Source organism: Epinephelus lanceolatus, chromosome 12 (genome assembly GCF_041903045.1).
Source record: "Epinephelus lanceolatus isolate andai-2023 chromosome 12, ASM4190304v1, whole genome shotgun sequence".
Classification (NCBI taxonomy): domain Eukaryota; kingdom Metazoa; phylum Chordata; class Actinopteri; order Perciformes; family Serranidae; genus Epinephelus; species Epinephelus lanceolatus.
In genome coordinates, this window is record NC_135745.1 from 37,684,791 (window position 1) to 37,827,508 (window position 142,718).

Genomic DNA, 142,718 nt, shown 5'->3' on the forward strand with positions numbered 1-142,718 from the left:
TATTTTCTACAAGAAGGCTGCCATTGTAGAATGATGAGGGAGTAAAGGGGATATTGGTTTCTGTTTTGGAAGCGATGCATATGAGGTGCTCGATGGCTACTTTTTGGGGGCAGACATCCAGACGGGATTAGGAGAGACTGCTGGAGAAAGAGGGGATACAGGTGTTTGTGTGTTAGCCTCAACATGGAGCCACTCTGCACTAATTTTCTGCTGAGTTTTTGGAAAGTGGGTTCCCGCTTCGAGGCAATCAGCAGTGTTTTCTCCATGCTGATGTGAGCTTTGCAGGCCTGCAGGTTGTGATGGCCTCTCCCTCTCAGACAGGAGGGAGGGAGGCTGCTGAGACAGCACGTAAAGGGAAGGGGTGAGGCTCGGAAAGGTCCAAGATCAGGCAAATAATGTGTTTGTGTACTTTTAATAAGGAAGCGGTACCCAACTTGGAGCTTTCTAAAGGGGGCTGCATTAAAATTTATCGCTGGACTATATTCTGCTGAGATTCCTCTATTCCCCGATGAGCGATCGTCACTTGTGTCCAAGAATAGAAAGTTCCCGACTGTTTTAGTTCAGATGTCTAAACCAAGACAGGGAAAAAAACAACAAAAAGCAAGTTTCTAAAAAAAAATCCATGCACCTTTCAGCAGAAAAACAAAAGAAAATGAAAGACAGCTTTCAAGTCAAACTGAAACAAAACCTGGAACACTGAGGGAAAGGGGGAACTTTGGGCTCTGACTCCAAAGTGTTTGTGTAGGGTCTTCAAGATTTTGACAGCCACAGGATATGTGTGGGCCATTGTTAGTCACTCCGAGTGCTACCTCAGTGGTACAACTTCCTCCTCTTCCACAAACCTTCATGCCCACACATACACACAACTACATGCATCAATCACGACTATGCATATTTTTCTTATACGTCTGTGATTTATTTTGAAAGAACTGAATCCTGACATTTTTATTTTACTGTCATACGCAAATGTTATTTAAGTGAAGATAAGATAACAAAAGATACTTTATTGTCCCCTGAGGGACAATAGTGCTTCACTGGGCTGCCAACAACGTGAAGCAATGCAACGTCAAATATGATGGTACAGTGGTACACCACAGACATAGAAAATATATACAACAAAAAATAAAAACAGAGGATACATGAAGTATTGCACATGCCTTGAGAAAAGGTATAAATACATAGGCACTGTAGAAATGAGAAGTCCAAAACCATAAAACCATAATACATAATCCATTAAACAAAGTGCAATAGTGCTTAATCCTTACCAAATGCTACTCTTTTTGAGTAGTGTTGTAAATGTTTATTTTATTTATTTTTTTATTTGGTCACTTCAAAAACATGTTAACAAACAATACAAAGATCTGCAGTAGATCATATCAAGTAAGGACCGAAAGGTATAGACTGAAGCCGAGGCTTATTACTGTATGTCTACACTTTTAATGGGGTATCATTATGCCTCTAGCAAAGTGCAAGAACTAAAGAAAAAATAAAATAAAATAAAAATAAAAATAAGATGTATTGGTAAGAAGGAAAGCTTGAAGTGATATTTATAACTTTTACTTGTGACTTTTTTGCTTTAAATTTAAGATTGAATTCGCTTTTTTTTATACTGTACAGTATTTGCTGCATTTACATATATTTATTGCATGAATCCAAGGTTACTTAACTGAAACTAAATTGGAGAAAAAAAGTGAAAAGAATCCAGACATTTTATAATGATTCAAATAAAAAAAAATGCCTAAAAGTCAGTTGCTTACTTTTTGATATATATTAATATATAAATCTAACATTTAAAAATGAAAGATAAAAGATAAAGATTTAAAGTTTTTAAAGTTTTCAAAAATGTAAGAGCAATATTATATCAATTTAATCAACAGACTGACTGTATGAAATATTACCTTTTTATGATGACTGTTCTAAACATGTTTTATAATTACATGTAACATACAGTAACTGGGTGTTTTTGTTTGTTTGTTTGTTTGTTTGCTTCACTTAATACTTTTACCAAACACGTGACCAATGACTAACGTAAAGCAGGGGTCTTTTTAGGCCAAGGACCCTTTGTCTTAACACTAACATATAATACAACTAATTGGCCAGTATGTTATAATATTACATAAAGTTTCCCGCTCTATTATAGATATGTGCTGCACTGTGATTTAGCATTAACTAGCTCACATGATTACACAGGGGTTCATTGGTGACAGTTAGTCTATCATCCATGCTGTGAACTGTAAGTTGTTGTTTTTTGTTTTCATGAATAGGCTAATTTATCTTTGCTAATAATATGAATAGCTTGGATTCCTGTGATGTGTACGTACATTTTTTTTATTTTATAAAGAAAAAAAAAAACATAAATTAAAATGATCAAACAATAACTTTGCGACCCCCCAAGGGGTTGTGGACCCCCTGTTTAAGATCCAGGATGTAGAGTATTAAAATCGTGAGCAAGCAAAATCTTCATGTCAAACATATTTCCTGCTGTCATGTTGCATTTAAAGCACAGTTGCTATCACCAGATCTGTGCCTCAACTGTGCAAACTCAGTCATTTGATAGAATATCAAGGCACTGGATGGCTCTAAAGTTGTAGAGATAATTGTGTATTAAAAACTGTTTTGTGGGTTTAACTGTTAAAATACAACAGTGTTTCTACCTGATAGTATTTCCCAACTGCAATAAGTCCGCGGCCTCTGCCAGTAAGAGCATGAACATCATCCAAAACGCCCCTGAATAGACACAGACACAGTAAATCTTTTTCTCCTGTACTGCCCGCCGCACAACACATAAAATGTCTCCCTCAAAATGGGCTCTTTGTGTGGTCAAGTGAATATGGCCTGAAGAATGAACCGCAGCACTGTGACTCTTTTCCTGTTTCCCCTGTCTAAAAGCAGACTGGCCTGAAATGAAGGCAAAAAAAAATGCCAACCAAGAACAAACCAGGGATGCATTTTTAGCTTAAATATGGTCAGATATCAGTAATTCCCCCTAAGGTTTACCAGCCCCCCCATGATCAAAACCCAAATGGATGTTAATGTTGCTGGACAATAACACAAATGAGGTTATTTGGCTGCCGCGGTTGTATCATGTTTCTCGAAATATGCGGTGTTGCAAAAGTACTCATTTTTCTCACCAAGCTGCACTTTAACAAGATGCGAACTGTCTTGACAGAAATCATTACATCTTCTGCATCACCTCAGCCTGACCCTTGTCTCTCAGTTTCAGGGTTGTGTCATCCATCGAATCCTCCTCTCCCGTCTCGGGCTCCATCGTGGGAAACATTTCACACTACAATAGCAGCAGCCGTACGGGTTGCCATTTGAATGCCTTGTGCTGTGTTTTTGTTGGCCATGGGAGCTGTTTTTGGGAGTCAGGCAGAGAACGGGCTAAGGGGTCTTTTCCCCTCAGTGCAGTCCCTGCTGCAGAGAGACTGGAGCTCAGCTCATCGATCACCGTGCACTGGGAGGGAGGACAGACGCTGTGGGTGGGATGGGAGAACATAACAGAGAGATGTACAGTATGGATACGTATGAAGCTTATATATGCCCTCGTACTTGCAATGCTGTAACATATGTGTGGGCGGGTGTGAGTAGATAAAGGGGGATCCAATAAAACATGACAGGGGTATGTTGTGGGCAGGATAAGTAGATGTTTGCATGGGTAAGGGGTCAGCGAAGAGTTCATTCGTCTGGCTGGAAAGGTCTGAAGTGATAAAACATGCACACAAGCAGCATGTTATACGCCCACGCCTGCACACAAGCTTGTATTAACACACTAACCTCAGACAGAGAACATGCCCCTTCAGTCTGTTTGAACAAGACGCTTGGCTCCATTTAGTTCCTTCAGCAAAGACTCCTCAGCAAGAGCTAAAGCATAAAAGAGCGAAGCACGTACACACACAGAGGCCTGATGGATTATAGCTCTCTCGGCCCACAGAGCCCTCTCAGCAGGGCTGGCAGACTGAACAGAGACCCCGTGCAGGCAGAGGGGTGAGCCAGAGGGACGAGTAAATACAAAGCTGATGGAAAGGGCCCCATTGTGGGACCGCCTGACCAGCAGTAGGGCCCAACGTGGAGGTGATATGGAGCCAAGCAGATGACCTAACAGCAGGGAACCTCCAAGATCATTAAAGGCTTCAGCGTGGCCATTTGATCAGTGTTGAAACCACCGACTGAAAACACCTGACACAGCAAGCTGCTGTGTTTCCCCCTCGTCTGGAAATCAATCTGCGTGTGGGTGGGAGATGGCTGTTTTCATTTCAAAAGTCATGTTGTACTGTTACTGAAAAAAATGGATCGCAGGATCAAAAGTGTGAAGCACATCTCTCTTTTAAGCTCCTACGACTAATTAGACATCTTGCACATCATAGAAGATCATCAAAAACACTGAGAATCCCTAATAAAAAAAGATTTTTTATCCCTTGGGCGCAGTGGAAACAAGTTGTAAACACAGCTTGACATATTATCATCTTTTAAGTTCTTATATGAGAATGAGCTACTTAGCATCCTCCATACAGAGCGACATTAGCGTTCATTGGAGTCTGTTTTTGGTCTCTACCTACTTCTGAGGAAAATATCTATCTCTTAAATTGCTAAATGCTCCACTATTGGTGTGTTTCATTTGCAAGTCCAGAGTCAGGATTTCCGAGTCAGAGATTTCAATTGGAACACCCCCTGAAGTCAGATCTCCAAAGCGCAAAGTCAGAGGAGCCTCACCGACCTGACCTCAAAATCCAAGATGGCTGCTCCAGGCATCAACATTAGTGAAAGTTGTAGTAATATACTGTTTATTAGCACTTCTGTCTTCTTACTGTCTCATTAAAACAGTTGTACACAGAGTCCTGTCCAACTTCTATCTGTGGGTATGTTGCTAGAGTGTTTGTATGGGCCATATACAGCCTAATGCTATTGCTAACAATAGCCCCTTTTTACACTGCCAGATTTTCCCTGAATGTTGGGCAGTTTTGCCGGCAAGCTGCGAGCGTTTAGACACACAGAGCTGGATTGCCGAGTTGATCCAAGGTGCCCAATTTTCCACCTCGTAGGGTAGACATATTGGCCAACAGCCCATCCTGTGCTGTTGAAGACTTGTGGGAGGAGCTGTTGATGACGCCGCACGTGCGACCCACTGGCGCTGGATAAACAGGAAACAGCTGATAGCAGGAATTAGCAAGCAGCTAGTAGCAAGAGGGAAACGCAAACCTGACAGACACTGTAAAGATGAGCAACTGGGGAGACAAGAAATTGCGCGCCCTCCTTGTCCTCGCAAACGAAGAGGCCATTAACCGTCAGATGACGGTGAAGGACAGGCCGACTTACGAGAGAATCGCCGCCTGACCAGCCGCGGCTTCCCTCCCACGTCACTGTTTACGTCACATGCTGAGCTACACGTTTTGTTACTTGCTCACGCCCCCCATTGCCCTGAAAAAGGCACATTCTGTATAAACAAAAGTAGGTAGGCGGCATTTTGCTGCACTTCCCGATTTTGTTTTTATACTGCCAATGCTGAAAAAAGACTGATTGGGCTTTCCTGCAAATTTGCACAATTCCTATCTAAAAAGGGCTAGTGTCTAACCTGATATTGCTAACATCTTGGTTTCCGATATCATTCCCTGCTCCAACCTGTGGCTTATGAGATAAATGGAACACAGCATATGGTCAGTAGTTGGCTGCTAACTGTATCAGCAAGTGGTGTGCAGTGGGTTATTGTGGCTTTTTCACCAAAAACAGATGTCTGTGTGGCTGAAAACAACTATGAGCGGTGACAGTGAACCAAAATAGTAAACTTGCATGTTTGACAGCTAAGCAATGCACTGAAACTTGCGATAAAGCTCCATAGAGCAAAGGGGGGCAGCAGGTTCGGGCAGTAACTCTGTTGGTTTATCACTATGAGCAACCCCTTTCACACTGACACATTGTTATTGTAGGTAAGTTAACTTCTGCCTAACTGTGCCACAATCGAAGGATAATGGTAAATGCTAAAACATTAGCTAACATTAGCACCAAGAAGCTACTGATTACCAGACACTGTGGCGGGAAAAACACTGAGGAGCAAATTCACAAAGAATAGGTTGCAACCACAGATAGCAACCGCAATTTTACTCCATCTTATGGTCCAGTTTATAAAAGATATAGTGCTAATGTATTATATTAGAGTGAAAACATGTCCATAAATTTGCCCTTTTTTGCACTGATTACAAGTATCCATGTGTCAAAGTATACATAATATATAATATAATTTCAATGCATTAGTGTCAACTCTTGTGAACTGTCTTTGCAATGAGGCTTGCATACAAAGGGGCCAATCTTGCACCATGCATGTATGCATATGACCATTTTTTGATGTGTACAAGTGGCACAGGAGCACCAATACCCTATTTACTTGGCAACACAGTTAAGGGTGCATTTCACCCTTTGCGGGTGCTTTGAGAATTGCACGGTTTATTTTTGCTGCAAAGCTGTGCAGTGCTTTGGTGAATTTGCCCGTCAGTGTATTGAATTAAGCGCGAGTGTGAATGAATTCAACTTTTCATTCCTAGGATGAGAAGCTTTTTCCACAGTCTTGCTTTAATTTAACATCATAAGGAAGAAAAAAGATCCTTTCATAAACACTGGACGTTATCGGTGATATCCAGGTTTATGATGACTACTTACTACTACTTATCCCATCAAGGGATAATTGGACATTGTGTTCTCATTGGTGGCAAACCTCAGCGGTGTTAAAAACAGATCACTCACCCAGCATGTTCCCACCGCTGGACGTGACGACACGTGTACTGCCATTAACTGAACATAAACGTGGTCTGTTTGCTCCCCACTCGAAAATCAGAACCACCTGCCCCCAGGCCCTGAGAACTGGCTGGTCCTCTCTCCGGACCTCCTTGGAGTGAGAGAGAGAGAGAGCGCCTCTTGTTTGGACAAACGTCAGGGCCAGCTCCAGGGCTCTTACATGAAACGAAGAGTGGAGCAGGGAATCTTACCCTTCACATAGCCTCCTACAACCCCGACCCCGTCTCCTCCCTTCTGAGCAGGGCCCAATATTTTTTAATTACGTACAGGAAACTCCTGTTACAAAGGACACTTTCTTAGTCAATCTGCAGGGAGGCTGTGAGGAGTTCTGGGGTCACCCCGCTCTTTTTTCTCTCTCTGTCCTTTCTTACTTAATGTGTGTGGGCGGTAGGTGTATCGACTAACAAACTGGAGAGCATGCCACCCAGAGATTCGGGTCACTGCTGACAGCCTACCTTCCCAAAGCCAAGATGGCACCTGGTCTGTGAATGCAACCCCCTCTTTACACACACACCCAAACTATACAGCCACCATCCCCAGCCCAGCCCAGAACAAACAAACCGACTGTAGCGGCACATTTTCTTTTACATTCTGATACACTGTATTACAATACATGTCGATATTGATAATATTTTATACAGCAGGACAAAGAAGTAGACATGTCAGTAGGCTTTTTTTCCCCGCTCAGCTTCTTAGCTCTGGTGGTCTCTAACTGACAGGAACTCAGGCACTATTTGTTATCTTTAGGCCCAATAAGTCCATCTGGTTTTGGTTTGGCTCCTCGAGATCGCCCCTGGAGATGTGGATGGAGGGGACTTACGGGTGAGGCGGGGTGGTGGAGGGGCAGTTCTTGGAGGGCTTTTTTCTCCTCTTAAATTGAATTTCTCACCATTCCAACCTGGGCCTCGGACCAGGGATAGAGTGAGAGCTTGCGTTCGGCTTCCAACCCTCGGGCTTCTGAAAAGCTAAGCAAAAAAAAGTAAGAAAGAGGAGGGGAAATACTTGGAAGAAATCAGTATCACCTGTTTTGCCAAACGACCTGCATGTTCGGAATAATGGCTATTAACTGCCTCCGACTCTCTCCGCCTGTGTTTTAATGGAGGAATGTATGAACTCTCTCTGAACTGTTTCTGACCTTAAACATTTTGTGTCTGATGAAATGACGTGTGAAAATAAACAAATAGCAGACTAAACAGAGCCGTCAGTCCTTGATAGGAAATCAGGATGGAAAGTACTTGAAATTCAAATGCCAACCTCTGTGTCAAAGGTCTTGATAGTGTTGATGGTCATAAATGTACAGTAGCCAACATCACAATAAGATACATCCAGCTAGCTGGACCCGGGAACTGCCCATTGGTCTGACAGCCCATTGTTCCGACCATATCAAACCCATTGTTCCGAAGTTCGTTCCTAAATCATCATGATGCCCTGTGGTTAAGGTCTGGTTAGGTTTAGGCAGAAAAACCACTTGGTTAGGGTTAGGAAAAGATCATGGTGTGGGTTAAAATGAAAAAGAAAGTGACAAACACATAAGCCGTGAGCCTGCTCCACCTCAAGCCTTTCCCAGCTGACCCAGAGCCGGTTGCGGCGCACCATCAAGGTAGAAATACACCCGCTGGGAGCCGTTCAGCACCGCGGACCGTCGGACTAATGGGCTGTCGGACCAATGGGCTGTCAGACCAATGACATGGACCCTCCAGACCCATCTGTGAATGTTTGGCCCTTTATACACAGAGACCACACTATAGGGCCACTATGAAGTCCCTTCTTTATCATTATGCTGCTCCAGTGTGTGATTTAAGACACCATGTTGGCATCCCAGAAGCAAAAGATGGGCGTGACATGTAACACAACAGCATCGGCCTCTTGTGTGACATATGATAAACAATAATAATGGCATAAGATGTCAATAGCAATCATTTACCATTCCTGTTATATGGTGGTTGACATTGTCCTCTGCTCGGAGGGTAAGGAGCTCCCGGACCTCACTGTTTTCCCGTCTGACAGACATTTTTGGCCAGTTAGCTGTTAACTGCTGCTAGCTGATTTTAAAATCTCCTGGCAGAGGGTAGCATGCGTCATCAAAACATCACACCCATGCTGCCCATGACCCTGCCCTGCCGATGGTCCCTTTTATACAGACATTGTTGCGGCGCTGGGATATTTGCTTAAAGGCGAGACAACTCTGTCCACCATCCCATGATTGTACCTTTGATACAGGCCAATGAGGTGGAATAGCGGCATGAAATTCTCACCTTAAAGAGGCAGTGTAAAAGCAGCTCATGTTTATGTGTCCTTAACACTTTATTTTTGTTGGATATTTTTTGTAATATCTCAGGACACTGTTTTTTTTTCTTCAGTTTTCACATTCAAGTCTTTGGGGTTTTTCCTGTTTTAAGTGACTGAAATGCAAGGGTGTAACTTTGGTTTGAGAGGCACAATGAAACAGGGGATCATGGGGGTCCACCCCAGGTACTTACAATTGAAATCCCATTTTCTGCATTTCTACTTACATGTGGGGATCACGGTAACCAAAACAAGATCTGGGAAATAATAAAGCTGTCATCATGCTACATTCTGGCATAATAATACTAAATATGCTGAATGTGTTACACATCTGGGGCATTTTTTGGAGTATATCAGAACAAAATCAGTCGCTATCAGCCAGGATCTGACAGCAAGCCAAACTGTAGTGTAACACGTACGTTTTTTGTGGTTACAAAAATAACATTTTGAAAGTGAGAGGACACAAATGTGATTTTGAAAAGATGTGGGACATGTCCCTTCTATCCCCAGTGGAAATTACGCCCCAGATTAAACACAGTTTCATGCAAAATAATAAAGGAAATTCCACACTTTGTTTTGGTTACCTATGCCTCTGTGTTGTATTTTCTTTCTCAGTTGGCTCTGATAGCCGATGTTCTGTAAATATTCCTACAGTGGTTTCCCATATTTAGCTGCACATCTCTCGTCTCGTCCACTTTCTAGGAAAGAAATTCCACAAACGAAGTTCAAGCTCATGGCGATTTCAGGTTTCCATACAGTTGGAAGACAGTTTGTCGCTCTCATCCATCTGTCTTGTCACTGTCCAGTGCACGCTATATAAATCAAAACTGAATAAAAATGAAAATAACCCCAAAACTGTGAATTATTTTGTCAGCCCTTACAATTTTATGGCCGTGACAGTCTCAAACTACTGGATGTAAAAGTGGTCAACTACTGGGTTTCTATGCTTTTTGGTGGTACAGTTTGCTTTTCTGGTATTTCTGTACAATTAAATACATGTTTCCCATGGTACTCCCCCATAAAGTCTGCACTTATCCTTGACTAACCCTGTGGGTTCTGTAAAATAAGACCTTACTGTCTTTTAAAGGATAGTGCAGGCTGAAAATGAAGGTATACTTTGTGGAAACGTAGCTTGAAATGAACACAATTGCTCCTCACATTTCCTCACTGTCATTCTTCTTCATTTTCTGTGTCTCAGCCCTTCCTGTGACCTCTGTAAAAAACTGTTGATACCCACTTTTTTTCCTCCAATATATCTGAGTCAAATCCCCATTCCCCCGACATCATCATCATCCCACACACTCAGTTTATTTTCTCAGGTGTACAAACTGTATCGCGCACACTGGCTCCCTCAGATGCTCTTTATTAGGCTCCTGGAATCAGCTGTACTTTCATCTTGAGTAGGAGTGTGTTTGTGTGTCTAAGGTTTAAATAGACCTGAGCTGAGATTGTAAAAATTCCCACCAAAAATAGCAAACTATAGATAGAAAAAAGACTTCTGTGATAGAGAGTGTTGTCCTCTCAGTCAGAGTTTAAAGATGATAAAAACTAAATATACCCCAGAGAGAACAAGAAATCCACCTCAGCTGTGTATTTATGGATGTATGTGACAGATTAAAGTGCTACCTATTCACAAGCCATTCACTGTTGCTGAACAACAAAGTTTCGTTGTATTTTTTACAATGACAATAAAGTCTCTTATGTCTTATGTCTTATTTTATTTTAAAAAATCCCTTTTTTTTTACTTCACCTCTTGCTAACCAAAAAAGGTCAGAATCACTACTACAATATCAGATTTTAGCTTCAACCATGATACTGTAATTACCCTGCATTCATGTGGTGTCAGAAGAATTGGAAAAATTAGATCCCAACTGGGAAAGTTGAACGCCCCTTCAAGTTGGAACAACAGCTCAAATTTTGGTACAAATTTTGGTACAGGAGTAGCTGAGTTGACGTCATATATGCAGAAACATGGTGGACGAAAGTACATTTTTACGTTTCATATCTTGTGTGTCAATTTTCTGCATGCATGTAATTCGTAATGTGGTATTAGCTGTTGCTGTCCTCGTACAGTGACTTAGATTATTTCAAAAAGTTATTTTTTTAAGTAATATGATAGCAGATTTAGGGATGTACTGGTGCAGCAACAAATCTGGGACAAAAATCACTTTTTATTGTAAAGCTTCAAACTGTTAACACAAATGCTCTGAGCAATAAAATACAACACATCTTCACAGTGTCCGTGTTGTTTCCAAATTACAACTTGAAGCTCATGAACATGACAAAGACGAAAAAATGAATTTCCAACACAGGAAATGGGACCATTTGAGGAGCATGTGAATGCATCATTAAACCTTAATTGCAAGCTATTTATACATGTTTTTTACCTCTTTATTTGCAAGCCACTTGTATTTACTGAGCCTCCTCCGTAAATTCATGAATATATACACTCAGCACTAACATAAATGTTGTGGACAAACAACAGTAATAAAAGGAAACATACTCCCGTTTAAGACACAATTTCAGTTTAATGGATGTGTACTCACTTCACAAATACATGCTGAATGTGAAATCATTAACACACGGTGAGGATAACGTCTTTTACTAGCACTCTGTGTTCAACAAGAAAAATGAAACATTCATAACGAAGTTCAATTAAAACCACATAAATGTAGTTCTAACCCTTGATCAACTTATAGGCAGCATTAGGTAGGTAATGTTTTACTTTCAGTTAGTGTTCCTTCACAGAAGGCATTTCTATCATAATTTTGTTTTGTGGAAAAAGCATCTACAGTAACACAAATATGCAGCTAGAGTGAAAAAAAAAAACAGTTTAAAAAAAGTGATTTTTATGTGTGGCTACTTAAACTGGCTGACAAAACACATACACACACAAAGACATGCAACGAAGGATTAAAACAGCTGATAAGACATAAACGGTGTTGGTTTGTTATACAGTAAAAATGTGCTTTCTATCTAAACACACAGAGAAAGCAGGATGAAACACAAGTAGGAAGGGAATATGGGTAGATCTGACCACACAGGCCTTTTCACTGGAACTATGGTAGCTTCATGTGTAATCTATGTTTAAATAAATAACATTATAAAGTGCACATACTACGGCTCATGACACCGACCACACAAATTCCATTCTGTCCATATGTACAACACACATCCAACATTGTAATGAAGTCTATCCCCTAAGATATATATAAGAATCTGAATGTTAAATCTACAGTTCAGCATTTATTTACAACCCGGAAAAAAAATATTGGGTAACATTTGTAACTGAGACGGGAAGAAACGCACCAATCACATAATACGAATCATGCTGTAGCCTTCACACAAAAGCAGTGGACAATAACAGCACAGTGTATTTGGTTAGAGATACATGACAGTGGCTCAAGGAGTGGGTATTTTTCGAAGTGAAGAAAGAAAGGAAAATGTGCGCATTTCAAGGCAAAGGTGCCACACATAAACAAGTTCTATAATAATACATGTGTCATGAGGGTAAGTCCGATTATGACATTAGCACCGTTTTGAAAAGCCATATATGAGGGGATGAAAAATAACTAACACCCTGCACAAATAACCAAAACGATATTCCTGGTATTGCTTTTTTACCCTGTGTTGTCTTGCATTACAATTTTTAAGGAAAATACATTCTCATGAATAATTCCAATTAAACAAAAGTGTGTTTGCCTGCATATTGTCAGTGGATCACATGTCAGGAAAAGGTTTGCCAGAATTTCAGCTCATGCGGCACCGTGCATGGACTGAAAATTGGTCCGAGTGGCCACAGCTGAAGCCGTCACATCATTGTAGCCCTAAAAAAAGATATATATAGTGTATTGTAAATGGGATGATTCACGCTTAAAAGGCCACAGCTACTGTGTGTATACTGTAACAGGCAGGCACTGAGTCTGCTGTGCTGCCCTGCACAAAATTTGAGGCATGCTTCCCCCTTGTGGACGTATTGACAACATGACTGTGACAGTTCAGTGTTTCAGTGTTTCCTTAGCCAAATATAAAACATGTAAAGAAAAATAAAGTATTTTTTTAGTGAAAAGACGAGAAAAAGAACAGACCAACCTCAACTGTCAGTCGTGGGCACACATGATGATCGCCGGGATCTGCACATAGTTTTCTGTGACATAAAAACATGATGATCATAAATTTTTTTAGTACAAATTTAAAGCACACGGACAAATAAGATAGGTTTCCTTGTTCTGCAAACATGATTTTATATCTGCAATGTTGTTTAAAAAAAAGCTTTTTTTAAAGCATTAAAAGAAACATCAAAATATTAGGAATTTTAACGTATAAGCTTCTAAAAGTGTGCAACAAACTGTCTTATCTTTCCGTAAAGAACAATGAAAGTTACATTTTAGTGCGGTCCCAGATTTTTGTTTATTGATTCAATATGTTTCTGGAGAATTAAGTTATTTTTAAGATCAGCAACACTGCACAGTTTATCAGTTTGTTTACGATAAAGCCAGGCAAGGACTGTGTATTCTACCTTTGTATATAGGCGATGATGAAGGGTCGGGTCAGACAGCCAAGGATGTCTCAAGGCCTCAGCCGCCCCCATCCTCCAACTGATGACAAACACAATGACACGTAAATGCTGAGTTAAAAATCACTACACATACACACACACACACACACACACACATAGAAGGATAGTGACACAGAATGTGAAGATGGATACCTTTTATTCATGACGAGGAGTCTGGTGATGAAGTCTTTGGCTTCTTCAGACGTATCTATGAACTCTTGCTCCTCAAAGCTCCACTTACAGGACAAGATGTTGTTCAGAGTCTCATTGTCATCGTCCCCGAGGAAGGGACAGAGACTGCTCAGACTGTCAGGAAGACGCAGACAGTCATTATTTATTAGCCGCCTGTGCATGTGTGTGAGACGTGTTTGTGCATTTACTTACAGCATGTAGGTGATGACGCCAAGGCTCCACATGTCTGTGTTGAAAGACACAAATTCGTAGTTGACAATTTCAGGTGCGAGGAACTCCGGAGTGCCGAAATTCACTCGCAGTTTCTCACGTGGTTTATATCTATGTGAGGAACAGAACAAATATGTGTTGTATTATTTCAGTTAAACTGTCAATAAAAATAGAAATGCTGACACTGTACTTACACCCTGGCGAGACCGAAGTCGATGATTTTGATCTTATTTGTGGCTCTGTTCACACACAGGATGTTTTCAGGCTGAAATATGAAGTAATTGATTGATTAAACTTTGAGTATGGGTTAAAGCTGGTCACTTTTATAAAAAACAACTTTCTGACATTGCTGAAAGTGTCACTAAATCCTGACAGCAGTACATGAGACAAATAATCTGTGAAAGAAATCATGTCCCTCTGCCTCCTTGTAGTACTTTTAAGGGTATGATCACACAAGAGCAAATGCAGGAGAGGGGCCATCACATGCTGAGGCAATAATGTGAGCAGTGCCAGTTGTGACGCACACAGAAAGCTAGTGTAACATGAGGGTTCCATGTGTGGTGGTTGGGTCACTCTTGTTGACAGTACACAGTAAGAAGGAAACGGATATTCTATTAAGCAGCACTTCACTACTCTCCACACTTCAGCAGCTTCACAACAACCACATTTCCTGGTTAAGCTTCCTTGTTATAGGTCACATGTCTCTTAACTAACCAATGAAGAGCTAGAAGGACTTAGCCTGACGTAAGTGAGCGTGAAAATTACTGAGGCAGATCCAGCAAATTATTTAACTGTTTTTATCAATGCTGCTGCGAGTGTTTTAACATGTAAATAAGTGAATAATAATTGTGAACATAAATGTGTAAATAGTTAACTGTACAAAGCAAATTGCTAAAACACATGAGTGAAGGTAATTTTTAAACCTTAGCTTGCTAAAATAAAAAAATAAAAAATGCTGCAAAATATGACGTTATTGGTACATTGTCTATTTTCTTTATTTTTCATAGCCAGTACCACACAATATGGGCTGGTTAGACATGGCAACAGTTAATTTCTTCATTGCACATACTTTTGATATTAGTTGAGGCTGCGATTTTGCAAGTCAAAGTTCACCAAAGTTGAACTCCATGTAATGCAAATTTGTGATTTGGCTTTGCCACTGGAGGCAAATGTTTCATTCGCCCCTTTACTTGCACTGCATGGAGGTAAAAAAGTGGTGAATATTTGCCAATGTTAATTTTGCTAGTGTGTGACCGTTCCTTCACGGCATTTGCATGAATCCACTGTGGCTCGTGTAAAGCAACCAACCAGAGCAGAGGGGGCTCAAACACAGCTGTCAGTTATGTCAGTCACTGCTCGTGAACTGCGGTCGGTTAGCATTAACTAAACGTTTCCTCTTTCTCCTTTCAGACGTTTTCAGAAACATATTTTAGTTTAAATGAAAAGGTTTGTTCCGGACAGTGGGCGGTGCTTGGTTTTAGCTTGACTGTTTCAACGCAGCACCCAGGTCACAAACTTTTTTAATAAGTAGTGACTGACATGATTGACAGCTGCATTAGAGACTCCTCGGCTCTGATTGGCTGTCCTCAAACAGCTTCATTGGCTCCCTGTCCAATACTGCATCCAGTACAAACTCCTCCTCATCACCTACAAAGCCCTCAATAACCTTGCCCCCTCTTATCTCACTGACCTCCTCCACCGCCATTCCCCCACCCACAACTTCGCTCTACTGACTTCAACCTCCTGACCCCCATCACTAGAACCAAGCACCGAACTTTGGGGGACCAAGCCTTTCGCTGCCGCTGCCCCAGAAATGCAGACTCCCTACAGACTTTCAAATCACCCATCTGTTCAAACTGGCTTCCTTAGGTTCCAACAGTCATTTTTCATTTTTATTTTATTATCATTGACATTTTTCAGCACTGTAAGGCGTCTTTGAGTGTCCTGAAAAGCACTATATAAATCTGATGCTTTATGATTATTATTATTATTATTTTCCTTCAGCCATGGTGATTATTGCAAATGCTATGAGAAGCACTATGAGGAGGCAGAAATTTTTACCGCCAGGATATAGCGACAGTTTCATTAAATGTGACAAAATCTTATTTTTATAAAAGCTTCCAACTACAGCTTTAAGTCTGTTTTAAAGTAATATCACCATAAGTGACTTTGTTACCTTTAAATCCAAGTGCAGGATGTACATTTTGTGCATGTGCTGCAGCCCCTCACAGATCTGCCTGATGAAGACAACAGCGTCCAGCTCCATTAACTTGTAGTTTTCATCAATGATTCTGTCAAAAAGCTCCCCTCCGCCAACACTAAGGATAGAGACGAATGCATTAAAAACACCACTCAAACATCCCAAACTTAAAGCATTTTAAAATCTAAATTATTGTTTTCTTTTAGCATAATTACCCACATTACCAAGAAGTAATTTATCAAACTAATTTAACCAAATTCCAACTGGACATTACTGAAGTAACTTGTTAAAGTTTAAAAGTCTACTTGCTGTTTTAAGAGAAAATAAACGTGCTGAAAGTATAAAAGAAGGAGCATACTATTCGAGTACAAGGATGATGTCATTCCTTGACTCATAAGCTGCATAGAGTTGGATCAGGCTGGCATGGTCCAGATTATTCATGACCTGGATCTCATTCTTCACCACCTCCTACCAAAAACACAGGCGCAGACAGACAGATGCAGGAGGAGACAAACGGACGCAGATGCATACAAATACACAGACAAGCGAGCACACACACGGACACGATGAAAGGTGTCAGCTGCTCTCTGCTATGAGACAATGCATCTTCCCTTCTAGGTCAAATATTTCTCGCCTAGGTGAGAAGTATTCCCTTTGCTTCTGTTCCAAGTGGCCTTGTAAGTGTACTAGTGTTGAAAATTGTGTCTGGGCCCCTTTGCTTTTTATATCATGTGGCGTGGCTCTCACTGTAGTATCAATAGAACTGTTTCATCGTGATGTACATCAGGTGCTGTACCTTTTCTTTCTGAGACCGGGCTTTGATGACCTTCGCTGCTAAAGTGAGACCAGAGGAGTTCTCAACACATTTGTGCACCTGGCCAAAACGACCCCTTGATGAGAGGGAAAGAAAAAAATTATAGCTGCAGACACGTCAAATCAAACATCCTGGCAGCCTCGACACAGTTGTGAAACAGGAGACAGACAACGTTTAATGTTTCCATGACGAATCAAAAACTGATCTTCCGTCAAACGGGAAGGTTTTAGGACAGTGTTGAGTTTAATCTGTTATTTCATTAAATCTGAGCTGGGCTGTGTCTCCTCTTTGAAGACTCGGATTAACACTTAGTGATTAGCTACCAGCTGGCACCAGGGATACAGTTTCACATACCACTCAGTCTCAAAGTAAAAATAACTGCTGTGACTCTGGAGTCATGAACCAGTGGAGAGAAGGGGACCGGGGGGAGGGTTGTGCTATTAGGGCTTTATGGGAACCTCTTTCGCACTGCCTTTGATCTGTCATAGATCAACTGGTCATCAATAGCTTTCATTTCTGACATGACACAGAGATTTGAAAAGTGCTCACCCGCCCAGGACCTCCTGCCAGTTGATGGTGTAGAAGTTGATGATCTGGTTGGGCTTGGCAGAAACAATGCGGTGATTAAAGGGAGCCACCGGAGGAAGACTGGTATCTAAAGTAGGATGGGGCACCCGAGAAAAGATATAATCTGTTTTAATAAGTTATGAGGAATGTGAGAACAGAGGAGCTTCATTGTTAATTAACCACAGTGAGGCTTTTGGAAGGGTGCATGGCTGACATAATCAAGTTAGCACAGTGTGCATTAGCGTGCTATGATAAACATCAACTCCAGGCACAGTTGTTGTTGTCTAAATATACAGAGGACACAACACATCCTCTAGTCATACTGCCAGGGCTTTATTTTACTTCATACTGCTGCACTGTATCAGATACTTCATGAAAACTGTAAGAAAGCATTTGATGTTTAAAATATAGCCTGACCAATACTGGATTTTTGAGGATCTTAATGATAATATATTGGTATTAGTATATATTTTTATACATAACCACATAAAATAAACATATTTGATTTGAATCCCTTAGATTATTTTTGAAAGACTTGACAAAAATATCTAGGAAGCCAGACATTTTACAGTAGCAACTTGTCAGTACTTTCTGTTTCTGACGAACTATGAAACTGAAAACTGCAACTAAATTGCCTTAGGACCTACTTTTGCATTTGTGTACTGTAGGTGCAGCTGACATATTCAGTAATACTGATATATCTATAACAACTGTCTGATTTATCCATAGATTGTATATAAAGATCGATGACATAACAGCTTCACTTTGGGAAGCATCTTAATAGCCCCCTGGTGGCTGGCTGCAGTATAGGTCATAAACCCTGCAACTGTCATGTTAGCTGATAGGACATGAGCTAAAACTAAAATATCAAATTACACATCAAATAAACTTTTCCCAAAGATGGTTGCTGTCATTTCAGGTAGTTCAAATGTTCATTTTTCTGATAAGTTTGGTTTTAATTAGTTGTTTGCTATTCAAAGGGGGTGGACGCCACGACTGAAAACTGTTGCTGTGTCTCAAATCGCGTACTTCTGTACTTACACTTAATATTGTGAGTGCATAAGTGGGTTCACACTGAGAAGTATGGAAAAATGCAGTGCACTATGAGTACCCGGATAGTGCACTCAAAACAGTCAAGAAGTTGAGTGTGGAACTATGGACACTTCTCGTCCTCAATGGTCGCCATCTTGGCTACGTAGCGGAAGAGGAGGGACCACTTTTCAAACTGGAAATAGCGGCCAAGGACTGTACAACTGTGAACGTCGCTGCATTGTACAAATACATGTGTTTTTTGCACTAAGCACCACTATACTGTTGTCGGGTATAAGCCAGCAGTATGTTTATTGGGTTAATTTAGCAGTCTGTAATGATTTGGTACCGCAAACGATAACGCGACTGCTAATGCTAGTTTGCTAACTAGCTAATTTGCGGTCGTCATTTCCGGTGAGTGCACAATGGCCGTGCACACTACCCTGTCGAAATTCATGCACTACGCCAATGAGTACATAGTGCACATAGTATACTACATAGAAGTGTACCAACGGAAGTATGTCATTTGAGACACACCATGTGTGTTAATCAATGTGCTCGCAATTGAGCTGGGCCAATGGCACTAATGACATCACCAGTGCAAGATGGCAGCGGACGTTCCCAGGATATTTTAGCTTTATTTTTGTACAATGGGAGTACGTGGAGATGCATGGTCAGTCTTTATACACAGACTTTATTCGTCTAGATTACAAAATAGCTATAGCAGGGATGGCCACCAGAGGGGCATAGGTGACATTTGACCAACTTGAAGGACAGCCAAAACAAAGATAAAAAAAAACTTTGTGCTGACTTTATTTTATTGATTTTAGTCTTTAATATTAAAACTTCATAAACATGGAGATGACAATAAATTTAATAAACAATATTTGACATTTATTGAAAAAAATGTTTTGATTCAATTAGTGCATTTTGCCCTTTTTGACCTTCTGACCATCTTTTGGTTTTGATAAATAACTCTGGATTGGTTTAGAATTCACACATACTATTTTAGCAGTAAGAAAGAGCCCATCAAGAGCTTTCATTTGATACATATATAACTCATTTTCACCCAATATTACTTATGCACCTCTTGTTCTCACCTATCAATAGATTCCTATATTTGAGCATTTTAATTTTTTCAAGCCAAGCACACAGGGTCTTTAACAGTCTCCAACATGTAGATTTTTAAATAATTAAGTTATTGTAGCAATGCCTTAAAACAGGGTACATAAAGCTCAATTATCTCAACTTTAAACACCCTACCATGATTAGCATTAAGGAGTCCTGACTCACCAATAAAGTACTGCTCTGCATCTTCATCCTCCTCCTCTTCTGCATCCTTTTCGGCAGCATTTTCCTTCAGCACTCTCTCCAACCTTTCTTTGAGGTCTATCTGGAATTCAACTCCATCTGCCTTGAAGACGGCCCACCCGTCAGACTCAAGCTTCTGTTCGTCCCCCTCGTTTTCTTCCTTCTTCCCCTCCTCCACCTCCTCCACCACCACCTGGCTCTTAGTGTGGTCCTCCACCACAAAATGTTCCTCGGTCAAACCGTTCTTGGTGCTCATGCTGGTGACCTTTAATATCTGGTCCTGCTCAGGCTCTGGGGTGGCATCTTTGTGGTCATCACTGCTGGAGGAAAGTTGTGGTGTTGTTTTATTGGCTTATGTATTACCTGGTACACACTGTAGATGTGGTTAAAGACACAATTTATTTTCGTTTTTTTTTAAGAAAGGCATTTTATCAATAAAATGACTGGGTAATTGAAATACACACATACCTATATAATAGACTGTAGCGAGTCACAAAACAAAACCTTGCATATGTTAGCTATAGCCCAAATTATCCTGCCAAGGTTTATCTGTAGGATCTCTAAAATATAACTGGATTCATAACAGATTAATGAACTGCTGAATTAAAAAGATTAAGACAGAGAATCAGTGATGGAATAATCTTAATCCACATGACAACATCAGTGGGCATGTCATACTGGGACAGGTTGGGAAGAGAGGATGGAGTCTTGCACGTCATAGTCTTTTACTTTATTTCAGTCATTTTTGCTCCAATTTTTGCTTTTGGATTAAAAACATATTTTGATAAGGTAATCAATGTGATCAGCTGTCTTGCTACTACTATTTGCTTCTGTTGTGCACTGTGCAATGCTCTCTGCTGATTTCCACTCTCCGCTCACCACTTTTTGATCACAGTGGTTCAAAACTGGGTGAAATGGGCAATTTCTCTAGATATCACCAAAGTTTCAACAATCTTGAATGGAACCAGTTTAAAACCAGAGCTAAAACTTGGTGAAAAAGGGATACCGGGCCGTTCTTTTCAAGAACCCTTTCTACAAATAAGGGTTCTTCAGAAGCAAATGGTTGTAGGAAGAAACTCAACCCCTCAGGAGGAACCTGAACCTTTATTTCTGAGAGTGTATAAAACTGTAAAAATGGCCGTCACAGTTTCACAACGTGACATCATCAAATGTTTCTCGTGTTCGAACAACGGCCCAAATCCCCAAATATTCAGTTGACTATAAGGTAAGACAAAGAAAGGCAGCTAATTCTCACATCCGTTTTTTTTGCTGACAAATCACTTCAGTTCTTTTTTGGGGTTAAATATAAATTACCTGGTCGCAGTCTTCTCTTCTTTCTCCTTAGGGGCAGCAGGCAGCTCTGGGGCTTTGGCTACTTCCTCATCAGGAGCAGCCACCTCTTCCTTCTTTTCCTCTGGAAGCTTTTCTTCCTCTTTCTTCTTCTCTACATCAGGCTTGGGTTTCTTCTCTGTGACTGCTGCCTCCTGCACCTTCTCCTTTCCCTCCTCCTCCTCACTAATGGCCACAACACCCTCCTGTTTCTCATCCGCAGCCGCTTCGGTATCTTCACGCAGGTAGTTCACCAAGTTGCAAGCAGAGGTATCCGGTTGTTGACCCTTAGGGGCCACTCCAGCCTCCAGATCCAGACATCCAGGGGCGAGCTGGTGACCCGACTTCTCAGCATTCTCCCTGTTGAGCTTCTGCACCTCATTGAGAAGCAACGCCTGCTTCTTCAAGGAAATATTTTCTATAAAAAGTCAAAACATGTTTTGGATTTAGCCTTGCACAACCTGTTAAATACCGTGAGAGGTTATAAGGTGCGTCATGAGGTTTCAGTCTGACCCTCTGAGCTTGGTTTCTGTGTCACAGTGTAAATGCTTGTCGGCCACAGCTGTATATGTAATAGAATATCACTCTAACACAGTAACACGTTTTCACATAAAAGGTCTGGGGGCAAAGTCATGTTTTTACATCTCACTTAGTATTTTAACTAGACACCAGAGTTCAAGCTTTGCCGTTTTTCTGTAGAATTTAGGGTCCAATGTGAATGATTGAAGGGGATTTATTGGCAGAGATGGAATATAATATAATAACTATGTTTTTATCCAGTGCATAGTCACCTAAAAATATGAATCATTGTGTTTTTGTTACCTTAGAATGAGCTATTTCTATGTACATAGAGAGCCAGTTCTCGTTGAAGGAGATTGCCATGTTGCACTACCATATTTCTTCAAAAACCAAGAATGGAAAAACCAAACACTGGCTCCAGACAGGGCCATTTGCGTTTTATGTTGGCTACCGTAGTTAGCAACCCTTCCATGACGAGCCAACCAATGTCGGAAAAACGCTGTTTTTTAAATGTGAAACTGCTTTATTCAGTGTCTTTCCCAGTTTAAATCACTCAGTCCATTTGTTTTGGAGAGGAAGAGACCTCTGTTGATAATTTGGCCCCTGATAAAAACCTACTAAAGGTCTGGCTCTTAAGTTATCAGAAAAAAAGGTGAGCACACATTAGCAGGTGCTGGGCAAGCAGCCAAATGGCATTGGAGAAACACTGATTTGTAACATGAAACTGCTTTATTCAGTGTTTTTACTGGTTTCAATCTCCTGATCTGTTTGTTTTGGTGAAGAGGAGACCTCTGTGGTTAATTCGGCTCCTAGTATAAACCTCCTGAAGAATTAACACTGAATAAAAACCGGGTGAAGTTTCAGCTAGTTGTAATCTGCAATTCTCACCACCACTAAATCCCCCCAATGTTACACTCTATTTCTTTAACAGTTTGTTGATTTCAGCACCTGCTGTGTCTGGAGGCTTCATCTTCTTTTGAGCTTTCAAACCCTTAGGGCTCAAAGAGGGCTTATCCGTCCCATCCCCTTTGTGGTCTTTCAGCTGCGAAATACAAATGACAATCAGTCAAATGAGAGATCTAGACAGGTGTGTTAGCATTTTTTTTTTACAATCTCAAAGAAATGATCTCAGTTAAAAATGTTACATTACAGGAAGATTTTGACTTTTGGAATTTTTAGGTTTTTCTTCATCATAATTTTGCTTTATGTCTAAAATAAAAAAAAAAAAGGAATCAATCAGGTCGGTCACACTGGCACCTTTTACTGCTCCAAACCTAAATTTAAAGAGATCATTGTTTTTTTTCTGTGCCAAATGAAGAGTATAGCTCTCCTCTTGTCAAGAAAATCAGCACAATATTATTTACAGTATAAAGCCAGCCCTTTGAGTTAAAACATGAGAGCCAGCCTGAAGCCAGAAATGCACAAGCACATATTTACATAATAAAAACAAAGACAAAAGTTCCTACATACATTCAGGCTTTAAGCACAATAAATGTACAAATTTTCCACATTTGGGACAGGCGAGGAAATGCTTTGGTCCATGGAGCTTTATCCTGTGAGAAGGCTTTGGAGAACTGGGCTCACATGCAGGAGTTATCTCTTGGTTCCCTTTAATGGCTTTATTAGAGGTAGATTTCTATTAAAAAGACAAGATGGCAGCGCTTAGTAGGGTTATATGAATAAATGCACATGGAATGGAAGAAATATCATGTTGAGAATGAATGTAAATGAGAGAGACAGGAGGTTGAGATGATGAAGTTAGGGTCACATGTAACATGAATCACAAATCTAATAAATAATTTGATGAAATGACAGCGACAGGTTGATTTGATGAAGTTAGACTCACATGTAAAACACACCACAACAAATAAATCAAACATTAAATAATATTAGTGATGTGATGTGTGAAATAATGACAAAATATAAGCAACACTACCTCTGTTTTCGCCTCACAGATTAGCACATTTATTGCATGTCTCCATGCGCAGACTGACTTGTATAATGGCATGCCTTTGATTATTCATAGCAGATGGATGGCCAGTGGAGGGGCGGTGAATTTATAGCTTATCACTTGTCGCACTCAGCGATGGAATGCAATGCTGACCCTGAGTGGAAAATATTACATGCAACCGTAGGCTGTTGTTCAAATTTCTCAGCTGAGCAAACTCACTAAACACTCTCAGATCAGGTTAGCATGGAAAAAACTGTTTGAACCCGCGGTGTCGTGCATTTGTTCTCTGAATGGTGTCGTAAGGGAAACAGCGGAGGGGATATTTTCAGTGCAGTGTTTCCCCAGTGACAGCAGTGTTTTCCGGAGGATCAAAACTCTGATTGGGAGACTGGGGAAAGCGTGAGGGGGCCATAGAAGTAGTAGTTACTTGCAAAACATCTCACACCTCTGGAGATGGAGGAAGATGGAGCAACCACCTGACAAGTGCCCTGACTGCCTCGGAAATTCCCTGAAATGTGAGTCACACGGGAGCCATCAGGTTGGTATGTGGCCATTAATCATCAGGATGCAAAGTAGCCATAAAACCATGACCCAAATATTAAGTTGGCTTAAATACAATAAGTTATATCTCAATTTAACACAAGTATGAACACAAAAACTTGACTGCACTGTTGTACACTGTGCACTTTGACATAAATACTCCCTCAAGTATGTGATAGCGTAACATCGCAACCACTAAGTTGAGTTTACTCTTTGCTTGTAGGTCATAGATGTAAAGAGATATGACTAAAGTTCTGGAGCTACGCAAGTGATAGGAGCGTGGTGATAACGTGCTCCAGGGCGTCTGTGAGTGCAGCTCATGCTCCTGATGCCAAGCAACACTTAGTGACCTTTATATAAGGTCACATAATTGGGGGCGCCTGTGGCTCAGGAGGTACATCAGGTCGTCTACTAATTAGAGGATCATTGGTTCAATCCCCGGCTCCTCTAGAATACTAAACCCCAAATTGGATGGGAAATGTCTAAAAGCTGAGTACTGTAGCCTCGGCAACCAGTGTGTGAATGTGTATTGCAATGTAAAAGCACTTTGAGTAGACTAGAAAGACACTGTCCAAGTCTATGATTCTATAATAAAGACAAAAACCTCAGGTTTGATTTTGAGGTGATGTCATTCTCCCACTTAAATGTATTTAAGTCACCCAAGCCAAAGTTGAAACTTAAAGAAGTATTTCACTGCTGGAAAGATTGCCTTTTCATAAAACTAGGGTGTCTAGAAAAACACTTTTGAAATTAGCACTAGATCCCCAGAGAAAACAGAGAAAAAAGGCAGTGTCATTCACTTCAATTGCAAGAATGCACTGCGCCACACCGGACCAAAAAAAAAAACAATCCCACTGGTGGGTGACTGTTTTTTCGCACAATAAGGCGACCGGCTACTAACAAACAATCTTGGATTACAGTTAAACTCTAAGCTAAAATATGTTTTTGAAAACATTTTAGAATAGACATAGACAACACAGTAATAGAATCTTGCACTACTTAGTTTTTTTTTTATATATATATATATCAGGATTTTCAGACTCCAATTTTACAAAAGTAAACAGTATGGCAACCACCTCTTGTTCACAGATTCTCATATTACAGCCAAACAGTGCACTAAAACGTGTTTCAGAAGAAATTTTAGGTGAGAAATACGCAATACAGTGACAGAATCATGATTTAAATCTGATCAGCACTGCTTAGTTTCACCATTTGATCTGAGTTTCTCAAGCTGCAGAGGTATCTTTAGTTCAAGCAAAAGCCCAAGAGCCAGCAAAAAACCACTGGATGCATGTTTGAGCTGAAAGATGAGCAGGGAGATCTGGGCGCTGGTAAGATGGAGGGAAGTTTACCACAGTTAATATACACATTCTACCCACATTATTATGACACAAAGCTGCTTAAGATGTTAAGTATAAAGTCCTCACCCTGACAAGTGCAAAGTATATTTACATGAGTAAATATTTACTTGTTTTTACTTTTCTGAACCTGTACCAGAATTCCTGAAACAGTTTAATGACAGACGTTTCCTGGAACCTGTAAATCAATGGTGCTGTGTTGCACTATCAGCAGGACTCCCAGTAAAATTTTATGAAGAGCTATTTTGCGCTGCAGGAAATAATTTGCAAAGAATCACATGGCACAGACTTAATTCATTACTGTCTGTTACCCACTGTACAAAAGGAGTGAGTCAGTGAGAAAGAGAAAGACAGGGCGAAAGACTGACTCATCACAATGTGTTGACACCTGACTTGTGGTGAGCTGAAGGGATTATAGCCCTCTACACCACAAACACAGCAGCTCCGATCCAAAAACAGCATTTCTAAACTGGGCTGCTCACATTTCGCCCCTGGCCTCACCTCTCTTGCCCTGCAGGGGGGTCCAAGACTGAGCCTCGTGCCAAGAAGGCCACTGCACTCAGCATGGGTAGGGATGCAATAAGTGAGTTTAAACGGGGTTTCATTAAAGCTATAAGTGAAATATATTTATTGTGATGCTGCTTACACAACGCTATAAAATTAGCATTCTTAATTACTTTATCTACAGTCAGCTAAGTGTAAACATGCTGAATCCCAGATTCTACCTTTCACCCCGGCCCCATTATATGGGGTGTCTCACACTCAGGCCAAGTCACATTCATGGGCAGGAGAACTGTTTGAGTGGTCAGCTTTGCTGCCCTGATCGTTTTCACATGCACTGCCAAGAACAAGATCTTTGTGAGCTCTGAGAAGTTATATAATAGCATCTTTTGCACCACTAGAATGAGATTAGATGCCCTGTGATACCTGATGATACAAAGTTCAAAACACAAGATGTGCACAGTGTCAAATCAAAACTTGGATTATCTTTCTCCAAACCCTACTTTATGCAAAAAGCAACATAATGCAGCCTTTGCACATTTTCTATACAGTAGGTTCACACTTGAAGATAAGATATGTTTTTGAGTTTCAGCATATTTCAGGCTCCTAGTCTCACCTTGTCAAGCTTCTTGTTTTCCGTGTCTGTAGAGGATTTCCTCTTAATGGCTTGCTTGCCTTTATTGTCTTTTTGTTTGAGGCCCTTCCGAGCCGCAGGGCCTTTGAGGATCAGCTCCATAACCTTGGAACTCTTCACCGTCTCCCCAATGAAGCTGATCACCTGCTGCATGCCGAGGACCAGTTTTTCCATCCCATCGAGCTTCTCAGCCTGCTGCTCGGACCGCTGGTTCACCGCCGACATTATGGTGCTCATCTCCTTGCATATCGCCCTCACCTCTCGCCCCATGACCTGGGTCTGGTTCATCATCTTGGGTGGAAAATGGATCTCCTCCTTGTCCACCTTCAGATTCTCCATATCGTGTTCAATGTCGTCAATGTCCTGAGACATTCCATCCAGTCGGCTGAGAACCTTTTCTTGAATGTTGATGAGCCTGTCCATCTTGCTGCTGAGTGACTCAATCCGATTGTGGATGAAGTCCATGCTCGCGCCATTGCCATCTCCTGTTGTGTTCATTACCAAGGTACTCATGATTTCCGATGATATAAAAATCACGTTAAGACTCCAACTTGAGATAAAAATAGGACCAATAGCGCCCGTGAAACAGACGAAAAGACTTTTTCAAAAACCGTAGCCAGCTCTAGCCTTTGGTGTTTCCCACTGGTGTGTGCAAACTATTAGAGATACAGAAAAGTGGAACGGTGGAAGAGGAGTGTTTCAGGATCCAAAAAATCACCAGCACAGCAGATGAAAATCTTACACCTCAGGTACAGTGAGTTCTGACTAGTGTTAAGTCCAAAAAACCCTCTGTGTTTCTCTCACACTTTTTTCTCTCCCTGGCGCCTGCTTCTCTCCACACTACAAATGGTATTAAGAATGGAGTGAGCCGGTGTCCCTAAATGTAAACGGACAGCCTACGTCAGAAGGGGTCAAGTGTTTGGGGTGGGAGCTTGGCACTGCTTTGGCTATGAGACATTTGAGAGCCTTTAAGTGTAAAGCCCACCACTATCACTCCCCCATAGGTGTCAAAGTGGTCACTGTACGCAGGACTTCTTCAGTGTGTAACCTAAGTGTGACAACGCTCATTCATTTCTCCTCTTCAAATTACAATGACATTAACTCCTTTCAACAGGTGGAAACATCTGGTCCCAAAGTCTTGAGTGGACCACACACGTGTCCAAAAGGACAAAGTAAAAATTTTATTGTTATTTCTAAATACAAGACGTGTTGACAATGACAAAGTAATAATCAAATAATATTTATGGCACGGAAAAGTCTGAATGCCTCTGGTTATTCGGCACAGTTGTACGTAAGTGTGTACGTTTACGACTGTGAATGAGAAACATGTTGCAATGCAAATTCCTTCCTTATCTCTTGGATGCCAGTAACTAGCACCCAGTGCTGACGGGATAAGGGAGCCTACAGTAAGATGTTTAGCTCGTCTGTTGAAAGAGGAGATGGGTGACCCGGATGAATTATGTGATGCCTACTCACTGATAAAAACATCCACTGACTGAGAGTATGAGAGTAAGGGATCCATTTTAACTTAGCTCTTGTAATATGACCATTATCCATGTTTACTAATAACCAAAATATGGATGATTTATTCGAACAACATGTGTTCATGTCAGCAGCTTAAATTCCTACACAGACACTGAACTAAATGCTATAGTCAAAATTATCTAACAAACTAGATGCTGCGGTGCACTTGCAGTCGATTAATCAAACTATTCCCTGACAATTTTGCCAAACTTGACAAACTCATTTTGTCCCTATAAGTTCACGGATGATAGAGCTGATCCAGCTTTGCTCATGCCACCGTGAAATACTTTTGACAACAGGGGCACAGACGGCAAACTGAGCCAGGATGACCCCAGCCAAACTCCCTCTCACGAGGGCGGGTGTGTGGACTTGGCAGATAAAGTCGAGTCAGCTGGGGTAAGGTGAGGGGAAGGAAATGAGAAGGAGTTTACCTGTCAGCTCGTGTTTGATAACCAGTCACCGCACCAGCTCACATATTATTCTCTTTCACTCGAGACTGCCGCGGCGGAAAGAACAAGTGACTATGACGGGGCAGAAACAGATGGGAGTGAAACCTGCCATCAATCACACGGAGCGAGACAGGGACGCTCACACCTGTCCCTGGATGCCAACAGATGACTGACAACGTAGGTCATTTACAGCATGTTGTGTCAATTTGAGGGGCGTTCAGTCATATGCAGTTGTGTGCATGCCACAAACAGACGCAAGCAGGAAGAACAATGTAAAAGATAAAAAGAAATGCTTCCACACAGCATTGTTAATACTTCTATTTTGCTGCACATTAAAGGTTAGCACGCATGACTATAATGTCTTTCATTGCTCAGGGGCAGGGGGCACTTTAAGGTTATTAAACCCTGCAGGGGATATAAACAGACCCCTTGGCCTATGAGGCGTATTACATAAAGCAAGTATCGTGTTTATATCACTTACACTTTACAGTGAAACTCACGCCAAAAAAAGTAACAGCATCATGACTCGTGCTCAGAGTACTCTCTCACCCTCATTGCCAAGCACAAGTATGAGTACACACAGAATGGGCACACAAGGTGGCAGCAGAGAAATCGCTGCTCTGCTTACTGGTGCGTGATTAACATGTTGTTTGATTAATGTGACAGCAGAATTATTAAGATGTTTGGAGACGCTGCCGACCGCGTGAATGCTCAGAAAGCCTATGTAATATGTAACAAACAAATTTCATGTTTGTGTGTCCTGGTTGACCTTGCAGTTTGACTTACAGACGTCAACAGTGGAAAAAATTTATAGGTAAAATGATATAGCACGGGGCTTAGCTCCTTAAAATAGTTAAACTGCAAACTGTTAAAGTCATCAGGTCATCATGCATCCTTTGTAGTCCCAATAATTATGACACCACTATCCATCTATCTATCTATCTATCTATCTATCTATCTATCTATCTATCTGTTTCTTCTTTTATATGTCAAAAAAAGAGAGGAAAAAATTCTCATCACTGTCTCCCAGAGGCCAAGCTGTTTTCAAATGTTTCACTTTTGTCTGACCAATCCCAAAATCCAAAAACAAATTTGATCTACAATGATACAGGACGGAGAAAAGCAGCATATTTTAACATATGAGAAGGTGGGACCAGAGAATATTTGGTATTTTTGCCTAATAAAATACCTCAAAACAATTATGCATTCCTAAAAAATCGATAGACTTTTTTTTGCAGCTAATAAATCAGCTGCAAAAAAGACCAAATAAAGTAGTTGAGCCATTATACCTCTATAGAACCTCCTGTGAGGCATGAAAACATGCACCTAAATGCATGTTCTTACATCATCTTCTTTTCCTTAGCCAGTACTTGTGAGAGGTCATACTGTCCAGTTGTATGAAGTGACCTGCACAACCCGCTGTATTAGGCTATTTGTTTGGCACAGTGACAAGGTGAACTGATAAAAATGGAGCACCACCCCACGAACAGAGAACACAATGTCCTGGGAAGCATCGTGGCTGTGTGCTGTGGCTACTGTCCAGTCACCTCTCCAGTCTCCACTCACACATTGCGCAGCCTGCCAGCTCTGGCTACACTCTCTCTCGGAAACTTGTGGGCTTAAATGTGTGTGGCAGCCATGAAACTCAACCCCTCGTGCTAATGTCTGAGACGTCTCTTCTGTTCTTTCCCTCGCGTGTTTTCTTTCTTGGCATGTAAACACGCTCTGCTGCTGCACTTGAATTTTTAGATTTGTTTATATGAGGTTATTAAAACCACATTAGGTTATATTATGCTGATTCAATACGTTGACTCACCACATAAATGCATAAATGTATGTGTGGCTTGTGATAAATGTACGTGTTATCGCATCCAAGTTAAAGTAGCCAAATGTTGAGAGATTTCATAGGATATGCACTGATGCCTTTTGGAATTGGACACATTCAGAAGAAGCTTTTATTTTGAACAGCAGGTGGCATTGTTCAACTGTGTAAAGGATGGTCAGAGACACCACCTAAAATCTTTGGATTTTAAAACACCAAATCTCTTGACTTGCAAGGTAACTATGAAAATAAAGACAAGTTCTCTTTATTTTCCTTATTGATTCAATTGTTTGGTTTACAAAATGTTCAAAAACAGTTAAAAAAAATGAGTAAGGAAACTTCTTCTATTAAGTTTAAATGCCCGTTTTGTCCGAACAAAAGATGAAAACAGAAAGGTACTCAGTTTCTTACTCAATAGGACTAAGGAAACCAGCAAATATTCACATAATGTTTGTTTTATCAAATAAATAGAAGTTACCTGGACGTAACTCCAGTTCTATGAGTATGTGTGCAGCCGTCTAACAGGCTTCGCTATTGGTTTACCAAACCAATAGTGAAGCCCATAAGAAGGCGGAGCACATATGAAATATAGAACTAATTATATGAGCTCTATGGTGCATCACAGAGTTTCACGAAAAAGTACGTATTCATAAAGAGTGCCCCAGGAATGAGTTAGCATTTTTGCACTCCTGGTTCCCTCGTCTCAAAGTCAATGGGTTTTTTGAACAGGCTCTTGGTTAGATGCTTGAAACGAAGTCTGGGGTTAACACAATCTTAGAAATTTTCATGTTTTGTTCTACAACATAAATGCATTAATAAATACACCCTCGAGTCACTAAATGCAACTACAGAATGCTATCACGCCGAACACAGCTTTGCAGTCTCGTTGTGGTGGTGAGGTTAAAGTCCCACGACTGTGGTGTAGATCATTTATTGCTTACACGTAGCTTTTTACTTCTAGCGATTACATTTAGGCTTCAAATATCAAGTCATATCAAAATCAGTCATTTGTGACGATTATCCTAAGAACAAAACGTGTCAATAACGCAATAATCCAATGGAAAAATCCTATTGGCATTTTGACAAGGGAACCAAGGCGATGCTAACTTCTGCGTCGGCCTACAGAAAAATGTCATCCCTGGAGCACTCTATTAGAATTTTTTAAAGGAGCTGCAAGGAGATTTTAACTGGTCATGAAACAGTCTCCGTTTAATACTGATGCCTCTCTAAGACCTACATACGCAAACAACAACGAAGGGACAGGCTATTTCTACAAAGAAAATCCTTAATGCTTGTCTTTGCGTCTATTTCCCTGCAGAATCAGACGAAACAATTTATGGCACCGCAACGTTTCTGTGATTATGAGCCTGATGTCCAGCATGCATCAGGCTATCAATAGCAGTTTGTGCTTACAAAGTTAAATATAAAGTTAAATAAATGCACGCACTAGCCAGAGAAAGATCTTTACAACATGTGGCGGTGGTGCTCATGGGACATGCAGTCTTCATTAGTGGAATCACCACCACTTTTGTCCACAGGGGCTGCCAAAATCAACACAAAAATCAAAGGTCCTTGTCGTTGTTTTAGGTAAGGAAGGCACATTGACTCTTATGTAACTGAGTGCTGCTCAGAATACTAAAAAAGAAAAAAAATACTGTGGTACTTTTATGTTCAGCACAGGTAATCCTACATGTACTTGACAAATACCTCCCTCAAGTACAGGCACTGCACTGTAGGAAGATATTCCCAGATGCACTATTATTATCAGTGAGGAAATATAAGAAGCGCTTTACATTGAGGATGTTATAAAAGGTGTTAAAGGTTAGTGACAGAGTGCAAAGAAAGCTTAGTCACATACTTGTGGATCTACAACAGTAAATGTCAGTGTGGATCACCTAAATGCCGCAAGAGGAATGGAAACAGGAGAGGGCGTTCAGCTTGTCTTTCAGGTGTACTATCACGGCATTATGTGTGTATGTAGATGTGTAATGTATATTTATACTGAGGCAGAATTCTCTTTCAGTGTGAATAAGCATCCTACAGTGTAAAACAGGTGGAGTGAGATTGAGCTATAGCTAATGGTTTTGAGACAAGAAGGAAACTGGAACAGATGTGATCAAGCAAATATCAGACAAACTGAAATAGAATAGTGAGCACCAGATTTTAAAGAGTAATGACATGCTAAATATTACTCGGCAGAAAAGCTCTCTTGTACTGATCTTTAAAGGTTTCAGGCCTGTTGCTTTTTCCACTATATGCAATGTCACCGTTGTACTGCCAATAAAACAATGTTGCATCACAAAAGCAGTGTGAAAATCACTAGATGGCAGCAAAAGCAGGATTTTCAGCCTGAGTTTCATCACTGTGATGACTGCATTGTGCCTGACAGGCTCTACCGCTAGAGCTCACTGTACCTTCACAGCAGATTCTCAGAATCAGAATCAGAATCAGAAATACTTTATTGATCCCCGAGGGGAAATTATTTATGTTACCGGTGCTCCTTGCAAGAGAGGAAAGATACGTGAAAATATAAGAAATTTAAACAATAGTATTAACAAATATATAGTTAAATAAACAGGAATTATTAACAAACATAAACGTAAATATATATATATATATATATATATATATATATATACATATATATATTGTAAATTGAACAAGATTATTTACACAAACAGAATATATACAGTCAGGGTGAATGGGGTTATTGCACAAGTTAAATTAAATTATTGCAGTGTGTGAAAAAGTCTCAGGGCCACTCAGAATGTCGGCGCCCATAAACACCACCAACTCCTTATCTTTTATCCCACCTGCTGCTATCCATAACACAGCAAAACACACATGCATCATAATTACAGTCACTTTTCACTCTGATACTGCTGGAAATATTACCCGATTGAGCAAACTAATTCAGTTAGATGGGACTTTTAGCTGGAGGAAAAGTGAGCGCAAAATTTAATAGATAATGCGCAAATAAAATGAACTTTAAAGACAAAACAAAAATGGCTTAATGCAGCTAACAAATGTGAATAAATATACATATGAATTACATTTTTTAAATCTAACCATAATATGTTAAAGCATTGTGCACTGTGCAAAATTCAGCTCCTGTGGTTTGGATATTTGCACTTGGCCATATTGTGATTATGACAATATTTCGATAAGTTGTGCAGCCTCACTTTAAAATACATATTTCTCTGTTATTTAACATGTAAGCTGCTTTTTACCAACTGTAACTAACTGATTTTTCATTTTTACTTGAGCGTAAACTGGCAGAGCAAAAAATGATATCCAGCACAATAGAAAAACAATGTGCCAGTAAATACTTTTTGAAATAACTATTGCTCCAGCCCAATAGGACACTCCTACGAGAACAGCAAGATTAACAAGTCGGGGGGTTATTGAATATTGGTGTTCCACCAGCTGCTGCCGTCCCCTCTGAAGACAGTCCAAAGATTGTTAACAGGGTCTATAGTATTAGTCAAGGCATTCTGTTTTATGGCCATCAAGAAGCAATCACATTGTTGTTTCAGGGAAAAAGCAAACTAAGCTCTGGAAAAAGTTTCCAGTATACACTATATTCCCATTTGTTTGATGCTTACTATATGAAACAATCCTATTCATCATCTTGACATGACCCAAAGATGTTTATCTCCTGTGCAGGTGTTCGTTAGTAACAGGAAAGGTCCTGACACGACTGAGTTTTCATTCTGTATTCTCTCAGTAGGACTCAAAAAAATAAGTGGAGGTTCAGCGGAATGAATAAAGAGCAACTTAACTGTCCTCAAAGGCAGAAAATTGTCCTTGACCCATCATACACACACAGTAATTTTGAAATTCTTGATCCATGAACCGTCCGATATGAAAGTGAAAATGTAAAATATTGATAGCCCTATTAAATCCACTACGATTGCTACAAGGTTAATATCTTAGTGATGTTCCTTTTAGAAAACAAAAAACGCGTTAGTGTTCCTCAGCTAATTTTTGAGTGTTATTCAACAAGTCAGTCAACCTTGTATGTACCTGAATGGCAGGTGGAGTGGATGCTCTGTGCCTCCTCCTGTAGCAGAGTAAATCGCACAGCCTGCTCCAGAGGTAGGAGGCGACCAGGCACATGCTGTTGACTAGCCAAATGTCCCAGACTGTGACAAAGTTCTCCATGGCTTTAACTTTACTCTTCATCCTTCTTCTATAGCCTCGCTTCTCCTATCTTTAACCGCAAAGGGCCTCTTGGAGCTTACGCACACAAGAGTCTCAAGTGGAGCGTAAGAAGAGATGACAGCTCCTTCTCAGGGAACGGACTGCCCAAACATTAATGCTACTCTATCCTACACAGCCTCTGTTAATTCAGTCGACACCCCACTCCCATCAGCACTTAGAGCCAGAGGACAGGCAGTTTGTCCTCATGACAAAAGAGTGACAGGTGCCAGCAAAGGGTGTCTGAGAGACGAGCTCTCTTTGACACCCTCTCGCTCTCATTTCCTCTAATTCCTCTATCTGCACAGCAAAGCAGGACTTTTATCTGAAAAACACAGTTCGCTGAAAACAAAATTATGCTTCAGCACAGTACTGACATTGATAAGTGAGAGAATTGTGATAGGGGGCTGAGCTTCCCTGTCAACACAGACACTTGGATATGGTGTAAATAAATAGCCTGTGCTATTGGATTACACTTCTAAATGTCACACAGATGATCACACAGGGACTCACTCTCAACAGTCTCAACTGAGGCAGCCTTGAATTAAGTTTTACTACAATACAAATATGTCTCAATTATCTAATGGCATTTCAAATTAACAATTAAGGCATAGAGTGTTTAATAAACGAGAGGTCTCCGGGGACTTTTAAAGTCAAACACATAATCTGTACTGTGTAAACCCAGCACTTTGGCTGTGAAAACCGGGGCCACATGTCCAAGAATGCATCATCTGGCTGACAGCGGCCAATCACAGCTATGTACGGCATGTCTGGAAATCTCCCCGGCCTCCTCTGGCTTCACCACCTCCTCTGCCAAATAAAATAATGAGCTCACTTCTGGACGGGAGCTGCTCAAATTAATCTCTTGGCTGCCACGAGGAGGAAAAAAAGTAAAACTGGTCTTTGATTACTCACAGTGTCTCAGTTTGCTTTATAGTAGACGACTTAGGTTACAACTGCAGCATGTGGTTGATTGAATCCTAGACTATATGTTTTACATTATATGTGGCAGTATACCATTGATAAAATAAAGATATTTAAAGCTATTAATTGACCTTATGTTTTCTGAGGAGGTGTTCTACATCATGGTGTCATATTTATGCTCTGGTAAATATTTAGTTGGTTGTTTCCAACTCCTGGGTGTCTCAAAGCTGTCTCAAATTATTATATTTACTGCAACCAGAGCTGCAGCAGTGTAGATTTTGCTGAAAATTAATTAGATTAGAAAACGCACCAGTACATTGTTACACCATTCCTGTAAAAATGTGACTTTTACACCCTCTGCTGGTGCTCCTGCAGACTTAAAAGCCTGTTTCAGAAACCCACATATATCAACTCTCCTTGTCATAGCTTGAGTATCTTTTACATGGAATTTATGAGGTGGATGGATACCTCTGGTTCTAACTTCATCTCCCAGAAGCAGCGCATGGTTTTCACCTTCTCTAAGTAGGGGAAGAAGGCCAGCTTGGTCATGTTTCGGCTGTTGGCACCCTGGTGAACTGACTTCAGCTTGGCCATTCTCCCTGAGGGGGACACTTGGCTGCCAGCCCTTTCCTTCTGAGCACTCTCTCCGTCTTCCCGGACTGCTTGACCTCGCTGGAGTATTTCTGTTGGCCGGGTCTTTTATCTGAGCAGAAGGAGGAGGCAAAAGGCTGCAGTTAAGTACCACACAAGTTTGTAAGGAAAGAGCAGCATACAATCAGTTTTCAGTTTATGTTTTTTTTCTTACCTACAAATGCCAAATCACTTAAAGTACCACAATATTGTGTGCTTGTAGCCATTGTAGTATGAAAGGTTAAGGGTCTTGCATGGTTATAAAGTAGTTTATTAATTGAAGCCAACAGATATTTAGCCAAAAACCATGTTAAATAGAGGGTTCATGCTGATGATAACAGTGTTTGTAAATAACAAAGTTGATAGAAAATCTAATAAAAATGTAAATGAAACTTCCTACTTGTTAATGTCACTTAATACTCTTATAAGACTGTGTTGTCATTTCATAATGTGTATGTGTAATAATCTATCTGTGGATTGTTTAATATTATTTATACACCCTTTGTAATGCAACCTATCTTTCAAGTAAATCAAATTGTAAATTTGTAAAGTCTTATCATCACGTTTTACTGTTCAATTACCAAGAATAAATGTAACCTTACACACACAGAGACACCATTATAATGAGGCAGGGTTTTATAGAACCTATTTAAACTTTACAGTCTGTTACCTTTCCTCACACTCTGAGTGCAATGTGTAGACCTACATTGTGTTCTATGATGTAACCTTATCCCAGATATGCTGTGAAGTAATCTGATTACACATTAATATAGTAATATGCAACATATAAGCACAAAACGGACACAATTAATGTCTTGAAACTACATTTTTGACACTGGACCTTCTTCAGAACAGGGCCTGGAGTTAGGTAATAAAGGAGCATCCATAATAAGGACCTCATTTTTTCAATAGTTATTACAAAATACATTTACAAATAAATTAAAGTTGACAAAAACCACGCAGTAAGCACTTTGTAGTCCTAGGGATAGATGTCCACATTGCCTTGTCAATCACGTATCAATTACTAAATTGCTTTAAAATTTGATATAGTATTTGGTTAAATTGCTTATTTGGAAAGTGTCTCATTAATTTCTGTTTTTATTTTTCACTAAATATCAACTTTGACATACTCCGTAGCTAAATAGACTTGCTGCGTTCACGCACTATGTACCCTTTAGGAAATAAGCAACTTTCCCTTGATTGGTTTTACGAAAAACTGTCACAACAAAGAGCATGGATACCAAGAGCCGAAGCTCCGTTGAATTTCTGCCAACAGCCATTAGGGGCGCTAACGCCATTTTGGACTGTTGAGCTTGGACTGTTGCGCCCATACAACATAACATAACATGCAAGATGTCAAGAACAGAGGAGAAAAAAAGTAAAAGAAAACAGTGTAGTGCAATTAACTGCAACAACTATCAGTGGAACACTCCGCACCTGGCCTTCCACCGTTTCCCGAAGGATCCCGACAGAGGTGTAGGTTTTAAAGTGTTTTAATATCAATTTAACATGCCAGTTTTCGTGGGAAGATATATGTATATATGTATATATAGGCCTATATATGGCCTCTTGGACCATTTATATCAGAACTGATTACTGCTTTAGCATTAAAATATATCATATTAAAATAGCTTATATATTATTATTATTATTACTGTCCCCTTACTATACAAACTGTAAATAAATCTTTATTCCTGACTATGTGACGTCGCCATTAATGTGTTTCTAGTTAAAATATTGATTTTTTTTATTATTATTATTTTATTTTTTTTGGTAGATTGGCTTATGGGGTGATTTTGAAGGAGTAATTAAGTTAATCTTCTCATAAGTGGATGTAATATGTAGAGATGCCATCTCGGCCGTTTTTCCTCGTTTTGTTTTTTTTAAAGTCTATATTTTGCTTTACACAAACGTGAAAAAGCAGCTGTGACCAAGCTATCACGAGGTGAGTAGCATTGTAAGCATAATTAATAGCGAGCTTCGCCTCTTGGTATCCATGCTCTTTGGTCACAGTCACGTTTGATTTGCAATGTTAGCCAGTCTTACCACCCTTACCGTTACACAAAGTCAATACAACTCTAATTTCACAATGTCCGTCTTCATGTAGCCTGGCGTCGTACTAGAAAACATCAGTTAGAGAAGAAATATCCAGATGTCGGACTGTCCCATGCGTACTTGAACGCACACAGGCAGAACTGACAGGAAGTCGACTAAAAAGTTTAATTAAATAAATAAATATCTGAATAAACGTCATATTCAGCTATTGAAGGTATTAAGTCACATCTGGGAATAATAATTATGCAAAAATAAAACAAAAAAATAAAATAAAATTAACGGTTAAAATAAAAACAGTGTTTGGTCACGTGATTAAGGGTCAAAAGTTTAGCGGGAATCAACATGGCGACCGACATGACAGCTACAGCACCGGAGGCGGTACAATGTCCCGTTTGTTTTAAAGACTTCAAGCCTGCCACGATTAACGGACACCTCGACGTGTGCCTGCTGAAAAGCGTCACCGACAGCAGCCCGTCGACGACACACGAGAGCGAACCTCCTCCGAAGAAGTCTCGCATTAGTGCGGAGGCTGAACCACCGAGCCCCGGTGTCAGCTCCTCCTCTGTGGCTGCTTCACCGTCATCCTCGATGTTTTCTCTGTTTCAGACCAACAAGAGTAAGGCTGCAGTTCAAACTGAGCGGAATGGGTCATTATTTAGTAAAAGCTCTGCTGTCAACAAGGGAGTTAAACGTAATTTGCTGCGCGAGGCAGAACCAGGACCAGCTGGTGCAGAGCATCTGAGGAGCCAACCCTCTGAGTTCAAAGGTCAGGGTTTGAAGACAACAAATGATTCATCACCACGTACATTGCTAACGACTAACAAGCCTCTGGCGGAGGCACTGAGACCAAACACACTGGAGGAATACTTTGGTCAGAATAAAGTTGTGGGCCAGCAAACACTCCTCCGGTCTCTTCTGGACTCCCAGGAAGTACCATCTCTGATCCTGTGGGGACCGCCGGGATGCGGAAAGGTGGGGCGGTGACGTCAAGCAGCCATGATCCATCATCACCTAACCCTCAGTCACTTCCCTTAATTCCCTTCTTGTCTGATTTACACGCACTGCATCATTTTAGCTTTCTCTCAAGCTTTGAAAAAGTTACCTTGTCAAAATTACATCTACTCATTCTCCTATATTTAAAAAAGAAAAACAAAAACAAAAATATGAATGCAAACCACATGACACCACTAGAAAGTAAATTCTCAGTGCACTGTATGCTTGAATTGTCCAATGTCACACTTGTGTAAGCTCAGCTGTATGCTAGACAATGACTGATCTCCAAAATTTGATTTCACAAATCATGCTTATCTGTACAGGTCTTGGGCACAGAAAAATTACTTTAAATATCACAAATGCATCATTCTGCAAAGTGAAGTTCAAACATCCAGTTAGAGTAACAATAAGCCAAACACATTTTAAGCAAAAGGACACTTTAAAGGAATACTTCACCCTCAAAATGACCATTTGTATATCAGTTAGTAATGCCATGTTGCCTTGAATTTGTGAAGAACACTTTGATTTTCTTGCATGCCTCCACGGAAAACAGCGAGCGTATTTATTTATGGATTGGGGACCAATAACTATATCAATCAGCTGTTTTACAAACTGGCACATACTCGTTATTCAACTGTCATTCATCCAGCCAAATGCTCAGTGCTTCCCAAACACATGCATATTTGCTAAAAAAAAATACAACTTTGCAAACAACTGGATAAATTAGACTTGGGGTGCGTTCCAAATTGCATACTTTTTTTACTTTTAGTATGCACTGCAGCTGATCTTATAAAGTACGTACTGTTGCATGCAGTATGCACACAATCAGCACACACAACTTCATCATATGGTTATGCCCTGAACTTCGACCTTCTTACTTGTATATCTGTTACCATGGAGATGAAACAAAATGCCGTTCACAGCTCTGATGTTATTTTGTAATTGGTATAACGGCATACATTGCAGATTCTAACGTATTATAGTCACAATAGTAAAATTACATAAACTTTAAATTTCTCTGTCATTGTTATTTAATACTTATGCCATTTTGTTGTTGGTTATATTTATGATTATTTTATTAAATTAAACAATTTAATATTCCTATTATTACTAATCGATTGGTCATCAGTCACCTGAATGCACTGTCATCTGTCAGTGTGACGTATCGCCCACTGTGCAGAGGATTGTGGGTCAGAAGAGCCAGAGAAGCATGCTGGCTTGCGTACTGCAAAATCAGACCAGATGTAGAAGAACATCCTGGTATTTTTGGCATACTGCATTTGACATACTATGTATTGGAACATGGCACATACATGGTATGGTAGTATGGATATTGGAGCACACAGTTTGATTATGCCGCACGCGTTGTGTGATGGTTTATAAACTAATGTTTTGATATAGTTTTGCTGTGAAATGTTTTTTACAATCAATCAAATAATCAATATGTTTGTTGTTTTCCTTGGATGCATGCAAGAAAACAAAATCCTCACGAATTTAAGGTAAAATAAGGCATGACTAACTGATATACAAATGGTCATTTTGTTGGTGATGTATTCCATTAAGATATTCAACACCACTGCCAACAGGGCAGCAACAAAGATTATTTTTACAATCAATTAATCTGAATTATAAACTGACTACTTGGCCTGTAACTACAGATTATTTTGATCACTGGCTAATAGGCTGATTATTTTATCAGTTAATCACTAGGTGAAAATGTCAATCAGTTGCAACATAGATTGTTTTCAGTTTATTAATAGATTCATTGGTGAAAAAAGATTTCTGCACACTTGCATCTGTGCAGTGTCTCACTTTATTTGTTAAGCTTCCATCAAACAGGTCAGAAGCAAAAGATATTTTATATTATTTAAACTGAGAAAAAGGAGGTGGGAACCAATGAGTTATTGGCTTTTTTTTTTTTTTTTTTTTTTGATAAATGAAACTACAATAAGCAGTTCCTATAAGCAGTAGTACCCACGCTACAGTTTGTGCCAGTGGTAGTCGTGTATATTTGTGTTGCTCTTCCCTCTTTTGCACTTAATAAAGAGAGTTTATCCTCTGGCTACCAGGGTGGTACTTGGAACTGTTCTTTGTCAGATCTAAATACAGCATGTTAATGACTTCTTAGGTATGCCAAGCTACCGGGGCGGATTGTCATACAGCAGCTCACCATACTTCGTCAACATGCTTTAGTAACACTTTAACTCCCACTGTCAGGTGTCTTACAGCTCTCAGGTTTCACAATTGAAAGGTTATTTTTGGAGCTTGTTATAAGAATTTACAGTGAAGACAGGAAGACAGGTGTATTATACGACTTGATAAACTAAACGAGTGACTCAAAAACTGGAGATTAAAGATACTAAATGGGTGCTAATGATTTCTCCCATTTAGATTCCAAAAGGCATTGCAGTTGTTTTGATCCATTTAATTTGTACGTGTCTTTTTGTCTTTCAGACCACTCTGGCTCACATAATTGCCAGCGCCTGTAAAAAGAAGGGAACGGCTCGTTTTGTGACACTTTCTGCCACCAGCGCACAAATCGCTGACGTCCGAGAGGTCATCAAGCAGGCACAGAATGAGCTGCGACTGTGCAAGAGGAAGACCATCTTGTTCATCGATGAAATTCACCGCTTCAACAAATCCCAGCAGGTGGAGTATTGAGCCAGAAACGTGTCCTCTGATCTGTGTTTATATCAGCAGCTGCTGCTCTTAAATCCAGCCAGTATTTTTATTTTTCCCAAATGCCTGTGTCAAATAGGTCAAAGTAGAGTTATCAACTTAGCTTTTCTTGGTTTATAGCAGAGAACAGCAGAATGACTCGTAAATATTAACAATAAGAGAGAAAGAAAGAAAGCTCAGCTGGTACTGGTGTATTGATACTGAGAAAAATGGGTATATTCAGAATCAATATGTATAGATAAATTGATATTTCTGACACCACAGGGTCCAAGGAATAGTATGGCATTTTGGGAAATAAGCCTATTTGCTTTCCTGCTCAGCGCCAGATAAGAAATTGATAACACTCTCCTATCTGTCAGTCACCTATGAAGCTACAACCAAGAGACGGTCACCTTATCTTAGCATGTAGACTGAAAGCAAAGGGAAACTGCTAGCCTGGTTTTGTCCAGGTATATAAATACTTTTTACAGCCTGTCTTAACTGTTCCATTATGAGAATGTGCTCACTCGAAATAAACACTCGGTCATCCTCTCTGAAACAATACCCATCAAATCCTTTGTTTGATCCTTGGAAAACACGTGTTACTGTTAGTGAGTCAATAGAAGAAGAAATAGAATCTGTCTTGCTTGATTAAGAGTTTTTAAGAAAATGGATAAGTAGCACAGGTAGCAGTTGTTTTTAAGTTGTATCATTGTAACTTATTTGCAAAATTTAAATAGGCTAGGTTTGATGTTGAGCCCCTTTGTTCACTTAATTTGGCAACATACAGTAGCTCGTTCAGGGCTCTGCTTGCTTCCTTTTCTTTAACCTTGGAAACTGCTGAGTGTAGAAAACAATCTTTAGACTTTGTGTAGTCTTGTGCTACATGACAGTAATCCCTGTGTTACCCAGCTCAGTCATTAGTAGTCAAATAAATACTTACTCTTAATGTCTCGTCATTTCAGACAGTCACTTTTTTCCTCCCATGTTTCCTCTCCTTTGCCCTCTCTCAATACATGTGCGCATCTGCAGGACACATTCCTTCCTCACGTGGAGTGCGGGACGGTGACTCTGATCGGGGCGACCACAGAGAATCCGTCCTTCCAGGTGAATGCTGCCCTGCTGAGCAGATGCAGGGTGCTGGTTCTGGAGAAGCTCTCTGTGGAGGCGATGGGCTCGATCCTGGACAGGGCCTTGGCCACACTTCAGATCAGAGTCCTGGGACAAGATCTGGCAAATTTTACAGATGGAGACCAGTCAAATGGACATGAGTAAGCGTGCCTCTGCTGACTGATCTCTCAGTGTCACACAACATCGCCAAGTATCACCAGACCACTCAAAATCCTTTGGTTGAGTGGGATGCCTGTTGTCTTCTTCTGTTTTTGGCTTAGTGGGTCCAGTTAGATAATAAATGGGAGGGGTGTACAAGTAGCTGCTGGAGCCACAGCAATCCACTCAGCTCTGATCTTGTCTGATATGTTGACAGAAAAGAATCTGCATATGAGTTGTAGACAATAAGACAGCTGTTAACTGCTGGCTGCGGACGGTATGTGATGATGATGGACTCCAGACTGGTCAGAGTTTTGTTTGTTTTGGATACACTGAAACGTGGGCCTGTAAGATGCTGCGAGATTAAAGAGTTAACCAGCTAACTTGGGCTTTAAACCAGAATATCCGGGATAAATCTCCATGGTAACCTATGTTACACAGCTCAGAATACAATTACACTCAGTTACCAGTTTATTAGATACAGCTAGCTTGAACTAATGCTAATACAAGAGTCCTGCAATAAATCCTACCTTCATGAAGGTTATAATGTTTCTGTTGAAGCTGTTATCAAGAGGTGGCTACTAAACTCATCTCATCATTGTGAAGGCTGTAGTTTGTGTTGGTGCTGAAGTGTATTACTGTACACTAGCAGCTGTTGTCCGCATGATTTATCAGTTAGGAGTGTAACAAAACATTGATCTCAATCGATATATTGATTCAGTTATCACTGATTCAAAGCAACATCAACACATTTTGTCATCTTTAAGATATGCCTTTATTTTGAAATGCCCATGGCCCATCTGTGTCACCATTAGCACACTTCTTTCTTAACATTTAAAGAGTGCTGATGGCCTTGTACCAGATAGACAACGGCAAGCAACCAAGAAAATGACAACAAGAATATCAACTGACATCATTTCATATCAGTTTCATGCCCCTGAATTGAATTTAATCAAATAGAAAACATATTGTGGCAGACTTTGTGATATCAGCAAATATCATATTGTTGTCCAAAAATCAATATAGGAATATCGCATCAAGCCGAAACATGTGATTCACACCCCTATTATTAGTGAGAGCAGATAACAGAAAGACCTCTGTATAACCCAACAGAAATACTGGCAACTGAATGTATATTATTCCAACATATTTTTAGATTTGATAGCTCTGCTGTACTCAGGATTTCTGGTCACGTTTCTGGGTATGTTGATTATTTTTCTCAGTTGATTACGCACGTGTTTGGTCTATAAAATGTCAGAAAATGATGTTTAAAAAAAAATGTCAATCATTGTTTCCCAAAGCCCAAGATGACGACTTCAAATGTCTTTTTTTGTCCACAACCCAAGAATATTCAGTTTACTGTCATAGAGGAGCAAAGAAACCAGAAAATATTCAGACTCAGGAAGCTGTAATCAGAGAATTTTCCCTTTTTCTTTTTTTCCTAAAAAATGATTCAAAACAATTAATTCATTATTAAGTTGGTTGGTGAAATAATAAATAAGAAAAATAATTGACAGTTAATTGATTAATTTTTGCAGCTCCACCTTTTGCCTAAATACTAATAGTGTTTTTTATGCCTCAGCACCATCAGAAGCATACAAACACAAGCCGGTAATTCTAGTTTGTTGTTTTTTGTGTGTGTTTTGTTATTGTTTCTCCTTCAGTTTTTGCTGTACGTGGAAAAAAGGTTATCGCTGGGCAGTTATCATAGCAGTCTGAAGGTTGTTGAAGTGCTAGCATTAAGGAAGACACCGGGGTTATTAATGATGCTTTGCTTCCTGTGAATACTTGAGGAGAGCTGCCTATGGCTCAAATGTTGTCGCCATTTGAGGCGCTCGGGGTTCTAAGGAGGTAAAAACAGTGGCGCCCTCGAGAGCTTGTCGACAAGGACGGTTTGAGATGACAGTGACGAGGTCTTGGGCAAGGACATCTGATGTAATTATCTGATATGGAATATATTTATGTCTTACTTCCTTACAAAAAAAGGACTATGTTTTAAAGTAATGTCACTGATACCGTATATCTGTTGTTTTCTCAGGCCAAAGATTTTCATTGAACAAAAAGCTCTGGACACCATCGCATACCTTTGTGATGGTGACGCGAGAGTGGGACTCAACAGTCTGCAGCTGGCTGTTCAGGCCCAGCTGAGCTCGGCGCAGCCATCAGGACAAGATGGTTCTCAGGAAATACTGGTGAAGGAGGAGCACATCAAGGAAGGTCTTCAGAGGTCCCATATTCTCTATGATAAAGCTGGTAAGCCCAGATAGTTTTTTAGTAACCGAAGGTTGCCTGTGTGAACCACTATGATCTGAGAGCTGTGGTGGGCCACTTCAGTGCACTTTAGATTTACCAAAGTAACTTAGAATTGTTGGTTCCTGATTACCAGCTTATTCTGTAATACACAGGTTATAAATATTCATTTTGTTCCAACTTGATGGTGAAATTTTGGCTACGGCAGTAGTTTAAAAACAGTTTTTTGTTTGTTTTTTTTGTTGTTGTTGTTGTTTTGTTAATTTGGGTAATTAATGTTCATCTCCATTTCACTATGACTTTCACAAGGTTTTCATTTTAAAATGTGCAAATTTTATGGCCGACTGGAGCATAGGCTTGTTCAGACAACACCTGAATTTATGAAGTGAAACTGTAACGCAGTTCACAAAGGTATTTCTGCACATTAACATAGTGCTACATCTTTGAATCCTCTCAACATTTTCAGTAAAACACCTGCCGCCAATATCTTTACTTTAAATAACATCTTAGTATCTCAAGGTTTTAGGCTTAATAGCCCTGTTATATTATTTTCCAGAAGCTGTGATCACTGTCCGGTCATGGGGCTTTCATTTGAAATGTACTGAATAATAAGAGATAAAAGAGAAACCTCAACAATGTGTGTAACCTGGGGGTGTTTATAGCCGTGCTTATGGTTGCTTAGGAGTTCCACATGTTACTCAGTACACACATTTAAGCAGAGCCCCAATGTGCTTACAAAGTTGTATATAAAATTATGACTCTGCTTGAACTGGTATGCTGTAAATCCATAAAACTAAAAGGTAATTGTATTAGCTACGTAATGTATTAAATCAATGTTTATTTATTGTTTCTCCTGGTTACAATATCTACATACTGTAGTCTCAGTCACTCCAAACATTCACCCACCCTGCCCCTCTCCCACTCACTCTTTCATCCTCGGCCCATCCACGGTGTCCTGTTACATAACACATCAGCTGTCCCAAAAGATTGAGATTTACTGTTCCTCTTCTTCACAGGGTGATGAAACTGTGTCTCAGCTTGACTAATCATCTTAATTACCCTTCAGTGCCCTTGGTTATGGCTTTATACCGTCTGATCAGTCTTCATTTTTCTGTTCCTTTGTGTTTGTTTCTTCCGACCTTCATGAAAGTTACAGAAAGATGCTTCTTTTTTTTCTTGCCACATGTTTAAATGTGTTTGTGTGTGTGTCACTAAAAGGTGAAGAGCATTTCAACTGTATCTCAGCGCTCCATAAGTCTATGAGAGGCTCCGATGAGAATGCGTCTCTCTACTGGCTGGGCCGCATGCTGGAGGGCGGTGAGGATCCTCTCTATGTGGCTCGCAGAATGGTTCGCTTTGCCAGCGAGGACGTTGGTGAGTGAAATGATCCATTATGTCATCTCGACTTATATTTAGCTACAAGCTTTAGATGATGTTGTACTGATTGTGTGTGTAGCTCTGCAGGGTTGTGCCCTTGCTAACATTATTCAGAGGGTAGCTTCAATTAAGCCAGAATGAAGACTGTCTTCTTCAAACAGGGGCCTCATAACTGTTCCTAAACCCCAGCTCATAACTAAAGGTTGCATAACTTATTTTTAAGTCAAAGTCTTTTGTGACTGATTTATTAACTCTTTTAAATTCAGTTTAGTAAATTCACTGTTTCAGAGTTAATCTTCTATTACTTTTATTAGTTGTTTATCATGCTTATTAAGCTTTTATTGTACTCAGTACAACTTATTGCAACAGTTTATAAAGGGGACCTATTATGCTCATTTTCACATTCATACTTGTATTTTGGGTTTCTACTAGAACATGTTTACATGCTTTAATGTTCAAAAAACACTTTTCGTTTTTCTCACACTGTCTGTGCTGGAACATCTGATTCACCCTTTGCCTGACACACTACATTTTAGCACCTGTCTCTCAAAAAGTGCTCTAATTGGTCAGCATTTCCAGGTCTTTTGTATCTCAGCATCTCTGTCTTTGTAGCCAGGGGAATGACCGTGACGGAGAATAGTGGCACAAAAATCAACAATAAAAGCTTTTAAATACAACCTGAAATGTTCCAGGAGGAATATGATCTGAAATGGGGGCAAAAATAACAACATTGGCATCCCTGACATCAGCATATAGCTTCATGTAGCAGTGCTGGCTATGTAATGTTAATACTTGTAGTGGTGTGTCTGGAGCAAAGAAATCCATCACCCAGTGAAATCATACTGTAGCCAAGGAAACAGTTGGAAACACAGTATAGGTTTTTGCTCACAGAGATTACTTCTAAACTGCTTTTACCTCATTATTTGAAACTTTGGCCACATTTAATTTGAGCATCCAACATATAAGACACAAAATTCAGAAAAGCATAATAGGTCCCATTTAACATTGTTTTGAAAAGTAAAAATAAAGTAGCTAGTATGGGGGTATTTTTGTGTCTTTTTGTTGCAATCATATAAAACTGTTTTGAGAGCATATTTCTTGAACTGCAATCAATAAAAACATGTTATCATTTTGCTTATAAATCAGTCTTCTTTGCTTGCAAGTTAAAAAGTTTTGCTTGCAAATCAGTCCTCTTTGCTTGTGAGTTAAAGTTTTGCTTGCAAGTGCAACTGCACTTAATGGGCGGGGCCTACACTGATGGATGAGAGAAGAGTTTCTGTTGGTGGGTTTGACGTGGCTCCAGAGCGGGCTACACCCACGATTCCCTCTTTCCCACTGGAAACGTTCGACAGTCAGCATTACTGCTACACCCCAGGGCATCGACGGTATTGACCGTTACGCCGTCGAATAGTTCTGCCCTGGCTAAACAAAAGCAATCTACATGCAGCAGTTCAAATAAAACATTCTTGCTATTATTAGTTATGTTTAAACGTACCTGCTCATTGATTTTCGCCACAGCTCCTGCACTGAATTCCCCGTGAGCTACAGAACTCCCATGTTGCTTTGCAAGCTGTCATTCTGATCGAGACTGGCCAATAGAGATCTGTCTTACAGCTTTCAGTTTAGGCCCCGCCCACCAGGTTCAACTTTTTACTTGCAAATGAAAAAAATGACTCGCAAAGAAATCTTTTGGATTTGCATTTTTTTAATCAATCATTTTTTACTTGCAATATTGATACTTTTGCTCTCAAATCTTTTTTTTTTTTTGATTGCACAACTGAACCGTACTGTTTCACTTTCTTTACATAGCTTGGTGAACCTGTACACTTTAAATATTTTCTGACTGGCCAATTGCTTATTGGAATGTCCCCAACCATTATATGGGAACACTGCATGGAAATAGGTTGTACTATTTTATTACAGGAAAGAAAATTTGGACTCAACTGAAATGTTTACAGAGAAGTATTGAGAAAGAAAATGTGTCTTTTAATGCAGTCTGACTGGACAGCCTCCGTCTCTTGTCCCATGTCTCTCAGGAATGGCAGACCCGTCCGCTCTTCCTCAGGCTGTGTCAGCCTTCCAAGCCTGTCACTTCATCGGGATGCCTGAATGTGAGGTAGGCTCGTCTGACCAGTCAGTGATAGTTTTGAGTCATGTCCACTTGATTTTCAGTCAGTCTTACAATAGTCTATCCCGGTGTCAACAGGTGATCTTGGCTCAGTGTGCAATCTATCTGGCACGAGCACCCAAATCTGTGGATGTCTACAAAGCCTATGCTAATGTCAAAGTCTGTTTGAGGAGTCACAAAGGCCCTCTGCCTCCCGTCCCCCTGCACCTCCGCAACGCCCCCACCAGGCTGATGAAACAACTGGGCTACGCTAAGGGCTACAAATATAACCCAGCTTTCAGCGGCACTGTAGAGCAGGAGTACTTACCTGATGAGCTGCAGGGGATCAACTTCTTCACCTGGACGCCCTCTGACCCGTGAGGATCTGATGCAATGACTGACACAGCCTGCGGTAACAGGTTAAAAGCCAAAGCTGCTGAATGGAAACAATCTTGTTAAATGATCAGCTGGTGGGATATAATCTAAGTTTTATATGGCTGCTGATGTTAACTCAAAGTGACAGCTAGTACGTTTACATGTCTTTTCATTAACTAATGATTGGTAATGGTCAAAGAAGAATTAAGCCCTTAATTTGTTCAAATAAATAACAGTTACATACAGTAAATATACACAACCTTAATCAGATGTTCACGACATTAAATACGTATATGTTGGTGTGTTTAAACTGATTAAAATGTTTGTTTCTTTATGTCATGAATGCTATATATATATTTTTTTATAATCTGTATATATTTTGATAAAATACAACACAAATATAATGTCATTATACAGTTTATTGTCCAGTCACTTCTTTGGTCGTGGGGACTTTTTCAGTTTTTGGCCATGGTCTGAAAGGAAATAACACAAGATTAAGGTTGTAAATAGCCTGTATATATTATATGGTTGCTTAATGCCATTTGTGTCTTCCCTCACCTCACTGATCCAGGGTATGAAAGTGGCCACACGGGTGAACATAGTGGGTTTCTTTGGAGTATTGCAGCCCTTTCCGTGCACAAAACTGGTCACTCCTTGCACATACCACTTACCATCTCTGCCCTCACAGTTCAGTGGGCCTCCAGAGTCGCCCTGGAAGGTAATGACAGATATTAGAGCAACAGACAATGGTGGTGTTGTTTAACACAAAGCATGGAGTTGTGTGCTTGTTTCTCACGTGGCAGGCTGACTTGCTTTCTCCTCCTGCACAGACCATAGTTGTCTTTGCTGAGCTGCCCCACCAGTCACTTTGACTGCAGACAGTGTGATCCACCACAGGGAGTAGGGCCTGCTGGAGTGTAGTCGCCCGAGGACCACCGGCTACAGAGAAAATTATAGCACGTGGGCATTTTAGTAATATCTGAAATATATTTGATTTTTAAATATTGAGCTGGGGGTTAGCAGATTTGGCAGCAGGCCTTACAGGAGAGACGACCCCAGCCTGTGACATAGCAGGGCTGGTTGTGGGCGAGAGTGGCACCATGCTGTGGCAGGCAAGCCGGCTGGACCTTGTCATTGATAACAGCACTTTTCTCCAGCTTTAGCAGGGCAATGTCATTCCTACATAACAGGAGGAAACACAAAGCATTGAACATATCAATAGCTATATTTTTAAATTGCCCAGAGTTTGCTTAATGACGTTGAGTGCCTGTTTTTTCAACAGCAATCATTTAGAAACTCTCAGGGCTTTTTCCAAGGACATATTTACTGATGTAAATGATAACGTACCCACAAGACACACAGTTGTCGTTCCATTTGGGGTGGATGAACATTTTCGCCACCATAATGGACTGTTCAGGTCCCTCCTCCTTGTTCATGTCATGCTCAGCAAGAACCACCCTGTATGTGTGGAATCTGGATAGGAAGTTTTTAAAGTAAATATCTGAAAACAATTGTTAATCTGATATAAATGCCACAAATAAATTTCTCCTCACGTGATGCAGTGTGCAGCAGTCAAGACCCAGTCAGGAGCAATTAGAGTTCCACCACAAGTGGGGAAGAATGACTCCAGAGAAACCTGCCATGGCCAGCTGTATGGACGGGCTTCTTCCCCATTCACCACGCGGCCGGTGTTGGGCTTGTAGCTGGGTACACCACACCCAGACACTTAAACACAGGGAGAGACAGAAACAGTGAGATTGCTTTACTCACCTCATGTATTAACTTTATCTCCAACTCTAACAGTAAATGAATGTGTTTTATTAACTCACCCGTTGTAACAAGCAGGAGGAGCACAAGTACCAGTTCCATCTCTTATTTGTCCAAAAGAGCCGGTTTATCATGCAGAGCTATTTATGGGCAGCAGTCCAGACGACACCAGACACAGCCTGGGAGTTTTTCTCATGTTTTCCAGGTGTGAGCCAACATATAAGTCAGATAACTGCTGAAAATCAGACTGTATACAGTATGTACACAACTGAGACATCCAAATAACGCACACACTGAAAGTTGGCAACAATCCTAGGGTCCCACAGCTGTTGAGGCCACATCAAATGTAAGATTATTTTACGCAACAAGAGGAAGTGTTTAATTCTTACACAGAGCCTAGAAAGTATAACTATATGCTTCTACTTCTACATTTTACCAGATTTTTAGGATGGAGGGACTACATAATCTGTTAAGAGAGAATTTGTCAAATAAATGAGCAATTTAAGGGGCTTAGTAAATGATGGTTTAGCCAATTTGGTTTCACTGATGGACCATTCACAGGATCTCTGGATCTCAGGGGTAAAATTTAAGACCTTGATAAATGTATGTATGCAGCGTAAAACAAAATAATAATGATAATGATAATAATAACTCAAAGACTGACAAATATTCCAAATGACCATGTAAATAAAAGGAAATGTTCTATACCCTCTGAAACCCACTTAACTTTTAAGTTAAAGGCTTTTGAAATGTACATGTTTTTAAGGGATTTGAATTTTGCCCTTGAATAGTTGATAAATGTATTAATAAAGATTAGAAATTATATAAATATCCAAAATGCACATGTAAATTAAGGGAAGTATTGTACCCCTTAAACCCCCTACTTAACTTGCTCAGTAACTTTCAAAGTGAAGCTGTTTTTAAGGGGTTTTGATTTTGACATTTTTGAGCCTCTTTAATTATGAATAAATCCTTGAACTGATCATTAAGGGATTTGTCAGGTATTTCAAAGTATTGTGTTAATTAAGGAAAGTCATGCACGCCGTTAAATCTATTACACTTAAATTAAGGGCTTCGGTTTTTAAGGCTGTTTGAGAACTTAATGGATATATAACGTCTTTTAAAAAGCATTTATTGATGATTAAGGAACTGGATAAATGTTCAATATGATTGTGTAAATTAAGGGGAAAGTTATGTACCCCTCGAAAAATACTTGGCATTTCGAAATCCTTATTTATTTCTTTATTTATTTAAAATTTTATTTTCTTTTATTTGTAATATTTATATATTTATTTTTCAATGACTGGACATATTTTGAATGTTATTTTAAGGGATTAGTTTCAATAGTGCCTATTACACCCAAAGGAAGATAGGTCTATGAATAAAAGTAATTTACACTCCTCGCCAAAGGTTGTCGCTGTGAGCACTGGTGCCGCAGAAGAAGAATTTGTAGTTTTAAAGATGGCGCTGCCTGGCGGTTTACTCGTGCGGCTCAGAGCGCTGTGTAATGTTTCCAAATGTGTTCATACAGGAGGCAAAACAACGTCGAACTGGGGCAGAGGCATGCGGTGGTACAGAACAAACCCTCGGAGCTTTGACGAAGACGGGACATCACATTTACAGACCAAAGGAGGTGAGTGACGAGTTAGCTGTTAGCCACATTGGCTAACCGGTGACAGCTTACATCACGGCTGAGCTTCAAGGACATTCAACGTGTTTTAAACACAACATTCATGCTTGTATTTCGGGGTCTTTCCCTCCCAGTTTACTTGAGTTTAAAGTGGAAACTAAAGGTCGATGCTCTTGTTATGTGTGTGTAACGTCTGGTTTTACTGTTTAGGTAACGTGAGCCAAAACCTCTTGAAGGAGTTTCCAGAACCTAAAATGCTCTTGAATAACACCATTTCCCGTTCACTGGGAGTCAGCGACCTATCCCAGTTCATCCAGTACAGCTGCACGGAAAATGAGGGCGTCAAGGTCAGAGCTAAAGTCACAATGAGATGAGGGTTTCTGGACATTGACATTCCTATTGACAGCTAAAGTTTAAAGACATAACTGAGTTTTGTGTTGTATCTTTGTGTCTGTAGAAAGCCACTGTCACACTACAGTGGCCCTGCAAGATTGAAGAAGAGGGTTTTGCCTCCAAGAGGGTGGATGCAGAACGATTTGCTGCAGCTGCTGCTTGTTTCAAGCTCAGAGTAAGCTGCAGTGACCTCAGACTTTTGAGAGTAGACACACACATTCATTTTCTGTTCGATATGTAGTGATACTTGCTCCTAATCTCTTCCCTTTCTCTCTGGCTTTCCGTACAGGAAATGGGTTTCATTGGTCCAGATAATCAGCTACCCAGGAAGGGAGCTGGCAGGCAAAGCGGCGGGCTACAGTCACTACTTTATGATAGCTTGGAGGATTTTCAGACAGTAAATGCACCCATGTCTACAATCAAGGCAGATGAACAGAAACAATGTCTGCCTCCCAATGAAGACTTCTCCACTATCTCTGAAGCTTGTTCCCTGTTTCCACAACCTAAATCTCTCCTCACCAGGGTCCTTCAGGTGGCCACGTCATCCAACAGAATCAGGGTTGGTAGCTCATCATCCTTTGCACAATGAAAGCTAAGCTCCTTACTCATCCTGTATTCTAAACTGTCTGTCGTTCCCTATCTTTACAGGAGCAAATGCAAGTCAAAACAACAGGAGGGAAGCTGAAGAAGTGTTTTGTAACACTGCACTGGCCAGAGAAGATGATGTTCTGCGCCACAGCGGGGAACCGAGTGACAGCAGAGAAGAGAGCTTTAGCTCTCGCCTGCATGAAACTGAAGGTGAGATAACGTTGTATATAAAAAAAAACAACAACTAGTAAACCTTTTACATACAATTTAGAGATAGGTTTTAGAACATGCATTTTATCACCTGGTCCAGGAGCTGGAGCTGCTGGATAAGAACAACAACCCACTGACTCACGCCAGCTACCATCGAGAGAAGGTGAAGGAGGCAGGAGAGCGAGAGAGACGCCCCCTCTCCCTGGAAGTCCCAGAGTACCTGGAGGAACACATGAGAGACTACCTCGCACAGGTCAGTCTTCACCTCATGTGAGAAAAATGGAAGAGGTTTTCCTATTTTGTGGTTATGTGCACTACATAAACATTACTGTTGGTCTTGACTGAAACATTCATTCATTTTCTGTAGCCGCTTAGGGTAAGAGGCAGGGTACACCCTGGACAGGTTTCGAGACTATCACAGGGATGACACATAGAGACAGAAAACCATTCACACTCACATTCACACCTATGACAATTTAGAGTCACCAGTTAACCGCATGTCTTTGGACTGTGGGAGGAAGCCAAAATACCCAGAGAAAACCAGGGAGCCATGGGGAGAATATGCAAACTCCACACCCTGGGTTCAACCAGTGCCAGGAACCCTCTAGTGGGGGGGGGGTGTTGATTTAGGTGTCAGATGAGGCATGAAATACAATCCAGGAAGTCCAGTTTGAGTAACAGATCCATTAGTTTGAAGGCATATCAGATGCTGAAACACTGCAAAACAGTTTAGAACACATCTATGGAAATTTAATTCAGCAGCAGTTATTTGAAGATGTCCAGCGCTGATTCATACTGTTTTTTAGTTGTACGTTCAGTCTGATGCCAATCCAAGCTGTCACATTTAATTCATTACAAATCAATCAATCATTTTTTATTTATAAAGCCCAATATCACAAATCACAATTTGCCTCAGAGGCAGGGCTTTAAGTTCTCCGGCACGGTGCTGGATTTCCGGCGCAGGAATATTCGAAGTGCAGCGCCCAGCAGCGGAGGCAGTTTTCAATCGCCGCCCATGTTAACCTATCTGACTGACTGTCCACACAGCGCCCACGGAGGCTCGCGCACTGCAGTGCTTCAGTTCGGCGTCTGGTCTATTTTTCACGCGAGCTGCGAGCGCTTCTGTTAAGCTGGATAGAGCGGATCGTACCAAACAGGAAGTCAGACACAGAAAAGACGAGAGAATCCGGCCAATTTTCAAAATAAAATAAATTTTAAAAATAAAAGCCTGTTTAATTATGATGTTGTTAGTCCGTCTATAAATATTTGTTCAGTTTGGTCTAGACACGAGAGAGATGAAAACACACACACACACACACAGACAGAAAGAGAGAGAGAGAAATGGCTACAGGTTGGCGGCTGCAATTCAGAGAGATAGAAGATGCTCCTTGATGTCAAAGGTCGTGAGTTCAAGCCTCAACTGATGTAAAATGTACATTTTAATGCAAACGTTTTTGTTGTCTTCCTATTCTGCCTCTTGTTGCTCAGAATTGCCTAAAATTGCTTAAATTTTAAATGTACTACCCCCACCAGTCAGCACCAAAAATACTAGTCAGTTGAACTTGGTATTAAAATATTATTACTTATGCCATAGCGTTCATGCAATGGCAATGCTGTTGTAATAATCAGGCATGTTTCCTAAAGAATATTGCTTTTAATAATTAATTGTTAACTTTAATTTAGTGAGTTGACATGTTTTGTAAGATACAATGTTCACAATGCATAGTGTGAAGTGCTACACATTTCATCAGCATTTACAATATTATTTAGGTACTCAAAAATGTGATTGATGATTTCACATGGCTCCTATAATATGCACAGTATATTTTCTTTTGAAATTTTTAACCTAAATTGTGCTCAGTGTTTATTGTGTAAGTGTTTTCCTACTTTGAGACTCAAACTCAAGTTAAAATTTCCTTTTAATTGTCAGGTAAATTAGTCATTAGGAGCATCCCTAACATCAATTGAATGGTTTTTTTGGCTGAATGGGGGCAAATCCCTGCAGCCAGGTTCCAAAATCTTTCAGCAAGCCTTTTCCAGAAGTGTGGAGGCTGTTTTAGCGGCATATGAATCCCAATGATTTTGTCCTGAAATGTTAAGTATGCATATATGGTTGTAATATTTGAGGGTCCACATACTTTTAGCCATGTAGTCTTGTATGATGTTAGTCTAATGCCTCATCTTTTTAACAGTACCCAGTTGCAACAGAAGTACAGAAGGTTTGGGAAGAGGAAGAGGCGAGAGGAGAGCAGACAGTAAATGAGGAGAATGAGGAGGAGTTGACAGACGCCATCACAGGCAGGCCGTTCAAACCTCTGTCTAAACACGAGGCGCGGCAGCTCAGCACCCGTCTGCAGGAGCAATGGGAGAGCGCCAACCCTGGGCTGAGCGTGGAGCTCCCAGTCGATGCCCACCGTCAGCGCGTGATCTCGGCAGTGCAGTCGTCCAGGGTGGTTGTGATCGATGGCGAAACGGGATGTGGGAAAACAACGCGGATCCCCCGCTTCCTGCTGGAGGAGGGTGTGGCAGATGGCAATGGGGCCGAGTGCAACATCCTGGTGACCCAGCCTCGCCGGATCAGCGCCGTGTCCGTGGCACATCGCGTTGCTCATGAGATGGGTCCAGTTCTGAGAAAATCTGTGGGATATCAGGTAGACATGTTTTAAATCTACACATGCAGAGTTTTTTCAGTTGTGTCTGTATTATGATGATGAGGCAAGCACTCACAGATTTTCTTTGATATTTTTCTTTTTATTAAATCCAATTAATTGATTACAAAAAGAGAGAGAAAATTTATAAGACAGACTGGATATAAGTTATTGTTTCCTGTGCGTAGGTGAGACTTGAGAGCCGACCACCAGAGCAGAGCGGAGGAGCCTTGCTCTTCCTCACAGTGGGCGTCCTGCTGAGGAAGCTGCAGTCGAACCCGTCCCTGAAGGGAATCAGCCACGTGGTGGTGGATGAGGTCCACGAGAGGGACATTAACACAGACCTGCTGCTGGCTCTGCTGCGCACCAGCTTAAAGGAGAACCCTGATCTACGAGTGGTGCTTATGAGCGCCACTGGGGACAAGAAGAGGCTGTCTGACTACTTTGGGGGCTGCCCGATTGTTAAGGTGCCTGGATTCATGCACCCAGTGAAGGACAGATACCTGGACGACGTGCTGAGAGAGATGGGACGCACACTGCCAGTCAGGAATGGAGTGGAGACAGACAAGCAGGTGAGAATTGAGTCTGTTATGTGTTTCCACTTTAGTATGTTCCATTTCTTTTGTCCTGTCTCATGCATTTGTTTTCTCTTGTTTAAGGGGGAAAGAGACGATGTGGCTCCAGATGTAGATTTAGTAGCCGATGTAATCGAACACATTGACAAACATGGAGAGCCAGGTAACTAACGGACAAACTCTCACCATTTGCTGCTCTAAATTATGCTTTTGTAGCAGTGTTTGATGATGGCTCTGAATCAAAATATTTCCTGTCATGCTTCAGGTGCAGTGTTGTGTTTCCTCCCTGGATGGCAGGACATCAAGGCTGTCCAAGAGATACTGGAGGGGAGGCCCCACTTTTCCTCTGGCTCACAGATGATTTTGCCGTGTAAGAGCGCACAGATGGATAAGCAAAGACATTTTTTTTTGTCCTCTTGAGTTTTGAGATTCATTAATTATTGTGTACCCTTTTTCTTACAGTGCATTCTAGTTTGTCAGTAGCAGACCAGCAGGCAGTGTTCCAGCACCCCCCAGTGGGCCAGAGGAAGATTGTCCTCGCCACTAACATCGCTGAGACCTCAATCACCATAGACGACATCGTCCATGTTGTGGATACGGGAACTCACAAAGAACAGAATTATGACCCACGCACTAAGGTCAGTATCAAAGTATCTGTTTTATTATAAACCAAAAACTAAGCCTGTTGTATTCTCTAAGAATAATCACTTTGATTTTATTTTTTTCAGGTCTCCTGTCTGGACACAGTTTGGATATCTCGTTCTAATGTCACTCAAAGAAAAGGGAGAGCAGGGCGATGTCAGCCAGGACAGTCCTACCACCTGTTCCCACGAAAGCAGCTGGAATCCATGACTCCCTTCCCGATCCCTGAGATCCTGCGCACACCACTGCAGAGTTTAGTCATGCAGGCCAAAATCCACACCCCTGACAGCAAGGTATTGAAAGAGCATAGCATGGAAATCCATTTCCACAAGTGTGATGAGAAAACAAAGATCTGTGAAATCATTTTAATTAGAAACTTTCTGTCTTTGGTGTATTAATTTTTTTACCTGATTTTTTTGTGTGTTTTTGACTTATTGAATGACGTCATTTTTGTGTATGTGGAGGCTGTAGATTTCTTGTCCCTAGTGTTGGACAGTCCAGAGCAAGCAGCTGTGAGAGATGCTGTTCAAAATCTTCAAGACATTGGTGAGTGATGTTTTGGATTTTATGGTGAGATTTTTGCCATCTTGTTTGTCTAACTTAACATGTTCAAATGTGCGATTTAATGAATGTCTGAACTGTCAACTGCCTTTTGTAGGAGTTCTGGACAAGACCGAAGCCCTGACGCCTTTAGGAGAGCGTGTCGCCTGCATGTCATGTGACCCTCGTCTGGGCAAAGTGCTGGTCCTGAGCGCCATGTTCAGATGTGTTCTGCCCATGCTGTCTGTAGCTGCCTGTCTGACCAGAGACCCTTTTCACAACAGCCTGCAGAACAGAGCAGCTGTTGTCAAGGTGAGATGTTTTAACACACTCCTGTTGATTCATGTGTTAAGTGTACATCATGTAGTAATTATTAACCATTCGATTATCTGTGTCCTGTTTGTGCAGGCAAAAGAGGCTCTGAGCGACTCCAGCTACAGTGACTATTTGGTGTTCATAAGAGCCGTGCTGGGCTGGAGGAAAGCTCAGTTTGAGGGGGACAGAGAGGACAAGGTCGATTATCTGAGCAAATACATGCTGTCCAAGTTCAGCCTTCGATTTATCAACGGTTAGTTTGAAGTGCACACACTCATCTAGACACTGTCTCAGTGGATTGTTGGGGTTTTAAAGAGTAGCGCCAGCAAACATGAAAGTGAACACCAACCCCAGACATACTCAGTTTGACATTTTGTCTCACTATGTCCGCTTTTTTTTCTACGCCTTGTCCACAATTTTACCAGCTACTTCTTAGATGCGTGCTGCAAACAGTCCGGCACCTGGTCACTACCTTATTATAAAGTCCCGACCTCACCTTCACACTGTGCTCAGGAACGTCCCAACAGCAAAATAAGAACATACAGGCAGAGGGCAGAGTCTTAGCAGAAAAGAACACTGCCACACACTGCTAGTGGGTCATAAGTGATGATTTAGAGGGATTACTTTTGTACTTTTCACAAAACAATTTGTGTCCTTGTGCCGTCTCGCTGCAGGTCTCATCTCTCAGTTCAGCGAGAACCTGTATGACGCCGAGCTGGTGCCTCGTGTAAATGAATGCCAGCGTCAGACTTCTCTCTACAACGAGCACAGCAACCAGGACGAGCTGCTTAAAGCTGTACTGCTGGCTGGACTCTATCCCAACCTCATTCAGGTACATGGCAGCAAAGAAGTCTACTCTTTAAGTCTACCTAATAAAGTCTATTTCCCACTGTTGTCTATCAAAGGTTAAAGCCAGAACTGTGAGATGTATATATGAGTTCTTACAATAATATTGGAGGTATGTTGTTGATTGCCACTTAGAAACAACATCACCATAAAAATAGGCAAACATATTTTTAATTTAATAAAGTCAAATTTACTTTTTGTTAGGGTTGTCCTGCTTAAACTGACTCGCACCTCCCAGGGTCAAAGCCAACATTAATCGTTCCAGCATCACGTTAATAAAAACAATTACTTTTTTTTTCTTAGGCAAAGAAAGGTGTTGTGACCAAAGGAGGGCGCTTTCGCCCCAACCATATGGTTTTCCGCGCAGTCAGTGGGCCAGTACTGCTTCACCGGTCGTCAGTGAACAGGTGTGAACACGACTTGAAATCAACTAGAGCATGTTTTTACTGTCATGGTGCATATGTAAACTCATTGTCTTCCTTTGTGTTTTAGAGGAAAAGAACCCCCGAGTCGCTGGTTGACCTTCTTCAGCGCTGTGCAGTCCAACGGGAACGTTTTCGTCAGAGACTCTTCTACAGTCCATCCTCTCGCCCTGCTGCTGCTGACAGACTGTGACATCACAGAGACAGGTAGGACATGTACTGCTCTCCATTAAAAGTAGTTCATTGACAAAGGCACTGGTGTTTGAATGTGCTGGGAACCCTCATCATGTTAGCTGTTTGCTGTTTGGTAAGCATTGTTCTACAATCAAAATGTATCTAACAAAATATCAAATGACCATGTGACAGTATGAAAGGTGTTGCACTTAGTGATGAAGCTACACCCAAATCTGCAGTTAGCCACTAGCTGGTGAACATAGTGGAGCATTTAGCAGCCAAAGAGCCAGATATTTCTCTTAGACATCAGTTGAGGCTAAAAACAGTTTAAGGGAGTAAATATTTCTCAGTTTGCCAGAACAACAATCCAACTGAATGCTAACGTTGCTCTGTAACTGTACAAATAAACAAGTGTTCGCCAAATCAGCTTTTAAAGGCGATGATATGTTGATGTTTCCGATGCCCCCAAGACGTGGGGTAAAAAGCTGTTACTGACGTATCCATCCTGTCAGGATCATTTTCAGCCGACAAAAAGATGTGGTTTTATGAGCCCTTAATGTCCCTGTGAAATGGAAGTACAAGCGTCTTTAGCTTCTGTACTTAGACATATTTCCCAGTGAAACAGAATATATGAGCTGTGGACAGTTATCTTGATCAGGAGGAGGTAGACATGAATGGATGAGACAACAGTCACATTGTTTTGGAAATGAAAAAAGGTTTTGTCCTCTGATGTCCAGTCATCTCTTCCTATCTTTCTCCATATTTCTCTGTAAGCTACTACATCCCCAACATGGTGAAGTGCAGTTGTATGGCCAGTGTGGATAGCTGGTTGCCCAAAGTCTCATTTGATTGGATAAACTTTTGCATTTTTTCAGAACTTTTTTCAGAATGAGTGATATCAAACATTTAAAACCATTTTACCCGGTTTAAAAAGTGAAAAGACAGTTCTTCATGTACTAATACTCTGGCATATAACAAGAGATACATGATGAATTAACACAGGGACACAGGATTGAAACTGGGAAAATCCATTTTTTATTTCAATGTTTTTATATCCACTAAAGAAATATTAAGAGTTGTACAGTAAAGCTGCATCAGTCATCAACACTTTTTCCCCTTCTTTATCTTTCACATTTTTGTGGCTCACATGAAGATGACATCTCCATTTTTACTCCTGTATTAAAGATATGGGAAATGATTTTAGGCTACTCAGCTCTCTATGCTGATATTAAAACTTGTTTGATGCAGTTCTGCGTTAGTGTAAATGCCAGCTAATGCTCTTGTAGTTCCTTTATGGGGTGCTTATAAACATATTTCCCACCTTTTTAATAGCACATAATGTAAAGTGGAAATAGGCAAGTTCATCATTATGAAGAAAATGTTTATTGCACAATGTAATTGCTGTCAAATGATGACATTATCAGTGTTAAGATTGGTTCCCTGTAAGCCCTGCTTGTTACTATGCAATTCTGTCTGCTACCAGGTGCAACCAAACCAGGAAGAGGACAGTGCCTTGTTTTTCGCTGTTAGCTGTCTCCAGTTACCAAAGAATATCAGATTAAGTTTTTTACTGTTACTATCCCTAGTAGCAGAAATGACAGGTGGTGACACAACTTGATAACCTTTGAAACTCTACCTGGTAGAAGAAAAAAGAGCCCTGTTGCTAGGCTCCAAGGAAAACAATCTAGTTGTCTGTGTGACAGCTGTGCCAACAATAATATTACATGGAAACACTACAGGGAGGGGGAGGTGAAAAGTTTCTGTTAGCACTTTAATTTATTTCAGGACTGTGCATTAAAACATTTTTGCTCAAAACAGTAACTACAATCCTCAGAAGCACTTAAATATTACCTCCCTCTTAGATTTTTGCAGTGAACTCTCTTCTCTTCATAAATAACGCTCTGTCCTTTCTCCTACGTCCCAGTGAAAGGCGACAGAGTGGAAGTATCATTTCCTGGAGGCTCTCTGGTACGCTGTGAGTTGCCACTTGAGACCTGGGAGCTGCTGTGGGAGCTACGCACTTCCATTCAGACCATGCTGTACCGCAACCTCAGCAATCCCAGCAACGCGGTGGCCAACTCTGCTCAAGACGGAGAGCTCATCTCTTTACTCGTGGAGCTGCTCAACAATACAAACTCAAACCCTTTTGCTCAGAGCAACAACAGTGACAGCGAGGTGGATTAAAGACACAGAGCACTCTCAGCATGTGTGTGTGTGTTGGATCTGCTGGCTGGTACAGAGGAACCGAAGAAGATGATGGTATCTCATTTGTATATCTTTTAGTACTTAATGTGCTGAACTAATCAGGGCTCTTAAAGAGCAGAAATCCACAGTGGACTGATCTGCCATTGTTATTGTTGTGGTGAATGATGAACCGCCATGTGGCTCAAGGAAATCCATTGGTTTGGATTTTGGACTGTGGCTTATTATTTATGGTTACTTGCTTTCTCAAAAGCAGAAGTTGAATTTTATCCAGAAGAGAATCATTTGCCAGTTGTCATTAAAACAGACTGCATGCAGTAAATGTCACGCTTATTGCAATAAATATTCACAAGGAAATGATCGGATCCTTTTTATTGTTTGACTGAATTATTGATGTGCAGATGGATGAAAGTGATTGCCTTCTGTTTAAGAGAAATGCTTCATAAATTGTGGGTGAAAGCTGGTCAGGCGTCTTAGTAATTCTTCCATAGTGTCCTCAGCAGCCAAAATGCAAATTCTGCAAAAAGAAATTAGAGTTAAAGGTAAAACTTTCAACTTATCCTTATTAAACTAAACTGTGCTTATTTTAACTATAGAGCATGCTTTTTGTGTAGTAAAGGCTGTAGTCAGAGTATTGACATCTGGTTTATAAGATGTATCATACCTGATGTGATGGGTGCCCTCCTTTTGTGAGTACTCACAACCAGGTCCGACAACCACCCCAGCCCCCTCCAGTAGTCTGCAACTGTAGAACAGATCAGGTGGCATTCCCATTTCCTGAAAAAGACCAAAAACATAATCAGGTTCAAATTATTTTCTGACGGATACATCAGCTATGTTACGATTTAAAACAACGATATTGCTCAGTGGTAACCTTGGCTTTCTGAATGGCTTTAGGTGGAAGATGCACTCTGGGGAATGCAAATGCTCCTCCTTCCACGGGCTGGCAGCAGAAACCCGGCAGACTGTTCAGCACCTCAAAGACTCTCTTCACATTATGAGCTATCATCCTCCTGATGTTCTGAGTCTCCTGTAGAAGTTAAAGGCAAGATTAAAAGCATGTATATCAAACTGGAGGCTAGAGTAATGCCACTTTTTACTAGCTTAAGCAAAGCAATGTCAGCTTTGTCAATGTCAGCTTTATTTATATAGCACCTTTAAAACAGCCAAAGGCCAATCAAAGTGCTTTACAGTTAAATAAGCAAAAACAACAACACACAGAAAACATTTATACAGTGAAATATAACAAAGGTAAAAGACCAAATAGAAGTGACTGTACTCAACCAAAGGCCAAGGTGAACAAGTGAGTCTTGAGCAGTGATTTAAAAGTGGAGAGGCTATTCGCAGTCCGCACAGTCAACGGTAATGCGTTCCACAAAGTGGGAGCCGCAACTGCAAAGGATCAATTTCCTCTAGTTTTTAATAGTGATCGAGGAACATCCAAGACCATCTGATTCACTGATCTGAGGGCTCTGGAGTGCCGATGCAACACAACAAGGTCAGAAATAGTGATGGGATTCCTCGTTCACTTGTGAGAGCCGGTTTTTGGCTCTCGTTCACTCTAAAGAGCCGACGTACAGGGAGTTGCAGTAATCTAAACGAGAGGTAATAAAAGCATGGATAACTTTTTCGAGGTCTTTCTGGCTTAGATAGGGTTTAACTTTGGCTAAAAGCCTCAGCTGAAAAAAGCTAGACTTGACCACTGAGCTGACCTGTTTGTCTAGCTTAAAAACACCATCAACAATCACACCAAGATTCCTAGCGTGGGATCTCATGTAAGGTGCTAGTGGGCCCAAGGAGGTGGCAAGGACCTGAACCAAATCAGGGTGACCGAACAGGACAACCTGTTTTGTTTTCATTTAATTGTAAGACGTTTAAGTCCATCCATGTTTTAATGTCACTTATGCAGTTTAGCACGGCCTGAAGGGAATCTTTGGAGGGAATTTTTAATGGCAAAAACACTTGCACGTCATCAGCAAAGCAGTGAAAGGGAATACCATGCTTCCTAAATATCAACCCCAGGGGTAGCATATAAAGGGAGAACAATAGGGGGCCCAGAACTGACCCCTGGGGGACCCCGCAGGTCAGAGGGGCCACTGAGGAGGAAAACTGCCCCATATGAACAGAAAAGGATCTGTCCGAGAGGTACGATTTAAACCAACTTAAAACAGTGCCTTTTATACCTACACAATGTTCTAGGTGTGACAGGAGAATTGTGTGATCCACTGTGTCAAACGCCACTGTTAGGTCAAGAAGAATTAAAATGGCACAGTTACCAGAATCAAGGTTTAACAAGAGATCATTAAAAACTTTTAAAAGAGCAGTTTCAGTGCTGTGAAGAGGCTTAAAACCAGACTGAAACCGTTCACAAACGTTGGCCCCTTTTAAAAAGTCTTGGAGTTGGTTAAAAACGACTTTCTCTAAAACCTTGGAAATAAAAGGAAGTTTGGAAATTGGCCTGAAATTAGCCAATACCGAGGGATCCAAATTTTTCTTTTTCAAAAGAGGCTGCACCGTGGCATGTTTAAAGGAGGATGGAACACATCCAGAGCTGAGACACATATTTATAAGTTTTAAAATAAAAGACTCAACTGAACTGAAAACCTCCTTAAACAAACGGGATGGAATGCTGCAGTTGCAGGGCGTAAGTGAAGAGTGAAACAGGCTCAAACTGGTGAAAAACAGCTGAGCTTGCTGTTGGAACTGAGGGGTCCTGAGCAGACTGAAGGAGCGGGGATCTAAGAGCAGAAATCTTATTAATAAAAAACTGAAAAAAATCCTCGCACAGAGAAGAAGACGGCTTAATACAGACAGCATCACAAGGATTCACCAGTGAGTCAAATACATTGAAAAGAACCTGAGACTTGTGAGCATTTGTGGAAACAAGTGAGGAAAAGTATTCCGTTTTAGCAGCTTTAACAGCCTGCTGATATGTCAGAAGAGAATCACGTAGGAGATCCCGAGAAATCTGGAGTTTGTCCTTTTTCCACTTTCTCTCCGCCAGCCTACATGCGCATCTGAGCGCGCGAGTGGACTCATTCAGCCAAGGCTCAGACTGTGGCTTTATGCGCTTTAGAGTCAGGGGCGCAATGGAGTCTAGAATCTCAGTACAGAGCAAGCTATTAGACATCCCGCAAGGTGATCTGAACTAAACATTTCTGGTCTCACCACACAATAAAGTGGGTATGAGGGATCTCCTGGTTGTGGAGGGTTTGTCATCAGATCCAGGGCAAACTGACCCAGCACGGGTGCACAGCTGTCCATTGAGAACAGGTTGCTGATGCATTTCAGAACGGTGGGGTCCAGATTTACCAGCTCCACGTATCCACCACGCAGACCACACCTGTTAGGAGAGAGAAGTCTAGTTAGTAGCTGTTCGAAAGCTCTTTGGTCAAATCACACAATCTTCTATAGCACACAGTTCACCTGGCTCTTCTACATATTTACATTTAAATTTTTCGTAGCACTTTTAGGACATGTCTTGTCAATCTTGCGGTGACATTGTTGTGTCAGCTGCTGTCTGAATGACAACTTAGCCCTTGTTTTAAAGGGACGGTTCATCACAAAATGAAAAACCCATATTTTTCCTCTTACCTGTAGTGCTATTTATCAGTCTAGATTGTTTTGGTGTGAGTTGCAGAGTGTTGGAGATATCGGCCAAGATATGTCTTCCTTCTCCAGAATATAATGGAACTAGATGGCACTCGGCTTGTGGTGCTTAAAGCGCCAAAAAGATGCATTTGAAAACTCAGCAGCAATGTCTCTTTCCGGAAATCATGACCCGTTACTCAAGATAATCCACAAGCCTTGTTGTGAGCAGTTTCTACTGAACTACACTCGCCAACTGTATCACTGGGCAGAAGGAAGCATCTACTCATGGACAAGAGAGTCGTGAAAGTGTGACATGAAGACATTAATGGTGTCCTCTTGGCTGAGCTGTAACATAGCTCAGAGGTGCTTGGAGAGTGTGCAGTAGGTGCGCAGTGATACAGTTGGTGGGTGTAGTTCAGCAGAGAAAAAATAGTTCCTACATAAAACTGCTCACAACAATGTCTGTGGATTATCTTGAGTAACCAGGTCATGATCTCTAGAAAGAGACACTGCTGCTGAGTTTTCAAATGTATTTTTGGGGACCAAACAGCCAAGCGCCACCTGGTTCCATTATAATGCAGCGAAGGCAGACATCCCTACAGCTGATATCTCCAACACTAAGCAGCTCACACACACACACAATCTAGATTGATAACTAGCACAACAGGTAAGAGGAAAAAAAATCTGTTTTTGATTTTGGGATGAGCTCTCCCTTTAAGTTGTATTTCTGTGACTTCAAACACACATCATAACTGAAAACTCACTCTCCGCTCAAGCTTTTGGATACTGAGGCGAAGGATGCGAGCTCCACTGTGTCTGACAGAGGAGGACCCATCTCAGCCAGAACCCTCTTGTAGGAGAAAAACTTGCTTTTCTCCCCATAAACAAAGTCCTGATAGACCTGTGGAGGAGAACACACAGAAAATCCAAGCGTTCATTTACACATGTTCATGAGTTTTCGTGGACAGGTGACTTAAGACACAAACCTCATCAGCCAGAAGGAAGAGCCTCTTCTCTGAAGCAAATCGGATCACCCTTTGCATCGACTCCCTGCTTTGAACCAGACCTGCAGGCAACGTGGCATGAAAACAACCATGTCATACATATTCTGTGACACAAAAATATACTCAGGGAGGCTTTCCTACCTGTTGGATTCCCAGGGTTGACAACATACAGAGCTACAGGGTTGCAGACCCCCTTTGCAGATTCCAGCACTCGATGCAGCTCCTCCATCTGCAGCTCCCAGCCCTGCTCCTCACTGAGGTAGTAGGGGACAGTGACTCCTCCCCACTCCATTATGGACTCAGAAGTAAGTGAGTAGCATGGCGCTGGGATCAGCACACCTGTTTTGGGTGATGCCTCACGGTTTACCAAGACGTTGAGGATGTTCTAATAAGCAAAGGAACAGATTGTGTTAACTGGAAGATGATGATGATCTAAAGGAGGAAGAGACACGGTATATAATATAACAGTATGTTAGTTGTAGTGATTATTACCGTGAGTGCCCACTGTGAGCCGGTGCTGATGTATATGTTTTCAGGGTGAGATGGGACCCCACCATCTCGTCTTGTTATGAATTCAGAGACTCTGCGGACTATGTCTGGTATGCCCGCTGTAGAACTATAAGCACCTGAAGGAATAACACAGGAGAGCTGAGATGAGACTGTAGAGCAGCGTGTAAATATTGTTATCATTGTATTTTAATTTTTTTAATATTGTGTAAAAGAATCGTAATCGTAAAATAGAAATCCTACTTATGTACCTTTAGTGGTGTCTTAACTATGCAGGTAATTCTGCCTTAAAGCTGTAGTTGATCACTTTTTCCACAAAGCCATAATAAGATAGTAAATCTATGAGAAATTATGTTCTTCTGCCTACTCGACTGCATTGTACCTCGTCTAATGGCATTACCACACACAGTGGAAAACAACCAAGTAGATCAGAGGAGGCTCTAATGCAACAGTCAATCACAGCTTGTGAGCTATGGTCAAACTTGCAATCAAACATGAATCAAGATTCTGTTACTGCATTGCCTATTTCTTGCCTCAAATGTTTTCAGAAACATAATTTAGTGTACTGTTTAGCTGTAAAATGAGAAAGTTTGCTCCAGGTGCATCATTTGACTATTTCTAACACAGGTCATAAACTTTTCTCACAGACATGATACAGTGCTGCCAGAACGAGTCGTTCAATGTGGAAATTAGCATTTTTGCACTACCGGTTTCCTTGTCTTAAAGGGATAGTGCACCCAAAAATGAAAATTCAGCCATTATCTACTCACCCATATGCCGAGGGAGGCTCAGGTGAAGTTTTAGAGTCCTCACAACACTTGCGGAGGAGGGAGAGGGGGTAACAACACAACTCCACCTAATGGAGGCTGACGACGCCCCAGATTCAAACGTCCAAAAACACATAATTGAAACAACAAAATATCTCCATACTGCTAAATGTCCTGAAGCCCCGACATAAAAAGCTGTTTGGAAAAACGTCATTTCGCACACGTGAGCATGGTGCACAGAGAGGCAGTTAGAGCTTCAGGCTACAATGAGGCTAATGACACTTGGATCACTACGGACGAGCAGTATGGAGATATTTTGTGGTTTCAATTATGTGTTTTTGGACGTTTGAATCTGGGGCGCCGTCAGCCTCCATTAGGTGGAGTTGTGTTGCTACCTCCTCTCTCCTTGGATCTCCAGAAGTGTTGTGAGGACTCTAAAACTTTACCTGAGCCTCCCTCGGCATATGGGTGAGTAGATAATGGCAGAATTTTCATTTTTGGGCGCACTATCCCTTTAAAATGTATGATGATTGTCTTGCTGACCACAATGTGTAAGTATCATAAACTTTTGTTTGCCACTGTGACGGCCACAGGCCTTGGGCTCTGTGTGTTTTCCTGAATACCTGCTTCTGCTTTCCTGTTCCAGAGCCTCCTTGATTACCTGCACCTCCCACCTCGTTTTGGGATTGGCTTCACCTGCTTGGGGCTTTTTAAAAGCTGTGTGATTCCAGCATAATCCTCCCTCCTTGGTTTGTTTGGGTTGGGCAAATTTCCCAGTGGCTTTTTGTTGAGAGAACCAGGGCAAAAAAACTTCATCCCTGCAGCACTATTGACAGATGCATTAGAGCTGAGGTGTCAAACTCATTTTAGCTCGTGGGCCACATACAGTTCATTTTGATCACAGGTGAGCCAGACCAGTAAAACCGCTGCATAATATCCTATAAATGACAAACACCTCCGAATTGTCCCCTTTTGTTTAATTTAAAGAAGTACATTTTAAAAATGTTCATCGATTTACAGTACACATAACAAACTGCATACATTGTCTTCTTTCAAAGTACACCTCCATTTTCACGGGAATTTTACAGTTTACATACAGTTGCTTTCAAAATAAAAGCACTATGTCAGTACAACACTGCGAATTGACGTGTTTTTTTCCCTCCAATCACAACTAATGCATGTGGTTAGGTTTACGCAACAAAAACACGTGATTAGGTTTAGGAAGAAAACAACAGGATTTGGCTTTAGAATCTTATGGGACACAAACACCACTCTGCATGGAAAGTCAGCGTTTGCTGGACCCATCCTCCACCCCTCCCGCCTGTCCACCTCGGACTTTCGCCGCCTTAACTTTTGTTTGTGTCCTGTTTTTCACAGATGATCTTTCTCGTGTACTTCTGTCAGAATATAGTGACTGTTTCAGCAAATATGACACAAAGTAAAAATGACCAACTGTGGCTTTAATTTGCTTTTAAGATTTGTTGTTTTTAAGATTTATTTGTGGTGCTCAATAAATTGAAATATCTCACTAAACCTGGCTGAAGACTCTGAGTCTTGTTTTTGCTGTGAGCATAACAGACAAAAATTCAATTCACCAGTATTCTGTTGGACTAGTTACAGAAATCTTGGAGACAAATATCTCAAAACCTGGGCAAATAAAATTAAAACCATCTGCTTGGCAAGACACAGGTAGAAGTGAGTGGAAAAGTAAAAAATATTTTGTATTTTGAGTGAGCGGACTCTTGACCACAGTCCTTACCTACACTCCCTCCATCACATCCCTTAAGCAGCCACTGAGCTCTCTGTCTGACATCCACTGGCAGTTTGTTGCTGTTTATAAGCTGAGGGTAAAGACAAGCTGCAAGAACCTGTAAAATATGAAGACACACATGAGAGAAAGATTTTAAGCGTCAACAAGACAACTTGCACATTTGCTTTTAATACTACTTACAGATGAGTCGTCTCAAGATTTGATTACCTGTCTGACAAATGACAGAGGCTTCACACCTGCCCTGTGTGGGTCGCCCGATGAGACATCTATCATTTCTTTGTATGGCTTTCTCACTTTCTGTGGACAGATTAATTCAAAGCAACACAGTTTGGCAACAGAGTCCAGAATCCATACTGCAAATATGTCAATAAATTCTTTTCCTTTACCTGCCTGAGCTCTTTCCTGAGCTGGCTTGCTCGTCTGATCAGAGCTCCATACTCCAGCTGCTTTATGTTCTTCACACTTGGACTGATTTCCTGCAGGACAGAAGACATTTCTGTAATTCCCCGTCACTTCTGTATCAAAGCAGCGGCTGTGTTGAACTGAACTGTGTCTCTTGCTGCAAGTTAAGTTAGTGCATGCAGATATTTTTTCTAGTTAAAGGTAAATTTGGAAAATATGTGGCAAGTAGTGCCCTATTAACAGACAGGTCTAACCCTGCAATATCAGCAGGCCCTAAAACACCAAGTGAGAAATCATTTTCCTCTGTGCTATATATTAACTTTCAGTCCTGACTGCATGAAACTAGAAGTACCCGCTGTGCCTTTGTGACATCAGGCTCAGCTGTTGCAACGCACGGCTTTCAGGTGTTCACAAAAAGTCTGGAAATAAATTACAGCTCATACATAACTGGCACCAGGCAAAAAGCTTACATCACTGCCTTGTTTAAAATCCCTACACTGTTCATATAAGGTTCATTTAAGGATCCTTTAGTTGATACTCTGCCTAAATATCTTTAGTAGCCTACTTGTGTTACTGTACCATAAGACAAAGAACTACACAGCAGTAATACGGTGTGGTATATTAGCAATTGAAGTTTTTCAGAGTGATCTGCAGGGAGGGGCCTTTTATTTTGTTGACCCAGATTTATATTTCAACATAGTGGTTGGACCTGGCCAACACCTACACTGCCACCATGTTCCAAGCAAGATCAAGGACCCTATCCTGGATTATTACAACAATTTAAGGCTGAGGGTCACGTCTGGGTCAGAAACAGACTGGCATCAGTTTGGCAAAGGAATAATAACAGGCTGCACCATCTCAGCTGAAAATTCCTAAACACATCACAGCAACATCACTCCGGCCAGACATGATGATTACCTGAGGTGACAAAATAACTAATGATGCTGGAGCTTACACTGCCCTGGGAAGAGTGCATTGAGGTAGCCAATGAGCAGAAACACACAAATTACAAAGGACTAGGAGATGTGTCAGGACAGAGCCTGGAAGACGCACTATGAACCCACTGAGGTGAGCAGTAGTGACCTTGCAGGATGCTCATTGTGCACAGTCTTCAATAGATTGGGCATCACAGGTGAGGCAAAGAAGAAGGACATCCAATCCACGAGTGAAGCCGTAGAGAAAGCTACCAGGTGGCTTCGGATTAAGAGGTCTGAACTGTGGGAAGTTGCTGCTGAAATGCAACCCTGGCTGGGTTGCTTAGGTGAGGGTGTCTGATGACCCGAGACGCCTGTTGACCCCAGGGCACATCACTGACGATGCGTCCAAGTGCATCCAAAAGATATATCTTGCATACTGAGGACTTAAGTAAACAAAAAAAATCGTATATGTGAAAAGTTGCTTTTGTGTGTGCCAAGAAAACAGGCCTATCTCTGTATCAGGCTTTTATTTTCAACCTTAACAATATTAATTTCTAGGTCATATGGAGGATCCAGAGAAGGGTTTCTTTTTTAAGAGAAACATAAGTTTGGGAGGGGATACATTTTAAACTTTTGTTTTGTTTTGTTTTTGTTTTTTTTTATTGGTTGATTGATTGATTGATTGATTGATTGATACTTTCCAGTAAGGAGACATTCTGTTTGTGAAGTCATTGTAAAAGCAACAAATCTGTTTTAAGGGTGGTGGTGGGCTTCTAGTAACAGTTTATTGGAAGGTGGTCATTGGTCATTAGTGTTTTATTTTAATTACTGCCGAAGGATAATTTTAATGACTCGTAGATGTTTATATTTTTTTTATATATATATATATTAAATTTTATAATTTTATATCAAAATTATAGCCTCTCATTGTAGTTGGACAAATTCTCATAGAAACAAAAGTAAAAGAAATTGTCAATCTTTACAATAACTACTGCTGTACGTCCCTCCCATCCCACACCACGATCCCAGCATCTCAAATAACAAAAACATGCAAAAAGAACAAACAAAATAATAATAAGATAGATATGACAGTAATAAAAAAATAATTCATACATACATTCTTACATACATACATAGGATTACTACGATAGATAATAAAGAGGAGTGAGGTAAATGAAATAAATAATTTGCTTTAAAAAAAAAACGCCAGGCGATTTATAGGAAATAAAAGAAGGAGAAGGTTATATTTAATTTGTGTTTTATATTGCTGTTTGCTCACTGTAAGGGGCAGCAGCAAACAATTCAGCCATTCTTTCTGTTCCCTTTACTGTTAAATAAATAAATAACTAAAATAGAAATATTTAAGGCAAGGGGAGGATCTAAAGAGGACCTTTTTTAAGAGAAAAATGTTTTTGAGAGGGGATTACTAATTAATATCTCACCTGTCTCATCATTTTACTGTTTTCTGTCAAATGTCCTTTATTTCTATGTAATATCGCTTCTTAAATTATGTAATTTTGGCCATTTATCTATAAAAAAAGAGAAAAATTATTACTATTATTATTTTTTATTATTATTATTTTTGTTATTATTATTTTCTGCCTTTTAAGTCCTTTTGTGAATTGCTATATTTCGGCCGGATGTTTCACGGCCAAGTTTCTCTACGGACATAAATAAAAGACGTACCGCTCCACTTCCTGTTTTGTTTTTCTTTCGTTCCGTGTCTGCTCGGGTCGGGTAGATAATGGAAGAATTTGCGGGTCGAGGAGACAACCACAGCCTGCCCGTGAAGACACTCGCTCTCTTCAGACACCGGTGGACCTTATAAACCCGACAGAAGCAGCGGGCAGCACCGACACCTGCCGCGGGGCTTCACACACCCTCACTCCGCCTCTGGTGTCCGCGACATGGCACTCAGCTCGGGCGGCTGGGCTCCTCCAGCCCCGGTCCCTGCCTCGTCCCAACAGGCAGCATGCGGCGGGCCTGCGCTGACGCCTTGCTGCAGTACTGTTTTAATGTCAGTCCGGGTTTCGGTGTGCCATTCCGGGATCCGGCCCCTGTGCCTCCCCGGAGCAGGCAGCGAGGCTCTGCGGCTGCAGCTCAGCATGGACCCGAGCCGGGCCGGAGAGTTCCGACTGGCGCTGCGAGATACGAGCGGAAACCGCAGCGTGGTGAGATTTCACGCATACACCTGAGTGTTACCTGCTTAGATATGCTTGTGATGAACCACCTTACTGAATCACATTTATATTTTATACCAGCACAGGCCTTTACTCGCCATTTTATGGAACACTACAATGCAGCTCCACAGATTCACATTTAGGGATAAAATCACACCAGATTCCATCGATTGCACACGCATACAAAACATACACTCCAAGACTTCACTCTAAGTGTTATAATAATCTGCTGTTTAATACAGAAATTGTTTTAATCACCAACTTTGTAGTTGAGAGGGATTTCTAGTTTCACTTTCATTTTAGGTCTTCCCTTAACCACTACACACTCAGTTTGAGTAGAATAATAACATCACCAGGGGAAATCCTTCAGCCAACACAGTGGTGAACAGACTCTCGTGGTCTTATTGAAGACAGGTGGGAATTTTCTGCCAGGTTTCAGCCTTGTATTTGTCAGAAATTGCATGACACGCTTATAACACACGAACCATGACACTTGACTCTGTGTCTTGTAAAGTCTGTATTCATCCCTTCAAATTATTCACCTGATAATTAAAGCATTCAGGTCAAGTGTGAAGAAGAGGGATATTTTGGTGCCATAAACTGTCGTCATATTCTCTTTACCAGATAATAATGAGGCTGTGAAAGCTGAAAAACTAATGATAGATCCTGATAATCACATTTGCAGTGGTGAAGAGAGAGTGTCTATGAGACGTTTGTTTGAAGCAACAACAGTAAAGAGTTTGTATTAAACGCATTCATTTTGCAGTCTCAGTAGGATAAACTTCTTTACTGTGGTCTGAAATAGCCGTCTCATTTTGTATCAGTCGACGCCAAGCTTGATAAGCAATACTGATGTTAGAACTCTGCTTAACCTAAGGCCGAAAAGTCTGTCAGCATCGAGCTGAGCCTGACAAGCTCAGTTTGACATGTCCTAATATGAGGATAAAATCTCTTGATGTAGCAAACTGCATTATTCCTCTGTAGCCCCCTTTGGCCCAACTTTACATTTTAAGTGAGTGGTAAAGATCTGAGAATAGCAGTGTTTCTCCCCATTTTTTTAGGCATCCAACAGCTTTGTTGTGTGGTATGTAATGAACACCAGCCTTGGAGAGCCACCTGTGACTTACTTGTTAAAGGGGCAATCCAGTGACAAAACAAAAGGCAGATTTTTAAAAAGAAATTCACAATTAGGGCAGCCAAAGTAATCCTAACATTTAGTCGTAGTAAGCACTAGGCTAGGTCCTACAGTACCCATAATGACCCTCTCTGCCCACGTCTTTCAAACTCTACACTCCAAGTTTATTAGCAGACATCCTTTTGAAATGTTCAAGCCTCAAACTTAGTCTAAGACATCATCAGGGTCATTTTCTGAGACTTTACAAATCTTCTCCAAAGAGAGAAGAGATTATACAACTGTTGTCACAGGTTGAGTCGTAGCTTTGACAAGTAAACTAATCCTCATCTGTAAAACTGACGGAGTGCTCCTTTGAACAACCTAAAGATCAGTTGATTATTAAAATTGTCATATTTTCAGTGGTTTTCAAAAAGTTAAGATGTTCTCCTGGATATGACATCATAGTGTGCACGCAGATTTTATTGTCTGATTTTTAGCTTTTACAACCATACTGCAGTTTCTTACAATAAATTATTTGTGAGCACATACTGTGCTTGTTGAACAACATCTTTATGAGGCAAATTTACTCTCAGTTGTTCAGCTGAAGTGTTTAGTGTATTAGTCAACTGGCAAAAAATTAATCAGCAACTATTTTGACATTCGGCTTTAGTCATTTTTTTAAGCAGACATTTCAAGAGCTGTTCCGGCCGACATTTTTTTACTATCAGAGCTTTTACTGAGGTTTTTGAACAAAGCTTCAAACATCTGTCGACATCATCATCCCGGAAAAAAAATCAAAAATGCTTGAACAAATTTAAAGAAAGCGATTCATCTGATTAAATGAGTTAGTCTGTTTTATTATTATTATCATTATTATTATTATTATTATTATTATTATTATTAAATCAAATTCCTTTAATGAATAAATGTAACTTGCAGTTGTTAGATTGCTGCTAAACTCTACTGTTAGTTGCATTTCTCCCTTTGTGTGCAACAAAGTGGAGAGCAAACAGTTTTGTGACTGCAGAGAAAATGTTGTTTGTGAAGGGCTAAACACCAACAGATATGAGCTGAAGCAGAACATGTCAAAAGATAAAAGCATGTTGTGAATTTTGGAAATGATTATATCTCTATATCTATCTTCTGTCAATAAGTTTTGACTTTTGGACTTTACATTGCTCTGGAGTTACTGGAAATGTTTGCATCATACAAGTCAGAAACACGTGCAGCCACACTGGAATCTAATTCTATAGATAGTATATTACTACTAATATGAGTGTAGCCTTATCTTAATCTGCAGCTGTGCAGAAATGCTGGTATTTAACAGAATTAAGAGCTATGCAAAAACAAACTGATTACAAACAAATTGAATACGAATTTGATCGTCAGTGTTATGAATGAAGCTTCAAACCATTCAAACATTAGCTGATAAAAGCTTCTCACATATGCAGATTCACTGTTATTCCTCGTCATACCTGTTGGTCGAATAAAACAAGTCATTTTAATACATCATCCTGGGCTTTGAGGAATTACAGCGGGCAGTTTATTCGGTCTTTACATTGTTAAAGCTGTAGTTGGTAACTTTTGTGAAAAATTTCTTTATTGTATTTGCTGAAACTGTCACTGTAATTACACAGCACCAAATGAGACAGATAATCTGTGAGAAAAATCATATCACTCTGCCTGCTTTACTCCTTGTTGCATGTTTAATAGCCTTACTGCATGTGAAGGAAAACAACCAATCAGATCAGCAGATGTTTAGCTATAAAATGAGAAAGTTGGTCCAGCTGATGGGCAGTGCTGGTACTTCAGTCGACTGTATCCAACATGGCGGCTGGGTCTTTGCCATTTTACAGCTAAACAGTACACTGAAATATGCTTCTGAAAACATCTGAGGCGAGAAATATACAATGCAGTAACAGAATCTTGATTCATATTTGATCAGCACCTAGTTTGATAGTTTGACCGGGGTGGATTTTAGCAAATGCCATTAGAGGCAGTAGGAAGAGGAGGAGGAGGTTTTTATTTTCATTGAAGTACAAACAATAACTTTAATGTCAACTCTAGTTTTCTTTTGCGAATTTGATTCTGCAGGTTATGTATATTAAGGTAACAAACTACAGTGCTGCACTGCTGAGACACGCGTCAGTACAAGGACAAGTTCTTCTTCTCTTTCATGATTAGAGGTGGTTACTGTCAGTGGATGCATCAGTCCCAACTGTAGACACACACATGCTTGATCATGAGTGGAGCTGACCTCACTTTGAACTCTGCTTGTCTCCCCGCTCATCCAAACTTTACTCTTGAATCTGCCTTTTGTTTGGTCGAGTTCACTGTGCGCTGTTATCCTAAAAATCTGACAGGCTCGGTTTCGGCGTTTCATCTCGGTGGAATCTCAAGTCAGACAGATTTCCCCCCTGACAATTGAGTTGCCTCTTGATTTGCATACTTTTCCTTTGATCCCAGCTTCTTTTAGTTTGTCTGTCTGAGCTGGCAGACTGCTCGTACACAGTCATATCGGTATGAATACACTCTCTGGCAGGTGGAAAATCCCTCTCTGCTGCTTTTGTCCGCCCACAACAGACTTCAGTGCCCTAACGATGCTGCAGTGAATGTTAGAGGGCAGATTATGTGTAATCTCATTCGCTTTCTGCCATATTTCAGGGGATTATTTCCTTTCTCTTGTGCTAATACTCATGCGATGTTTACTGCAGTTTTAGCCCACATTTTATACTTTATTTTTTCCCACGTTCAGGACAAATTTAATGGTGGATAATTGAAGACAGGCCGTCAGGTCGTCAGCAGTGTTTACTTGCAAATGCCTGAGGCTGCTTTAATGCTGTAGAGCTAAAACGAACAAGCTGATTAATGGATTAGTCCATGAACAGGAAACTTAATCTGCAACTGTTTTGATTGTTGATGAATATAGTTTAAGCCAAAGTAAAAAAAAAACACCAAATATTCGCTAGTTCCAGTTTTCAAAATGTAAAGACTTGCTAGTAAATTGAATATATTTTGGATTTTGATAATCAACAATAAATTTGAAAACGTCACCTTGGGCTCTGAGACATTTGTCATAGACTAAATATATTTAATCCAGTAAAATAATTGGTTAACTAATCAGTTTTGAAAATAGCTGTCACTCAAAATCTTTCTACGATGTCCACAGGACTAGAAGTCAAACAGTGAAGCTTTGATTAATTGATACAACATGTTCTTTCTCATTTTGTAAACATTATTTAAGTTCTTTAGCTATACACTGCCATTTGAGATTTACTTATTTTTGTTTTTCACCCACAGTTCATTGCAGAGTTTGACCTGCGCTTGGTGCAGTACGAGGTCAAATCTCCCCGCTGCCACGAGATGCGTCTCGCTGCTCCGCCCCACGACTGCATCCGCTTCAACTTCCGCTGCGACCGCGAAGCCGAGGAGTGGGCCACGGTGGTGATGTCATCGCTAAGAGAGGCACATAGAGGTCAGTTTAACAACTATTTGTTTAGTCCTCAACCTGCTGTGTCTGCAACCAACTGTGTTTTCTTTTCAAAAGGATGGGACAGTAATGACGTTTAAACATTATTAAAATAAATAGTTTCTGTCACTGTCAAACACAAATATAAAAATTGTTCAAAAAACAGAGAAAAGATCTGTTAATGGATTAGATGTATTAATAATAAACAGCATTTTAGAGAAAAAACTGCACTTAAAGGTGACCTGTTGTGCTCATTTTCAGGTTCATCCTTATATTTTGGGTTTCTACTAGAATATTCTTTAATGTTGTCCTCATACTGTCTGTACTGGAACACCTGTATTCACCCGCTGTCTGAGACGCTCCATCTCAGCGACTGTCTCTTTAAGTCCCTCCTCCAAAACAAGCCCAGTCCTCTCTTATTGGTCAGCGTTTCTGGGTCTTCCGCATCTGCACGGGTGTTTCTGCACCATCACTGGAGCCTTGGGAATGACTGTACCAGAGTATAGCGGCACTTTCTGTTGTCAAAAATCACCAATAAAAGCTTCTAAAGAAAGGTCCAGCAGGAATCAGATCCAAAATCGGGGTGAAATTAACAACATCTGCAACCAAGAATACAGACACACCTGACGCTAGCATGTAGCTACATGTAGCAATGTAGTTAATGTAAACACTTGTTGCATGCCTGGGACGAATGACCATATAAAGAAATACTACAAAGTCTCAGGGCTGCTAGAAATTTGTGAGACGTTTAAAAAGACTTGGCAGTTTGGTGTCCTCAGACTTAAAATAAAAATAGCAGATGCACTGCATCAAAAGCTCTTTAGAAATGCACAGATTAGACCCTGTTTCAAAGTAAAATGACACGCACTGTGGGTGCTCCGGGGTTGATTTACAGGCGTAAACTATGAAGGGAAAACCAAGAGCTGAGAGAAAAACAGTGCTGCTAGCAGGAGGTAACGTCTCATTGGACCAGGCTCAATCACGACAAGAATCTTTCAAGGTAGATTGTTGTTGCAACAGTAAATATAAACATTATATATTAGGGATTATTCGATAAGGTGTCATGTGTGTAAATTGAATACATATGAGGAAATGCTGGAGTGTGTCTGTGACCTGTTATTAAAGGGTGTTGCTAAAGCATACGTTGGGCCTCTATCAGCCAAGTGCAGTTAAAATAAACACTGATATCAGTTGGTGTTGGTGTTGGTGCGTGTTGACTACGAACGTTTGAAGCACTTCTGTAACACAGTTTCTCGTTTCTCCTCTGACAGTTGCAAACATTAACACATGTGAATCAGACGGCAGACACAATGACACAGCAGCAGCCATGGAGCAGTGGAGCTCAGCCTCGCTGCCGCTCACTGGTGGGTATCTCTGTTTACCGTCTCATGTTTTGTTTTTTTTTTCTTTGTTCAGAACATGCTCTAAAAATGTCACTTTTGATCGCTGCATCTTTTGTTTGTTTTTTCTTTTATAGAGGAGCTGTGTTTGGAGCTCGCCAGGGCGATTGAAGCAGGCGACACTCAAGCCGCTTCACAGCACGCGTCCGCTCTGGCTCGGCAGAAAGCAGTGCTGACGATTCAGCTGTCTGAAAAGAACTACGCAGAGGGAGAGATCAGGTGAGAAATGAAAACTGCCAGACTTAAGTTTTTCTATTTTTTCATTTGCTTCCAGGTTATGTGTTTTTGTGACTTATGTTGCCGTATATCTGTGTTGCAGTTTATCTGTGGTAGTGGAGGATGTTTCATCATCCTGTTGTGTCACAGTCAAAGTCTTTCCGTACATGACCGTGGCTGCACTCAAGCAACAGGTTAGAAAACTGTCAGTTGACTTATAATGTAATAGGCGTAGCACTTTTTTATTTACTAACTTCTGCTGCTCTTCAGGTGTTTCTCGAGTACGGTTTCCATCCTCGCGTGCAGCGCTGGGTGATTGGTCAGTGCTTGTGCACCGAGCCGAGGTCGCTGGCCTCCTACGGGGTGCAGAAGGACGGGGATACCGCGTACCTCTACTTGATCTCCGCCCGACAAGCTCGCATCACCCGCCAGCTGTTCCAGCAGGACCTGGAGAGCGCTCTCCTCGCCCCACCTCTCCCACCTGGCAACGGCCCCACCTCCCAAGACTGGAGGGGTTACAGCACCCTGCCCTCGAGGCTACCCCACAACAACCAGGGTGAGTTCGACCAATGAAACCCCCTGTCACAGTTTAGGCTGAAAGTGTTTCAGTAGTGGAATGGTTTTCATTCATTTAACTCCATTTTGGATTTAAAACTAAAGCTATAAAAATGAGGTTTAAGTGCTGCCTTTCAGCTTTAAAGCGACAGTTCACAGCAGAATCAGAAATACAGCCTTTTCCTCCTACCTGCAGATTGTTTTGGTGTGAGTTGCCAAGTATTGGAGATATCGACAGTAGAGATGTCTGCCTTCTCTCAAATATAATCGAACCAGATGTCGCTCGTCTTGTGGTGCTCATTTCTGCTGTGTGAAGCTGTTTTTTTAATCGAGTTCTTCTGGCCATGACGCTGCGCAGCCTCCTGCCTGAGGGGAGGGGGCAAATAGTCCATATGGAGGATGAGTGGGGTCCTTAAGGATTCAGGAAGCCTTTTTCCTGCACCTGCTGGTGTACATGTTGCTGATGGTGGGTAGGCTGCAGTGCCCTCTTGTCTCCAGCAGAGCAGTTACCATTCCACACTGTGATCCAGGAAGTAAGGATGCTCTCCACTGCACATCTGTAAAAGGATGTGAGCACGCAGGTGCCCAGGCCTGTGAGCTTCACTCTCCTCAAGAAGTAGAGGTGCTGATGAGCCTTCTTTATTATGGTGGCTGAGTTGTTTCTCTAGATGAGGTCGTCAGCGATGTGCACCCTCAGGTGTTGAGGGCTCGAGACCACTTCAATCGCGGCTCCTCCGATGTAGAGGGGAGGGAGGGAGTAGTCGCCCTTCCTGAAATCCACCATCATCTCCTTTGTTTTCTTTACATTAATGCAGAGGTTATTCGCCCTGCATAAAGCCTCCAGATGTTCTGCCTCCTGCCTGTACTCGGACGTATCTTTGTGGGAGGTTAGTCCCACCACTGCTGTGTCATCTGCAAACTTTACAGTGTGACTATTTGGAAACATGGCTATGCAGTCATAAGTGAGCACAGTGTACAGCAGGGGACTCAGGATGCATTTTGGGGGAAGCCCGTGCTCAGAATGATAAGATGCTGAGTCTGTTGAGGATGGTTGCAGGGGAGGAAATAGTGAGGATTTTCACAGTCTGTGCCCTTTTGATGATGGTATAGAAAGCAAAACTGAAGTCTAAGAAAAGCAGTCTGGTGTAGGAATCCCTGGTCTCCAGGTGAGTGAGGGCCACGTGAACCACAGATAAGATTGCACCATCAGTGGAGCAGTTCTTCCTGTATGCTTACAAGGTCTGTGGATTGTCTTGAGTAACTGGGTCATTGGAGACATTGCTGTTGAGTATTTCAAATGTATTTTCTGTCACTTTGAGCACCACACGCTGAGTGCCATCTTGTTCAACTGTTACTGAGAGAAGGCAGACACCTCTACAGCTGATATCTCCAACACTCAGCAACTCACACCAAAACTATCTAGATTGATAAATAGCACTACAGGTAAAAGGAAAAATGTGTGTTTTTGATTTGGGGGTGAACTGCACATCCACGTTGGAGTATAGGACTCATAGTCCCCCAAACAGTGCAATAGGGCAGTGACCCTAAACATGAACATACAGCCAAAGCCACACACTGAGATGCTCTGTGCTGCTGGACCTCAGAGAGGCCCAGCAGAGCATCAGCAGAGGAGGTAATAAGTGTCTCTGGGTGTCAGTGGGCCAGAGACTTCAGTCAGTTATTAACCGCACTAACCGTTTTCCCAGTGATTAATGATTTTTTTTTGTTATCACAAAGGTTTGAAACTCTATAAACCTCAATTTGCTTCAGTCCTTCCTTCCTACATTGTTCATCGGATGTTCATATAAACACTTCAACGTTGTAGTCATTGTTTGATGTGCAGGAGAGCAGCAGAAACACCAGAAAAATGTCACTGTCCAAATATTTTGACTCACATTAATACTACATTCAAACAAGAGAAAGTGCAGCTCCATAAACTTGTTTTCTTATTGTTTATTGTCATCCTCGGGGAGCACAGGCGGAGGAGCAGACAGACCGGGTGATATCAAAGATGTTCTCGACATTGAGAACCTGCAGCTGAATGATCATCCCAACAAAGCCAGTAAAACACAGGTATGTTACCCATGTTCACCCAAAGTCTGACTTTTTGTAAGTGTTTAAAATAGCATGATTAGCCAAATTATTCCCTCCTTAAATCTGTTTCAACTCACCTCCTCTCAGCAGACAGAGTGGTCTTGTCCCTCGTGCACTTTCATCAACAAGCCGTCCCGTCCAGGCTGTGAAATCTGTGCTACAGCCCGACCCGACGCACACATCCAGCAGGTATTGCATCGTATCTAGCGATCAATACCCTTTTTTGGACTAGTCTTTGTGACATTTCCCTTCGGTGACAGTCTCGCCTCTTTTTATTCTCTCAAACAAGGAGAAAGGAAGGAGAGAGGATCGAGGAGAGACCGGTTTAAGCAGCAGCTGACTGCCCATCATCGCTGTCAGGTCGCCATGTCTCACTCAACTCACACACACACACACACACACACACACACACACACACAGAGCGAGGATGCCAAACAACAAAATACTCACATGAAGACTGTCAAATGCACTGAGAGTCCTCTGACAGCTGGAGCGATTGAAGCACTGTAGCATGACACAGAGCTGCACTGGTCGAGGCTCAGATGATGAACTGCAGACAGAGCGTGCCAGCTTGGAGCGGTTATATTGACATAACCATGACATACATCAGAATTTGGCAAGACCTCTTTATTTATTTTACAGGGTGTACGTGTGTGTGTGTGATGCAAACAACACAGACAGCCTAATATTTATTTTAGGTGAGACGTGATTCTTTGCATTTGATCGCAGCTCACATCGAGGGAATGTCATACTTTCAGTTTCTGCTAACTGTGAAGTGAGAGGAGAGGTGAAACCCTGTTCTGTTTGTTCGAGTGTCATCTGCGAAAATAATTTTGGCTGTTTTAAAAGAGAAGAGAAAAAAAAAGCCATGGCTGAAAAGAGAAGGTGTGTTGCGTTTACAGGGTTGTCAAGTGCTTTTATTTTTTTATAACATTGTATTAAGTGTATTATTTTTAACCAGATGCATTGAGTAATTGATGTACATTTTAGCAGTTGATCTAATTTTACTCAATTCCCTCTGAGTTGTGACAGCAATGGAATGATCTGTTTTCAGTACATAATACTGTAAAAACTTGCATTAGCTGAATAAACTTAATGAAAATGAAACAAATCCCATTTGTCTGAGGGACGAATTGTGTTTCATGAACACTTTAAAGGAGCACTACACCGATTGTCAGAGAGAGTACTGCTCAGTTTGGGATACACCTGTACAATCCTCTCTGTGGCTCTGGAGGGAACTTACTAAAGCCAGGTTTTTGCTCACCGTTGTGTCCCTGGTGCGAGGTTTTCACACTTAAAAAAAAAATGTAATCACGTCTTCTGCACCAGGGATAATGAGAGCTGCTCTCGCTGCAATGCTACGGGCAAAGACAACTGTACCATGTGTGATGGTCGGGGAACGAAGGAGTGTTTTGTAACTAGGTGCCCACTGTGCGTACTGTACTTTTTGAGTTCATTATGGACACCTTCAAGGGAAGACTGGCCGAGCAGATTTGCCTGTACAGACATTTCTATGACTTTTATAGAGAGACTGCAGGGACAATCAAAAGGCCTTTAAAGAATACTTCACCTGCAAAATGACTATTTGTTTATCAGTTATTTGCCACGTGTTAAGTTGAACTCATAAAGAAAAACTTGTTTTCACTGCATGCCTCCACGGTGAACGGAGAATCAAAAAAAAAGGCGAAAATTCCTAATGAACTGAAGTCATTTCAGGACCACATTTAGCATCTGTTAAACTCTCCCACAACTCCTGTAGTATAATCAAAGTCTCATTTATCCAGTCGTATGCTCAGTACTTCCCAAACACATGCATCGTCACTAAAACATTACAATTAAAAACATTTCCACTTACAAGTAGCGCCCTGGGCATGCACCTGCGTATGAGCATATGCATACCTAGAGCGCACTACTTGTCCCTGTGTGAGACTGTTTGTAGTGACATGTTTTAAAATCCTAATGTTTTAATAAAAATGCATGTGTTTGGGATGTACCGAACATACAACTGGGTAAATGAGATTTGGATTATACTGCACGAGTTGTGTGAGTTTGTAAATGGATGATTCGATATGCTCTTGTTGAACGTGGTCCCATTTTACTCAAATTCATCATCGCCTTTTTGGATTCTCTGTTCATCGTGAAGGCGTGCGAGAAAGACTGAGTTTTCTCAACAAATCCAGCGTAACACACGGTAGTAAAAATGGTCATTTTAGGGTAAAGCATTTCTTTAAACTCTTGGAAAGAAATAAACCGCAACACTGGGGGAAGAAGAGGCTTTTTGAGAGATGCTGTAAAAGTTAAAATAATAATAAGAAAAAAATGTTCTTATGGAAAGAGTTGCAACTTGGGGGAAACAAAGCAGCATAAAATAATTTTAACTTGGAGGTAAGAAGCAATAATAATATTTCACAACAATGCAATGTTTGGCAATACAGTGGTGTTTACTGCTGTTACCTTGCAGCCTATTTAGCCAGTAACATTCTTCCGTTAACACTCGTTGACTTCTTACTCCTCCACAGAATATTTTGTCTACATGCCCTGGCGTTGTCAAGCATATTTCAGTGAACAATGTGTTGTCTCTGTGCATGATCGTATCTCACAAGCCACCTACAGAGGCCCGTGCCATTGTGTCTTGCGTGAGTATTACAAAGTCTGCAGAAATAACTTTAATGGTGTCACTGTGGTCATTTTTGAGATTTCAGAATTTTAGTGTTAATTCTGCATTTCAAACTTGGGACATGGTCATATCAGAGTCGTAGTAATTACAAGTTTCTGATGTGTAAATAGCGTTCATGTCAACATCCAGGTTAAGTTTTTTTTCATAGTCTCTCGAGTGTTGTTACACCCAAATTTAATGGCGCTCATTTTTATGTCATTATTTTAATCCTTACACGACCAAATCTAATCATGCAAATGTCTTTAGAATGATGGCAAAACATTGAAGACTTTCTCAAGTTTTCTAAATTTGTATCGTCGATTAAGAACAGCATTGTGCTTGAAACATGGGGAACTTTTTCAATCTTTTAATTTGGCATTTATAAATATGAAATAAACATGTTTAAAAAGAAAGTTGTCAAACAAGTATAAAAATATTAGATGCAATAACAGCTTGCTCAACAGATGCAGATGAGGCAGACGACCGACCAACCAGGTAGTGTCTTCCTTTCTATTTGTTCGAACCATGTTGGTACGGTCGTCTCTTCACCTGTTACCATCCAGGCTGACAACAAAAAGAGCTAAAAACAGTGCAGTCATTTTCTTTATGTACCGCAAACAGAAATTCACAAAGAAATCTTTGAAACAGAATATTTACCAAAAGCAACCGAATCATGACATTTATGGCTACTTGTGAAAAGGTCGTCCCTTCTTCCGCTTCATTTGTAAGTGAGATGTTCAGTATAAAATAGTCCATTCTGCTTAGTGTATCAAGGAGGCTTGATTTTTCTCCACTGTTTTAAAAGTGAAATACCAACAAAATGTCCAGAAAAGGGAGTTACTGCATTCTTTCCAAGTCAACCATAGATACTTATCTCTTTTTCCAATCTCTCCAGTGGATTTAACCGTCATTCACATTTCCCACAAACCTGAGAACACCTCAGCGGGTTTTTTTCTCCCCATTGCGGCCTTCATTAGTCCTGCATGACTTGACATTTACTTCCAGAATAGGATGTTCCAGAAAAGCAGCCAGCAAGGATAGACCAGCAAAGCTATGAGTGGGTAAACCAGAGAGCCGTACAGGAAGTGGTCCAGGATGCCTTGCGAGATGACTGACAGGTAGAGCAACCAACCCTCCATGAAGCTGATGGGCATTTCCTGCAGCTCTTCGAAGAAAAAGACAGAAAAGAGGAGCGTGCAGGCTGGGCTGAGAACGACCATGACGAAGGCTGATAGGATCCTAAGGGGAGAAGAGGAGAGTAAGGTTTCACTTCTATTTGACCGACACATGGCAGTACAGAGCCACAATGACCAAAGAGTCTGTGCAGGTGTATTACTTTGGTACGTGGGGTGTGACAAAGGCAGCCACAGGCACCAGGGTGAGAGCCAGGATGAAGCCCAGGGAGAAGTTGATGAGGGCGGTGCAACCCAGCAACACCGCCAGGTACAGCACAGCAACCAGCTTCAGCACTTTCCAGCCCTGCTCCGTCCCCTCACCTGACAGGAACCTTCAGGGACAAACATTCTCTGCATCACAGGTCTCTTACAGTTGTACAAGTTTCTCATTGTCTCAACCATGTTATTTTAAACGGGTTGACAGCAGAGCTACAGCTGAAGTATGGGGCAGTAAGATTTTGAGCTTGTGACGTAATGTTCAGGAATAAACTTAGAGCCTGTGGTTATTCAGCACCTTTTATAAACCTTTAGAAAATGTTGTTAAATGTGTACAAAGATTTTTAGTTTAAGTAAAAAAGTCTTGATCAAACATGAAAACAAAATTAGACCGATCAGCCACAACACCAAAACCGCAGACAGATGAAATGAATCTCATTACAATGCAAATGTTCTGCAGGGAAACCTTTGGTCCTGGCATTCATGTGGCTGCAACGTGACATGCTCCACCCACCGACTGTTACAGGCCAAGTACATCACTTAAGGCAATAGCACTCCCTGATGGCAGTGACCCTTACAGCATGGGCCACTGCCATCAGGAATGGCCCGAGGAACCTCACAAAGAGCTCAAGGCGTCAACCTGGCTTCCACGTTTCCCAGATCCCAATCCAATTGAGCATCTGTGGGATGTGCCGGTACCCCACCTTGCAATCCACAGGACTCATACATACTCTTAGGATGCCCTGTGGCGTCTAAGACCAGGGTGTTGGGGGTGGATCCTTTGAGTCCTGTGGATTGTAAGGTGGGGTATAGGCATGTCCCACGGATGCTCGATCAGATTGGGAACTAGGGCGTTTGGAGGCCAGGTTGACGCCTTAAGCTCTTTGTCACGTTCCTCAGACCTGTCCTGAGCCGTCTTTGCAGTGTGGCATGGTGAACTGTCCAACTGGAGGGACAAGTGTCTTCAAGGAGTGCTGTTGCCATGCCGCATTGGATGGTGTGTGTCTTGTGACATCCACTTGAATGCCAGGACCAAAGGTTTCCCAGCAGAACATTGTATTGTAAAGAGGTGATCAATGTTATTCACTCTACCTGTAAGTGGTTTTATTGTTTTGGCTGATATGTGTATATCAACAGTCTCAGGGCCAAAATTTGTACTTAAATGCCAGTGAGTGCATGAGTACTTCACTGTCTCCCACAGTGTGGGACAGTTGTCTCCTTTTAATGTGTTCTCACATGCTCACAGAAGCATTTATTTTATCAGATTTATCAATGTGCATAACCTCAGTGTTAATATAACTGTGCATTAGTATTAACTGTTGAAGTTTTGATGGTATAATCTTTTAAGAAAAGCCATAAGCATACATTTTATACATTACACTATGCCCCTGGATAACTTAACATGTTATGCTGTCTTTAGCACCGATAAAATGCAACATTAGAGGTAGATTAAGAAGAAGAAATCTGTGTCAAAATTCTGAATCAGAGTGTATCAGGTGTAAGTAGCTACCTGTGTGTATTGTGAGGCAGAGCCAGGCCTGCTGTGTAAACAGCAATAGCTGTCAGGACCACGGCCTCGGTCTCAGACACCGGGAAGTGTTCCACAGCCATCTCCTGAAAGCGAATGGGCAGGCTGTACAGAGCTACTCCAGTCAGATGGCTGATCACCAGAGGAGTCAACACCGACAGCACCCCTGGACTGGACATCTGAGAGGAAGCAGATATGATTCATGTGAAACATTAATAAACTCAAGTTAAGTAGTCTGATTTATGATCTGTTTGTCGTTAGGAGTGTGTTACCTGCTCAAGGTCAACAATTCCATCTTCCGTTCTTGGTGGCGGCGTCGCAAGTTGAACCCACAGGTCTAAGGCCTGTGTCATAGTTAAGGGCAAATCTGACAATCATGCACATTATCAGTAACAGTAGGTCATCAGTCAAGCTGTGGAGCAATCAGGGTAAGTCTACAGTCATGCTGTGTGTGATTCACTTGCTCTTCTCAGGTGGATTTTTTAGATAAAATCAAACTGAAAGTAAAATAATTTTTAAAGGATACACGAAGCAGCAGGATGACGGCGAGGAGGCCGAAGGCTGGCATGTAGTAACCAATGGAGACAAAGTGCGAGAGAGACGGCATAAGGTAGAAGAAGTAGGACTGGTGTAGGCGTTCTAAGAGGTTATTCAGCTTACGGTACATTCCCTCCAGGAGTCTAGATGTTATTCAGTGAGACAACAAAAAAAACAACAGAACCAGTAGTTGTCAGTTTATGAAGGTGAGATCTACTAAAGAAGAAGCTTAAAGGAAAACTTGCTCTGACCTGCCAATGGTGGTGGCGTCAGTCTTGTACTGACGGAAACTGTTGATGCCCTTGATGGTGGCAGCCTCAATGTGGTATCGCAGGAAAAGGCCATGATCCCCCCAGGGTCGCCCACTGGCCTGCTTCAGCACCATCAGCATCATGGTCTGGACTGCGTGGCTATAACCAGACACACTGTCCCAGTCGTTCCTCTGCAGCTGTAGAAAAACCCACAGAGAAAATGAAAACCAAACCAACCTCAACGTATGTGGAGACAAAATGTATCCGGTCTCTGCTGCATCACACGCCTTTACCTTGCCCTGGGTGGTGCAAAGGACTCCAATCTTCTGACAGAAGGCATAGAAGAGGTTGGCTAAATCAAGGTTGGGGAGTTGGCCGTTGAGGCCCTCCAGTACCAGGTCCAAACTTGTGATGACATCACTGCTGAGCTCCAGGGACAGAGCTGCCTGGATTGAACCACCGCGGCCTTGAAGTGGCGACCAGTCCATACCTGGATGCACCATTAAATAAGAAGAGTCTACTAAGGAATGCAATTGTGTATGGAGGATGATTCAACGCTTTCAAAACTATTTGTTGGTGTGTTTTGTAAGTGAGTAAATGCTGGTGATTACCTGTAGTATTGGTGTGGTGGTAGCCCTCCAGCCAAGCCTGCATACCAATCAGATCATGCTCATTCACGAGGAAGATGATGTCCTTGGCCCAGTAAACCTGACCTATTGAGGAACGCAGCAGTCATTAAAACAAGAATTGAATGGCATTCAAATGGTGGAGAGGGACGTGCTGGTTCTGTACTCACTCCTGAAGTACTGTGCCAAGCCGAGTAGCAGCCCCACTGCCTGGTTGTTGTTATCGCCTGGGGAGCAGGGGGCACTCAGCACCAGGGCTTCAGTGCGCGGAGCTCTCGGGGCCCGAAGGATCCCATATACATTTGTGCCTACTACCATCTGAGCGTGACATAAAGAGAAGCGGTGGAGTGTGCAAATAAATAATATGAAAACCAGTCAGTTTCTTGTTAAGCAAGCAAAAAAGTGTCCTTAACACGTCTCAACCGAGCTCTGGCAGATGAAATGCAAAAAAGTGTCCAGATATACTACACGAGAAAACAACACTCAGGGAGCCTATCGAGCCCTGAGCGAGCAATAGGTTGGAGGTGCGTGAAGCTTCACTAAAATATAGCCAGGGTGGGCAGTTTTTCATACAAGCGACACAATGCTTAGCCTGTTCGCTGACACACTGAGCAGGTTAGGACATCTTCATTAGGAAACACTGACACAATCTGATGTTTGTTCGTTCACATTGCGTCAAGTTAGGAAGAGATGTGACGATTCGATCACAAACTTACATATCTCTCTTTGTTTTCATCAGGGAAGGGCAGCGTTCGAGAGAACCTCTGGGTAAACACCTCCAGCCCTCGAGCCTGCATGGTCTTCACCAGCCAGTCCACTGGCATCCCACTGCAGAGAAACAACAGGGCACATTAGACTAGGGAAACATGGGGAAATATTTCTGGACTTATATAGGTTGGTTGAGCAAAAAAAAAAAAAACACACTAGGAAACTTCTGAAATCCTATCAAACTGTGAAAAGACTCAAGCATGTTAAGATTAGTTAAGATAGTGTGTAAAATTCTGACAGCTTGTCTGGACCTGCTCATAATGCCCCGCCCTATTTAGCACAGATCAGTGAAGACCCTCCATGCTCTTGAAATGTGTTTTAAAGTGACTTTTTCCACTTATGTTGCGTCTTCTTTCTTTGCATTTCTTACCCTGCTTTCTTCTTATGAGCTGCAAACTCTCTGCCCGTGGCCAGCGCCCTCTCCCCCGCTGGGAAGCGCTCCTCTACCATGGTGGACCCCATGGCATTCTCTGACATGTATGTCCGCAGAGTGAACGGCTCAAATGCCAGCCCCATAAACCAGGCTACACCCGCCATGTAGCAGACCACACTAACATGTAGAGATTGAATTAAAAGACAAAAATCATACAAGTTATGAGCACATGCACACATTGGATATTTAATAAAGTGCAGTTTGTTGCTTTTGTATTTGAGATTTCATTTAGGCACATTAATCTTACAGTGACTGACTGAACTCACCAGATTGGGGCATTGAGGCGGGTTAGCAGGCTGATCAGAGCCCGTCTTCTGTTTGGGTCAGACAGTAGCCCCATGTTTGCTGGAACAAAATCTGGACAGACTGGACCCTGAAGGCAACACACGCACACTTCCTATCAACTACACACTTGAAATACGTGATGATAGATCAGTTATGAAACCCGCAAAACTGGATATATGAATTTTATCTATCTGACGGTCCAATATTAATTATTCACTGTATGCGTTTCCTTACAGCTCTAGCTAGGAAATCGTTTTTCTGCCACCCATTGTCATAGCATCTATTGACAGCTGCGTTTAGCTTGCTGCTAGCTAAAGACAGTTGTCAGGCTTCGCGAGATGATAAAATGCTATAAACGTCCATGAAAGTGTTAATTTTCAACAGTTATATAGTTATATTTTGCATTATACACATACTATGCATGAAGACATACCTCTTTCCCAATGTAAAACCGGTCACATCCACCTGCAGAGGTGGAGCTTGTTCAACAGCAACCGCTGCTAATCGTTTCAATTTCCTTGTTCCTGCGGGAACGTTAATGCGGCGGACCGACTTCCGGCCAAGAAATAAAATAAACATGGATGCATAAAATACATTAAAAACTAAAATTAATAAATATTTAGTGGCAGAATTAAAAAAATATTTTCGCACAATTTTTTTTGAAAATTCCTCCCCACATTTCTAAATTAAATTGTCTCAAATATATTAACTAATTTCTTTATTATTAATTTAATATTTTATTGCCCTGTCTTTGATGAAAAATTGCCCTAACCATTTTATTTCTGTATCTTGAAGGCCAAATTCGTGGTTTTTAAAATAAGATTTTAAAAGCTATATTTTATATGCTTTATTTCAGATATCCAGTTACAGATGTCAACTCAGGGGAAAAAATCATTTTAAAGGTTATGTATGTATCTGGCTGCTGACAAACAATGTTGATGCACAAAAACTTGTAACAGCTTCTAAAATATTAATTATACCATATCTTTGTATTTGTAAAAAGCAGACGAATAGTAAAACACACATACAAAGTCATTACAAAATACTTAACACATTTTATCAGCTCATTGTATGTTTGTGGTTTAAAGCTCATCATTTTTGTTGAGTTAAGGATGCTGATGGTTCTTCTGTCTTTAGTGTCCGGTGAGCCGAAGACAAATTTCCAACCCTGGTGGACAACAAAGATAGATTCTATTCTATTCTACTTTGCCGTAGTTTTCTGTTTTGTAGGATTTTTTCATGGCGCTAACATGATGTTTGCATTAAGTTTGAGGATTGTACCTGTAATTCTTAAGTACAGCCACTTGAAAATGGATAAGCAACACACAATGAAGCAGGGTTGACATATTTATTGTTAGCTTCACCACACATATACTATACAAAAGTATAATTGCCATGAACACATAAAAAAACATTCACTCCAAGATTATTCCATCATTCCTCTCCATTAAGTCCAATAACATTTCATTCACTCCTCCTCCCTCCATCATTCTCTGGAGAGCACAGAAACTTCTTGGAGATGCTGCCGCACCACCTGATCCAGCACCTTGCTCACACCTTTACAAGCCGTCATGGCAGCTTCGATAAGAGACTCTAAGTGATCCTGGTGTAATCTGGCGTCCATCTGCAGCAGAGCGATCTGTCCGCCCCGGGGCAGCAGCGCTAAGGCCAGGGAGCTCACTCCTCCGCTCTCTTCTGCGTAGTTAAGGTCAGCGAGGGGTGTCTCATCCACAAACCCGACCGTGCAGGCACACACATAGTCCCTCATGGGGATGCCGGCGTCAATCACCGCCAGAGTGGCAGCATTCACACACACGCTGTAGTTCCCTCCGTCTGACTGCAGAATCTGTTTGGATAGAAGAGTTTTTAGGTTTCAGCACAAAAAATGTATTTGTGTAATTAGTATTTTTCCCAAGATGCTGATCCCAACATCCCAACAACCTTGACATAGATGTCTATTTGAGAGCGCGGGTAGAGCTGGGTCATCACAGCAGCTTCAAACGTCTGCTTGAGGTGGAGGCTCATCTCAGTCGACTTGCGGTCCCCGTGTGGTCTCCTCTTCCTGTCCGCTGTGCTGAAGGTAGCCATGCTGTACTGACAGTTGATAACAGCTCGATCATGGCGAATCCGGCTGCGTGAACCTCGGATCTAGGGGTGACACACACATCATCTTCATCTGACCTTCCTCATTTAACATACCAATTGAGACTTCATGTGCTGCTCCTAAAGTAGGGCTGGGTGTTAATTTAAAATCTCAATTTATCTTTTTGTGAATCATATTATAACACGTGAGACTTTACCAAAATTCGGTTGCCCAAGCTAATAATTTAAAGCTAATTACAATAACAAACTAAAAAACAGTTCATTTCATTGAATAGCAATTTGAGAATTTTAAATGTGATTTTGTCTGCACTTGCCATGTTATCGATATTCATTTAGTGGCCACTTTATTAGGTACACTCGTCAAATGTAAGGCAATCCAAAACAACAGCTCAGTCCTAAATTCTACTTTTACAAAAGACAATAATGTTCAGGTTTGATTGACACTGTCAAAGAGGTATTGAGTTAACTATGTGTTTAAATGTGTTTATCATTGAGGTTGTAGTTTGCAGTAGCATTGACCAGGACTATTTTATACTGACATGTGTTTCTAATGTTTTGTCCACCCCATTTGCAGACATGAGGGGGGAAGAATATTAGCAACACATTTCAATACAATACAGTCCACTACAACAGCACCACAAACACATGAAATGAGGGGTTAGTGGGTCCTCTACCAGTGTCAAACTGGTAAATTTTTATGCACCAAGATGTGCCTTTTCTGCATCTATTAATACTTGCCTCTGCAACTTTCATGCTTTTAAACATGACATATTAAGGGGGGACCTGACCACTGCATCCCAAAATCTACACCTATGAATAATACCATGGTTGAATTCAAAAACTAGCTATTACAAAGTTCATAAAGGTTGAATAAATGGCAGAGCTGTTGCATTTGGGGACACTAGACTCTACAGGTGTACTTAATAAAGTGACCACAGAGTTAATATTGTTTTTAAAATATGATATTGATCTTCACTATATCATATAATTACATTATATTACTATGTTTTGACTGTTGGTTAGAGAAATAATCTAATCTTGGTATTAATTAGAGCTATGGAAATGCACACTGGGCATTGTGGGAAATGTTGTTCATGTTCAAAACATAGCGGACTTACTAAGACAACAACAGCCTGCATTGTTCTGAATGAACACACACTGATAACAAGCCCCCCATTAACACATTTATAGTCTATTAACCCACTTACAGCAAATGAATGAATGACTTTACCGCCGTTGCTGTTACTGTTAGCAAACCCTCATCCCTCCATCCACTGCTACTTACCTCGTGAGGCCCGTAGACCACCGCCAGAGCTTTGGTGTTTCCCTGCTCTAAGTACGCGGAGCCGTCCGCCTGTGCGAACACTCCCATACGGGCCTGAACCTTCCGCAGCTCGGTGGCTTTTCTTCCATCTAAGCGGTAGCCCTGGTCAGACAGCAGCTCCAGGCCCGCCATGTTTCTGCAAACTTCAAGTGAACGGCAACGGAACGTCCCACGTGCCTGACGCTATCCTACATTACCCATGTACCCAACTCAGAGGAAGAACTACGGCAAAGCGAAAGGCCAAAATACCAAGTTTGAATTATTAGTTATAAACAGTTTTAGGGAGTGACTACGGGGAGTATGTGATTACATGTAATCAGATTACAAAATATATGCAGTTATAATCAATTACCGTTACAAAAAAACAATATAATTAATATATTACATAATAATTAATATAATATTATATAATAATGTAATTAAAGTGCAGTTACCAGTCAAAATGCTGGCGATTACAAAGGGGTTACACCAGAATATATTCATATTGGTAAAAGGTTTATATGTAAAATAAAAAAAATAATTGCTTTGCATCTTTTCACCATGCAGGAATACCTTTTTTTTTTTTTTTTGGATAAACTATTTCCGCCATTTAAAACATTAGTAGCGTGATAAAAAGGTAATCAAATGTAATAATTTACATTAAAGTAATTAAAAGCTACATTACTTCTTATATTTTTGACAAAGTAACTCATAATCTGTAACCTTTTACATTTCAAACATAACCTTTCCAGCACTGGTTAGAGAAAATAAATGATGTTTTGCTAAGTATAGCCATTGAGCTATCGTTTAGTATATTAAATATATGTAAAAGTCATAACTTGTGTCTCTACAATCACCTCATTTTTTTAATTGCCTAAACATAACTGTATAAAGTGTGTGTGTTTGTGTGTGTGCTCCTCATAAAACTGGCAACTTTTATTTTTTTAATACTGTATTAACCTACTTTTTCATACTAGCTATAATTTGAATTTGTTGGTAAATCATTCAAAAAAATATGATTTAAAAAGTTAATTTACTAAGTATCACTCAAGGACCACTGGATATATCCAAATGGGACAAATTACCCATGTAATAACTATAACTTTTTCTATTCAGGATTATTTCTACTCATGTGTTGGTACCAAATTACTGTGCACTGTGATGTGACATTACTTGCAATCACCAAAGTGAAAAGTCTGTAATGCCTCAAATTCTCTTGACTCTAAGTACATGCTTGTTCATCTGGGGACCCCTCAGGATCCCTGGTCCACACGTTCGCATCCTCTAAACTGCAACAGACAAATCAAACCCTGTGTCTTCATTGTATTTATCAACTACTCTGTGTTTAAATTCAGACCCATTTAACAGAGTGTAATCAGTCTCACGATGCATGGAGGGTTACACAACTTCAACACTTTTAAAAATAAAATTTATTAGCATCTCTAATGTGTATAAATAAAAACATATATGAAACAATGTATATACGTATGATGTAATGACAATAACAGGGTTACATGTGATACAAAGGAGCAGTCTTTATTTTAGCCAGTGTATTGTGAGGAAAACTGTACCTTGAAATCAAGCCTTCAAATATGCATACCTATAAGTTGCAAATCTACATTCTTTGATAAGAATGAAACAAAGAAATCTGTCCAGGGCTGGTAAAAGGGAGAATATGGTGAATATGCAGTTTTGCGTTCCTGTCTCTTAAGATTTTAAAACAGCTTTGATTTAATACATTACAAATTCTGTACTTTTTTTAAAGGTTTCACCGACAATGTCGAGGCACAGAGCCGCAACACTATTCACACTGACCTTCTCAACTTAACATTACACTCAATAAAAACCCTTAAAAGGATTTCACTTCACTCATTTCCATTTACTGAAGTCACATTGTTCCACAGACTCATAACGAAGGGTCTTTATAAGCAGACCTGAAATCTAGGGACAATATGACTATAATGTTAGACACAGCGACAAAAGAATAGTTAGATACCAAATGACAAATTTCACATGTAACTAACAGATCCAAAAAGGATCAAACAAACAACTCAATTTGCATTTTACTAATGTATCAAGGTTTGTCATTTTTCTGCGATGGCTTGCTGTGCCTGGGTCAGAATACCAAAAAGATAGTGAATGGATGCTTTTGTGTGTGTGTGTGTGTGTGTGTGTGTGTGTGTGTGTGTGTGTGTGTGTGGGGGGGGGGGGGGGGGGGGGGGGGGGGGGGTCTGAGGACTTGACTCTCTAGTCAAAAAGCAAAGAAACCTCTCTTCTCGTGTCACCCAATGTTATCTATTTGGTCATGCTATCAACACTCAACGTGTTCAAATGTCTTACAAAACTGACAGATATGCACATAGGACGAATGCTACCTCTGGAAGCTGGCCAGAATTTTACAATAGCCAATGTGATGTGGACTTGTAACAGACTGTTTAATATGATGACTAGAGGGAACAGCCTACAACCCACACATCTGTGTGTCGAACTGCCGTAGACGAGTCAGTTACAATGTGTGGACTATTAGTGGCCGTTGTCTCAGTTTTTCCTCATAAATTGAAAAATGTCACATTTTAAAAGGGGATATAACAACATCCAAGACTAACTGCTTCAAAGTAAAAAAAATGGTGGGTAGGTACAAAAAAAAGAAACAAAGAAAAAAGTGGTGTGTCTGCTTTAATACGCAGGTGTACGTGACAGTGAGAGGTTATCGGCACCCAAGGATCATGGCGACCTCATTCAGCCTTATGGAATGAAGGGACTATGTAGTAGATCTGAAAAACGATGGTCTCTGCTCCATCCCAAGTCTTTAGAAGAGTGCAAAGATCCCCTTATTTCCCTGATATATCCATGTTCTCGCATCCTAAAACTCTGCAAACTCCTTTCCGCATTTTTCCGTTACTGAAACGCGGATTTCCTCCTCCTCGTAGTCGTCGAAGTTGCTGGTGTCCCCTGGGCCTCTGCACTTTGGTATGAACGGGGCTTCCACCTGCAAGAACAAGAGCACAACACATTTTAACAGGCAGGTATTATATTTGTGTCTCCACTGCCGATCACAACAACACCAGTGGCAGCAAAACAAACAATTTTTCTGAGGAAGGACAGACTGTCTTAAGGCCGTTTCACACCAAGCACAAATTTTCATTGGAAGAATTCAAATGGAAATTTATTAAAGGACTCTTGTGAATGCTTGTACACCCCTGCAGAACAGATGGACCTCAACTTTTGCAAATTTACACCTGCGTAAATATGTTTGAGAGCTGAAATCCTCTGTTCCAACTGATGTAGTATATGTCCAGTCCACAGCTAGCTTGGTTACAAAATGGGGTAATGCGACCAACTTTGTTTCTCAAAACCCAATATTGCACGACAAACACCGTGATGACCTCAACAACTAAAAAACGTAAAATAAATGGCTTGATATCGCCATGCAGCTATGTACTTGCTAATGTTATATGCTGATCACGGAAAGGGGCTAGCCACAACAGCTAGCATTAGCATCGATTTGGGGTCAGACTTGTTTATGTATTGTGTAGTTAACGTTACCCTAAGGACAACAACAACAAATGCTGCTTAAATAAACTGAATTCAGACAGCTTAAGGGGGTCAGTATGCTTTCAACAAAGCTTTTGAGAGGTGGTCAGTAGCCCCTTTTACACTGCCAGATTTTCCGCGAATGTTGGGCCGTTTTGCTGACAAGCTGCGAGCGTTTAGACACACAGAGCCGGATTGGCGAGTTGATCCGAGTAACCCAATTTTCTGCCTCGTAGGGTAAACATATTGGTGGAACCTTTTTAGTTTAACAAGAACGAGGTGGCCTTCTGCCACGGGAGGGGCTGTTGATGACGCCACATGTGCGACCCACTGGCGGTGGATAAACAGGAAACAGCTGATAGCAGGAATGAGCAGCTAGTAGCAAGAGGGAAACACAAACCTGACAGACACGGTAGAGATGAGCAACTGGGGAGACAAAGAATTGCGTGTCCTCCTTGTCCTCACAAACAAAGAGGCCATTAACCGTCAGATGACGGGGACGGTGAAAAACGGGCATCTTATGAGAGAATCACCTAAGGACTGACCAGCCGCGGCTTCCCTCGGAGCACGTCACTGCTTACGTCACACGCTGAGCTACATGTTTTGTTACTTGATCACGCCCCCCAAAAGTAGGCAGGTGGCATTTTGCCGCACTCCCCGATTTTGTTTTTATACTGCCAATGCTGAAAAAAGACTGATTGGGCTTTCCTGCAAATTTGCACAATTCCTATCTAAAAAGGGCTGGTATGAAAAACCTACCTACCTTCACACCTTTTCAACACCAGGATTGGGTGGCAGGCCCAACCATTTTTGTAACTTCTCAAAACCGACAGGTAAGCCCACTTCATGCAGCAATTTGCCAGGTGATACAATATGCAGGTTTTAAACTTCTCTTTTAAGCTTTCTTTTCATACACACAACCAGTTCTTTCATTTTTTTGTGTGCAAAATCCATAGTCCTATTTTTCACTGCCCTCTTCCACTTTTCAACCTCATTTTACACCCGTTTTCCTTTTGTTATCACAGCCTGTTTCTGGCACTGTACAGCATGTATGAGCCCCACAGCCTGGACAACAATACAGTCTGCGTGTTTTCAGGGAGGCACCCAGTACAGACTACAGCTTGACATGACACAAACATAAGTTTTCAGTGTACTGTTTCTGCAAAGTTGCCAAACCACCTCCCTCTACTCTGTATTTACTAAACACGTAGTGTGTTTTGCGGTCAGAGAAAAGGCGATGAAGGTGGAAAGATACAGAGAGATATGGCTTTAGCTGGGATTCAGAAACATGCGGTACGTGGATGTGTTTACGTGCAGGCCTGAAGTCCTTGCAAAGCTCAGGACCATGAAATGTTCTTAAAGCCAACTGAAAATGTGCCGTCACTACTGCTGAACTTAATGCAATAAGACTACTCTGATCACTTAATCAGTACAGATGTGAAAGTTTTATCTCTTGTATCTTTCTTTCATTAAAGTCTTATACAATTGGAATTACAATCAGTTTAAAATATTTGCTCAAACAAAACAAGACAGGACATCAAAGTGTTGTACAGACAAAAAATAAAATGTAAAGACAAGAACATGAGAGAGAAAATGGCCTATTGCAAAATACAGCCAGTCATACAGCTGTTCAAGGAGCAAACTCAGGAAAAACACAACAGGCTTCCTGATATCTGTGTTGAATCTAGCTGCTGTTTCTACATCACAATATCCCACTACATTTCGTCTTGTGGTGGCAGTTATTTTGCAACCAGTAACTGTTGTAACGCATGGAGGCGACACTCAATAGGGGAGGAACATAAAAAGTAAATGAAAAAGGTGCTGAAATAAAAAAGGTCAAATTTACGGATGCGTTTGACAAGAAAGAGTTTAGCCTAGAGAGTCTAAAGTTTATGGGATCATGTTATGATTGCATAATGAAAAGGTTAAAGAGAACCAACAGATCACTGAGCTTCAATCCCGGGCTAAATAACTACTTTGATTAATCAAAGAGCTCCATTATCATTGTCATCCTGCAAAAAGGCATGTGGCACTGACAACTCACAGTCAGCAGTGGAAAGCAATCTGACTGGCCAGTTGTGAAATCACCAAAAAAATCCTCCATACAGCTGCGAGTAATGACCATAACACAGAGCTGCTGAACAGTCCTTGGATAACTTTCCAAAAACAAAACAGTATAAAATAATGCTGCTGGAGCATCATAGCTGGCATGGAGGACAAAAAAAAATCAATATCAACAAATCAATATCTAATTAACTTGTTTTTTTAGGGGCAACAGTGTTTGGCATCACTACAAAATGTGTATGGCGTCTTGCCTTTCTCTCGTAGATCGCGATCCAGTCTGTTGTGGCAAACCATTTGTGGCCCTTGATGTCGTTGACTCCGTTCTTCAGGTTGCCGTAGCGTTTGGTCAGATCCACCTGCAGCAGGTTTCTCAACAGGTCCTTTAAGTCGGAGCTGAAGTGGGACGGGAATCGTACCTAGAAAGAAGAAGAAGAAATTCTTTTTAGAATTTCTTTCTACTGGTTGAAATATGAGCTTTGTACATGCACACCTACAGCCATCTTATTCTTAAACCACAGGTAGAACGCGCAGACCAAATTAAAGTGGTCTTATTGTGCTTTTCCTCATGTTCAGTCATATCTATAATATCAGAGGTTTACATTAAACGTGGCCACAGTTCAAATAATGCACTTAATGTATGTGAAAGTAATCCCTCAGCAAAAACCTGATGCTTCAGACCATTCTGAATACTCTGTCTCTAACATTTTTTCTATTTCCGAGACAATCTGACGTCATCTTGTAATAGATTTCTTCATATTATCATCTGTTCTAGGCACGATACTTCAGGTGTTATATTCTGTAGCCTACATGGCTACATGTGGCTACATGCTCACGTCACGGAAACATGTAACCTCAGTTGTCGTTGCTGTTAATTTCTCCCTGATTTCAAATCATATCCCACTGAAACAAGTCAAACCTTTTACTGGTCATTTTTAACAGGAGAAATTGCCGCTTACACAGTCATTCCCCGGCTGCATGTACTCAGCTACATGTAGCTAAATGCTAACATCAGGAAAATGTATAATCTTGGTCGCTGATGTTGTTAACTTCTCCCTGATTTCAGATCATATTCTTGCTTGAATATGTCCAGTTGTGTTTGAAGCTTTTCTTGGTGTAACAAAAAGTGATATAAGTCATTCTCTCAGCTGCAATGATGGTGCAGAGAGGCTGAGATATGGAAGACCCACAATTGCTGACCAATTGGAGCAGACTGGGCTTTTTTAGGAGGGAGGCTTAAAGAGAAAGATGCTAAAATGGAGCGCCTCAGACAGAGGGTGGATACAGGTGTTCTAGTACAGACAGTATGTGGAAAATAAAGTGAGTTTTTTAGCATTAAAGCATGTACACCTGTTCTGATAAAAAACCCAAAGTACAAGCATGAACCTGAAAATGAGCAGAATCGGCCCCCTTTAAGGACTTTTGGAAAAACATCCAAAATCAACTGCTTACCTTCCCAGACACGATCTTCTCATAGATCTGAATGGGTTGATCTGCAAAGAATGGAGGGTAGCCAGCTGCCATTTCATAGATGAGGACTCCGAGTGCCCACCAGTCCACAGCTTTGTTATAGCCCTAAAAAGATTGGAGACAGAAACCGCTTTAAATGATGTAAAACGTCCTTGTTAAGACATCTTTCAAATTTGAGAAGTAAACTTCCAAATGCCTTCAAAACTCCCAACTCACTAACATTGAGCAAGGGAGCGATTTTACTAGGATGTACAATATGGAAAACCACAAGCTTGCACGTGACATTTCCACCTCAGTGTTTTCATATAAACCAGCTACTGAAATGAAAAATCCACCCTTCCATAGTCTGCATATAATACATTCATGGTGCATTGGTCTGTTCTGATTTACTTCATGTAATACACCTTTCTCAACCTGACTCCTCTACTTTGGATATTGATTTCAATATTTTCTAACGTATCTTTTTGCTGCGAAACATTGATGGTCTACCGAGGCAACAGTGCAAAAAAAAAAAAAAAAAACTGGCGTTCCGCTCAACACTGAAGGGGCTGTTTGTTCTCTCTGCCCCGCCGCTAAAAGCCGCTCCGCTTAGTATCGCTTTGCGGTCAACTCAGATTTGCATTCAACAACTAGAAGACAGAAGTCGATTTTTGACAGAAAATAGTGTGTGTGCGCAATACGTGCATAAAGTCTGGGTTGAGCATGCTTCAAACTTATAGTGCAAGTGGTATTGTAGCAAAATTGTAGTGGGAGATAAAAAATCAGATCTACGTTCCTTCAAAAATTCTTCCACTGACACTCCGTTCTGCTCACTTGCTTTGCTCAACAGGCATAGAAGCAATCTAGGAAAAATTCTGACTAAATAAGGACACTTGATTTGGTGTAACATCTGTTTCAAAAATGCTGGAAAACCTCAACATTGCTAAACATGTTCCTCGCTGTACCAGCCATTCTCTAGAGGAACAACATTACACAACCCAACAACAATCTGCTCCCAAAAATGTTGTTTGTTTGAGAACAGAAAAGGGAAAGAGGCCACCATGAAAGCATTGAAAATACATTATCTGTCAATCCATCTGTTCAGACATAAAAAAAACCCTCCATACTTTGCTGAGAATAATTTCTGGCGCCAGGTACTCCGGTGTCCCACACAACGTCCAGGTTCTGCCTTTTACCCTCTTGGCAAATCCAAAGTCTGTCACCTTTAAGGAGCACAAATACAATACATAAGCAACGTGTGAACGTGTACAACAGAGCAGCATAACATATTCATTCACTGTTGTTCTGGCTCACCTGAATGTAGCCGTGGTGGTCGATGAGAAGGTTCTCGGGTTTCAGATCTCTGTATATGAGATCTAGTGAATGGAGGTACTCAAATGTCAGCACTATCTGGGCGGCGTAAAACCGTGCGTGTGGTTCACTGTGGAGGAAGAGGAGGAGGAGAGGAATGTGGTCACTTCTTGGTAGCAATCTCAAGAACAGATCAATGCATGTTATGACACACCGCAGAAAATAACAGATTAAATCGAGGGTGAATTCTGGACTGAGGCACTGTGTATACAGATGTAATGAGTGGATGACAGGTGCAGTACAGTGTTACCACAAAGCTACTTCTATACAAGACATAGAGGGCAGAACATTTATAATTTATGAGTAAGACAGATACAACAAGGCTATACCATGACGACAACTATTGTTTTTCTTGGTTAGTATCAGAGCACAGCAGAATGACTGTTTTAAACATGAACTATAACAGAGATAGAGAAAGTGCAGCTGGTACCAGTGTATCGATACTGCAGTAAATTAATACTGAAACCATTTCTAATTGATTAAATGTATCGATAGATCAATATTTCTGACAACACTAGCACAGTATAAAACTCACCTGAACCTTCCGATTCGTCTTAGGTGTGAGAACATCTCTCCTCCTGGAACATACTCCATCACCATGTACAAATTGGAGTTGTCCTAATAAAAGTTAAAAAAAAAAACACTTACATACAATGCTTAAAACTGAATACAGGAATTTCAGTTACTACAACAACAAAAAAAGCATACTGTACCTTAAAAGCATACTCAAGTTTGACAAGAAAGGGGAAGCTCACAGCCTGTAATATCCTCTTCTCGTTTAGTGTGTGTTCTATTTGCTTGAGTTTCACCACCTGACAGATAAAAGGAGATAAGATGACCTTGTCGGGCAAATCTCACTTACACTAGCAACAGAGATAGCAGGCATTGCAAGCACAGGCAGCTTTTAGTTCTTTATTTTACTCCCTAGTTTTTGCCCGGGAGATAAAAAGGTATTTGTATTGCCGCACATGTCAACTCAGTTATTTATGTGAGAATGTTCCATGAGGCTTGACACATGCTTCCACTGACCTTCTGCTTGTCCAGTATTTTCATGGCAAAGTATTGCTCTGTTCCTTTGTGTTTCACCAGCATGACTCTCCCAAATGAGCCGGTGCCCAGGGTCTTTAATCTGTCGAAGTCATCTAGGCACGTTGTGCTCTGTGGAGATAACAACAGGTTAGCCTGTTCTGGGGATGCAGCTTCCAAAAATATTGGGTTTTCATCATTCCTACCTGTGGTGGGCATTCCCATTTCCGTAAGAAATCTTCTTTGGCTTTGGCTAGAAACTCTTTCACTAGAAAGAAAAGCACAAATACAGTTAGCGTATAGCTCTCGTCTGGTGAAATAAACTGGATTATTGGCAAATAGAAAACACATTTGGGGTTTTAGATTTTAGTCAAAAAGACCAAATGCTATCATACTAAAAGGGGAAAGGAAAAAATGTACGGAATGGGAATTAAATCGTAAAACAATGGAGAAGAACATGGGAAAAGTCAACTCTCATCTGGATATGCATATAAAGGGGATACTTAAAAATCGCATACTTTTTTCCTAGAGGTTAAGACAAAACCAAAACACAAGACAACGACATCCAAGACAGGCAGACTAGTGATGCAAAGACACTCAGTACTTTTGTTTCTGTTATTTAGTAGCCTTATTCAAACAGGGAGGGGGAACACAACACTTAGATTTACAGGGAAAGTTAATCTGAGCATCTTGTGCATCACTCAATACAGTTGGGGAAAATGCTATTAAACACAGCATAAAAAATGGAAAGCAAAGACAAACCAATGTATGGGAAATCCAGATTGAGAGAATGTGGATAACAAAAACACGGACTCATTATCAAAGCACAAAATAGAAAAGCAAGCATGTCTAGCAAGTAGTCACAATGAGACCAATGCCGTTCTGCCATTCTGGTCATCTTTTGGAGGAATGAGCATACCAAAAGTCTCTATTGATCACCAAGGTTTTGCAGGAACAATCACCCACATGGATGGGATGATACAGAAGAGAAGACAGAGAAATATAGAGTTCATGTACATAACAACAAGTATAAAACACAATCAACAAACATGAAGCATATGTAGTGAATAAAAGCGACAGGAATGAAAACAGAGTTGGCATTCACCTGAGGAATTTAAACGCAGACTGACTGTCTAGTGCAGTATTTCTAGAACAGGTGTACCAAAATACCATGTGGCAGAAATTCAGTCGTGCATATTAGGTCAGATTGACAAGATAACACTGACTGCATAGCAGAGAGCAGAACATTCAAAACCTACTTTATACGACAAAGTTTTACACTTTTCAGAATTTTAAAATGAGGGGTTTTATTCATGCACCTTAATCTGACAACTTCTTCCCTGTATAGCTTTGAAATTGTGATGTCTGCTTTAAGAAGAACAGAGCTGAAACAATGAGTAACTAGACAAAGAAACAGCAACTATTTTAATGATTGATTTATTGTCATTTTCAAGCATGAATTCGAAACATTTCCAAGTTTCAGCTTCTCAATATTGAGTAAATGCTACTTTTCTTTGTCTCATGTAGGACAGCAGCTAACAATTATGTTCACTATTGATTAACCTGACTTTTACTTTTATTTCCTCTATGAAACATCACAATGTCGTCACAATTTTCCAGAGCCTAAGATGACGATGTCCGACAAATTGTCCTCAAACCCAAAGATATCATATAAGAATTATGTAAATAGAAGAAAAGCATTAAAATTTACTTTTGAATTGTTTGGAATATTTGTTTAAAAAAGACTTAATTCATCAAAGATCCGCTGACCTTGTTGTGCGCAACTTTGTGTGCAAGTGTGCATCTACTCATAAACGAGACACTCGTGCTCATGACAGTGCAAGACGTAAACTTTAAAGTCCTCCTCTGCTGCACTGTGATGTTAGCTAGCTCAGTGGTGCTAGATGAGCCAGCAGTAGATGCACGCTTCCTTCTGCGCAATGATACGATTGGCAGGTGTTGCTCTATAGAGAGAAAATAGTTCTGACATGAAACTGCTCACAACAAAGTCTGTGGATTCAAGCAAAAATGCCAAACTGTTGATGACGCATCTACTGCTTGTTCACCTAGCACCACTGAGCCAGCTAATGTTACAGTTCAGCCACGGAGGACACCATTAATGTTTACATCTTGCACTGTCACAAGCATGAGCCTCTCGTCCATGAGTAGATGTACACTTCCTTCTGTGCAATGATACAGATGATGGGTGTAGTTCGGTTGAAAGAAAATAGTTCCTGAATGAAAAGTCTGTGGATTATCTTGAGTAACTAGGTCATGTTTTCAAGAGGTCAAGAGACACTGCTGTTGAGTGCCATCTAGTTCCATTATATTCGAGGTAGGGCAGACATCTCTACAGCCGATATCTCCAACAAACTCAAATCAAAACAATCTAGACTGATAAATAACACTACAGGTAAGAGGAAAATATATGTATTTTTGATTTTGTAGTGAACTGTCCCTTTAATATTCTCCATCCAATCACAGACATTCGAAACAATAATTAAAAATGAGGTCTTTTTGTATGCAGAAACATCTCTCCAACATTTTGGACCTGGAGGGACAAACCAAACAGTCCAAAGCCTGCACAGCTGGCCAACCCTTCCTGACAGCGATGCCAAAATCAAGACAACATGGTTCAGTTATGTCGGCCTGTTCTGTTACACTCCAGAATGAAACACAATACATGGGCACAGTGAAACAAAATAGGTGTTATGATGGCAGCTGTTTAATCTCCCTGTGCAAGCGTGACTGCCTTGGTGCTGCTCCAACTGTTGCAGCTAATGGCAGCTATATACAGTAAACACAGGTACTTTAGGGTATATACAGCTCTGTAGGTAACCAGGTCGTCTTGTCAGAGCGGCTACACTCCAGACAAATCTGCAGCTCAGGGCAGAGTGTCAGCTTAAACGGGTTTAACAGTTAGCCCGAGCACAGGATCCAAGGATCATAGTTACACTCAAAAGAAATGCGTGGCAGTATGGGAACTATTGCTGATCTGATCATCTCTGTCTGACTCTGGTTGGCACTGTGCACTGTGCCTGCCTGCCTGGTCTCTCTCAACAGGTCAATAAATCTCAGGGCAAGTATTCACTGCATCATAAAGTGACACTACTTTAAACAAACTCAGTGCATAACTGAACACAGACAGTTCCCTGCATGTTCTTGACATTATTAAAATGCATGAAAGCAGCAGACAATTTCACTGCACAACTAACTGATCTCAGGCCACTGACTACAATTCACTCTGCAAACAAACCCAAACACCTATAGTTTTTATGTTTACAGCCAGGTATAGGGAAACATTTGTGATTTATCACACACAAGATGCTGACCAGCTGCACACATCAAAGTATATGAGCGCAAAGTAACACTGGCCGAGGCCTAGTTACGTCAAACCTTTCAAAGCTTGTAATACCCCTTATCCTCTGACGAAGGTCTGATGACAAGCTGCTCCAGTCAATGACGAGCTGAATGTGAGAAATGAGCCCTGATGGACCTCTACCACAGCAAGATTAGAGAAGGGGCTCCATATACAACACAAGTGCCACAATTCAAGTGAATTTGTCTGAGTGTGTGTGCATATGCCGGGAAGACAGTAGTAGGTCCCAGTTTTATGAATGGAAAGAGGACATTTGTCATTTCTTCACCATATTTGGTCAGGGTGCTGCACAGAGGGAAAGCTTTGTTTATGTAGCCGAGAATAAAATGTGGCAGAGAAGCCCGAGGCAGAAACAGTCCCACACTGCCTTCAAGTAAAATTTATTGGCTATTTATAACAATTACTCATGGGTTTGTGGGTTATTGCTGCAGATTTAACATCATCAGTGCAAAGTTTCTGTGTGACACAGCTAGCCGTGCTGCAGATAAACACACAGTGAGACCCACATCCTGACTGTTATTCACATAAGTCAAGGATGACACCACGGGGAAGATGATGAGGTGATGCTAACCTGGAGATTTAGCCATTATCTTTATAGAAAGGAGGCGACCACACTCCCAAGGCTAACTGTGTGTGTGCACAGGCCTGAGCAGCTACCACCATCAAGAGGCAATGAAATGACAGGGGCCTTCTGAGGGCTAATCCCCCCCTCATAGCTAAAGTTAGCAGGCTAGCTGGTCATCAAGCTTGATCCCTCTTGTGCTCCAGTTGGCATGCAAACAGCCTTTTAACGCCTGAAATCATCAATAAGGGGAATTTATCGATAAGCAGTGCTTCCACGGCTCTGTAACAGGCTTTAATAGGCTGTTAACACTGCCCCCCCTTCCCCACCCCCTTGCTGCTAAAAACCACAACATCAACGGGGTCTTCTTGGTGCTAGCTAACTCAGCTAGGCCTTTTTTAAAAAAGGATTATACGTCCAAAATCACACACACAATTTCCTGCATGGCATTTAATGGTGAAGTAAAAGGCGAGTGTTTGTAGCGCTGGTGGAATAACAGTGCGGGGGATGACGGACGGCCCTCCCCTGCTTTAATAGTAGGACTGTGTTATAACAGGCTAGCTGTCCACTTTGAGGAGGTTTCTGTGTGTCAAATGTGCCTAAATGCTTCATAAAAGAGGCCAAACACCAGCTCGGACTTACCGCTCTCTAGCTCGTTGCCCTTCTTGGCGGTGGCAGCGTTCCCCATGGTGTGGAAGACACGGCGGTCGCTCCGACTGAGAGGAGATGGCGGTGGCTAGCTAACCTTCCTACAGCTGATACTCCCGAGCTCCTTCAAAAAATAGGTAAAACCCAAACTAATGGAAGTGTTCAGTCGGTTCAAACGGAGGGAAATACAGTCCAGTATCCCTTCAAGCGACCCCCCTCACTCTCCCTCTGTCTCTCCCTCTCCTTCTTCCCCGTGAGAGATTTCCGCTCTTGCTAGTTCACCACCGTCTGTATGGTTGACATGAAGCTAGCGGTCACTTGTGTGTCGGACTCAGCTGCTCCCCCCCAGCCCTCAGCACTCAGCTGCATTCACGGTGTGCTCAGAGGAGTCGGGCTGGACACAGATGTCTGTGTCAAGACACCAAACTTGACTCGCTTCCGCGGTTTTGGAGCATCACGATTGCATTCACAGATAGGGATGACATTTGAGCACTGCGTGACTTTACTAGAGGCTAAATATAGCTTTGGCGGGCTGAATGCGTCTGCTTTGGTTCATCTGTACTTTGTGACTAATCCAGCTGTTCAGGGCCACAACAGCATCTCCAGCAGTGTGCAAAGACTGTTGTTATTACATGTATAAAAAAAACATGCATCATAGCATCAAAATATTAATTTCATTCTATCAAATGCACCTGCATACACCTCACCTGTGCAGGCTGCTGCAACTGGATTCAAGGGCGCAGCACCAAATTCTGGGCCCCTATGCATAAGCAGTCTCTGTGGCCCCCTGTACTTTGTTACTAATCCAGCTGTTCAGGGCGACAACTGCATCTTCAGCAGCAAAAAACTGTTGCCATTAAAAGTCCTTCAAGTGCATTCAAAATCTTATTCAAATAAAAGTACAGGAGTTTTAGCATCAAAGTATAAAGTACCAAAAGTAAAAGCACTCAGCGTGCAGAATGGCTCATTTCAGATTATATTGCTGGATTAATAAATCATGCATTCATGTCTACATCACTTTAATGCTGCAGCTGCTAAAGCTGCAGCATTAATTCACACTGGCCATCTTTTTGTACTTAAAATATATAAAAAAGGTGCCAGAGTGCATGAAAAAGTAGCTTGCTTACATACAAAAAAATGACCCCCCAAAAGAGGTCCGACTACAAACACACCTGCATACACCTCACTTGTGCAGGCTGCTGCAACTGATTCAGGGGCGCAGCACCAAATTCTGGACCCCTATGCATAAGCAGTCTCTGTGGCCCCCTGTACTTTGTTACTACTCCAGCTGTTCAGGGCGACAACTGAACATCTTCAGCAGTGTGTATGGCACAAAAACTGTTGCCATTAAAAGTCCTTCAAGTGCATTCAAAATCTCATTCAAATAAAAGTACAGGGGTTTTAGCATCAAAGTATAAAGTACCAAAAGTCAAAGTCATGCACAGTGGCACATTTCAGATCACTTTAATGCTGCAGCTGCTAAAGGTGGGGCTAATTGTAATTACTGTACATCAGTTTTACTTAACTTAGAGCCTGCGGGCCAAATCTGGCCCATAGGGTGCCAGGTGGCCCTTTGACGATTTTCTAATTCACAGTTAAAATAAATTAATTCACACTGACCATCTTTTTGTACTTAAAATATATTCTTAAAAAAAGGTGCCCGAGTGCATGAAAAAGTAGCTTGTTTACATACAAACAAATGCCAACGGTGGACCGCCCAGACCCCCCAAAAAAGGTCCGACTACAAACGCACCCGCATAAACCTCACCTGTGCAGGCTGCTGCAACTGATTCAGGGGCGTAGCACCAAATTCTGGGCCCTATGCATAAGCAGTGTGTGTGAGCCCCCTGTACTTTGTTACTACTCCAGCTGTTCAGGGCGACAACTGCATCTTCAGCAGTGTTTGTACAGTGCAAATGTTTTAGCATCAGAATATAAAGTACCAAAAGTAAAGTCATGCAGAGTGGCACATTTAAGATTCTACATTATAATAAATCATGCATTCATGTTTACATCACTTTAATGCTGCAGCTGTCAAAGGTGGGGGTAATTTTAATGATCTAATCATCAGTTTATTATATTTGTGTACTATGTTGTATGTTGTATTTCTGTGGCTGCACTATGGGTGTAGGGCCCTGCACTGTGGGACAATAAAGTTTATCTTGATCTTGATCTTAATTACTTTATATCAGTTTTACTCACGTTACAGCCAAATCTGGCCCATAGGGTGCCGGGTGGCCTGCTGACATCTTTTTAATTCACAGTGGAAAAAAATTGATTCACACTGGCATTTTTTTGTACTTTGAATGAAAAAAAAGTGTCAGAGTGCATAAAAAAATAGAAATAGAATAAAAGAGAGCAAAACACACCGGCATACACCTCACCTGTGCAGGCTGCTGCAACTGGATTCAGGGGCGTAGCACCAGATTCTGGGTCCTATTCATAAGCAGCCTCTTTGGGCCGTCTGTACTTTGTTACTAATCCAGCTGTTCAGGGCGACAACTGCATTTTCAGCAGTGTTTGTATGGTGCAAAGACTGTTGCCATTACATGTAGAAGTCATGCATTCACATCATATTTAAGTAACAGTAGGCTACAGGAGCTGTAGCATCAACATATAAAGTACCAGAAGTAAAATCATGCAGAGTGGTGCAATGGAAATTATATATCTGGATTATAGCTCATATATACAGTATACCTCACCTGTGCAGGCTGCTGCAACTGGATTCAGGGGTGTAGCACCAAATTCTGGGCACTGTGCATAAGCAGCCTTTTTGGGCCCCCTGCCCTTTCTTAATTTGCATTCTTTCCTTTTGCGTTTCTTCTCTCTTTTCTTTTTTGGAACCCCAAATTCACTTTCTTGGGGACAGACATGACAGTGCACATTGCTGCCTCAGCAGCATGAGCAGTAGCTCACTTGGTTTAGCTGCATTTAGAGATGAATCCTTGTGCAGGGGTGGACTAAACCATTTTGCATCTGTAAGGGGTGAGAGGGGACTTAGAGAGCTTCCACTGCTTTTTTTAATACAAAGTTCAGTCAATTTTAATTTAGTTATGGCATTTATTGCATGGAAATTTAAACCAAAAAAACAAAACAAAACTTTTCATACCAGGCTTTTCAAGCCTCCTTTACCATTGTGGCCCTGGGTAATCAGCTCCACTTTTTCTCCCATTGCAACACTCCTGACTGGATTTATCTTGTTTATTCATTTTATCTAATAAATATTATTCATTTTTGTGTATGAACTGGCCTCTGACCTCCTGTAATTTTGCAAGAGTGGCCCCTGTTCAAAGCCAAGTACAGTATTCCTGTTTTATATACGACTGGGCAGGTACCTTAACCTATAGTGATTCATTATTATGTAATAGTTGATTTTATCTGTATTAATATTCTAAATCTGCAAAGCCACTACTAACTTTAACTATCAAATAAATGTTGTGGAGCAAAAAGTACTATAATTGTTCCACTATAATGTAATAGAGTAGAAGTATAAAGTAGCAAAAATATGGAAATACTCAAGTAAATTACAAGTATCTCAAAACTGTACATGAATACAGTACTGGAGTAACTGTACTTAGTTACATTCCAGCACTGCCATTATGATTTAACATTTTAGTATTTAGCAGGCATGTAGTTCACAAGTAGTCCTTTAAACTTTTATTTCATGACTACACGTTTTTATAAGCTGCACATGTGCTTTGATTCTGTGCATAACGGAGTTGCAAGTTTATACTTCAACATCTGACAAGCACAGCTTTGTAGAGAAACAGACAATGTTTCTTATAAGTAAATCAATAAGAATCCCTAAGACAAACTTTCAGCCAGAGACAGTGATGAAAAAAGTCAAATCTATTTTATTTAAACAGCCCAAAAAACAAGTCACTTCCCCTTAAAAGTAGTTGGGTAAAATTAATGATTAAATACTCAAAGTAGAAATACCCCAAAATTGCACTTAAATACAGGACTTGAATAAACATTAATTTCCTCCACTGTCCCTCCAACTGTTAATGGGATTTTTGAGAAGGATTTAGTTTGAAGCTTTCCCGAATATTTTTCAATCTTTGAATATTGGAGTGACTCTTTTTTAGCAGCATACATGATTACTTTCACTCAGTGTGCATCACTGCATTTCAAGTTTATGTAATTATGTATGACGAGAATAAAGAACATGACAGAGAAACAGATATTTAGAGAATACATTTAAAACAGCCCAAGGACAAGAATTTAGCCAGAATTACAAGAGAATGAATTCAGTGACTTTTATTAAAGCCCAAAATTACAAATCATAAATTTGCTTCAAGACAAAAAAGAAGCAGTCATATCCTTTACTTCAGTAAAAGTAATACAAGTAATGCCACAATGTAAAAACACTCTATTACAAATTAATGGCATTTTAATATCGTGGTTGTTTAAAAAATATATAAAATATTTAAGACACATCTTCACATTATTTAAATAAAAATACTTACATTAGAGTTGTTGTATGTGAAATACCAAAATAGAATAAATGTAAATGGCCCAAATGCATTGTATTTCATTTTCATTTTCAAGGTAAAATGCAAGAATCTTAGAGCACAAAATTTATCCAGTTTCAAGAATTATGAATTGTATCTCAACATTTCGTGGACTCCATTTATCAGCACAGTGTCAGTCTCCTCCAGCTACCACTTACTTTCTCAAAAACGGACCACATTTAACTGCATGCCATCAAAATTACATAATTGCATATGTTTGCAACGTGATGTAATAATTTGGCTCTGCAGCAGTCTAAATTGCAGCATTAAATCACTGTAGCAACCACAATGAGCACTACAGGTACCACTGTACAACTTTTTTGGTATAATTTGGTTCGCCACTTTTGAAGTGGTGGAGAGTAACTGCATCAATTTACCTGAGTAATAAGGTGCAATTTTGCAGCGCTTGTACTTGAATATCTATGACTTAAACTGGAGAAGGCAATTTGTGAAAAACCCATTGTGAATGTTGGATGTTGAAAAGCCGGCACTACACTGCATGGCTGGCTTAAATGTATAAGAAGGTGAAGCAGCAGGAATAGTTTGAAAAGTGGGAATGGGATTAATTAGTATAAGTGTCAGTATAGGTTACTATAGCTGGGGTTGGGATGGCAGAAGTCAGTGCTCAGCTGGATGCACATATCGTGTCTAATTATCATCAGCATGTGGGGTGGGAGGTTCCCTCCTTCACTGTAACACTCAGCCAGCTGTCAAAATTTGATAAGGCGTCTAATGATTGGTGCTTCCTGATTGCAGGCTCACCCTATAGCCTGATCTCCTCTGTGGGTTAGTAATTACACTGTTCCTCAGACAGACTTATTTATGGTTTCTCCTCATAAAACATTACTAGGAGCCATAAAAAGTGTAAAAAAATTACACTTTATTATTTTCCAGGGCTCTAAAATGTTAGATAGTAGTGAACCACGCCCATCACAAGTCCTCAGAGGCCACAGTGGCATCTTAAGATGTCTTGTTTTGTCCAACTAACAAGCAAAAACCTGAAGATATTCAAGTTACAATCATATGAAACTGCAGAAAAATCCTCATATCTGAGAAACTAAAACCAGAGAACTTTTAAGAATGTCTTGAAGTAATTGATTAATTGATTATCACAGTAGTTGTAGATTCATTTTCTGTTGATCAGTCAATTTATATAAAGTTTCTGCTATGTTTGATCTTTGGAAATGGTGCCCCAACTAAACAAATCGACTGTGATATCTTATCTTTAACCAAACATTCTCTACAAGGGCATAGGTTTTGTTTGAACATGGGGGCACACACACACGGTGAATTTTCATGCACCAAATTGTGCCTTTTCTGCACCAGTGCATGTTGGAAATGTCTTTATATTCACCAAACGTTCACTAATGAGTGGTGGGGGGAAAGTACAATACATTCAGATTTAGATTTTATGCACAGAACACAGGACAGCAGAGGAGATATGCGCACATCAATGCAACTGGGCTGGACAGCCACAACAAAGGTTCACAGACTGAGATCAATGCAAAAAAAAATTGTCAATTTATTTAGAACATCTGTGCACAAAAAGAAGGGTGCTCAAAGTGCAAAAATAATTTTAAAAAGTGATTTTATTTTATTTTATTTTTCTTTGCACTCTGAGCACTTTGAGCACCTTTCTTCCTTGGTTGTCCACTGAACCGACGCACTCAAGATAAACTTTTTTGTTGCCCTAAGTCGGGGCAGTTTCACAGCAGCCCCAGGACTATGCACAGCATATATTATACAAAATGTTAAATTCAATTTAACCAGCTGCAATAGTAATATGATATTTACACATTAATGCATCAGTGAATGAAACCTTTTATTGTCCCAAGGGGAATTTGCTTTGCACAGTATAAAAGAGTATCACAAACAACATCAACAACACATAACATTAAAAAAGCATCGTAAAAAAATCATAAAACACCATAAAAAGCATCACCCCTGGGAAATCAATAAGGACAACAAGTTAAAGAAGAGCCTGTTCAGTAACATCATAATCATCCAATTATATGGTATCTAATACAGAAGGGGACTTTGATATATTTTTAGTACATTTTGCTGATGATACTTTCATGCTTTTACGTAAGTGACATGTAATGAGATACTTGAAACACAGTGTGGTATTTTCACTTACCTCCTTACCTTTACCACTGGATATAAAACATTGCTGTCTAATGTTACTGTGTGCCGTCTCCAAGTTGTGTTGAAATTATACTTTAGTACACAAGAGGGCAGCAGATCTCTGTTACACGATCTGAGCCAGCTCTGTGTGCAGAGATGTTTTTGCTCTGACCGCAGTCACAGGGACTTGATTTAATTTCTTGATTTAAGTTAATTGTGGTCAGTGTTTCGTTCTGTGTTTAGTGTCCCTAATTACGTTACATTTGGCTGATGCAAGTCTGCTGGTCGTCTTCTGTGTGGATTTTTAAGATTTACAAACAGGGCTCTCTTTTGTAAGCGAGTTGCACTTTTTGTGACAAACATGTGACAGCACATCGTGTCCTGTTAGAGCTGCGGTATGTCTGATGGTTAAGAAAGTAAAGTATTTTGTGCGTCCATTGTCTCTCAGAGTTTTTTCACTCATCAAATAAAGCAGGGTGCTTCATGTTGTTTCTCACAGAAAAATGCATGCTCGCCTGTGAGGAGATATTTTGGTTATTGAATGTGACGCTCATCTGTTTTCACTCTTTTATCTCCCCATTTCTCCTTTCTTTCTATTTTCTTCCCAAACAAACAGCATGTCATGTTCATCCCAACTGACCAGCTGCTCTCCATATTGGCTTTCTTATGTTCCTTGCAAACAGGCTCGGCTGCGCTTCAAAGGGAATGATTTATGCCCTTAAATGAATGAATGAAAAGCCATATCTTTCCTGTTCTCATATTTGGTTAGAGCTTAGAGCTGCAACTAAAGCCTGTGCTGCATTATTTCAACATGACATATTCATCTAGTTACAACAACACAAACAATAATAATTATTATGATTTGGTCCACTTGTTCACAGAGATGGGTAATCTAAAACATATTATAACTTTAACGCTATTTTAAGCCTTTATTTGTCCGGGCAATTGAAATATTGTGTAGAGTGGCTGTATTTCAGACACACCCTGCTACACATTCACACAGGAGCAGCCTAGTACAACCACAGATTTCCTCTGTTGGCTACAGACCAACTCCACTCCAGTGGTTGGGGCTTGAGTGCCTTCCTCCACAGCACATCAACTGAATTTATAGGGAGTGGGGTGTGTGATATTTGCAGCTCTCCAGCTTCTGGTTGTCACTGGATCCCTAAATTTCCTTCCTCTTGCTGGGATTCAAACCAACAACATTGCAATGGCAAGCTTACTTCTATCATTTTAAGATTACTGTGACCTAGAGAGTACAATTATTCTGCTTAAAAATATGTAATTTTCTGTTTTTGTGTGGGGTGTCTGGCATGCATGGCTGTGTTGGCACTGTCTGTATAAAGACTTTTCTGCAAAATATGATTTATCAAAGCTCTGGCGATTAACAAAAGGGAGCAAACTGTGTATTAATGTGTTAGAATCAGATCTAGTTTGTAAGCTAAAAAAGGAAAGGTTACAGGTTGCAGACAGGCAAAGATGAGCTGGTTATCTCCTTCTTATCAGTCATCAGCTCCTATTAGGATGTTGCATGTGGTTCCAGGACATTACCCATTTCCTCCTCTGTATATCAAAGCCTCAAGGTTCCCCTCCCTCCCTCCGCCTAATTCACTCCAGATGAGCACAATGGGACATTTGATTTAGTGTGCAAAGACACATGTATACAGCTGTGTCAGCCTGCCTCAAACAGCTGGCGTGGAGCTGCAGAACAACTTTTAATCATGCATTTGTTTATGTAATTAAGCACCAAGGACTGTGTCGTATTGTCCTCAGCTGCAGACCGATCAGATATTTCAGTGTGATGTAGGTCCTGTCTTTGTTGTAGCTCATACCACTTGCAAATGCTCATGGTTTAATGACATGCAGGTGATACAAATCATGTGCAAACTGCAGAAGGTCTTCCAAGTGTGTGTCAACACGCATGACGGCTCTCGCAGTGGATATATTTCTGTTGAATATGTACATTGGATCCCAGACAAGAGGCTCAAATGACCTGTTGCAAAGGTCTTAAGTCTGACTTTGTAACTAACATGTAGTGAATTTTTTATCGCCTTTAATAAGACGTTCAAAACTGGCGACCGAAAAGGAAAAAAATGGAGGGAACATGAGCTGTAAAGTATGCAGAACACGCCTTATCCTCACTTCCTATTTTGACTTTTGTAGCCATCAAGTATTGATGCTTGTATTTGCAGCTCGGTGCCCCCTTCCTGTGGCAGCTCCAAGCAGGGTGAGCTCTGGGCATCTAGGGGTATCATATATATACAGTAAGTCTGTCTGGGAATGTTGATCTGAAAACCATGAGGGCTTTTCTCTATTCACTGTACCAGGTCCCCTTTGTGGCTTCATGCGGGGAATATCCAAGTATTTTGTCCTTTGGCAGGCTGAGTCGTGCACTACAACATAAATGCCTGTAATTTCACAACCACAAGATAATGTATTCTTACCAACAGAGGATGGTCTCAAAGTGCTCAGACAGTTGCACAGGCAGCTAATTTTGGATAGATGCACAATATCCCTTTGAAGTTGTGCTTTAGTGCTAGTGCTCAAAAATTCACCCCCTTAGAAAACAGCACATAGCAGCTTCTCTGTAGTACACTGTTTTAGTTGCTGAGGGGAAGGTAATGTTGCATTTGATTAAGTGGAAGGCTGATTCATTAACAAAACAGGGCATGCATGAGGAGTCTTAAGTGCAAAGTGTGGCAAGAAAGCTGTCCAGGTCACCTTGCCTGAGTCATTCTTGTATATTCCATTTCAAAGATACTGTGTTATTTTCTTCCTCGACAGACTGAGTCGTGTGTTTTTTTGGATGTATCCGGAGTTCCCTCAGATGATTTTTCTCCAGTTTTCATACATAGATAAGGTGATTCATGTTTTCTGTGAGGGGTGGAAATATTGGCCAAGGCAGTGCAGAGACAGAGAAACCCTGTCAGTGTCTTTTCCACTGCAGCGTTTCAGAGATGGCAGAGATTATAGGAGGATAACACTGCACAACATGGCCGCCCCAAACCAGATCAAAGTAAAGACAATCAAAGCCAGAGTGAAAGCTACAGCAGTAAGCTCTTTTAAATGTCTGCCTCCCCCGCCCCAACTGAGCAAGAGTGTTACCCTCAACTCAACTGTTTCCATCCCCAATCTTTCCACTTCTGGGATCGACATAAGCCCCTTTTGCATGAATACTGGACGGAGAGTAGGCCGGACATAAATCCTTCAAAGCAATGTAAACAGCACAGTAAATGACCTATGATAATATTAAACCTGAGCTGTCGTGCTGTAAAGCCTGCATAATGCCAGCGCTGATAAGACATGACACTGGTCGTAATCATTTATGGCGCTGGGTTTAGGCTATATAAGATCATCATGACAAACGACTTGTCATGATTCATGTATGGTTTTACATGAAAGGGTGTAACCACAAGGCTCCCACGCTGCACGGTCAAAGGAGAGTCAAAGTTTTGACCCACTTTCTCACATAGCTTATAATGCGGGCTGCAGAAATCACCTCCCCATACATCTCAGAAGTCAAGCCTCCTTGACTTTTCAGCCTCTGACCTCTGACCCCCTTGACATGTGCCCACATGTTTTTAGATTGATGAATGCATTTCATCTACCTCCCAGACAGCTACTGGTTTCAGTTCATTTCAGTATGGTATGAAAATCAACATCAGAGACTTGCTTGAAAAAGGTAATCCATCATAATGGACGTTCAGTCATCTTTATACTTAGTCAAGGTCATGTTAATGGTTGCGTGGTAATGCACTTGAAAGGCTCGGATTATTTTGAAAATGTTTTCAAGGGCTGACAGGAAGCCAAGACTTTCTTGGATGTCAGCTGCTTAATAGCAACAGTTTTAATGCACGAAGTAACAAATTCACATTTTCATGTAGTGAAGTAAATTAAATTTACCTAAAAGTTCCTTTTTGATTACATTTCTTTTAATAAAAACATTGATGAAACTCTTGAAAAATCACCTCTATTCATTAAAACTACACATTAAGAGGATTTTACCTCGAAAAAATCTCTACATGCCTTAAAATGACTTAGATGTAACTCTTTTGTGGATCTATGGTTATGCAAATTAACCCAACCCCTCAGCTGCTTGTCTGCAGCACAAGTATACCTGCTCACCTGACACTTGGCTCATCAAATACGCTAACCTCTGCTTGTAAAAGGAATTGATAATATGAGCCTCTGGCTTGACTACAATGAGTGCGTTTACATGGACAGTTTAATTCCCTTTTCATTCGGAATGAAAGTTCATTCCTATTGAAAGTGATCTTGTAAACACCTAATTCTGAATGAAAATGGCCAATGCGATTGAAAATTCATTCCGATGCAAGGGGCTGGAATATTCCGTTTCTAATTCCGAATGAAAGAATTTCTTGTACTTTAAGTTCATTCCGGTCTTTCTGCGCATGCTCGTTTCCTTGCCCCTCTGGCACGATGACGTATATAGCGTGCTCGCAGCAAGATGGCAGCTTCTAAAAACAAGAGATTGCACTAACCGGTTTCCATTTGCCAAAGCACGGTCTTCTATCTCCCTTCTTTGACCTTCTACCTCCCTTCTCCTCCTCAACAGACGAAGCATTAGCAGAACAAGGTTGTTGTCGTACTGCTGCTTCAAGAATATAAGCAAAACAAGCCCGAAAAAGGCACTAAGAACGGTGGCGTCAAGCATCTTGTTATCCGGAGCGAGGACTACAGTGTTTTTTTCCGGTAAACGTAAACACGTAACATCCACCCCGCCCCCTATCCAATCAGAAACCTTCCCTGCCCCAAACCATGCGCAGACCGGAATAATGGCAATTAAACTGATCTCCCGTGTAAACCCTCATTTGGAGTGAATATTTCCCATGTAAACTACCTGGAAAAACTTTAATTCTGAATTTCATTCAGATTTATTTCATTCCGAATGAGAAGCCATCATGTAACCGCACCCAATGTAAACAGCTAATAATGTCTTGCTAATGTTAGATAAACCTTATTCACACCCAAGTCCCTGACAAGTAGAAGTGAAAGTAAATCTTAGGTTGCAAAGAACGGCTTATCCCTGACACCTCTCCTTTTGCCATAGCATCATGGGATTGGTTCCTTGGGTTTGTGACATAACAAACCCTAGAAGTCAGAATCCAGGTTTTTGAGACTGCCATTCCACTGCAGTTCAAAGGCGAAAATGCTCACCCTTGACTGCTTATTTCGCTCATGATACATCTTGTAGCATATATAAAAACACAGCATGGACATGTTAAAGTTATTAACTTGATTTTCACTGGATGGAGGTCTTTAAACCTACAATTGAATAGTATCCAACTCTGCAACTGGTAGCTTGTAACCATTTGTTATTCACTGTTTTGGCTTTTCACTCCAATAGTATTGTACTCACTGCTCTCATCAACCCTACAGCTGTTCAGAACAAAAACTTCGGGTAAAAAAGACTGTACAGTCAGAATTAAATGGCAGAGATCTGTTGCAACAAAGTACTTGAGAAGATATAGTCAGCTCTTATTTTTGTGGACTAAAGCAGATCTAAAAGGCAACTGACTACTGAACTGTTGTTCGTCAGGTCTCTAGAAACTCCACTTGAATGCCACTGTTGCTCTGTGTCTAATTTATCATAAAGTAGACATTAGTTTGCTAAGATGTTGTAAGATGCCTAACATCATGATAAGTAGTTAAAATCTCTGTGCTGCCGTACTGCGAATCTCTCTGAAAGACCTGCATCACCTTAAAAGTGTTAAAGCTGTATGAAGTGGTCTCATATCACTTCGTACAGCTTTAACACTTTTAAGGTGATGCAGGTTTTTGTTTGTGCAGTTTTCACTCCTTAATTAACAGCCCTTTAACAGAGTCACTATATTTTAGCTAGGTGTGCCATAGTGTTACTCTCACGGCAAGTCAGACTCCTCAGGCATGCATTGATGCCTTACTGCCTGTGGAGGCACAAAGCAATGTTTCTTCATTAATTCCAACGTTACATCCACACGTTTTAGCATCGTCTCATTAGTATTTTCTTATGGAGCGTGAGGGAGGTGCATGTATATACTAGACCAGTGGTTCCCAACCTTTTCTTTAACCCCCACACCCCTTCATCAACACTCGTCAGGTCCCAAATGTGTTCAGTAACTGGATGTTATTAAACTCAATTCACAATATTTTTTCATACAGTTTCTTTACATTATTGATACAGTATTTTTTCAACTGTCAATATTTGGGTTAGTTTGGTCAAGTGCTGGATGTTTAGCTATGTAACCATTACTTTTAGCCAGAGGTGTGGACTTGACTCACAAATTCGATGACTTGAGACTAAAATAAAATCAAATAAGACTTACAGCTCGACTTGGACTGACACTCCTTTTCCATACTCATGCTGGCTTGGCTTGGTTTGGTTTGACTCGGCAAGTCAGGCCAGCACAGCAGTGAATTACATCTCAGTTACTGCAGGGATACCTGTTGAAGGTGTGTCTTTAACTGATGACAGCTTGTCATGACTGATGACATTTTACAGCAGAGAAAAGTTTACCTGTTGGAGGTGAGCTGTTTGCAGAGGTGCAGTAAGGGCCTGTTGTCTGCAGCTCTTCATCAACATCTCACTGTGGCTGATTCCGATTTTACTCTTCCTCCCTGCACTATTAGTAGACTTGTTTTTATTGAAGAAAAGCTGCTAACAAAGTTCCGCTGATTTGGTGATAAATACATTTCATGTCCTATAGATTCTTCACAATAAAAGTCCCCTATTTTGTTATGTAAAAGCTTTTATTTTGAAACTGCAAAATAAGGAAATGTTGGGTATGTCAGTCAAATAAAGCAGATATCTAAAGTAAGAACAGGACCTAGGAGGGAAATTAAACTCCAAACCACAGAGGTCCAATAAAAAGCTACGAAAATGCTGAGCTGAGATCAAAAAATCTGATAGTGTAAAAAAAAAAGATAATAAGTTGAACTTTATCAATCCTTTGGGCAATTTGTCTTCTGTGTTTGAGTTTTTTTTTAACTATTTATTAGCAGTGGGTAGCCACAGCACCCAGGAACCAGCTCAGTTACTGAGGGCATGTATAACAGGATCGTGTTTATGTTTGCAAAATGTTTGTCTTCCCAGGTTTGAAAGAGAAATTCCCCCCAGCACTTGAATGCACCACCTGGAGTGTGCTTCAAAGCAATCCATCATTTCAGCTGTATCACCACAACATGTTACTATTAGCACAATAATTCATAAATAATGTCTAAAAATATGTGCAGTAATACATGAACTATCTGAGGCAAGTTTTAAATCCCTGCAAATGAATTTCAAATCAAACTGGCATTAAACTGTAAACAGTGGCTCCCTGGAAAGCATGAACAACACATTGATTAAACTAAAAAGCTGTGATGTGCTTTGAGGAATGTTTGGCAGTATAAACAGTTTATACTAAATGGGCAAATGTGGAAAAACACTGGTATGCTCCCGTAGAAATATCTATTGACTCTGCTCCTGACTCTGCTATTTTAGATGTTTAACTTCGCCTCGGGGACAGCGGTGACAGGAAAACAGAAGCAGCTCCCAGGGACAGGTTTACCTCCAGGAGCATGGATCAAATGTTTCACCTGGACCTTCAGCGTTACGGGACAAACCTGTGTCAATTAAAGCATCGTAATGATTACGAATGAGATCAAACACCCACCCTGGCACTGCTTGTCAATTCTACAGACAGCTGCTTTTGGAGTGCCTATAATGTCTGTGAGAGCAGGGATGAGCACACTGAGGAGGGACTCTCATTTTGATAATGTTTCATCAGTCTGAGGGTTTTGATCCTTTTTTTTGGCTGCACTATTGCTTGGTTTGCAAAAAGCTTGGAGTCTTGGTGACTCATAGCAATGTTCTGCTGTCCTAAGTGTCCTTGAATATCCTTTACCAACTTGGATTAAAGCTAGCAGACAGCTTTTTGTGGTGTTACCAGAAATTATATTAAATCAAACCAAGCCACAGGTGAAGTGTCCAGTGTGAAGGATTTAGGGGGATAAATTGTGAGAAATTGAATCTAATATAATAAGTCTGTTTTGTTAAGTGCATAATCACTTGAAAATAATAATCGTCATGTTTTCGTTACCTTAGAATGAGCTGTTTATAACTACATAGGGAGCAGGTTCTCATCCATGGAGTCTGCCATGTTGCACCGCCATGTTTTAACAGCAGCCCAGAATGGACAAACCAAACACTGGCTTTAGAAAGGACCATTTGTGCATCGTCCACCATAGCTAGCAGCCCCTCCTGACGAGCAGCATCAGAAAAAAAAAACTAATTTTTGATATGTGCGACTGCGTCATTTAGCGTTTTTACAAGTGTAGGTCACCTGGTCCGTTTGTTTTGGAGAGGAGGAGACCTATGTGAATAACTCGGCTCCTGCCAAAAACCTCCTGAAGATCTGGATCTTTACGTTTCAGCTGGTTGTAATTTGCAGTTCTCACCACTAGATGCCACTAAATCTGACACACTGCTCCTTTAAGTGGTTTGTTGGTTGGTTTGTGTACGAGTCTCCGGAGATAGGTCAAATTGAAAACGATCATTGTAGATGATAGAAATCATATCTGGTTAATCTTGGGAAGCTTTTTAACTTGACCTCAACTCTGTATTTATTCTCAGTACTGCCAGCTGCTGATTTTTTAATCTTCAGCATGACCTTGTATTATTTTGACTATTATTCTTATCGATAGCATTTATACTTTCTTGACAGTTCAGTTTATAACTTTTGTATTGTTCTACTTTCCCACTCCTCAGTTTCCTGAGACTTTCACAGCACACTGCGGTTGTGTGTCTCAAGCAAATAAAACGACTGCTGCCTCTGCTCTAAATATTTAGCCATTGCAGACCTGCAGTTCATGCACTGTGTCTACTTTAATAAGATGTGACGGTGTCTGGATTTAAACTTCATTCACATTATTACAGTTTTCAAATAACTAAATTTTTGCCTTGGACATGAGAGACAGTTTTGGCCCTAGGTACCAGTGTTCAGCAGGGAATGAGGTTGTTAAATAGCTTAAAATCAGAGCTGAGGAGTCTGCACAGGCTTCTCACACATACTGCTCAAGACATTGCCGATTCAAGGACTACTTTCTGATCTTTCAGTATTCAGTTTGACTCCAACTTTCCCTTTATACATCGAGGATGTGGGAGTGGTATTCTCTTCTCATCTCTGTTTTTGAACTCTCCTGATAGATAGCTCTGCTTCCTGTGTTCAACATCTTTTTGTTGCCCAGGTCTGTCTGCTACCATCGTAATTAAGACCAAGAATTAGCCGACCAGAATCAGATGAAAGGCTCATAAAGCACCACTGAATTCAGTATTTGGTATGTCAGGGGCCAGCTCAGTTACAGACGTAATTCATATTTCCTTTGTTCCTCTCCAATCTCACAGAGGGCTGGAGGCAGCTGAAGGACTAGTGACAATATAACAGGTATTAAATAGACCATTTCCAATGTCACCATGTGGTAACTGAAGGTTTCAAAGAGCCAACGATTTGCTATGAAATTAAACCAGGGATCAGTCTGGCCCACATGATAAAGTATATCTTCAGCACTGCAATGTGAAATGTTATGATGCAGACATTTAAAATGCCCACAACAGAGACCCCTAAACAGCATTATATTCTTGAAGATATGACTCCACTGCGGCAATCATGTGAAAGAGTTATGTTCGTTCGTACTGTATATGAATCAAGATGTGTTTTCCTGACCCTGTGGCGTGTACCGGAGCATGCTACATCATCCGTTTTGCTTTCCATTTTTTTGTGGCTCAAACCCTCTAATAGGCTGTTTCAAGTCTATTTCTGTAAACATGGCAGAAATTATGCAACCTAACCTTGCAAGTGAAATGATTCTGTTTGTAAAACCTGTTTGGTATTCCAGTCATTCCCAACCGAACCATCTGGTGGCGGTCTTTGCACTCTCCCGGGTGAACATTACTCTTAGTGATCTTGTTGTCCTATCAACTTGCTACCTCATTAAAATGAGTGATGATAATAAATCCCACAGGCCACGTGCAATGAAATCATATTGATCTGCGAACACATATGCATATCCCCACCATCATATGCACACATATCAATCCACACACACACAAAAAGCCCCTGCAGACGCAGTATGAACCACTCAACTATTACTCTAAAATTTCATTTCAAATCCCTTTTCACAGCCCAGCACCTTTGTAGGTGCTCACTACATCTACACATGCTGAAGGCTGGGTTTCAGAATACATACCAGAGATGAATGTTTAATCAGCCAAGGTCACTCACTGTATGTTGCCATGCACTGTTGTTGAGGAGACTGTGGGAGAATAGAGGGACCATCTCTCATCTGTATTCTCTTCAGATGGCTTGCGTCAGTATGATCATGCAGATACGGGATTTTTCTCCCAGAATTAAAACCCCAGATGTCATGCTAACAGACACACATCCTCGCCACAGTAAAATATTATTTATGGCCCTGCAGTCAGCATAACTAATGCCTCACACTCAGGAATCACTCACTGTGAACAAAGAAAAAATAGTCTTCAATTTGAACTTGTTGTCAATGATCCATTTCGATCCATGTAGCAGAATTTATCTGCCCCCCTCGAGCTCTGCTCACACACACACATATAGACAAACACACACACACAACTGAAATTATTTCACAGAAAGCAAAAAGATATGCTGTTTCCTTGATTTTAATCTCACCGTGGCCTCTGCTGTTTCTAATGATAGTGTGAATGTCACTGAGTAAAAGGACTTTAGCTGCGGACTGCATACAATAAGCTGAATAACCCCTGGACTTTAAGAACATATTACTCTGAATGTTAAATGCACACACACACACACACACACACACACTACCTATTGCATTTAAATATTTCTTGGAGTGTTAGACCTGAAAGGTCTAAGGGGTAAATCCAGTTAATTAATATTTTCATACTAAGGTAAAATATGAACATTGCGCATTCATAAGAAATATCAAATTGCCTTTTCACAACACAGAAACACACACACACACACACACACACACACACACACACACACACACACACACACACACAGGATGACAAGTCACACATCACAATCTTTTCTCACAAAGACAGTTTTAATGCATTTCTCTTCATTTAATGTAGTTATGATAAATTCATGTTTGCAGAGCATCACCATATCTGCAGATAAATTTGACAATATGACATGTTCATACATTTTGTTGTGTGGCAGAAATCCCAGATCCATCCTGAAGTGGCAATTGACTGAGCTACAGATACGAAGCTGCCGAGAGCCTTTTGCATAGAGAACAGAGGCTTTGATGTCCCCCGATGAATTGCGCTGCAATAACTGTGTCTCAACAGAAGAGATAACATCAACACATCATAGGTACAAGCAATGTAACAATATGACAACTGTGTTTCATGCGATATTTGATTATGCTAATGCATCAAACAAATAAGGCCAAGGCATGAATATAGACACCAAAGAGCAGTTTAATAAGTCTGTTCTTTTGCTTTGAGACCATAGAAGCCACAATAATTATTCTTGTGATTCTTCCTTACAAAAGAGAACAAATATCCTGATTTTTTACCTCATAATACCCCAGCCCCTGATGGGATAGTACAAGTGTTGTATGAACTATTCTGCCCTGCAGAGATCTACATCTGCATAAGCAGGAAAGTTGAGAAAATAAAATGTATTTTTTGTTTCAAGGCTTCCTAACAATCTGGTAACAGAGACTTTATTTTATGTCTTCTTAAGCTTTACTTAAAAATGGCCTATAACCAACATAATGCGTTAATTAATTGGATAGAAACAAAATGTTTCGTTAGCTTTCTTCTCAATATAGCTTTTTCAAGGACACACTTTATTTTCATGTAAAGTTACTGTTCATAGCTTATGTGAATTAAAGTTATCACTGTTTTTTGTCAAGCTATAAATATTTACAATGAATTCAAGTCACTGAGGTCTGCTAAGCTACTTGTGTTAGCTTTAGCAAGAGTTTAGCTGGATTATTTTTCAAAATAATGACTGGTTTAGTCATTTTGTTCTACTTATTCAGTAATGTGGAGTAAGAATAACCAAGTTTATAAAAATGACTATTTCCCAAGTACAGATAGAACTAAGGAAAATCAATGAGTAAATTTAGCTTAAGCTAGCTGTGGCTATTTCACAAGCTAGCTTTCAATTATACTTTCACTCAAGCTGTTCTTACTGAGGGATAGTGTAGGGACCTTTTGTAATGATTGGTTTAGTCATTTTATTTTTCTTATTTAGTTATGTGGGGAAACAAATAACCAAGTTTATTTAAATGACTATTTCCCAAGTACAGATAGTGCTAGGGAAGATCAATGAGTAAATTTAGCTTAAGCTAGCTGTGGCTGTTTCACAAGCTAGCTTTCAGTTAACTCTTGCTTTAGCTGTTCTTTCTGAAAGACTAGTGTGGGGACCACTTTATTTTTATGATTGGTTTAGTAATTTTATTTTACTTACTTAGTTATGTGGAGTAACTAAGTTCATTAAAATAACTATTTCCTAAGTACAGATAGAGCTAGGGAAAATCAATGAGTAAATTTAGCTTAAGCTAGCTGTTGCTCTTTCACTAGCTAGCTTTCAGTTATACTTTGACTCTTGCTTCTGTTCTTACTGAGGGATAGTGTAGGGACCTTTTGTAATGATTGTTTTAGTCATTTTATTTTTCTTATTTAGTTATGTGGAGTAACTAATAACCAAGTTCATCAAAATGGCTATTTCCCAAGTACAAATAGACTGAGGGAAAATCAATGGGTAAATTTAGCTTAAGCTAGCTGTGGCTATTTCACTAGCTAGCTTTAGCTGTTCTTACTTTTCACAGAAATTAGGCTACACATTGCTGTACATTATGTTCTTTTTTAAATATAGTAAATCTACAGAACCCCTAAAGTCCCAAAATTTTATTTTTTATCTTGTGCACACAAGTTAATTATGTTGTGGGAACAAGTTATCTTGTGCGGACAACATCATTTTTGGGGAACAAGTTATGTTTGTTGTGCACACAAGATAATTTGCATAAATTCATATGTGTCTCTAATTAATGACTTTAGATGCACACAGCCACTTTGGCCTGTAATGGAGAGAACTCAGCTAATCAAGTTTTATTTTCCACAGAGCCCCTAAAGTCCCGTAAGGTGATATTTTTTTATCATGTGTGCACAGGTTATTATTTGCACAAGGTAATAATAACTTGTGCACACAAGATAAAAAAAAATCCCCTTATGGGACTTTTGGGGGCTCTGTATTAACAGATGTCAAAAAGCCAGATTCAGGTCTTATATTAATTTTGGCCAAATATGTGTATACTGTATTTTGCCTTTGAAGGGAAGTGGGCAGTTGATGTATCAGCATGTTGGATTAAAAGCAAAAGAAATAAGGGTCATTAATTTAATAGTTGTCCGAACATTTTTTGGCAAAACACGCAAGTCTTTGGGGAACCTGTGAGCGAAACCTTTTTGAGCCTGCCTGTGCCCATATTATTTCATTCCCTGCCTGTCATTATAATTCCACACAACGGAAAAGCACTCTGAGCCCGTGCCAGCCACCTATACTTAGAGCGGAAGACATTAAATGGAGACATACCTGAAGTGACACAAACTTGGCAGGGCCGAAATAGTTTCCAGATAGTTAATTAACCTTAGTGACTGGTACCGTAGTCATGAGTGGCTGGTCAGTCACAACCTGTGCAGGGATAAATACAACCAGTCATGTTGACATATCACAGCACATACATGTCATGTGTGTACTGCCAGCCTTAACACTTTGTTTAGAGCTGAGTTCACAGGGTATTTTCATCAAGTAGGGGGAAAACGGTGCATAGCCGTAATGTTATGCAAACATACCAGAAGTCTCACTGCCCATAATTAACTCAAGAATAGTAGTTTGTAAAGGGGTATTTATGTAGACTGGTGATACAGCCTATGTTTTTATTCATTTTTGAGAATCACAACAGATATATATCTCTTATACTTAAAGGATAAGTTCACCCAAATGACAAAAAACAATATTTTTTCACTTCCCTGTAGCAGTACAGCATCTAACTGTGAAATTAGTTGGGGATTTCAGCCTCCACATCAGTGTAGTGGAGGTGGAGTAAATTTGTTTTTGGTACTAACGGCATAAAAAATAATGATAAAATATCAAAAAACAACTTCACTTTCAAGAAACTTTTCAATTCTCTTTGCAGTCCACAGACCTCACTGCGAAAAACTTTCATAGTTCACTACCAAAAAATATCTGCATGCCTGGATACAACTAAAGGTAAGAAAAAATGGCTTTTTATTTGGGTGAACTAAACACTTAACAACACAAATTACATCACATCCCTTTAAAGAGTATTTCATTTAAATCTGGAAATTAGAGCTGAAACAGTAAGATGCTTATTTGATTAGCAAATTAATCTGCAACAACTCCTTTATTGTGAATATTTATTTGTTTTCTAAGTCTTCTATGACAGTAAACTGAATATTTTTTTTGGACAAAGCATGAAATTTAAATGTGTTGACATGTGTTCTGGGAAATTGTAATGGACAATTTTTATTATTAATGACTACTTAATTAACTGAGAAAAGAATTAGTTGCTAATTGTCAATTTCAGTCTTAATTGAGATACTTCATTTCTGGGATGGCGAGTGAGTGAATACATCATTGCTTTACTCCATTGGAGAGCAGTTTTAGTGCAGATAGGTAGTGGAAACCACCCTGACGTTTGAAGTATTACAGTGGTTTGCTGCATGAAGTCCAGATGTCACTCTGCTGTGATTTTATGGGGAGAAAATGTCAAGCTAGGAGGTGGCAGCCCAAAGTAACTATTAAGTCCACAGTGCGACACAGACATTTATGTGGATCACTCTCCGGTTTGGAACATTTCCATGTTTCTCACAGCCATCACACACATAGCTACATTTCAGCAAGATAAAAGCTCAGTCTCCAAACCTAAACGTCTCCATGAGTGGACTGAGTATGAAACATCTGGTGAGTAACACCTCACAGCTCCTGGGGAAAGAAAAAAAGTCATCACATTTGTTGAAAGAGATTGCATGTGTCAGAGAAATGGATATAAAGTTGGTGGAATAAACCTCAAACTGAAATGAGGGAATGATGACACTTGTATGGCTGCGATTGTACAAATGAATAGAAAACAGGTGGAATCGGCATGCAGCCACTAGAGACACTCAATTTTGTTAGTGTTAATTTTTTGCAGGCTGTTTCTCAACCAAGTTTTTGTAAAAAGACTCCCTCTTTTTTTTTTTTTTGGTTGTGCACAAAGAATTCACACATGCTTTCTTAGCCACAGAGCCTCCATGTAGCTGTTCCCACTGTATGCATGGCAGTTTCTCATACCAGGCTCATCCTCTTAGCTCAAACACTGAGGATTGAGACCTAGACCTGGAACAAGGCCAGTCATATCAGTGGAAAGTTTAGTGCATGACTCTATTCAATCCCCCAAATAGATGCCTAAAGACTTCTGTCCACACAAACAAAATGACAGCAATATTTTGCAGCAATTTGCTGAGCAAACCTAGTCAGTTTGAAAAGGCATATTAGCATGATATTGATGCCAAAAAACAATCATTGCTGACATGCTGGATATCCCAAATTCTTTCCAATGTAAGCTCTATGAACGTCATACCCCCACGTCCATTTTCTGACGTGTCCCTGTCAAATTGCACCCTGATATTTTGTTTAAGCAGAGCTGAGGTGATTTAAGAAACCCTAACAGAAGAAGACATGCGGTTTGTATTCTCATGGCTGTCTCAGCTTAAATGTCTCCAGATTCTTTATGGAAGGGATTGTAGGGGGTGATTTGCTGACGTTATTTACATGGAGAAGGTTTTGCAGCCTCCCAGTTGGCCAGAACATCAGGATTTTGGAATTTTTCGGCAGTGACCTACATCTGGATTTCTGCACTAGAGGGTGCCCCACCCCCTGTCAGCCTCTCACAGAGCCTCAAGCCTGATTTCTCTCCCTTTCTCCGAGTTGCATTGCAAGCCGCGGCTGTGTGAATGTAGCCCTTCAGTGTTCCCTGTCACACCTATCAGAGCACAGTCCAGCTGAGTCCTAAAACAACACCTCCTCACTGGATCTGTGTTACAAATGTGAAGTGAAAAAGAGACAGAAAGCGACACTAGGGGCCTTTTTCTCCGTGCTGAATGTGGAACAGTATGTGGAGCACCCAATCTGGTTTTCATCCTCAGTGCCCCACCCTGGCTGAAATACAATGGATTGGGAGCAGGCCTGTGACTTTTAACTCACTCTGCAGATTCTACGCTCTGCCGCCAGTCTGGCCAATCTGCAGCCCAGAAAATTCCCTTGATGTGTCGGCCAAAGCAGCTTTGAATCCAATCATAAGGCCATAGGTTCCCTTGTAATAGTTCATCCATGTTCTTTCACTTAGACACAGGGGAATTGCGTTTATGGTCAGCAATGTGGAAAAAGACAGATTGATTTTAGCCATGAATCTCAGCTCCCTAAGTGATGTATTGCAAGGCACAGATAGTTTAGTAAACTTTCCCTATAGTTAATCAGTGTTCCCCCCCGACGTCGTTTGGCTTGAAAACAGTTAAAATCCCATTTTTTTTGTCAGTTGTTGAAATTTGACCATAATTTCAATATACAGTCAAATATACAGATTGGCATACGGGCCAGAGCGTGTAATCAAATCTATATTTGTCTTTGTTACTCCCAGTCTGTTATTCAAGCACAGTTTTCCATAATAGAACAAGAATGGACACTTTAATTAAAGAAAGCTGGGATGAATGAGTGAGTGACTATGTCAGTCTTTGAAAGCCCAGTTGTTCATCCGTCAAACTTTGAACTGCCGTTCTACAGACATTCGTGTCTCCACAGTGGGTTTTGAATGATTTTCTTGTTGTAGCCACCGTACAAACAAAGGCACCCTGTAGATTTATGTCTCATCCCTCTCTCTCATATTGGACTCTGAGGGCTTTAAGGCTGTAATTAAATTCCAATCCCCACTCTCACTTCTCCGCTGACTGTCCCTGTCTCTGTGGGAGGTTGAGAAGCTGGGTTTACCGCCTGTTGTGGTTTGTTTGAAAGATCCAGACTTCTCTGGAAACCCCAGCCATTACGATAGAATTCACACATGTGGTGCAGAGAGAGAAAGAAAAGGCCTGAGCTCATGCATAGACGCAGGACTGGTGTGACATCCGGTCTGCTCGAGCAGTTGAGACATGTGTGCGTGTTTTACCCACATCGCCGTCTCTCCCTGTGAACTGCAGGATTCAAGCATTCTCACGTCAAAGTCAGGGACGGCCATTCCAACACGCTGCTGTTTCATGCATATGATAGTGCTTTTGGGGTGTTAAGATGCCCATATGAATAACTCCATCATTGTACCTATCAAAGCTTTTCCTTTACCAGACGGCCACCCACTGCCAAAGCGCAGATTGCTGGCATCGGCCCGTAGCAGGGCCAACAAACTGGAATCAGCTGCAGCAGCAGGCTGTCAGTTGGGACTCCTGACAGCGATATGAGGGGCTAGACTGAGCAAGTCCAGTCCGGCGGGGACCAGCGGGAGAGGAAGGATGAGTTCTGCACCACTGATCCAGAGTGACAGTGATGGACAGGTTCAGAGAGGAGAGCTGATGGCCAAGGTTTTTCTCCTGTCTGGACAGTGTTTGAAAAGATGGACATGACGGTCGCAAGGCTTCGAAGTCCAACAGGGCATGTGTGCCTGAGTGTGTGTGTGTGTGTGTGTGTTTTGGGTGCATGTATGAGTGCCTGTTCCAGAGTGTTGGTGTGTGTCAAACGGTCAAGCAGAGCAATAAATTTGAAAAATGACACTGAAATCTGAGATCAAAAACTTGTTTATGTTCAATTTTAGGTCCGCTTTGGACAGACTGATGTATTGAATACACATGCAATGTAAAAATACAGTAGGGCTGCAACATATTTTCATTATTTCATTATCTAACCACTGATATATTTTTTTGGCCTATAAAAAAGTCAGAAAAGAGTGAAAAATGCACATCACTAATTACTAGAATCCAAAAGTGACATCTTAAAAGTCTTGTTTTGTCCAACCAGCAGTCTAAAACTGAAAGATGTTCAATTTATCATCACAGGAAGACAGACAATTGTTGAAATGAGAAGCAGCAACTTGAGAATTTTTGACATTTTTGTACAAACAGTGATTGAAACAATTAATCAAAGTTATTGCCTATTTTTTTACTATGTTAATCAATGAAACCACTAATTGTTTCAGCTCTAAAATACAGAGATTTATGAAGCAACATTCATATTAAATATGATTTTTTCTGCGCAGCCTATGCTGCAGCTGCAATTACTGCATAAGCACCAGTAACAAAGGGACATATTTGCTCTTTATAGTGCTGGGAATCGGCTTCGTCTTGTTAAAAACCTGAATTATTTGTCACAAAAACGTGCTCCTCCGCAGCTCATGCTTCATCGAGAGTCAGGGCTCCCTGTGACAAGTAATTACGTCAAGAACAAACGCTCCCAAAGGCAGCAATTAATGCTGAACTCATAACACACAATGATGCCCAAGGCCCTGGATCTAATATGAACACTGGCACCCCTTGTTGTGCAGTTTACCCCGTTTTCTCCTTTGATGACTCACATACGTCAACAGATTTTCTTATTAAGTTGGGTGCATGTGTGTGCATGTTTCATTCACCAGCTCAGTTCTTAATTCTACTGGCCGATGTCTTAGAGAGAGATATTATGTGGTCTCATACCCAAGGACAAGTAATAGAACTCATTTTTTCAGACACATACATTATCGAATACAACTCCAGGATGCAGTCTGGCTGTATATCCTCTTTATGATGGAATGAATCTTTTTTGACTGTGACTTCTCCTTCAAGATTTGCTGCTCCTCCAGGAAAAATACGTCCAGTACATCCAGGACAGATCCCTCTTTCCCCCCTCACAAGTCCTGTCCTCCCCATTTCTCTTGGATGCCTTCAAGGTCTCGACTATATCTCACACTCCCCAGTCCAAATTTGAATTATGTTTATTACAATTCAACCATGGTCAGGAGATGCTTTCAAAATCAATAGTTGATAGGGTCGGTCAGAGAAATGAAAGTGAAATGGCCATCGCATCTGCGTGATGTGGAAGATTGACATGCAGCATTTGGAGTCTGCGGTTTGAGGTACCGCTTCCTCTTTTGCGTGAGGTGGTCACAGACAGCTCTGGGTTTAGGCTTTAGGGGCTTTGTGAGGTTGTTAAAATGTTCCTGTTCACTTTTCCAGCTGCAGCCTTTTAACGGTGCATTAAACGACAGTTACCCCCGGAAAAGTCACCAGGGAAAACAAGAAATGCTGTTTGAAAATCAAGGGAGGGTCAAGAACAATCCTTTTGGACTACTCAGTCTTTTTTTTTTTTTTTGGTGGGGGGGGTGTTGTTTGGATGTGCAAAGAGAAAAACCAGATCGACTACACTTTTAAGACCATCTCAGATAGGAAAGATTATTTCAACCCTCCAAGTCATCAAGAAAGTAGGCCACTCTAATGTAGATACATTATTTATTAGCATTTACAATATCTCCTACGCAGACATATTTTATATTATGACAACTGCGTATTAGTCTGCTATATATGATATACATAATAAACATGTATCTGCTTACAGCTAGATTTTAGTGTGTTATAAACCATCGATTAAATGTTCATGTATTTATAAAAGACAGACAAAGACTTGTTGGCTTATATAAGACTTGTTGGCTTATATATATATATATATATATATGTATGTATATATATAAGCCAACAAGTCTTTATCTGTCTTTTTTATTTCATCTTCACAAAACTGACATTATATATTTAAAAGAAAAAAAGTTGAACATTTACAGTCTAACACCCTTCAAACTAGCGTAAGCAGACATGTTTGTAAAATTGTAATGGATTAAAAAGATAAACAGGCTACAGTCATGCTAGCCACTCTGTGAAGTAGTATGTGCTTTTAGCTAAATGCTAATGCTAGCATGCTAAAATTTGCACAGTGACAATGCTTACATGGTGACGTTAGCAGCAGCAGATATAATGTTTATCATGTTCATAATATTACTTGAGTTAGCATGCTAACATTAGCTCGTTAACACTAAACACAACGTCGGTGTGTTGCCCCGCTAACATTTACCAATAAGTAGGGGAGACTGGGGGTAATTGTAACATTTTTTGGTGGTTTGATGTCATACCTCAAAAACCTTGTGAGCTATTTGGATAAAATTAAGCGACATCAACTGCATTTACAAGCAATGTTAGAGTCACAATATTGATTGAAACACTTGAGGTCAACTGTTACATATATTCCCACCATGGATGTATTAAGAGATTTGGATACAGTATTTGAGGCGGGGCCCCGTTCATTCCTATGAAAGTTGCTCAGTGGCACATAAAGCCAAAAAAGCTCCGTTTCTGTTGTCTGAAATTACCCAGATCTTCCGTATCACTGGGCCCACAGAGCAGGCGCAATAGAGAGTTACAGCAGCCAGGTGCAGCTGAACGGCTAACTCCCAGTTTAGTGCTCTTTTAACTTTAATTGGGATATAATGATGTAATCATGCGGCTCTTCCAGACTTTTGAAATGTTATCGGACCAAATGGATCAAATCCCTATTGTAAAACGAGTCATTTTGTAGGGGTTGTGATGCCCAAAAAATGTATTCACTGATTCACAGATGTCTGTTTCACAATGAGCCCCATGGCACCACATGCTAAACCTGGACAGCGTAATTCCACTTTTGGCCACTATGTAAAATTGGCTTCAAAGCTTGGCGCTATTCCTGGACGCTTGACCTCAACATGCAGAGGCAATTGTGCCAGCATGTAGGGGTCATTGTAACATCTCATGAAATACTTTCATATAAATATCAAGAAAAAAAATCTTCTGAGAATACAGTTGAAACAATTTCATATCTACTGAACAATAAATTTCAGTTAAATTGAAACAGTATAATTAATCATGTGTATCAAGTATGAGACATCAGTTTGTCCATTGGCAGGATGAGAGGGATCAAGTAACCTTACCTTACTTTACAGCAGAGCACATGCAGCATTTCATGGTCCTGTCTCATTCCTGATTGGTGCAATTTGAGATGTTACAAATGCCAATTTTATAAAATGTGTAAAAATTAAACAGCTCAGTTTCAATACAAGGCTACTATCACAAACCAAAAATAATAGATTATACATTGCCTCTCAGACAATATGGCAATTTAAAGACAGTGAATTAAAACAACTTCTGTTTAACAGACATGGGAGATTTTGAAAGCATGACATTGAGAGGTAAAAGATTTACCCATTACTATGCCGCAAAGTATAACTAATAACAAAACTAAACAAATTTTACATGGACATTTAAACTGTACACAAAACACTAAATTATTAGAAGGAAATAATATTGTAATGTCGTTGCTAAGCCAGATCCCATTTCGAAGATGTCAGGGGCAAATGTAACACAGTGTTACAACTGACCCTGATCTTACCTTTGACACCAGCTCCCTGCTGGCATCAGCAAAGATAATATTTGACAAATATACGTAGCATTAGACGACAGAATGGTCATCAGAACGAGACTTAAAGATTTAAATTCATAGACATAAAGGATTAAGACAGTGAGGGGGAAAGAGTGTGGATGAAAAAAATACTTATATACTCAAAAATGAGTCTTGGCAGAAGAACTGTGATGAGACATCAGTTTGTCCTGAGGCAGGCAGAGAGGGATCATGATGGGATCATGACAGACCATGTGGATAGTGAGTGTCATGGTTCTGTCTCATTTCTGACTGGTGCATGTTATGATTGGTACAAAACTGCTCCATGTTACAATTGTCCTGTTGTAGTCATTTACCTGGCCTGTCCTTAGGCTATTTCTGTTTTATTTAATGGCCTATTTATCTTGCGATTTCTCTTGTTCTTACATCTTGCAACTTGTTTTTGAAAAGAGCTATATAAATGAAGTTATTATTATTATTAGACCTATTCTTAATATTATTGTACACAAAGTACAGCTTAGAGTGTTGGCATGTTAACATTTACTAGCATATATGCACTAGGCACACAAATTAGTGTACAGCTAACTTTGGCTTCATGGTGGCGCTACAGGAAAATTCAGGGTGTCGCAAAAGTAAGTATAATGTTGCAACAATTTCTCAGTCAGAACCACAGTGGTGTACCAACCAACATTTCCATTCCTACAGAGCCTTGCTAGCGGCAAAGACTCCACTGTTGCTCAATGCTGTACATTATATAATATTTCCCATATTGTGCTGTGTTAGGCAGAAAGCCATGTTTTGGTTTGGATTAGTTAGAAGAGGTTCATTTCTCCTTGCACCTCAGAGAAAGCAGCTCATACTCAAGGCCACATACTGTATATTTATCTTAATTTTTATGGGTACAAACCCAAAGAGAAATGCCTATTGCCGTTGCTGCGAAGCCTACTTCTCCTATTTCTTCCACAACGTTTCATTCCGTTAACGTCACAACACAGAGGATTCACATTCTCAGCCCTCTTAAAGCAGTCTTGAGTCAAGACCTTTCTTGATGTAGATAAAGTAAAATGATAGAGAAAGGAACAGTGGGCGCAAAACAAAGGGCCTGACTGCAGTGGGAGGATTTTACGTTATGCATTTGTTGAAACTACCTTGCTTGCCCTCTTTGCTGAAGATGTGAGTTCCTAAAATACACTTCCCTTGGAATTTTGTTTATGGCTGAAAAAAAGTGTGAAGCGGGTGAAATTGTTGCGGGGGATGAAGTGTCATGTCCCCATATATGAAATAACTTGTCTCCCTCAATATTTGTAATGATGCAAATGCCTCCAAAGCTACTTTTCCCCTCTAAATATTTAGTGTTAAATCGACTCCCAACACTGGATGGTCACTGAACACCTCCTGCTTCATGTTTCCTGTCAACCAACAACAGAGAACACAACAGCCGCGCACAGTTGATCACTCACAGGTCTGCTGTACAGTTTGTTTAAATCACAGCCTCATGAATGCACATGTTGAATATAAACCAATGTGTTACTTGTAAAACACATCTGGTCGGGTGTTTGTCAGTGTAACAGGCTGCAGGATGATCTCAGTTTCTCTCAGTCACTTGTTTTCTTAAAACTGGGTCTGCCGCTGATTAGGCAATACGCCGGTTGGTCCTCCCCTCCGATGTCTGACCGAGGGTTTTGGCCTTGGATGTGACCAAAGCAGTAACAAATGTTGCACTGTGCTCACCATAAACTGAAATATGAAAGATGTGTGGGGTGAAGTCTTGGAGATTTTTTCGTGCCGCCTCAAGCCTTTTTGGTCTGATCTCTCACAGAAGAGAGAACACAGAGCTGCAGCTCAGAGTGACTTTCCACAAAATCTCATGGTTTTTCTGCTGTAAGACTTCTTAATGTTTTCTCTCTCTTACACTGCACAAATGAAAAAAACAGAGGAACCCAGACAGAGAACAACACAGAAGCAGATATTTGCACTTGTATTTATTATTTATTTCGCATCATTACATTTCTTACATTTCTGTTCTATCCAGGAATCTAGCAAGTCTGTAGGAGCATGCTGTGTTTTTACCAGCGCACTGATTCATATTCATGCAGTCATTCACAACCAGGAAAAACTATGGAACAGTTGGAGGAAAGATCAAGAGGGTCCAACTGTGAACTTCATTTCTATGGACCCCAGTCTGTGAGCCAATGAGAGGAGAGTAGGGTCCCCACAAAGTGAGGTGCGCTATTTACATTTTTTTTCAGGGTTCCAATTGGGTTTTGCTATCCTTAAATGTTTGTGAATTTTAGGAGAAAAATCAAGGCCTTGACAGTTTTTGAAAATAGACAGACATGGGTCACTGAATAGAAATTCTCTGTCTCTATTGCTCAATTTACACAACATATTGTTTTGCTTTACTGTATCAGAGAAGTCAAGAGACCACATGGAGTGCCGCAGGAGTGAGTCCTGAAACACAGACGCGAGTTAGCATTTCTGCACTTCTGATTGCAGCATCTTGAAGTCAATGGATTTTTGGTCAGATGCCTGACATTAGGTCTATGATGAACACAAGCTGAAGAGACTCACAGTTTGTTCTATGACATAAAATATGTCAGTAAATACCCAACATGTGAAAGTGTGTCACGCCGAACACAACTTTACAGCCTCGTTGTCGTTGCGACGTTGAAGTCATGCAACTTGTAGTCCATTTGCATTTGCTCTTCAGAAAGTGGCCATTCAAGGAACTGCAGTTTTTGGCACTTCCCCATTGACTTCGTTTTTCAGCCCTGCTTGTAAATGACCCAAAAAATACGACCTGGTGCCACGCAACATGCAGCTGATATTTGCCTGTTGGAGAGGCTAACACTTATGTTACTATATGAAACAGATAATATAACCTCTGGAACAAAACAGAAAATTTTCTTGTCTTGTTAGTAGGGTTGGATACCGAAAGTCAGTGCTTATATGGAACTGGTACCTATACAACCGATACCTACTGGGCCGAAACAAAACGCACAATACGGTGCCTCCTTTTTTTTTTTTTTTTAATGCTATGTCTCCCTCTATTGGACGTTACACGTAACAGAATCATTCATTCGTTCATTTGTTGAGTGTATATTATTATTTAAAGGCACGCTAAGCACCGTTGGGCGTCACTTCTGTTTACGTTCAACAATGTTATCAAACACAACAGAGCTAGCCTGAAGCCCCTACATAAAAAGTTGTTGTTGAAAAACGTCATTTGAATTCTGTTTTTAGCCTCATTGTAGCCTGTAGCTCTAACTGTCTCTCTGGGCACTACGTCATGTGTGTGCGCTTGCTTTCACCTGTCTCGCGCTGGCTGGTTGGTGCAGCCTGGGACCCAGATGTTTTTGTTGGAGCCTGGGCTGCCGACAGAGACCGGACTTTAATAGAGTTAATATTATTGTAATATTAATTTGTTAAGTGTTTTTTATTACATTTTAAAACTGTTAATAGAGTTCATATACCTATTTATTTATAGGTATTTCTAATGTTCCTCAGCAATAAATAAATAAAAACATTGTGCCACTTTTCAACCTCCATAAAAAACTCATATTTTGAGGTATCGGTTCAGGCCCCGTTTAAGCACTGGTACTATTTTAAAAGTATCGGTTCGGCACTGGTATCGGAAGAAACCCAAACGATACCCAACCCTACTTGTTAGTGACAGTGATTTTATAAAATTATGTGTGCCTAGACTCATGCTGCCTGCACAGTACAGTTACTTCATTAACAAAATCATCTTAAACAACAAGCCTATCTTTGCAACATATTCGCTGGCTAGGAGAATGTAATATCATCCTTATGTTTAATTTTTCTCACCTTGCTAATATTAAAATGCTAACATTAATCTGCAGATAAAGTTATATCTGATAACACTTTTCACATTTCACTCTTTGTGTGGATTTCTTTGAGTTTTATTTCACTGACAGCAGATTTTCAACACAAAAGATGTTGTCTTCTTCTGAACACAAAGGATTTAACCGTAACAGTAGTGGCCTATTTGCCTTTATACTTTTGTGCCAAAAAGGAAGTCATACATTTCACCTCTGGAGAAAGACCTGCAGTCCACAGACGTGGGGTTCGGTCTTCATGTTGGACCCTTCTTGAAAAGATGCCTTCGGGGCTCGCTGATAGTCGGAGGCTGAAACAGCTGAGAAGCTTCTTTCTGGAATTTGATCTCCACCTCATTGTAAAAGTGTCAGGGATTTTTTCCAGAGCACAAAAGTGAAGCATATTCAGTGTAGCAATGAAGACGGTTTATGATTTTTTTTTTTCTTTTTATAAAACACTGTTTAGATAGGACAAAACCTTCCCAAAACAAATGTCACAATGAAACATTTTAGTTATTTTGTTCTAGTTTTTCTCCAGTTTTTGTATATTTGTGGGTGCATGGTTTGGAGCATGTGTGTGCCCGTCCTAACTCCTAAACCAAATATTTTGATGAAATATGAAACTCTGTTGATGCAGTCCGCAGTCAAGGTCATTCAGCGACTACAACAAAGCAATAAAAGAACAGGTCACCATGTGTAGTAGCTCAGCTCATCATGCTTTCAAAGCTGAAGCTAAACCTTTATTCAACTTTCTTTCTTCCTTTTTTTTGAACCCGTCACTTTGATTTTCTAACCAATGGCCCAAGAAAACATTGCTCTGGGCATCTTTTGAATGCAACTTCAAGCATGACATCGATTATCATAGCTTCATAATTATCTCCACATGCTACTGTATCACTGTATTTCACATTCAGATGTGGCTCCGTGCATCCTGGGTGAGTGATTAGAATAACTGTAAGTAAATTAGCTGTGAATAAAAGCCTTTTAGTCAAAGACGCCCTGTAGTTTAATGCTGTAAATTTTCTCAGTGATCCAACAGTGAAGTCGGTGGCAACCAAGAAAAGTTCAAACAGCCACAAATGACTTCTTTACTACTTAGTGCAACAAAACTATTTTTCATTCTTAATTTGAAGCAGTATTTTACAAGAAGAATCAAATCAGCAGTCATTGCCCAATTTTGTCTCTTTTCCGTCCTTTTTTTGTGATAAATTGGAGATGCAAAATAGGTACAGATGTGTTTGTATGATGGCGGGCTTGTTCGTGTAAATAACAGCTATACAGTTTCAGAGATATATGAAAAACATCTGCTGTAATTATCACTCTGAAACACCACTGAATAAAACATTTACACTACACAAGATTTAGCCAGGAAAATAAATGTCTTTCTTATTTATCAAAGATTTTCCCTGTCCGAACTGTTTTTGACAATGCCGTCTCTCTGAATTGGCATATCAAAAGGCGCTTTGAAGTGGGACATACAGTAAAAAGAAACGTCCATATTTTATTTTGAAATGTGTTTTTTGAAGTCACGTTGGATAAGCTTGACTGGAATTTATTCTCACATTCACATTTTTTTTCCCCCTTTAAAATTACAATCATTACGTTTAGTCTCAAATGGCCAAAAACTGTGGGACCAATTGCTTAAATAACGGAAAATTCCTCTCTTGAGCTTTTGACTAATGGCAGTCGTATGTTATGTTTGCGTCCCGGGGGAATGCATTGCTATTATTTTAACAGAGACAACCCAACAAAAACACGGGCCTCTGTTGAGTGTTTACTGTATAATGGGTGTGACAGGCTACCTTAGCCCAATTCGGAGGTCACTGCTGGTGTTTCCTACGAGGTATGACAGTTTTACAACGGCAGGGGCTCAGACTCGGATCGTTTCTGACATCTTAGACTGCTGCTGCTCTCCGTCTCTCTCACAATCTCTCCCCTTTTTATTTCGCTCACTTTCTCCTCTTCGGCCTCTCCGACTCTTTATCTGAAACACTCGCTTTTTCTTTCTTTCATTTTCTTTCTCCCTCTCACACACACACACACGCACGCAGGCAAGAAATTATATCAAGCCTTTCTCAGCCGGACTCAAAGAGGACTCTTGAGCATATTTTAAGCCTAAAGTCTTAATCTCTCATAATAGGCTTCTTTGTGGAAGTGGAGGAGGAAGCCCATATATTTCCTCTTAAACAGCCCTCTGTTGGTGTTGGAGAGGGGTTAGTTGTGGTGATACCCTAACAAGCATTAGAACAACAAACTACAAATGCCATAAGGCTAGAATTTTAAAAAAAATGCAGCACAGTTAAATTGCAGTAATGGCACCAGGAGATTACGCAACATAACACAAAAGCTATTTCGAACAGCACAAGGATTTTCAGGGGCAACATTATGTGGCTGCTACATTGGTATGTGGAGCTTTTCCTGCAACACGTAGTGCTCACACATTACATTCAGCCTGTAACATAGTCTATAACTGTTATATCCATTATTA

At 40.7% G+C, this 142,718-nt stretch overlaps 9 protein-coding genes across 16 annotated transcripts; 3 read left to right on the plus strand and 6 right to left on the minus strand.

The window, feature by feature from the left end:
• Positions 1–11,580: 11,580 nt before the first annotated feature.
• Positions 11,581–34,879, minus strand: mylk4a (myosin light chain kinase family, member 4a). 6 transcript variants are annotated; one of them, XM_078173389.1, is made up of 16 exons: positions 26,768–27,627; positions 24,198–24,260; positions 23,300–23,437; positions 22,750–22,843; positions 21,268–21,700; positions 19,936–20,270; positions 17,596–17,701; positions 17,029–17,122; positions 16,591–16,700; positions 16,209–16,350; positions 14,227–14,297; positions 14,015–14,143; positions 13,784–13,936; positions 13,592–13,670; positions 13,165–13,219; positions 11,581–12,899 (listed from the first exon to the last, which is right to left on the minus strand). In XM_078173389.1, the coding sequence occupies exons 1-15, from the start codon at positions 27,296–27,298 to the stop codon at positions 13,166–13,168; spliced, it is 2,532 nt and encodes an 843-aa protein (XP_078029515.1). In that variant the 5' UTR covers positions 27,299–27,627; the 3' UTR covers positions 11,581–12,899; position 13,165. The 6 variants fall into 6 exon arrangements, with proteins under 6 accessions (XP_078029515.1, XP_078029514.1, XP_033507011.2 ...); XM_078173388.1 differs by having other exon boundaries at positions 19,936–20,273; XM_033651120.2 differs by lacking the exons at positions 24,198–24,260; positions 26,768–27,627 and adding an exon at positions 34,607–34,879 and having other exon boundaries at positions 19,936–20,273.
• Positions 34,880–38,697: 3,818 nt separating this feature from the next.
• wrnip1 (WRN helicase interacting protein 1) lies at positions 38,698–49,833 on the plus strand. The gene is made up of 7 exons (XM_033650246.2): positions 38,698–39,361; positions 41,837–42,031; positions 43,073–43,311; positions 45,348–45,562; positions 46,778–46,933; positions 48,973–49,052; positions 49,143–49,833. The coding sequence occupies exons 1-7, from the start codon at positions 38,732–38,734 to the stop codon at positions 49,422–49,424; spliced, it is 1,797 nt and encodes a 598-aa protein (XP_033506137.1). The 5' UTR covers positions 38,698–38,731; the 3' UTR covers positions 49,425–49,833.
• On the minus strand, positions 49,820–51,357 carry LOC117271819 (chymotrypsin-like elastase family member 3B). Its single transcript, XM_033650256.2, has 7 exons — positions 51,248–51,357; positions 50,972–51,143; positions 50,766–50,891; positions 50,461–50,597; positions 50,215–50,357; positions 49,977–50,129; positions 49,820–49,891 (listed from the first exon to the last, which is right to left on the minus strand). The coding sequence occupies exons 1-7, from the start codon at positions 51,285–51,287 to the stop codon at positions 49,874–49,876; spliced, it is 789 nt and encodes a 262-aa protein (XP_033506147.1). The 5' UTR covers positions 51,288–51,357; the 3' UTR covers positions 49,820–49,873.
• A 1,266-nt stretch (positions 51,358–52,623) lies between these two features.
• dhx30 (DEAH (Asp-Glu-Ala-His) box helicase 30) lies at positions 52,624–62,730 on the plus strand. The gene is made up of 19 exons (XM_033650243.2): positions 52,624–52,818; positions 53,026–53,162; positions 53,273–53,383; positions 53,498–53,767; positions 53,857–54,006; positions 54,107–54,259; positions 56,199–56,657; positions 56,843–57,226; positions 57,314–57,392; positions 57,495–57,599; positions 57,692–57,867; positions 57,958–58,164; positions 58,336–58,417; positions 58,530–58,723; positions 58,820–58,979; positions 59,401–59,558; positions 59,876–59,979; positions 60,065–60,201; positions 62,093–62,730. Exons 1-19 carry the CDS (start codon positions 52,647–52,649, stop codon positions 62,350–62,352), a joined length of 3,498 nt encoding a protein of 1,165 aa, XP_033506134.2. The 5' UTR covers positions 52,624–52,646; the 3' UTR covers positions 62,353–62,730.
• Positions 62,726–82,915, minus strand: LOC117271816 (alanine aminotransferase 2). 2 transcript variants are annotated; one of them, XM_033650247.2, is made up of 12 exons: positions 82,808–82,915; positions 70,397–70,486; positions 70,218–70,307; positions 69,999–70,107; positions 67,458–67,591; positions 67,107–67,350; positions 66,948–67,027; positions 66,726–66,862; positions 65,539–65,713; positions 63,245–63,400; positions 63,035–63,147; positions 62,726–62,887 (listed from the first exon to the last, which is right to left on the minus strand). In XM_033650247.2, exons 1-12 carry the CDS (start codon positions 82,868–82,870, stop codon positions 62,797–62,799), a joined length of 1,482 nt encoding a protein of 493 aa, XP_033506138.2. In that variant the 5' UTR covers positions 82,871–82,915; the 3' UTR covers positions 62,726–62,796. The 2 variants fall into 2 exon arrangements, 1 of the variants encoding a protein (XP_033506138.2); XR_013492464.1 differs by lacking the exon at positions 62,726–62,887 and having other exon boundaries at positions 65,610–65,713.
• Positions 73,012–83,468, plus strand: sharpin (SHANK-associated RH domain interacting protein). Of its 2 annotated transcripts, none has more exons than XM_033650249.2 (9): positions 73,012–73,500; positions 77,924–78,098; positions 79,364–79,456; positions 79,570–79,711; positions 79,812–79,902; positions 79,979–80,264; positions 82,242–82,336; positions 82,445–82,546; positions 82,647–83,468. In XM_033650249.2, exons 1-9 carry the CDS (start codon positions 73,237–73,239, stop codon positions 82,695–82,697), a joined length of 1,299 nt encoding a protein of 432 aa, XP_033506140.1. In that variant the 5' UTR covers positions 73,012–73,236; the 3' UTR covers positions 82,698–83,468. The 2 variants fall into 2 exon arrangements, with proteins under 2 accessions (XP_033506140.1, XP_033506142.1); XM_033650251.2 differs by having other exon boundaries at positions 73,018–73,500; positions 82,448–82,546.
• A 1,897-nt stretch (positions 83,469–85,365) lies between these two features.
• Positions 85,366–91,377, minus strand: gpaa1 (glycosylphosphatidylinositol anchor attachment 1). The gene is made up of 13 exons (XM_033650244.2): positions 91,266–91,377; positions 90,814–90,920; positions 90,485–90,664; positions 90,063–90,174; positions 89,517–89,664; positions 89,332–89,433; positions 89,014–89,210; positions 88,721–88,917; positions 88,459–88,612; positions 88,205–88,276; positions 87,915–88,111; positions 86,350–86,520; positions 85,366–86,252 (listed from the first exon to the last, which is right to left on the minus strand). Exons 2-13 carry the CDS (start codon positions 90,885–90,887, stop codon positions 86,009–86,011), a joined length of 1,848 nt encoding a protein of 615 aa, XP_033506135.1. The 5' UTR covers positions 90,888–90,920; positions 91,266–91,377; the 3' UTR covers positions 85,366–86,008.
• A 789-nt stretch (positions 91,378–92,166) lies between these two features.
• On the minus strand, positions 92,167–94,466 carry exosc4 (exosome component 4). Its single transcript, XM_033650257.2, has 3 exons — positions 94,221–94,466; positions 92,774–92,980; positions 92,167–92,678 (listed from the first exon to the last, which is right to left on the minus strand). The coding sequence occupies exons 1-3, from the start codon at positions 94,389–94,391 to the stop codon at positions 92,319–92,321; spliced, it is 738 nt and encodes a 245-aa protein (XP_033506148.1). The 5' UTR covers positions 94,392–94,466; the 3' UTR covers positions 92,167–92,318.
• A 1,183-nt stretch (positions 94,467–95,649) lies between these two features.
• prkacbb (protein kinase, cAMP-dependent, catalytic, beta b) lies at positions 95,650–108,595 on the minus strand. The gene is made up of 10 exons (XM_033650253.2): positions 108,263–108,595; positions 103,886–103,947; positions 103,683–103,811; positions 103,367–103,465; positions 103,189–103,271; positions 102,597–102,723; positions 102,410–102,505; positions 101,286–101,408; positions 100,088–100,252; positions 95,650–97,227 (listed from the first exon to the last, which is right to left on the minus strand). Exons 1-10 carry the CDS (start codon positions 108,306–108,308, stop codon positions 97,102–97,104), a joined length of 1,056 nt encoding a protein of 351 aa, XP_033506144.1. The 5' UTR covers positions 108,309–108,595; the 3' UTR covers positions 95,650–97,101.
• Between the last annotated feature and the right edge of the window lie 34,123 nt (positions 108,596–142,718).

Bases quoted from the DNA above. Each gene is read 5' to 3' on its own strand.
- exosc4 (XM_033650257.2), bottom strand. From the start codon at position 94,391: ATGGCGGGCCTGGAGCTGCTGTCTGACCAGGGCTACCGCTTAGATGGA. The intron at 92,981-94,220 runs GTAAGTAGCAGT...TGTCACCCCTAG, and splicing joins TGGTCTACGGGCCTCACGAG to ATCCGAGGTTCACGCAGCCG. The intron at 92,679-92,773 runs GTTGTTGGGATG...CTATCCAAACAG, and splicing joins AAATAGACATCTATGTCAAG to ATTCTGCAGTCAGACGGAGG.
- mylk4a (XM_078173388.1), bottom strand. From the start codon at position 27,298: ATGAGTACCTTGGTAATGAACACAACAGGAGATGGCAATGGCGCGAGC. The intron at 16,351-16,590 runs GTATGCTCCTTC...CTCTATCCTTAG, and splicing joins ATCATCCTTGTACTCGAATA to TGTTGGCGGAGGGGAGCTTT. The intron at 14,144-14,226 runs GTAAGTACAGTG...TTCCTCACATAG, and splicing joins GACTTCGGTCTCGCCAGGGT to ATATAAACCACGTGAGAAAC.
- LOC117271819 (XM_033650256.2), bottom strand. From the start codon at position 51,287: ATGGAACTGGTACTTGTGCTCCTCCTGCTTGTTACAACGG. The intron at 51,144-51,247 runs GTGAGTTAATAA...CCTGTGTTTAAG, and splicing joins CCTCCTGCTTGTTACAACGG to TGTCTGGGTGTGGTGTACCC. The intron at 50,892-50,971 runs GTGAGGAGAAAT...CTTCCTATCCAG, and splicing joins ACTGCTGCACACTGCATCAC to ATTCCACACATACAGGGTGG.
- LOC117271816 (XM_033650247.2), bottom strand. From the start codon at position 82,870: ATGCTACAGTGCTTCAATCGCTCCAGCTGTCAGAGGACTCTCAGTGCA. The intron at 67,592-69,998 runs GTAAGGACTGTG...TTATTCCTTCAG, and splicing joins ATGTGATGGAGGGAGTGTAG to GTGCTTATAGTTCTACAGCG. The intron at 63,148-63,244 runs GTTACCACTGAG...GGTCTTTTTCAG, and splicing joins AAGCCATTCAGAAAGCCAAG to GAAATGGGAATGCCACCTGA.
- wrnip1 (XM_033650246.2), top strand. From the start codon at position 38,732: ATGGCGACCGACATGACAGCTACAGCACCGGAGGCGGTACAATGTCCC. The intron at 43,312-45,347 runs GTAAGCGTGCCT...TTGTTTTCTCAG, and splicing joins GACCAGTCAAATGGACATGA to GCCAAAGATTTTCATTGAAC. The intron at 46,934-48,972 runs GTGAGTGAAATG...CATGTCTCTCAG, and splicing joins CTTTGCCAGCGAGGACGTTG to GAATGGCAGACCCGTCCGCT.
- prkacbb (XM_033650253.2), bottom strand. From the start codon at position 108,308: ATGGGGAACGCTGCCACCGCCAAGAAGGGCAACGAGCTAGAGAGCG. The intron at 103,948-108,262 runs GTAAGTCCGAGC...TTTTCTTTCTAG, and splicing joins GGGCAACGAGCTAGAGAGCG to TGAAAGAGTTTCTAGCCAAA. The intron at 103,466-103,682 runs GTCAGTGGAAGC...TTTATCTGTCAG, and splicing joins AAATACTGGACAAGCAGAAG to GTGGTGAAACTCAAGCAAAT.
- sharpin (XM_033650249.2), top strand. From the start codon at position 73,237: ATGGCACTCAGCTCGGGCGGCTGGGCTCCTCCAGCCCCGGTCCCTGCC. The intron at 78,099-79,363 runs GTCAGTTTAACA...CTCCTCTGACAG, and splicing joins GCTAAGAGAGGCACATAGAG to TTGCAAACATTAACACATGT. The intron at 82,337-82,444 runs GTATGTTACCCA...ACCTCCTCTCAG, and splicing joins ACAAAGCCAGTAAAACACAG to CAGACAGAGTGGTCTTGTCC.
- gpaa1 (XM_033650244.2), bottom strand. From the start codon at position 90,887: ATGGGGCTACTGTCTGACCCAAACAGAAGACGGGCTCTGATCAGCCTG. The intron at 89,434-89,516 runs GTGAGTACAGAA...GTTCCTCAATAG, and splicing joins CTTGGCACAGTACTTCAGGA to GTCAGGTTTACTGGGCCAAG. The intron at 86,521-87,914 runs GTAGCTACTTAC...TTGTCCCTGAAG, and splicing joins CTGCCTCACAATACACACAG to GTTCCTGTCAGGTGAGGGGA.
- dhx30 (XM_033650243.2), top strand. From the start codon at position 52,647: ATGGCGCTGCCTGGCGGTTTACTCGTGCGGCTCAGAGCGCTGTGTAAT. The intron at 53,768-53,856 runs GTTGGTAGCTCA...CTATCTTTACAG, and splicing joins CGTCATCCAACAGAATCAGG to GAGCAAATGCAAGTCAAAAC. The intron at 57,600-57,691 runs GTAAGAGCGCAC...TTTTTCTTACAG, and splicing joins CTCACAGATGATTTTGCCGT to TGCATTCTAGTTTGTCAGTA.